General features: G+C 39.3%; 1 protein-coding gene across 7 annotated transcripts; it reads left to right on the top strand.

Moving 5' to 3' along the window:
* Positions 1 to 26,524: 26,524 nt before the first annotated feature.
* PCNX1 (pecanex 1) lies at positions 26,525 to 108,256 on the top strand. 7 transcript variants are annotated; one of them, XM_029964314.1, is made up of 36 exons: positions 26,627 to 26,728; positions 28,492 to 28,548; positions 32,802 to 32,907; positions 36,043 to 36,088; positions 36,973 to 37,062; positions 38,544 to 40,244; positions 51,004 to 51,136; positions 55,682 to 55,866; positions 63,054 to 63,144; positions 64,820 to 64,877; positions 66,977 to 67,194; positions 68,271 to 68,424; positions 69,085 to 69,117; positions 70,168 to 70,339; positions 73,760 to 73,870; positions 74,361 to 74,452; positions 75,722 to 75,831; positions 77,553 to 77,658; positions 79,426 to 79,518; positions 81,001 to 81,151; positions 82,551 to 82,692; positions 84,075 to 84,252; positions 84,659 to 84,767; positions 85,382 to 85,511; positions 86,543 to 86,601; positions 87,380 to 87,595; positions 87,991 to 88,244; positions 89,190 to 89,420; positions 90,795 to 90,895; positions 92,132 to 92,282; positions 93,966 to 94,196; positions 94,553 to 94,827; positions 96,497 to 96,738; positions 97,794 to 98,230; positions 99,605 to 99,745; positions 103,291 to 108,256. In XM_029964314.1, exons 3-36 carry the CDS (start codon positions 32,824 to 32,826, stop codon positions 103,429 to 103,431), a joined length of 6,666 nt encoding a protein of 2,221 aa, XP_029820174.1. In that variant the 5' UTR covers positions 26,627 to 26,728; positions 28,492 to 28,548; positions 32,802 to 32,823; the 3' UTR covers positions 103,432 to 108,256. The 7 variants fall into 7 exon arrangements, with proteins under 7 accessions (XP_029820172.1, XP_029820173.1, XP_029820170.1 ...); XM_029964312.1 differs by lacking the exon at positions 28,492 to 28,548 and having other exon boundaries at positions 26,525 to 26,728; positions 51,007 to 51,136; XM_029964313.1 differs by lacking the exon at positions 28,492 to 28,548 and having other exon boundaries at positions 26,525 to 26,728; positions 66,992 to 67,194.
* The last annotated feature ends 29,032 nt before the right edge of the window (positions 108,257 to 137,288 follow it).

Below are 137,288 nucleotides of genomic sequence, written 5' to 3'. Positions count from 1 at the left end.
GCCGGCGACCGGAGGGCGGAGGGGGGTGGGCGCCCCCTGCTGAGCTGAGGCGGCGCACACCTGAGGGCAGCAGCGCCACCCTCCCCAAAATGGGTGTCCCCCTGCACCCAGGGTAGCGTCACTGCTCCGGTGTAGCCGCCTGGGGCGCGGGCTTGGGCCAGAAACCAAATCAGAGTATTTGTGTTCAGTTATTCCATGGTCCTCCGTGCTCGGTCTGTGCTTAAGCACAGGTGTCAAGGGGTTTCAGCACGAAGTTAACCTGAGTGCATCCTTGCCTTTGTTAAAAATAAACAATCTATTTCTCACTCTTGAAATCAGCATGTAGCTTCTTGGTCCTGAAAATCTAAATTCCTCCTCCCTGTTACTAAGGTTTGAGAAGCCAAACCTTGCAAATGGAATCTGTTTGCACTTGATGGTATTATAGGGAGATTTTCTTTCTATTTCACTCCAGTTTTCTTTAAAAATCCTCATTTGATTTTCAGTGGTAAAACTGGAAATGAAAAGTCCCCGTTCATGCTTCATCATAACAAAGCCCGCTGATGCCTAATGAGAACCCCAGGTATCTTGACCACACCTGATATCTTGCCATTTATCTTGGGCTTAGTTACTCTTTAGTATTTAGTAAATGCAATTACATAATTCTTCTCTGCAAGATGATTTTTTTAAAAAAAAAATTTATTCCTTAGTGATGCCTCTGTTTTGGTTTATGTACAGAGTAACTGCTAATAATTATTTAATTTTGTGCATTGTGGTTTTGAGTATTTATCTATCCTGGTGTTAGCACTATGCTGCTGCTGGTTTAGGAAGCACCAGGGTTTAGGCTTAAGTGTAACATGCTCTGAGGTCATTCAAAATCTTTATCAGTGTTTGTAAAATATTTTAATTTACTTGCCTGTTTTCTGGGAATACTTCCCCACTCAACTGAAACCTAGTAACAAGTATTACAAAGAACCCTATAGGCAACTAAAATTATTCTAGTTTCTCTTTTTTTTTTTTACAAACTTCTTTCTCACAGAAACCAAAAATACCTTGCCTAGAAAGAGCTGGCATATTAATATATAAATATCTATATAAATATATCTAGTTGCGATTGGAACTAAAATTTCACTGTGACACATGCAAGATGCTGCTGCAGCACTAGTTTTCAATTGAATAACTAAGAACTGAGCATTAGATTTTCACCTCTACCTCCATTGCCTCTTGTCAGTGGGGGCAGAACAGAGGATGCATCCTCTCCACTATTCCTTTGTTATTTAAGTGTGTGTTTTCACAATTAGCATAGGCCTATCCAATACTGCTCTGTTGCTGAAAGGGACTTTCTTGCCCCTCATCACATGCTTGACCTGCTTTACTGATTGCAGCAGTAGTGACTGTGTGGCTGTGGAGTCATTTCAGACCATTTATCTAGCTGAAAGCTAACCCTCCGAGTAAAACCAGCTAGTTTACAATCAGCTTTTTAGGTTGATATGACTCGCGTTAGGACTGTATGCACAGCCATTAAAGCCAGCACAAGGAAGCGGGACAGGTGAAAGGGACAGCACACCTGGGTCTTTCAGCAACATCCCGTAGTTAGGTTACCTTGTCTTGATCATGAAGACAAGATATGATAACAATATGACAACAAATAGCTGTATTCATAATTTTGAGAGTTCAAATAATAGATGACTGAGATGGCATGTGAAGGACTGATGTTAATGTCCCTAGTTCAACAGCTGCAGTTGCATGTAATACTTTTCTGTCCAATTTTATTTAGGAAAAAAAAATTCTTTAATTCACACAGTGGGAAGTTATTATGCTTTATGTGAATATTGTGCATTAATTGTTGTAATACAAAATAAGAAAATAGAGGCCTCCTGTCTTTCACCTGTTTCCCACCAATTTTGATCACCGCTTTGATAGAGCACTGCTAGGTTTTTAAAGTAGAGAGTTGTATTACCAGTGGTGAGAACTATGATAGGAGAAAAATTACTTCTGAGAGGCTTGGGTTGCTTGCTGTAGTGACCTGCCAAGACAGAACCCTGCCATCTTGTGGAATGCCTTGATATCGAAGCACACAGCTTTGCTTTTCAAAAGACATCTTGCTTCTCCCACCCCCTTTTTTTTTTTTTTTCTGATGATGTGTTTGTTTCTACAGAAACGGTGTGACTGGCTCATGAAGCCCAGAGCAGCTAGTGCCTAGAGCTGGGAGAGTGTCCAGGGAAATGCTCTGAAGAGCCATGATAGGATTTTCCCACTCTCACAGACGTCTCTTGGCGTCTTTTACCAGCCATGTCAGGGACTGGTTTCTGAATGAAAAGATTTGGCCAGATTGGATAGGCTGTTCTTAGCATCAAGGTAAATAGAATAGTCAGTGAATATGAAGCTCATATTTCAGCAGCTGGCAAAAGGTAAAAGAAAAGAACATTAAAGACTGTCTGCATGCAGTCTTTGAAAGATGACATTTTAGCATTTGCAAGATACAGAAAGATTTTTGAAATTGTGCATGCCTTTCTGATGAACATATAGCCCAAATGTTACATTGAAAAGTTTTTTCTTGTACATTTTCTAATAAGAATGTATTTTTTCTCAGCTCTTAAAATCTGTATTTGAATACACACTCTGTGCTTCTCAAAGTTTGGACATGAATTTTGTTATAATATGTTTCAAAAGAAGAGTCTAATCTGCAAAATGCAGATGATACTCTAAATGTAGTTCAAACTTCCTCCAAACTGGGAATTTTGGACCAAAGCTTTTAATTCAGACTCATTTTTGCATCTACATTTTAAAAATACCAACCAATTATTAGAGGATAGACAAAAATGCCAATCTATCCCCAGTTCTTATTTTAAGAATGGAAACAATGGAAAGTACTCAGCTTATTCAATACCATTATTAATACAAATTTAGGATTATCATCTCAGCTCTTGTCCTGACTTTTCTAGAGGCTTGTGCAGACTATCAAACTAGTACTCTTTCTTTCAGTGGATATCTTTCCTCTTTCTTCACTGGACTTAGCAGTTCTATAACGTGTTAACACTTGGACATCCATAGTTATAAATCTACACTGGATATCAAAATGTTGGCAGTCTAGGTTCCTAGCATTTGCGCTCTGTGAGGGGGAAAAAACAGAATGGTACAAAAAAACCCAAACAAACAAAAAAACCCACAAAAACAAAAAAGCCCCAAACAAACAAACAAAAACCACAACCATACACAAAAGGAAGATGAATGTCCAGAAAAAAAAAGAAAGAGTACCAGCACAGAACAGCTACACTGCAGTACTAGAAACACACCATACTTCCAACTATATGAAAGCACGTCTCTACCAGCACAGCAAGCATAAAAGATTAAGGAGATGCCCCTTGGTACATCTGCTTATTGCAGCTCATTCCTTTTACATCCTCTAGTATTTTATAGTGCATCTTAAATTAACCCAGCACTAATGCTCTCATTTGGCTTTTATACATTTCAGCAGGTATACCTCAGCTGTCTTACATGCTTATATCCACAGATACAGCCATATACACAGCTCTGGAGATGAATCTTATGCCAGTAGCCAGATTTGTTTGATCAATTGCTGATAACTCCTACTCAAACAATGTAAACTTTACTAACAAATGGATCCTTCTGTCAATAAAAATTGCCTCTACATGGCTGTAAAACTGGACTGTGTTTTTCCCCCCCACTTTAGGACAGTACTGCTTCGACAATATCACTTTAGTGTAGGTTTGTTCTTCATGCAGGGAGAGAGACAAGCCACTGGCAACAGAAGCTTTATGAACTGTGCTGTGCTAGCTAGGAAGCAGGCTGCAAATCTGGGTCTTTAGCATCTGAGTCAGTAAAGAGAAAGCTCTACTGTGCTTCATGAAATATATATGCTAATCTCCCAGATGGCTGTATCTTCTTTCTCCATAGAACAGATGACCTGGAAAAATAAAAATCTTAAAACACTGGAGAGTGGGAATTCTGGGCCAAAATCTGGGAGCTTGCAGTAGATTTTACAGACAGACTTGGCTCTCAAATTTAGTTGGAAACTGATTTGATAACAAAATATAGCAATGGCTATTATTATAGGTCACAGTATAATTTCATTTGTAACATGAACCATTCATACATCTGCATCCCTATAAGAAAAATAAAACAAAGGCAGACTTTCAAAAGAGATTTCTGCCTGTACTAAAAGATATACAGCTAACAGAAATAATGTTTAACTTTGGCCTAGTAATGATTAACATTTGCATACTGTGTATTACCTCAGTCCAAGCCACATGTATAGCTCTTGTTTAATTTGTCATTGACTGAGTTGTTGCTCCTGTAAAGGAATATCGGAATCATGCTGCAACACTGGCAACATTGTGCCACAGTTTTGCAAGTGTATGGAAAAAAAATTGAGTAGAGGAACTGAGATTAGTGCAGTGCATATACTCTCACTGGAGTTCAGCAAAGATGCTACAGCAAACCTTTCAGGTTTCTGAAATCTTTATAGGTGCAGATGGCCTTGATCTTCCTTTTTATATTTCATGTGAAAAACGAAGCAGCAGCACAGTAACTTTCAGTGCCACAGCCAGCATATGGCGCAGCAGTCGTTAAGAGTGTTCTGCACTGCCTCCGGCACCTTGTCTCCCAGTCAAGGCCTTCTGCCCATGGAATGACAAAGTCTCCCATGTTTGTGAGGGCAGTGAGATTTTGTTTGGAAATAATAAAGACAAGAAGGAAAACAATGTATTTTGTTTAGGTTTTAAGTTTGTCAAACAAAGCCTTTGGGCCAGTTTTCAGATCACTAAAGTCACCTTTGAATAGCTTCAGAAACACAACACAAAACCAAAGAATCCTGCCTCTGAGTTCAAACCACAGGGTACAGATGCAAACTCTATTTCTACAATACAGAGAGACATACAACATCAATTAGATACCAGCATTCATATGCAAATCACAGCTTTATATTAAAATCATAACTCTGCTAAATCTATCATTATAAAGTTATGGACAGAATAGATAGCCTTTTCCTTTGGAGTAACATAATCCTTTTGTTCATTGAGGCTAGTGTTGAGTCTTCTTTTCTCCAATTTGTATTTAGTAAGTTAATTTACTATTCAGAATTATAAACCTCGATCTAATATAAGACCAATTAGATCAGCGCAATAGTAATTATCATAGAATTATATAATGTTTTGGGTTAGAAGTGATCCTAGATAGCATTTAGTTCCAACCCCCCTCCATGGTCAGGGACACCTGCTAGACCAAGTTGCTCAGGACTTCATCCAACCTGGCCTTGAACACTTCCAGCATGGGACATCCACAACTTCTCTGAGCAACCTATTCCAGCTCTTCACCACTCTCACAGGAAAGAATTTCTTCCTAATATCTAATCTAAACTTATCCTTTGTCACTTTAAAGCCATTAACTCTTGTCCTGTTGCTACTTGCCCTTGTAAATTGTCCCTCTGCAGCTCTCTTGTAGCCCCCTTTATGTTCTGGAAGGCTGCAATAAGGTCTACCTGGAGCCTTCTCTTCTCTCTCAGCCTGTCTTCATAGTAGTTGGGTTTTTCCAATGTTGTCTTCAGAGAACAGAAGAGATTTGCCTGCCATCTCCTTTTATTTGCAATTCCAGTTTAAATCCTTAGCAGAATTAGTTAGAGGAGCCCCTTTCAAAAAATGTATGACTACTGGAAAATTGTCTGTCTTGATTTTCCCTTATAGTGTCTACTCTGTGGCTGGTGACTAAGCTTAGATGTCATACTATATCCATTCGATATTTCATAAGGCAATTAGAAGGAGATTACCTCATACTTACATGGAAATAGACCTAACTCTGTTTTGATCTTTCAGTTTAGTGTGGGCAGAAAGACACATCATGTTTTTATCATGCCATCTCTCCGTACTGGCAGCACCAGATCCAAAGACAGCCAGAGACATGCACTGAGCAGAGATTTCATGTTTTAAGCTTGCAACCATCTCAAGGAGTCTGCCTTTACAATTCAGAATTAATTTGTATGATCTATTTACTTTTGTTTTTTGTTCACAAATTGGTAGGCTGAATTAGTGGTCTCTGGTCACACCGTCAAGGCACTGTACAGTTCATTCTACAGCTGAAGCTTTTGCAGGATGAGGGAAACATGATTCATAGAGTGAGCCTACACAGATCAGTCCCAGACTACAGACTGTTCAGTGTCTTTGAGTCTAATTGCTACCTGAGTAGTTCTGAAAAGATAATATTAAACATAATTAACCTTCTTGAAGGATACATGCCTCCTTCTTTCTCATGGTGTGGTATTTCCCCTCCAAATTACGCCACTAGAAGGGCCTGTAAGAATAAGATTTGTTAGTGTATGACTGACAGAATTTTTGCACATATGTATTGCTTAAGCATAATTCTTCGTGCTCCATTGCTGGTAGGATCTAAAATTTTCTATCACTGGGAAGAGGAAAGTCTCAGCTTTGATTCCAAAAGGTCTGAAAGACTCAGACCCTTCTTGCAGTCAGCTTTGCCCCTTGCCAGGTGCGTGGCCGTGAAGCCCCTGAAGCCCTCCGGGGGGCGCCGGGAGCCCGCGGTCCCGCTCGCCCGCTGCCGGTCCGCGCTTAACAATGGAGGGATTCTCGCCCGGGCCATTTTTGGCCCTGCTGGAGCCGCGCACTGTTTCCTCAGGGCTCAGAGCTCATTGTTTTTTTCGCTTAGATGAACCAATTGTAGTTTACGCAGGACGTATTTGTTTTCCAGTTCCTCGAACCATTTTTACCTTTTTCCTGTTCCCCTTGAGAAAATGGACCTTTGACACCCTGCCAAGCTGCATTATTGAATTCCCTTGCCCATTTCAGGGTGAACTCATGATAAAGGCAGGCGCTTTTATTGCAAGGGGAAAAAAAAAATCACAGAAAAAATAATGGAAGAAAACCTTACTGTGGAAAAAAAGCAAGTTGCGTAACAGTGAAGGAATGAGGTAGTGTGAGTCATCCTGCTCATGAGCACTTCATCTGGTGAAGTTATCACCATCCAGAAGGGAGTTTGCCAGGCCCTGCTTACATCCTACAGCCAGTAAACCTAGCCAGGGGTATAGCACTGAAAATAGAACTATGTCTAGTAATCCCCTAGCATATATGAGAAACCATCTCACAGTTGTCCTCCATAGAAGCATCAACTCTCTTTACCTGCATTTTATTGTGAATAACACCACCAAACGTGGCCTCATCTAGGTCCACAAGGTAGTCTGGAAGACCTAGGTCCACAGGCTCCCCTACACACCCAGTTCCTCCTTGGAAGACCCCTTTTTATGGTCTGTGCTTCTTACTACCCTTACCATATTTTTCTCTAGCGTTACCTTCAGAACAAGTTCTTTTATACTCTGAAACTGGGGCTGATTTCAGTTTTTTCCTGTTTGTTCTCCAATTTACCCCTTTTAATCTTCTATGGGACTTAGGAGTGCCATTATGAATCCTAGGGGTGATAATAAGAGTGAGAGAAAAGAAACACATGCATTTTGGATGTAATCTTGTTTCTTTTTGTTAAAAGTAGGTGAGGCAGGTTAACTAATTTTCACTTGAAGTTTGAATTAGTCTTAATTCAAATGTAACTGTATATGCACATGTAGGACTTCTGGTTTTTCCTCAGCTCTAATATCAATGAATTCAGAGAATGTGACAGTTTTCAGGTTTGTACCCTCAGAGACTGACTAAGCCTCAGCTCACTTCTATCCTTTATTTTGTATAGGGAGTCTTAGAAAGAAAAATGGGTCACAAACACAATGGCCATTGCTATCTCATTGGTGGGAAGAAAATGAGGTGCTACTTTAAAGGACAAATTTTCTGTAACGAAATCTCTCCTTTTCCTGACAACTACACAAGGCCACACACCCTGTCTGTGCAGCCACCTCCTAAGGAATTTCCTTGAAGGTCACTCTAGCTAACTGAATTTGGTGGATTTTCTGGAGGCATCAGTCCCACTGTTTCTAAGCACCTCTAGCCTGGAGCTGATGTTCATCCATCACCCCATTAAACTCAGTCCCTTATAATTTCTCTGTTGTATTTATGAGCTAATCTGACAATTTAAGCACTTGTCTCGAAGTTTATGAGATGATAAAGTTCATAGAAACAAGAGATGAAATCAGCTCGTGAGAACAGCATCTAACAGAAGCTCCTACCAGACCTGCCAGTCACATAGAAGTCTTTTCAAGATAGTATGTGTTGTTTAGATCTGCTCTAAAGAGTGAGGCAGAAGGGAGTCCAGTGCAAAGCTGGATAATTATAAACTCTGAACTGTTTACTTTTAAGACCCAGATCCCAGAAACTTTCTACATTAAAAAACAACTACAGAGATATGTGCAGTTTTCCTACTTCAGTAGAAGTAATACTTGTGAATAAAGATGCTTTTCAATCTATAGCTTTCAAAATTATGCAGGAAGCTTTGACGTATACCTCTATTTTTAAAAAAAAAACTAAAATGTTTTGCTTGTTTTCCATCATATGTCATTTAAAGATTTACGAGAAAGCATTTAGTTGCATTGCTACAACATAATGGTGAAGCAGCAGGGTGTATCAGAAAATTTAAAATTTGGTCCAAGAGTCAAATGACTTTGGCCACCTATGCTTAATTCTGCTGTTACCACAGTGAAATTGTTTTTCATATGATTTGTGTAATGGTCAATATTGAATTAAATCTTGGAAGTGCATTTTCTCCTGCAAAATAGCTTTTTGTGGTTAAAATACTGTTTGCAAAAAACCCTCCTCTTTTCATGTCACGTCACATGCTGAAACAATGGTAAAAAGATAAATCACTCCAAAACTAATTTTAACTGCTGCAAATTTTATAACAGGCTGTCTGATTCCTATAATGTTTATAACATTGTATATAGCAGCTATAGGTATATAGCTTACAGATTTCTGATGCAACCTTCACTGGCATTTCTGGGTTCTGTAAGCAGCACAAAACAGAGTATAAGTCTCTCCAAAAGGGTTTTTTACTCCACCCTTCCTTTGTTTCAAAGTGGTTTCAGATTTTTTTGCCTTTTGGGTTATTTTTAATGTTAGATCATTTCCATTGTTTATCTCCAGAAAAGTGTTTCCAGACCATTTTGCAGTCATCACTGTTCTGGGAAGGCCTGTGAAAAGCTGAAGGTTATATGTTTCTCCAGCAGATGTGGTCAGAAATATATGACCATCAGCAGCATCGTACACCTATGTCTAACTCCTTTGATTTCTAATAATTTTCTCCCTGATCATTCTCATTACTTAATCCAGCAAACATTTCCCAAGGGGCTGAATATATCTTTCCATGTTGCAGACAACAAAGAATGCACTGAGACAGATGCTATTGATATGGACAGTGCCCTGGAGCAAAGACCATAGCAGCTACACAAGGCACCCATGCAGATAGCCTTGGGAAACACAGGTGCCTCTGAATTCCTGAAGATCCCTAAGAATCTACCATGAGGAATTTACAAGCTGCTCCATGATGGGCAAAATTCTTCATTCCCAAGCAAAAGATCAGGAAGAAACTCTTCAAAGGGTGCACACTCTCAGAGCACTCCTGTGGCTTTTACCACAGGAGGGATGGACCAACAAGCAGTGTCTGTAGAAAAACCTTTAGACTCGCTGAGAGCTGGAATTCATCCACCTGCAGTTCTCTGATCTGTGAACTCCACTGCTACTGTGCTGATCAGTATTGCCTCTTAATACAAAGTAGGGAACGCTCTCATATGATAAATAAGTATAGAAGAATGAACAGTTTTAGTTTCATCGCACTGCCTTGTCTCTGAACCAAGAAAAAACTTGCTGACTCTGCAGAAGCTGTGACAGTTTGTACAGATGCTCTTCATGTAAAACATCACTCTGTTTAATGGATCAAGACTTGGGAGATCTGAGTGCTGGCTTTGCCAATGGTTTACATCATGAACCAGAGCAAACCACTCTATTTGCAACAGTTTTAACACGTGTACAAAGGAATTAAGGATACATCCTTTGCAAGTTGACTTCATTCAGATAAAAAAATATATATCCAACACATGCCACTTAACAGATAACACTGAGTTGCAAAGAGGTAATCTATTCCTAAGTCTACTTTTCTTGGCCACACACAGTTCCCCATTCAATCTGGTACTATTGTGGCACTGCTCATGATGGGTATCATCAGGCCTTCCCTGCATGGGTGAGGACAAAGAATTCTGAAGACAGACCTCATGGATACAAAGATAATGCGAAAAGTGAAACAGTCTGATGTGAAAACAGGCTGAAGACTATCAGCTCATTCAAATGAAAAAATATTTGCATGAAAAATTATGGTCTCTCAGAACCTGTTGCGTATCTATATGTGTGCATGAACACATGGGTCAATACACATGCATACATGTGTTCTTTGTTCACAGGGACTGTCTTAGTGGGTTACAGCAAAGAGGTAGCTGAAAGCAAAGGCTGCAAGGAGAGCCAGGTTGAATGTGTGCATGTGTTTCTCTATAGCTATGAGTTTCTTTTCAGTAAGTTTCCTCCCACATCATCTTAACATGGAGTGTTATTTTTGGTGAGTAGGTCAAAACCAGTTGCTCACTGAATGGCTGCAACAAATCTATTCGGCCAGCAGGGGAAGAAGACCTTTGTAGCTGCTGTTGTTTTCCTGATGAATACTTTGGCCACATCCAGCTGGCTGCCAAAGACCCTTTCTTTAAAAGCAATATGTCCTCTTTAATAAAGCTCTCATCACACCTCCTTCAGGCTTCCCTCATTCTGCTGATTTCATTTAGTTCATAGAGTGGTACAACTGTAGGATGATGGCTTCCTTCAGCTCGTGCTTAGAGAAAACATGGCCTAGAGAACAAGGAAAGATTGTCTGGCACAGTAAATGTTACTCACTGGGCAATTCATATGGGTTTTCTTTCTAAATAGCTCTTTAAAGGGTTGCTGGAACCCAATTTACCTTAAATCTGCCATAAAGTGGCAGTGTTTCAGGGCACTCCCCCCAGATTAATAATTTTCACATTCTGAAATCTGTCAACTGTACCTTCAGGCACTGCCAATTCAAGTAAATACAAAAAATAGTAGTCACAACACCTCAGAGCATTATTTCATTTGATTTTCTACACTAAGCAGGTCCAACCTGCTCAATATTTATCAGGTAACCCCCCCGAGAACAGAAAGAAGAGTACAGGAATGGGCAGATCTTGTGAGGCAGCAGATATTTCTTGCCAGTATAAATCATACAACGTGTCTGGGAATTTAAACCTTGGTTGTTTAAAAAATAGCACTGCTTCTTCTGCAACCGACCTATATTGGCACTGAATCAGCGTGTGGCTAGAGATGCCACCTTCAAAAAAGGATTTAAAACTGACATTCTGCCGTCCTTTTCTCAAATTCAGGTTGTTAACCATGGCCACATTCCATCTCAAGGCAATGAATTTCATACTGTTTCCAGTAGTCTTGAATGTCAAAATTATTCTTCACACCTCCTACTAAAGCACACAGTCACTGCCATATTCTGCTTCAGACAAGGCTGTAGTCAGTGAGGAGTCTTACATACACAGTTTGCAAAGGAGTTGAAATCAGACAGAAATATGAAGTTACTTTTCCAATTATTCATAATGAAGCTAAAATCCAAGAAAGATCTAGGGAAGCTGCTAAGACTTGCAGGACCTCTCAACTAATTTGCCCAAGCAAATCCTTGTACTTGTAAGAAATCCAGCTGCATGAAGTTGTGACTTATATCCACTACAACATTATCACCTTGCAATACCACTAGTTATTCTACAGATTTCCACAGTTCCGTGTTGATAAACCAGCTGTCTTAAGACTATTGTCCAAATTCTGCAAATTCTGCCTACATTTCCTCCCCAGAGTTTCTGATTTTGGCCTCTTTTCATTACCCTGAAATTGATACGCATTTAATATTTGTTGTAATTCTACCTCTGACAATGTACTTTAAACTGGAACCGTTTCCTAGGCAGGGATTGACCAATTCAAAAGGCTTAACTTTCTCAGAAAAATGGCTAAAAAGTGCCGTAAGAGAGAGGAAATCCTTTGAAATTGAGAAGATGATCCTGGGGACTCATTAGCATGCTATGGGTGCTTTGTACTTCAGACAGAGAGTTTGAACTGTGAACAAAGATCTTAAATTGCAATTTATCCCAGTGGCATCATGAATCATTGTTTGGTAGAAATGAGGCACCACTGTGCTGTACTTTAAAGACTGTGGTATAAATGCTGCTAAAATACTGTCAGCTGAGTGTTTGGATATTCTAATTTTAGCCTTGTTTATTATGTTTCATCTCCATGGTGTTTTTAGGCAATTCATGTACCAGCAATGCTAGCAAATTCCTCTTTTTCAGAGAGACCTTGTGGTCACTGGGACACTGATGACGCTTCTCATTGTGATTTCTGTATGGACATGTTCACACAATTAGGTCCTGTAGTGTGAAAGTGCATGATGCCCTTGCAATTTTCTTGTAAGAATCACTGACAGAGCTATCTTTAGAAGGAAAACCCATGCTGAACCTCCACTTTTTCTCTAGCAGTGGGACCATTAAGCCATTCCAATTGATTTTTCAGCCATGCTAAAGCAGCTGCAAGAGGTTAGGATAGGGAGACTGTGGCCCACACAGCTGCTAAAAGTGTACATCAGAAAGATGTATAGATACAGATTCTAGACAACAAAGAATAGGATGGAATTGAAGATGCTGTTGTTCAAATGGCAACTTACAGAAAGCTGCTATCAACAAGTTGGTAAGAATTTGTTTTTATTAGCTGTCATGGGACTCCTTTGTCTCTGTGGATCTATTTTAAAGTAGTTTTCCCCTTTCAGCACTCCATGATAATAAGAAACTTGTGTAAGTGCTCTTATTCAGACAGAATCTGGCTTTGGTCTTCTTATTTTGTCTTGAGAAAACCACAGGGCTCAGACAGTGTATGAATAGAACTTACATGCTCAAAAGGTGCAGCAGGCAACTCCAAGGGCAGGATTAATGGGACTGTGGGCTTCACAGTTCAGCTGTTTGTAGATGAGTAATTAGCATCCTCCACCCAGTGAATTAACTCTTCCTCAGCAGAACTGTGAGATACTATGGAAAGCTTAATCATAGCAATAGCTGAAAAAAAGAAAAAAAAAAAAACCAAACCAAATCCAAACCTTTCTTCCCCTTTCCTGGTTTGTGGAGGCAAGAACTATGTTGTCACATGGAGAGAGAGAGAAAGTGCTTTGGCTTTTCCCACAAGCTGCTGGGCAGAGTGTATCCTGAAAGCACAGGTGGATCTGGGAGTGTATTTGGTGGTGCAGCTCTCTGTGATAAAGGTGAGTGCAGGCAGTAGCCTGGCACAGTTGGGGCTGTATCATGTACTGTGAGTACTGAACTTGCCAGTATAGCATGGAGAGGAGGTCTCTTGGCATGGAACCGCTAGAAAATCAGCACATCTTTTTTGTTGGTTCTAAAGGCTGTATTCCAGTTGGGAATAGGGGTAATATACCAGATTGGACTTCATGGGGTAATGTCATAGCAATCCCTTAGTGTGTAAAGCTGACTCTAGTGTGACTTCTCTGCTAGAGAGGAATTGTGATCTGTAAAAGGATCTGGTTCTTGCTTAGTAGTTTGTTTAAACCCCATGCATATAGCAGGTAAGCTGCCATGAGATGCTAACGTGATGGCAACATGTTAAGCAGAGTCCTGCAGTTGCCAAAACCCACTCTACTGTAATGAAAAGTAAATCTAGAACAACATCCTGACAGGCTTTATAAGAAAATTAGCTATTTACAGTGAAACTAGGCTAGCAAATGTTATTGTAGAATGACTTTCTACTTCCTATCATCCTTGTAAATAAGTCTACTTCTAAATTCTCATATAAGATACTGAGAGAATAAAACACATTATTTTTGACAAAGTTCCAAATTTTAATAAAACCTTTTTTAACCAGGTTGCAGTTACAGGGAATGGTGGGGGAAAAAAGTCAAGACTTAAAATTATGCAAAGGCTTAAAGCCCAAGTAGCAAGTATATATTTTACCATTGTTTCTTCAGGAAAGAAAAAGGTAGGTGCATTTCTCTCCTAGGCTGATGGATTATATTGAAAATTGACTTTTGTCTTTTTCTTCCTTGTTTTTTTTTTTTTTTTTGGAGCCAAAGTTGCTGCTTTGGATGCTGTATCTGATCCACAGAGAGAGGAATGTGTCAGCAGGATGCAAAAATTGGGGTTGAAATGCTTTTGTCTAACTATAGATCCTGAAGAATTGATTTCTATCAAGAAATTGATAGGAAGAAGTATGTAAAAGTTAGTAGTGAGCCACCAAGGTCTAGTTTGTCAATGTTCATCTGAGAATAAGTGCTGTATCTAACTCTTATAATTGTACAGTGAGTAAATTGGTGATTTTCTTATTCTCTGTTGTCTGTTTTATTATCTACTTACACTTTAGTGTCATACTGTGATGATTTACTGTAATGAAAAATTACAAGGAAATGCCAGTCATAAGCTTGTTTCTGGACATAAACTTTGCCCAATTTAGGCAAAATACTCTTTTTAACTTTCTGTTTCACCTCTTGTCCTAATTATCTGAGTTATGTTCTCATAAAACTTAGGAATTCTCTTGATAATTAATTTAAAAATTATAATTTTGGGTATCCCACAAAATATGTCTGGAGGGAAAGTGTAGAACCTCATTCCCTTGAATGGGAAAATAAGAGAGACTGAAGTACTTCTAATGGTGCAAAACATGCTGCAATATTATTCTTAGACATGACAACATGTTGAAGCATTTTTGTGACAGATTTCAGTGTTTTATTACAGTTTTGATTAACTTTCTATTCTTGTAATAGCACACATTTGTTGGTCCCCAATAATTTGATTTAATGCCCTCTTTCTTAAATTTTATCTGATAAATTGATCGCTCTTCATTGATGTCATACTCTATTTTTTTTCTGGAGCAAACTATTTTCCTGTACCCATACTGAAGAAATACTGAAAGGTTAAAGTACAGTGCAGATGATAAACTAATTATTTGTTGGATTGTATATGTTTGATGCTCAGATTAAATGTACTGCTGTTACTTTCTATCCAGATGGGGATTATTTGCTTGTTTCCTCTTAAAAGTTAACAAAGATTTCTTTTTTCTTGCTTTGTTAATGATGCCTGCAACTGGGCTTATTATCAATTTTACCTTTGAGCATGGATGGATTCCAATAATATTATTTCCCCAACTTGTGTCCTAATGTTTTCAGTCTGTCTGCATTTAAATAGCTAAACAATGAAATTTAATTGTCCTCTCAAGCATGTGATATTCTCTCGCTTATTCTACTGGATGCAGACTAGATCATCCCATGATGAAGTGCTCTTGAACAGAGCTATCTGTGTGGTACTAGGTTATACTCTTTTGGATCAGGGTTCAGTCTGTAATATTTGTTTTGTTTCCTCTGTTTATTTTTTACTTTTGCCTCCTCCATCCCCCCAAGCTTCTATCACTTCATGGCTGGTCAAATGGTCCAATGACTTCTAGGGGTGGGGATGAGGAAACAGCTGTAAGCATCCAGCCTCTCACACAGGGGCACTGTTTAACACGAATCATTACTAGGACACTGAGGCTAATCTGTCCAGATTTAATCAACGGCTCATAAGCAGGAGTATAAAGGTTTTTAAAGCATTTACTGCAGCCTTCAGACATGTTATTAATAAATGTTATCCCTCTTGCCTCTTTTTTGTGGAGAAGGTGAACAGCTTTTATGTAATTCATAAAACAGCTGCTGCAAGAACTAATGCTTTATAATCCTGATCATTACAGTATCACAGTATATTTATGGATAACACATTCTAAAAAAGTTTTTTTTTAACAGCCATATTTGTAATTTTAATTTTTAATGGTATTTTGGCAAATGATGTAGTTGAAACAGGCTTCATAGTTCTATATTTTTTCTGAGCATACTGTAGCTGGTGAGCCTTGTCATGCTTGGCTTTAACGCAAAAGGATGAAGGGAATTCCCCCTCCCATCCATTATAATCCTCTGTAGGTTTTCACTGTTGTTTCTTTTCCCTTCCCCCATCCTTATTTCCTTTCATACCTCAATCCTATTTGGCAGAGTTAAAAAATGCTCTTTTGCAAAATACTGCTAGAAGTTTTGTATTTGAAAAAGGTTTATTTGTTTATACTGGAGGAGAGAGCCATTGTGGTTAGGGCTTTGTGTCTATCCCTTCTCCCTATTTTCCAACTGGGAAAATAAAAATAGATGAAATACATCTGCTTTGAGTCAGTAACTTCTGCCTTCTGGTTTTCCAAGAATAGCCAAATGCTGCCATTGGCTCACTAACTGTCAGGGAGACAGTGGAGACTGAGGAATTAATGCAGCCTCTTGAAAACACCAGCCCAAATGCATGCTCATCATGAGTCATGGCTGAGTGCTTGGAAGAAACCCTGTGGCGGAGACAGGCGCTCCAGGGTTATTTCATTTCTGTGATTCTTTTGCTGCAGAGACCCACAGTTACAGAGTGGGTAAGGTTGGAAGAGACCTCAAGGGGTCATCTGGTCCAACCTCCCTGCTCAAGCAGGGTCATCCTACAGCAAATTGCACAGGATTGCATCCAGATGGTTCATGAACATCTCCAATGATGGAGACTCCATGACCTCTCTGGGCAATCCAGTTCACAGTCACCCGCACAGCAAAGAATTTCTTCCTCACATTCTGCTGGAACTTCCTCTCTGCCTGTTGCCTCCTGTCCTATTGCTTGGCTCCACTTAGCCTGGCTCTTTCCTCTTGACACCCTCCCTTCAGGTACTTATATAAGATACTGATGAGGTCCCCTCTCTGTTGTCTCTTCTCAAGGCCGAACAGGGCTCAGCTCCCTCAGCCTTTCCTTGTAGGAGATGCTTCAGTTTCCTATCATCTTCATAGCCCTTTGCTCCAGGAGTTCCATGTCTCTCTCATCCTGGGCAGCCCAGAAATGGACACAGCCCTCCAGATGTGGCCTCACCAGGGCTAAGTAGAGGGGCAGGATCATTTCCCTCAACCCACTGGCAATGCTCTTCCTAATGCAGCCCAGGATTCCGTTGGCCTTCTTGGCCACAAAGGCACACTGCTGGCTCAGGGAGAACTCGTTGTCCATCGGGACCCCCAGGTCCTTCTCTGAAGAGCTGCTTTCCAGCATCTGCTGGAGTGGGACAGTAACTTGGTTTCAGGACAGAAACTGCATGGGATCCTTCTGCCACTGCAGTGACAGTCTCATCACATGTCCTCAAAGTCCCAAAATGTTACTAGAGAGTCAGGTAATGTTATGAGGGATCCTCAGTGTTATTCATAGCATTTGAAGGAAGAGGGCTCCCCTTTCTCCTGGTTGACAGCAGCCTCTAAACTCCTTCCTTAATCTGTCTCTTTCTAAATAACATGTGGCTTTTGGGATTTGCTTGTCTAAGGGAAAAGCTTGAAAAGCTGGGACTTGATGAGAACTAGTGACCTGTAAACACAGGTGAATCTGTGAGGGACTTGTGGTGCACCCACGGCCTGCTGTGTTGTGTTCTCCCAGTAAAGCCCAGTGATCCTGGCTTTGTAGGTGTTGCAACCAACAAGAAAACCAGTGGCGGAGACAGGCACTCCAGGGTTTTGGTAACACCATGTATTGATAGTAAATGGTGGGACTCCAAAAACGATGAGATTGTTGTCTTGCTTTAATTTTAGAGAATTAAAGTGTATGCTGGACAAATGTCCTCCTGCCCTGCTGTAAGAAGAGGATGTGTCACCTCACTAGGAGTCAGGCCCTGGGAGAGGGACAGAAAGGAGGTTTGAAGGGGGAAGGGGATGAGCACAGGGTCTGTAGAGCCTGTGAGCCTGGGGCTGGTGTCCCTGCGTTAGGGGCAAAGTCCCTAGCCCAGCTTAAGCGCATCTATGCAATGCCCACAGGATGGGTAACAAACAGGGGGAGATGGAGGACACTGCGCAGCAGGACAGCTACAGTTACCAAGATCTACAGGACAGGAATTCCCACAAAGCAAATATGCTAAAGTCTGCACACATGCAAAAAAATCCAAAGTAACTTCTTAAGCTGCACCAGTGGTGGTTTAAGTTGGACACTAGGAAGAAGATATTAGATATTGGAATGGGCTGCCCAAGGAGGTGGTGGAGTCACCATCCCTGGAGGTGTTTAAGGAAAGATTAGACATGGTGTTATCTGGTCACAGGTTGGACTCGATGATCTCAGAGGTCTTTCCAGCCTAATTGATTCTGTCATTCTTTGATTGAAAAAGCCTTTGCGAGGGTTGTGCCTCTCTCCATTTTCTCGAGTACCGAGACGACGAGGGCCGGGCGGAGGCCCCGCTCAGTCCCGATGCCCGCGCGGTCCCGCAGCTGAAGGCGGGTCGGGCCGCGCGCCAGGAGCGCTCGGGCGGCCGGCAGGCGAGGGCGGGCCGCGGGGAAGCCGCGCGCAGGCGCAGCGCTGCCCCCCGACGGCGGCGGCGCGCGCCCCTGCCGCAAGGCCGCCGGTCCGTCGGCGGCGCGGGGCGGGCGGCCGCCGGGCCCGGACATAAGATGGCGGCGGCGTTGCTGGGCGGCGGCGCGGCGGTGCGGCGTTGGCGGAGCACGGGCGGTGCGCGCTCTGCCCGGCTCGCAGGGCGAATAGCGGGGCCGGCGCGGCGGAGCGTGGGCCGCATGGGGCTCCCAGGTGCTGCAGATCCTGCGCCAGGGCTGGTGGGCGCGCTGAGCGGCTGGTACAGACCCGCATCAGCGCGGGAGTAAAACGCGCTGCACCTATCTACCTGTGGCTCTTCCTTGCTCGGCTTCCCCTTCACTCCTGTACATGTACGACGAGCGGCCTGGTCGGGGCGCGCGGGCCTTGCGGGGCCCGTGGGAGGGGGGGGGTGGCGGAAGGCCGCGGGGCTGCCGCGCGCGCGCCCTGCCCGCGGCGCGGCGCCCGAACGGCCCGAACGGCCCCGGCCGGGCTCCCCCGCCCCTGGAGCGGGCCGGCGCCCGCCGTCGGGGCTGCGGCATTTCGGGCGCACGGAGCTGGAACCGGGAGTCTGTGGGTGGGCGCTATCGGGGCGCGGCGGGGCTACAGGCGCTGGCGCTTTGCCTTCGTTTTTCTGTTTACTTTCCTTCAAAATTGGGCATAACTCTGTAAGCTTCCGCTGCGGATCTACTGGCAGTCCAGTAAAAAGCACAGTTTCTACAGAAGCTGTCAAATCTAGCCAGTATTTCTGGCTGGCAGCGCTATCACCTGGTTTTTGAGTCTGGTGGTGGATGTGGGTCCATAGCCCAGAAGTTTATTTGGCTGCAGTGTGATGTACTGTGTGATGGCTGACAGTGTATCTGGGGTGTGTGTTATTGACAAGAAGTTACTTTGGCTTTTTCGCTTCTATCCAGATTTTAGTGTAGTTGGTTTGTGGGAAGTCTTGTCCTATATATCTTTGTAAGCTATAGTTCAATCAGAGCTGTTAAAATACTAACCTTTAAACCTACAAACTTTCTTGACATTTGGACTTGGGAACAAATACAGGAGAGGTGTGATCAGTTAGGAGAGAAGGGGGAGGTTTCCTATTGGCCAGTCGTTTTCTTCCTGTGTAAGTTGTGTGTAACTCTAGGAAATGCAAATAGTTTACTTCGGAATTTTTAGTAGAATAGTGTGATTATACTAGGTGTGTTGTGACCAGTTTTGTGAATATGAGGTAGAATGTAATTTGCAAGCCTGCCGGGTCCAGATGCTGTGACAACCTGAAATAGAAACTGCCTTGTGAAAATTTTGGGATTTGTGAATGAAACGTTGGAGGAAAAATTCTATGCAAGTGCAGTTGCGAGATTGAGAGCTCTGGGGTCAGACATTTGCTTTGATAAAAAGCAGTTTGTAAGACTGCAGTATGAGACACTTAATACTGAGAAATAGGTAATGTGGAAGAGGAGGTTACAGCTCTGTATGGTTAGTTTTTAATTTGTTTTACAGTGTCATGGAAAAGGCAGCTCCAAGGCTTTTTGTTTGAAAACTTTTAGACTGCTGGCATGAAAACCATAGGCTGATACCAGCTACTTTTAAAACCAAAGTTAATGTGGCAACAGCTAGATAAAACTTTCAACTAAGCAGATTCTTTCTATAAAAACTTTGAATCTGTATCTATTCAAAGTTCCTCAGAATATGAGAAGAGGAGAGAACTTTTGGTTTCAAATGTAGCCTTTTAATTGTTTTTTATAAGAGTACTGTTCTTCTGTTTTGAGAGAATAGTCTATTTAGTTAGTACTGCCTTGCTGAGAGAGCTGTATCCTGCATGCACAGGAGACTTTTGAAAAGCAACTGATTTATACTGTACATAGGTCTTTCGACAAATGATAAATCTGGGCCAGTATTTGAGTCTCCTGCTGCTCTTAAAGCCATAGTTAAGCTTCAGTTACCTGTACTATGGGGTAAACTTCAGTGTTACCTAAACTTTTTTCCTGTGCAAAGGAAAAAGACAGACAAGAGCAAGCTGCTTGGCATTTTGTTGAGGTGAGAGAAATTCTCTTGCTTCATAGCTCTGGACAAGTTAAAGGTGCAACAACTGCCAGCTTCCCTGAGAATAAGTAAGGAGATTAGTCACAAGTTAAAGCAGATTGAATCATATTTGGCTGTTTTCCCTCTTTCCACCCTCTGCAGTTTAAGTGTTGTCTAGACATAAACTAAACAGGCAGTACTGTGTTGGTCATCTTAGCTCTTTAGTATCTCTTAAGCTCTTTTTCAGAATAAAAAGCAGTAAATGTTGCATTGCTGTGGGACATACATAAATAAGCAGAACTTGCTTAAAAAGTCTTAGGTAATCATAATCTGAATTCTGAGCATGGCTCACTGGTGTGTAGGAGGGAGTTTCTAAGCTAGCTTCAAGTGACTTGTTGCTGGCAGACAACCCTGTGTATTTAAAAAATCAAGGTATATACAAAGACTTAAAATGCTGTCAGGTTTCATATTACTTATAAAACTTCCTCACATAAGGAGTTGCAAAATCACAGTGTTGCTTTTATGCATTGAGGCAGCAGTAACTGTAGTTATTCCTAACTCGTTTTGTAGCAACAAAGACAAAAGTGTCGCCTAAGAACTTCGCTTGTAGCTGGCTCTCAAGGCTGAATGCATTTTACAGTAAGCTAATCACTTTTTTCAGATGTTATTTAGCCCTCAACAGGAATAGAACACTTTGGGATATGGTAATTTAGATGCGCTTATTGGTTAAAGACTTGGTTTATTGCAACCAACGTTGCTAATCTTTTTCTGTGCATTCCTTCTGTTGATCTGGTATTTTCAGAATGGAATCTGGTAATAGTTGTGGTCATCAAGTAATGCCATAAATTTGTGTTTTTCTTTGTGTATGTATGCTAGTACTGTTTGGGTTGATGGATTTAATGTGTGGTGGAAACCCACTTAAAAAATCAGCAGTAGAATTCAGCTATCCTTTTCTTCCTTGATCCCTTATCTGCCTTCTGAGCTTAAGCACATGAAAGTGGACCTTGTACCCTGTGTGAAGACAGCTGTATACATAAATGTATCTGTATTACCGATCCAGATACTTTTCTTTTTCTCCTGTATTTATACACTTAAACCGTCCTGTTGGAAGTGTGGCAAAAAGAAAAGTGTAGATAATGGAGGAACTGAGGTGTAGAGTAAGAGAAATGTCTGCTTGAGTCTGTATTCTTGGAGCTGTGGTTTGGCAGCATGCATACAAAAATATTGCTTTCTAGACTAGTTAAATCTATCCTGTTTGCAAATTTGTATTCAGTAACAGACTCAACTGTACTTGTTGATCTGCCTATCTGTAAGAGCTGATCCCTGTTTTTACTGTAATCCAGAACTGGAACTGGGAGAAGACAATATGCTTTCTATATGGGGAAGCTGTACAACTGCCTTGTAAAATATAGTGGTAGAGTTGAAAAAATACCCTAAGTGCAGAGGCCAGTGTTACGCATCAGTGTTGCAAGGGGGAGGGGAAAGAGAGGAGGCTGCCAAAGTACTTCCCCTAGTCGGAATGCTGTTTCAGTCCCACCACGTGCGCAGGAGGGGGTGAAGTCTTGGCTCTGGCACTTGTGGAATTTTGCCAGTGACTGAAGAGGAGCCAGGACTGTACCTTGCTTGGGGTGATGGGCTCAAATGTACCTACAGAACTTGTCTGTCAAAGTCAAGCTCGTTTAGACAACAAGTTCACCTAATTTCCTGGTTTGTGTACATAGTTACAGAAGTAGGTCATTTAAATGTAGCTCTAAATGTGAAAGTTTTTTCCACTGAGTTTCTGAAATATGTGCTGTTTCTTAAACTGAGATTTTAAATAATTGAGGTTGGATCTGTGATAACGATCCCTGGTATCCCATACTGCTCTAAGACACTTCTTGTTTCTTGGCTACTCAAGTTTCAGTTGTACACTTCTGAGTTTTCAGTCAAAAACTAGATAACATGTAACTGAACTTGCTTCTTGATAGCAGCAGTTCTTAAGGGCTCTGACTGTTCATAAACAAAAATTGGGGACAAAACTATATCTGTTGTTTCTTGATCTTTCCTCCTCTCCAGTATTAATGTTTCCATAAAATATTGGGCTCAAAATGCTTGAACTGGTAAGGCTTTTTACAAGACGCCTGTTACTTCTTAATGATTGATTGATATCACTTCTACGTAGGGGTTGGCAATCTGATTTGGGTTAGGAGACTTTCCTCTGAGTGTTCTCAACAGGTAACACCTACACGTTTCTTTTTTGAAAAGAATCTGGAAGCTTCATTGCATCTGTGGGGTCTAGCTAAAGCTAGATATGATTAGGTAAGATCCATATAGTCTTTATTTCTTCATAAATGTGTCGCACAACCTGCGATCAATGAAATTCCCTCTGGTTCCTGGCACTTACGTGCTTTAAACATTGCATCAAGACACAGCGACTTTTTCTAGTTCAGATGGGAGTATTTTACTGCAGTGCCTAGTGGTCTGAGCTTTCTTTTCTGTTTTAGGTTGGAGTTTAGGAGTGCTTAAAGCTTTTTCTACCTACTGTTTCACAAAAGAAGAGTTGTGATAAAACTGAGCTCACTTAACAGCCAGCAGCTTCCAGAAGGGACAGTCCTAGTCCTCCACTGTGCCTTCCTGCATCTTACTTTTGTGCATATGTATAGTATGGATTTCATAAGTTGTCTTGAAAGGTTTAAATTTGGAAAGTAACCCTTGAGGGAAAGGTGGTAGAAAATCAGTGTCCCTCCACCTCCATATTTGAGACTACTACTTAACTTCCCTTTTAAGATTCCAGGAAATAATTTCAGCTAAGAGTTTATCTAAAGGTTGGGTTTGTTCAACCATTAGACGACTGAAGTTTTCAACAGAACGTAATTAAAGCAGTCAGTTTTTGTATGGTCATGTTTAGCTTTTTATATTCTACCAGAGCTTTAGTTGTGACTACTGATGTGAAGTGTATGTTTTCTTTTGTTGCTAATGCGAGTGACTAGAGATGTGCAGTAAAATGGGGTGTTCTCTGAAATGCTGTTGCAGCTGCAGACTTGTAGCCAATTGGTGTCTACTAACAAGCTCTAACCTGAGGTGTTTTTAGACTGCTGTGCCCAATAAAAATGCTTTAGTACTTGTGGAAAGAACTGAAATAAAATCAAGCTGCAAATTTGTAGGACCTAGATTTGTATTCCAGTTTTGAAGGTGGTATCATACAGGATGCTGATGAGAGACCTGTCTCTCCTCAAATGTGCTAAAATGCTAACCCTGGTTTAAAGTGCTAATCTCACTTTAGCTCACCTTGGCTTGAAGACCCCAGATGGAAGTTGAATGCTTCCAAGTTTGGCAAAGAAGAATAGAGAAGGCGCCAGTGGTTTAGGTTAGGTTGCAGTAAGTCTTCTCCTTGAGGCTGGACTGCAGACAAATTACTGGTACCCTGGGTGGCAGTGCTGTACCATGGCATGAGACTTAGTGTGAAGTATGATCATACAGCAGAGTCAACTAGGCATGCTAAAATTTGTATTCCCACAGTATGTGCCCTATCCAGACACGAATAGCTACTAATGAATATGAAGAAGGAAAAGTAGTGAGTTAACTTACCTTATTTTTAGCTTTCTGCAATCCTGTGAAAACAGGATGTGAGGAAAAAACACCCTTTTATTCTTTATTGGGTTTACTGCAAGTTACATGAGGTGTTTGGCCTCTTTTCCCCCCTTGTTCTTAAAGCGTTTCTTTGCAGAACAGGATGTGTAGATTTTACTTTCCACAAGATAAATTGGATACACTTTGTGACCTCACTGCTGACAAAATTTAAGAGTTCTCTAGACAGATAAGTATGGGCATGTCTTTTATAGACTAATTCTAACTTTTGTTATCTTGTGTTAGACTGACTCTTCTGGTAATGGCTTCTGTACACTAGGTAGTTGTAAGGAGGAGGATAGTTGAAGTTGTGTGTGTGATCGGGCAGGTACAGGAAGCTCATGAGTTTTGCCAGAGTTAACGGATTTGCCCTTGCCTGCAGGGAACTAATTGCCTCTGAAGTTTTTGAAAGTGGAAACATGGCATTTCTTAAGGAAACCCTTGTAGCATTGCTTCAGGGGTTGTAAGGATGCCATAAGCATCGTTTTGGCTCCTGTTTGCTTACTGATGCTGTTTTTAAGTAGCTTTGTTTCCTCTTTCTCCTCCTGAAGTAGTGCTTGGGAAGTAAATCTCCTGGTGTAATGTGTTGTCCAGCTCAGCATGCAAAATCTAAGTTAGCATACTTCAGCTGAGTTTGCCTGGCCTACTTCAAATTTTGTATTAGGTGTTGACTTAACTTGTTTTGGAGGAGAAGGTAAGTTTAACTTGATCTGTTTAACAAAACAATCCTAATAAATAACTTGCCTCCTGATTGATTCCAGATTCAATTATTTATATTTGTTTGGCTTTAGGAATGTTATATTGATTATTTGGCTTTGCTTACAGCCAGAAAGTGAGAGCAGCCAGATTAAGAATTGGTTTTGTTCTGAAGTCAGCAGTCAATACAATACTTAAAAATATTTATTCTTTTGTTCCCTTTATTAGTACAGTATTTTGTATGTGGAGATCTCTTTAAGCAGTTTGCTTTGATAAACTCATCGCTTGTGTGGCAAGCACTCCCAGTACTACTAGGACTATTAAACTCTTGAATATGTAGAAATATTAATATTGTAATCAGATCTTTTGAATTACTAAAACTAGTTTTATGTGCAGAATAGAGAGGGCTCTTTGTCTCATTCTCTAGTAATTTTCCCCTTCTGATTCTACAAGATGTGCAGGGGGCTTTGATCACCATAAAGACTCTTCTCTTGTAATGGTCTGTATATGGAGGGAGACTGGAAGTCTCCTTAGGCTTGGAAGTCTAAAAAAAACCAGTTCATTTGTTCTAGTCATCTACTAAATAATTGTTCATGCTGAATATCAAATGTTGGTTAATTCTGATTGTCATATGTCTATGTGTATATATGTTTTTGAGGGTATGTCTCAAACTACACCATCAGTGGGGTAAGGGATGGTGATGCAGTGAACACTTTCGCTTGTGTAAGGGAAGTAGTCTGCTTTTGGATGAATACTAAGAGTTAGTATCTCATTTTGTTTAGTGACTGCCTAGTGAAATGGCAAAGTTAAAAATATGAATAAAAGATAAATTAGAAGGATGAAAGCCTTGAAGTGAAATCTGCAGTTCAACTAGTACTCTGAACGTTGCTTTTAAATAGCTGTTAGACTGTACTTAATCATTACCTGTTGCTGAAGTGATTGATCTGTAAAATCCCTATGTACCTCTGCAAAAGCTGCATGAGAAGTCTTAACTCAGAGTGGAATTTCAAAAGCTGAATTCAGGACTGAGGTTTTTTATGTGGCTTCTGGCCACCTTTGACACAACTGAAAAATTTTCTTCGGAACATGAATTGGCTTCCTTTTCCATGAACATATAATGATCTAACACAAATAATCTTTGCAGCCTGTGGTCTGCAGGTTATTGAGGACTGCTGCTCAGCGTGTGAGTCACAAATATAAACACTTTTTTTTTGTTTTGTATGCAACTAGGAAAAAGTTTGGCTTTTGTGACTGATCAGTATCTTGTCATGCAGGAGTAGCTGTTGGAGGCTGACAAGCGAAGACAAAACATCTCTGTTTGGTATCTAAGCAGGTTTTCTCACATCCAGCCATGCTGTCAAACTTGAAACAGTTTTTCAAAAATGGACTTGGTGCTGTGTACTGTCCCTGAAATAAGATCACATCCTGTGCTAGGTTTAGTTTCCAAGTTGCTTAAAACCTTCCCATCTCTTTTTATTCATAACAGCTAATCAGAAATACTGTGTGCCACACAAAAAGATCATGCTTAGCAGTAAGTTTCCTAGTCTAGGTCTTGTATTTCTATAATCTGTGAAAGGAGAATGAGAGTTGAACTTGGTTCTCAGGCTTCAGTGACACAGATTTATTTATGATGCTGCTGTTGCGCTTTGGTATCTTGAAGTTCAGCTGTTCCTTTTTTCTGTGTTGCCAGACTTCTAACATTCTTCACACAAAAACGGACTAGATGGTCTAATTTTCAGTATGATCAGTGTTTTCTCCACGGAAGAAACTGCCAAACTGTATGAAGGGTATTCTTATGGGTATTTGACCTTGTGTTCATTAACTCTTTCTTACTTTTTTTTGAAAGGCTCTTCCTTCTTCCATGATGATAGTAGCTGTCTACTGCCCGGTGATAGCAGCTCTCTTTATCGTTTTGAAGATGGTGAATTACCGTTTGCACAGGGCACTGGATGAGGGAGAAATTGTGGAGAGGAATGCCAGTGAGCATATGGATAGAGGTGCAAAAACAGAACAAAGCAATGTTTCAGCCAAGAGGAAAGACAGCAATGGGCCCAGGTAAGGTGTCTGCTGATGTTTGTATACTGCTTCAAATGATAAACAGTCCTGCCTTCATCAGATGTGTAACTGGGATGGCGGTTGAGATAAACACTGAGAAATATAGATATAGACCTGTGTAGTTCTGAAAGACTGTTTTAAGTCTGGTCTTTAAAAGCAGACTTATTTATTTATTAGGTTTGAAATGATGTATTCATGTTAATTTCCTGGTTCCTCCCCCGGAGGCGTTCCAGAACAATATTGAATGTGCTGGAAGCACTGAAACAATAGCATGGAAAATGTGGCCGATTAGGTCACTAGACACTTAACACAGCTAGTACAAGTAATTTTATTTCAGCAATAGATGTAATACTAAAAATCTAGCTGTCAAAGACCATGTACTGCTTGCTAATTCTTTTATCACTAGGAGGAATGTCTGATTGGGTTTCAATTTTAGTTTTTAAAAAACAGGAGTCAAATACAATGCTTGACTCCAGCTACAGTCTTTCTTCAGAAGAGCACTGTCCTATGAACTAGTAAATTCTGGAATTACTCATCTCAGTAATGAAGATAATGATTCTGAAGTACTGTCAATAGGAGGTGATTGCTTTCCACAGATCTCTACTGTTGCCAGCATAAAAAACCCCAGAGGTTTTCCTCTCTGACCAGACTATTTGGAGAAAGAAGAGCAAAAGATGACTCATCAACAAGGCCAGCCTAACCAGTCTGATCAGACTGTGGATGTGTTATGAGCTCTATTATCAAAACCTCTGCCTGCCTTCAGATAATTGAGGCTATCTACAAAGTTAAACTGTATGAAATAAATCAACCTTGAATTGTTAACTTTTAAAGAAGACCTTTCTCTTGTCTGTGAGCTTCTGGTACTAGTAGCCATGAACAGTTTTCAAAGTGAGGCAATTAATATGCTGTCCTGACTGTAATAAGGTTGTGTGTGTCTTACTAATAAAAGCCAAACCTGTAACTTCTAAATGGATACATGTGCTATAAGGAAATGTAGTTGAAAGAAGCCTCTTGAGTCTGTTTATTAGGACGCTTAAAGAAAGGAAGTGTTAAACTGCTGCTCTTGAAAATGCTCAGCCTAGAAGCAAAAGGACTTTGTGTGTACATATAGGGTAGCTTCTCCTGAGATGGGTCCTGCGTTCTTCTGTGTCTACTCTCAGCTCAGGTATTGTTAGCAAAAATGGTGTCTTAGATTCCTCTAAAGTTGATATACAGTAACTTCTTGTATCAATCTTTTATAACCTGCCCCTTTTTCCATGTTGTGTTTGGCAACAGAACCTGCTGATTTAAATTGAGACTCTGTTTAGAGCACCATATACCTTATTAAAACTGTACTGAGCTATTTTGGCAGACTGTTTCCCTAATTGTATATTAATGCTTACTCTGCTTAATAAAATTCATGGAAGTAAACAGTGGTCTGTTCTGTTTCAATGCAGCCTTGTTAATGCATGTTTTAGATGTGATCTTTAGATGTTTTGTCTCTTGAGCGGTTTTTGGTGGGCTTGGGTTTTGTTTTTGTTTTTTTGCCATGTAGCTTTTGCTTCCAAAACAGTAGCCCAAACTTGGCAAGGGAATTTCTACTAGAGTTGTGAATTACTTCTGGATGTTTCAGTTCTGTTTTGTCTAGGGAGCAGTTGACATGGGACAAGTTACTACATTATAAGCATTGTGAGCTCAGAAGTAGAGGTTAGTTTGATGCTGTGTGTCCTGCTTGCCAACTAAAGTTTCATTAACTTTTATATGATCCTTGTTCCCACTTTCAGGTCTCTTAACTAGAACTGGGAACAAGGTCAATGCAGAAATTACGGAGTTACTTTTTGGTAAGTGGGATGTACAGTATATACTAATCTTTGCCTGGAAGCTTACAAGAACTCTGGGGTAATAATCAAACTAGTAGATGGGATGTAGAGTGAGTGTTTAATATTGAGCTGTAACCTTCTTAAGTTAAATTGGAACACTAATAAAAAACCAAACCTGTCTGGGAAGAGAGTGTGTATGTAGGATTTTCTTTTTAAACTCTACTCTCCTTGCAGAAGGTGGATATAGGGGAGATCTAAGCAGACATACTGTCTTTAATATTTGCATAATCAGAATATTAGTTTTGATAGCTTAGACTACAGCATGTGATACCAAATAAATGTGTATAGTATAGTTTGCAAAGCCATCCTAGAGTTTTCACCCTGCTATGCCCACATTCCCTGAGACCACATAGTAGTATTTTTGAAGAATTAAGCAATAGTCTGGTTTCTGTTCCAAAGTCATGTTTGGGATTCTGTTAGCTTCTAAGAACTGCTGTTCTTTCTTTCTGAAGATGTTTATCTGTGAAGTGGTGCTTTCAGGTATCTTGACAACTTGTGTGCTGTCATCTGTAGGCTTACTCGAACTGCTCATTTATCTTCAGTTCACACTGTTTTTTGAACAGGATCGAACTAAAAGTTTTTAATCTTTCCGTGAAACTTTGGCATGTTTAAGCAAAGAACAACTTACTGTTCCTTTAGAAATGCCTTGTTTATTTTTTTGCTGTGCTCTTTAAAAAGCTGAAATTCTCTAGTTAATGGTTTTGAAAGAAATTAGTCTTAATTTAGAGATAGGAATGTGAGTTCCCTTTTTCTGTAGCTTCTAGTGCATTTGCTGTTTATATACTTCAGGTGTTAGTAATTCTTCTGTGAGGTTTCATGAAAGCAAGTAATGAGGATACAGGCTCCTGGTTTCACAGAAAAGGTAGAAGAAGCACTACAAGCATAATATTTGTTGAGTATCAGTGGACCCACATAGATACTTCAAAACATTTCAGTCAGTCTTTACTTCTGGGTGTATGAATATGGCTTCTTTCTTGTGTCAGTGACTACTGTGGTTCAAAGTATCATAAAGTGTTAATGTGGTGACACTGCTGTTCCCGATCTCCATTAGCATGGGGGAGCTGTAATCGAGATGCTGCATGAATTTCACTTGTACTTCTGGACAGCTGAAGAATGTTTTGTCTTTGAGATACGTACAGTCTGCTTAAACAAGTATGAGCAAGAGAAATAAAATTTAAAACATGTTATCTCAAGAACTCTTGCCCTACCTTTGCTGTTTACTGTTGCAGTTTTCTGTGGCTGGCAGAGTGTTTTTGAGTCTGGAGTTGGTTTGCATTTTTGACTGGTGATTCAAACTTGAAAGAAAACTTCTTTTAATACTTCAAGCTATTGTGACCTAGCATTTGCAGTACATGCTCTGGTCCTGTGTTTTGAGAGCAGCCTCCTAACTAGCTATCCTGCTATTTGAGTTGGAAATTAAGGACAGAAGAAGGTGTTCAAAAGAAATTCTTTCTCTGCTTTGTCCAGAAATCAAAATTGCTTATTCCAAATTCTCTTTCAAAGTTCTGGTCTGAATATCAGATTCCTTTAGTCAATCAGCCTAAGTCAGATTTTAAGCTCTTGAATTCATGTAGACTTACACCTTCTTCAGACATCTGGTTAGTCTCTGACATGCTAACGTAATATACCTGCAGATAGTAATTTTATTTAGGAAAGTTACTAATAACTAGAAATATTAGTTTTAAGTTGTTTTATGTGATCTTTGAATGCCTCTTGCATGGCAATCTCCATTGCAGGTAGCTGTACGTAATTTTTTCAGTCTTCTCAGTTTGAATGATAACTTCACTGCAGTTATTTTGCTTGCAAGCTGAGAAGTGTAGCACTTGCTCTAAGGTATGAGGTCGGGAAACTGTAAGAAACTGATTGTGGAACTTCAAAGCAGAAAGGAATGGCCACAGTGGTAGCATCAAATAGCTCCTAAAGGACTTTGTGCTATTATAGTCCAGATACTTGGGCATACAATGGTTAGTCCTAGGAATCTGTATTACCTGCTTTTTCCCGTGGACATTATTTGTCGTTTGTTACTAGCTTTTGTTAATCCATTATCTTGTGTGTGTCACAGAATATAGAAGCTGTGAGTAGAGTGGCAGTGTGGGATTGTGGTGTCATTTATGTTGGTATCTGTTGGTTCAGTTTTAGACAAAACTGCCTCCTTCTTCCACCCTGGCTAAATACCCAGTTCTATGCATGAGAGCTTATTTGCAATGGCTTATTTTTCTACTTCATAGGGTGTACTTTAATCACATACAGTATTTCTCAATGAATTATTCAAGCAGGAAAGGGATTTCATCTTTTTGTGAGAGGCATTCTTTGTTATACCTGCTGTTGTCATTGTAATGTATGTTGAACTTAAACATTGAGAATTTTTCAGTTTAGTCTTTAATTTCGTGTTATGTCCTTATGTATTCTTAAAATATTTACATAAGGAGTACTTTGGCTAAAGCTGGTGGTAATTATTGAAGCTGAATTCTGTATCTTCTTTTATTCGTTTTCCTTACCTGTCTCTAGCATAATTGATAATATTAGATCAGAGAGGACTCTATAAACAGCCATCACTAAGAGCATGCCTATGTCTCATTGCTGAGCTGTACCAAAATGGTGGCTTTTCACTTCTTTATTTTACTAGAGTTGGACCATAGTTGTTCTGCTAACTAATGGCTAGTTGTCTTTTAAGTTAACTTATTTTTATTGAAGTAATATATTCCTAACTTCAGACTGTCTTTTTTGTAATCTCTTTGATGTAGGAAGATTCACGGGCTTCTTATATGATCTAGAATGATTCCCAAGGTTGTACCTTTATGCTTCTCTAAGATTACAATAGCTTGAAATGTCATGCTGCAGAATGAATCATGTCTCAGGTCCTTTAGTCTACAGACTAATATCCTAGATATAATATCCTAGATTGATGGCTGTATATTACAAAAGTGATTAGAATTGTAGAATATGCGAAGTTTGAAGGGATCCATGAGGAGGATCATAGAGTCAATTCCTGGCCCTGTGCAGACCACCCCATTAGGTGTTGGTCTTATTGCACGAGACTTTCCTATAAGACTAGCTGTCTATTAAGTAAGCCCTGCAGTGCTTCTATTTTTCTGTCCCCTTCTCCAGAGGGGCTTCATCTTTAGTTTTTTGGTCCAGCCAGAGAAGTATTGTGCATACGTACTTTCTCCAGCAAAATGTTGGAGTGGACTTGCCACAGATCAGAATCACTGATTATTGGGAGGCAGTTGTTTATCTTTGGGATGAAGCAGAGAGGGTCAGTGTCAAATTACTCTGCAGTTACTTATGTTCAGAAGTTTGTATCAAGATGTTTGAAGAGAACTGCAGTGGGAGAGGAAAAAGGATGCCTCAACTTCTCCGTCTTTGCAGTCAACAAATGGTGCTAGGTTGTATCCCTGTGTTCTAGTCCTCAATTTACTTCACACCTCATTGTCCTAATGGATAGATCCAACTTGCTTATGTTTCATATAATATCTGCCTTTCACAAGCTGAATTATGTTGAATTACAATTTGGTGATGTCGATCTAGAAAATACTTTCAAACCAGTAGTTATTTATCCTGAAAGTGTGAAATCACTAGGATGTAATGATACATATGCTGTACCTGAAAATATATCTTAATAGGGCCTGTAAAGTATCTGAAGGAAAGTTATTTTTGGGTAGAAAGATGTGGTTTGCATTCCTGGGAGAGAGATACCATGTCCCTATATGTCTCTGCCTGTCCAATAACTTTTACTGACAGTGTGTGGCTTTCTTGATTAACCATCCTTGTGTTTGCTCCTAGATTCAGTCTAAGGAAAAGACCAGGAGTCCTTTCCATGGTCTTTGAAAAAGCTCTGTGTAGTACATTTTCTGTTGATGGATTTCTGGGTATTATAGTTGGACAGATGATCCAGAAGTTACATGTGTGTACATAGAGACAGAATTTAGTATGTCAGCATTGCAGAATGCCTTGTAGCTCCTGAGTCTTCACAGTTTGTGTTGGCTGGTGACAGTGGACTTAGGACTGCAGCTTCTATGACACTACGTAGGGTGCTCCAGCTCTGGCTGAGCTTCCTGTGTCAAATAGGTGGTATTCATCTGAGATACTGGGATATATTTGAGCTCTGGATATTTGAAAAGGGAAAAATTGTTTTGAATTTGCATTCAGGATAGACAAACTTAGGTTTAACTGGTAGGCTAATGTTATTTTTTTTTCTTTTGTGTTTCTCTTAGTGATCCTGGTGGAGGGATTGAGATGTCAGAGTTTATACGAGAAGCAACTCCCCCTGTTGGCTGTAGTTCACGCAATTCTTATGCTGGGATAGATCCAAACAACCAGGTAAGAATTAAAGCTACTGAGGTTGTTGCTTTAGTACTGCTGGCTCTGCAATCTGTACAGTAACTTTTCTTACTATTTTATATTTTTAAAATTTGTATGAGATTAAACCACTTATGTTTCTGTATTGAACTGCTTTATTAGGATGGCATTGCACTCTCCCAGCAGTATAGGTCTTTCTCATCCTGTTTTGTATTTACTTTATAAATGGCTGGATTTTGTAAGGGAACTTACTGTCTCATGAGAGACAGTAGCTGTTAGCTCTCTTCTGATTTAGTAAATCAGAATGGCTCAGAGCATGGTCAGATAAGGGCCAAGAACCCATTGTGGTGGGATTCCCTGGTCATTTTGGTATCTGTGAGCTCAAACTGTATCTTTGTCCTTATATTCTAACTTAAATTTCCTCATTACTTTTGTTTGGTCTTCATTTAATTAGTAAATTTAAATGCTGTATTTGAGGAGGCTTCTGTTAAGTCGTCCTAGAATGTATCCACTCCTGATTATCTCTTGCAATTGTAAATGACTTTCAGAAAGTTATTATTCCTGACAATTCAGACTCTGCAGTCAAAAATGTTAGTTTGCTAACATACAAAGCAAGATAAACTGGAAATGGAAAGACTAAAACTGTTTATTTTTGGATGACCTCTTCAAAATCTTCACTTTTTTGACACTTCAACAGGAGTGGGAAGAAAGCAATAAACAGGGACTCCTGCAAGATGGAAGTACTGAAGAATGTGGCTTTATTACATTTTAATGCAACTTTGTTATGCTCTAGTTGCCTTGTAATTTCACTGGGGAAGTTGTTCTGTTTCCTTATTATGTCTACGAGGTTTATGCATTCAGCTTCCATAGCGTTGGATGTATTCTTTCTTCTATTTGTCTTATGATGTTTTACTGGTCGTGGCATCTTTCTTTTACCAGCCCTTCACGAGGACAAGTAGATTGGCTGGCCATACTGTACGGTTTTGTTGACAATGAGCAATGCAGCATCATATTAAAGATACAGAACCTGTTTTTGAATGACATGGAAATCTTTGGTGTGGTATTACAATATCATGTTCTTCTAATTAGCTCTCTGGGCAGTCAGTAGATAGCAAGGTGAGGTGGTATGCTAATGGTGGTGTTTCATCTGAATAATGCTCCGTTATGCAGCATAGATACTCTAATAGATTTTTCTCCTTTGAAGCAAGTAGGCATTTGGTAGGAATTTGGTAGTTCAAAGGAATAGGAAACAATGGTCCATGTAGGAAGATAAAAACATGATCCCCAGACTAGTTCTTTGACTGGTCTTTGGCAAACAAACTATTTCAAACATATTATAACTGTTGTAATGTTAAAGCATGTGAAGAAGTTCAAGCTACTGTGAAAGAAAGTGTAGTGTTTAAAATGTGTTTGTCCTAATAAAAGTAGTATTCACTAGTCCCTTGCAATTGAATTTGTAGCATCAGAAGGGAATGTGAACAGTTAGCATCTGAGTTCTGTTCAGTTTTTTGTATGAAGTAGCTTTCCTGTGCTGATGCATTTGCATTCAGCTGCAGCATTCAGCAAGGCATATTACTGAATGGGAAAAAAACATTGAAACATGACAGAATGACTAACTAAAAGTGTATGTGACAATGTAATGAAGAAAATGCATTAAACAAGCTCTTAGCTGCTTTTTTGCATTACACATAACGAAGCCATTGTTCCTCTGTGGTATGGCTGCACACATCTTCAGGTTACCTGAAATTGCTGTGTGTACAGAAAAGAATTGGTAGAATTATGCCTTTGCCCCAGAGTCATTTGAACTAGGGACTTTTGATAAACAGCATCCCAATAAGTATGTATGTATATCTGTATTTATCTGTCTATATATATATATCTCTGAAAGTCAAATGGCCATCATTTTTATGTATCTTGGGTTGAGATTTTGCCTTTAAGTGCTCTTCTATATTTCTGAGTAGTTTAATTATTTGGCACATGCATTTTTTGTGCTATTTGTAGCTCTTTGAGAGATGGTCTTGAAAATATTATTGAAGGAAAAGACTAAATTCTCTGTAGCATCTCTGCAAAATAATCTGTTGTGGATTATAGGTTGTATGTAGAAAGGTAGATTGCAAACCTAAATGGCTAGCTCTTTTTTCATATGAGGAGGTACATGCCTGCTGGTTTGCCATCGAATGTGAAAACTAATCCTGAAAAAATATATATTTCTTCATATGGAAGCACTTTCTGGATTTAGCTTGGTGTTTATTGTGTTGAACAGGTAAGTTTTATACTAAGATACTGTTTTCTGTAAGCATTAGAGTGTGTCCAAAGGAGGGCAACCAGGATGGTAAAGGGCCTTGAGGGGAAGCAGTGTGAGGAGCAGCTGAGGTCACTTGGTCTGTTCAGCCTAGAGAAGAGGAGACTGAGGGGAGACCTCATTGGAGTCTACAACTTCCTCATGAGGGGAATCAGAGGGGATGGTGATTTCTCTGTTGTGACCAGTGACAGGACCCAAGCGAGTGGCCTGAAGTTGTGTTGGGGAGGTTTAGGTTGGATATTAGAAAAAGGTTCTTCCCCCAGAGGGTGGTTGGGCTCTGGAACAGGCTCCTTGGGGCAGTGGTCACAGCACCAAGGCTGACAGAGTTTGAGACATTTGAACAATGCTCTCAGGTACATGGTTTGACTTTTGGGGATGGCCCTACGCAGAGCTAAGGTTTGGACTCAGTGATCCTTGTGAGTCCCTTCCAACTCAGCATATTGTGTGATTTTAGACAACCGTGATCACTGCATTAAACATTCAGCTTTGCAGCAGTAGTTATCCATGTGCCACTGCTCCAGTACTTTGTTGCCGCATTAAGTATTTTCTAGAAAAATTCCTAGATTAAAAACTGTTTCTCAAATCAAATAGTAAAATCTGTAAGAACACTGGCTAAGAAACAGAATAATGCTGTCATGTAGTTAGATGCATAATTACATGCCTTGTTGTCATCTGTTTGCAGTGGAAACACATCAAGTCACAAAGAATTTTATAGTGCCATGCTGTTGGATGTTTTTGTGCCTTTAAAAATCTCTCCTAGATGTATAGACAAATGCATACATTGAAGTAATAGGAAACAACAGTTGGTTATTTTCTGAAAATTTACAACTTTTTACATAATCCCCTGTTTCTAGGTTGGATCTGGGTTATCTCGTCTGGGAACAGCAGCAACCATCAAAGGTGAGATTTTTAGCTGCTCCTTAAATTACCATGCAGAAGCACTTCAAATCACTATGTTATTTACTACGTTGTTTCCTATGTTGTTTCCAAATATCATCTACCTTATCGTCAAAACTTTTCTTTTTGTGAGCTAAGTACAGCATTTACTAATTGGGAGAAATCTTCCTTGGACTTGCCAATTATGTGACTAAAACATGAGGAGAGGATATTATGGAGTCCATGTTCTGTTTACTATGTAATGACACATTTTTCCTTTGCTTATCAATGCAGAGCTAAGGGATTGGTTTGGGTGCACTTTTCCCTAGCATTTTCAAGTCACTGCAACCAACCACCCTTCTGGTATTGTATTTCAATGACTTAATTATTTCTGGTTGCTTTGCATCTAGCAAAACTGTTGTCCAGAACATCCCTTGTGAACTCCTCTAGATGAAAAGATAAATTATTTGTAATATGCAAAATTATGATCTTGTAAATTTACCCAGCCAATAATAAGACAAAATCAAATGTGAATTTTTGTCACCTTCCTGATTATTTTTTTTCCTTACCCTTTTGATCATTACAAATATTTTCTTACAGTTTACCCCTCTTTTTATAGGCAACCATGCAAAAAGAAATATTCAAATAGATAGATTTTTAAGAAAAAAAAATCTCTTATTTCCGTTGGGTTCTGTGGAAGATACTTTTCTAGTTTTTCTAAGGTAAATGAAATAGAGTAGGCAATATTTGTCTCTAAAAGATAAATCTTGTGTTGCTTGTGATTATTATTTACCTTCAAATGAAGAAAGAAAAGCATGTCTTTGATGACAACTAAGAAATCTGCAGTGTATGTAAATGTATGTGTTAATACTTTGAGCACTAGTACTCTTATTTCTTAAAATTCACAGGTGATACTGACACTGCCAAGACCTCTGATGATATCAGTTTGAGTCTTGGCCAGAGTTCTAGTCTGTGTAAAGAAGGGAGTGAAGAACAAGGTAAAATTTCTTCTTCTCAATGTTAAACATGGTATTTTGTTACCAGAGACCCTTTGCTTAATATGCTAAATAAATTCATGCAGTTTGTTGATAAGACTCTAAGAAAAGGTATCTTGAAGTTCTCTGTTTCCTTTCTGAATTACTCAGGTTTCTGGGAAGCACAGTTGGAATGCTTTTAACGTTATTCTTTTGCTATGTGTTTCTTGTTCTGACATCTTCCAGCAGATAATAAATCTTTATTGTCACCTTACTGCTGAAAGATAACTAGCTTACATGTCTTTAGACAGTATCTCTTATACCACAAGTGGCCTGGGATTCCGGGGCTTCATTGTAGACTTATTTGTTTTGCTTTCCAGTACAGACAAATGTATTTTTTTTAAAATCTGGAAGGCTTTTCTATAAAGTAAATAATCCTATGCAGAGTTCTGTGTTTCTGGAACTATAGACTGCTTCTAAGATATAAGTTATCAGAGCTTTGTGTTTCCTTTTTTTATTTTTTTGCTCTTTATATGTAAGGAAACTGCTAGCTTGTGTTCTGAAATAAAACTGGACAACTGAAGATCTCATTTGTCATTTATCTTCATTGCCAGGAAAAAACCTGCTCAGTTTAAAATAGAGCATAAAACTGTAGGGAAATCTTTTTGTTTGCTGATTTTAAAATACCTGGTGATTAGCAGGAAATTAACTCTGGGAATACTATGGTTCATTTTTGCCAGTCTAATCACTAATAGGTGATTAGACTGACATGGATGATTCAGTTATTACTATGTGCTTGAGTGCAGAAAGGATGTTTGAAATAAAGCATCACAGGTGGCCATGCTGTTGTAATAGGGAGCAAGGTTCTACTACTTTCAGCTGAGTAATGTAACTGTTTTGAAGTTTAAGTTGCACCTGTTCAAATATGCTCTACAAAAATTTAGCAATCATAGAAACTTAACTTGGCCTCCAGATCTTCTATTTTTAGTGACAATACCAAAAGGGAAAGTAGCCTGACTTTCAGTGCTACTTGCAGGTGGACACTTTTACACGAGGCTGCTTGTGATGAGTAACAGGAACTACTGTTGTAATCAAGAGCTAACAGCAAATCCTCATGATTTGCTTTCACGTTACCAGTTTTAGAGGTAGTCCAACTCAGTAACTTCATAGGGAGTTTTTTTATAATACCAATAGGCCTGTGCAACATTAAGTCTGAGACACATAAGCAATAGAGGAGGCTGGGGACTTGTCAGAGTTGCATTGTTTTTTATTAGCTGCAAAGGTTAAGCTGCTATTGATGGTTTCTTTTTTTAATTAAAAAAACCCTGTCAGGTTTCCCAGGTGTTAGGAAATAATTTTAAATGATAATGTGATTCATCCATAGTACTTGCAAATGGATTTGTCAGTTTATTTACTTTGTCTGATATAAGCAAGCAGTTTTAAGGCAGACTGTATAACTTACATGAACGTTCTACATGAATATTTTTAAATATGTGTTTAAACAGATCTGGCAGCTGATCGGAAGCTTTTTCGTCTGGTGTCGAACGACTCGTTTGTCTCCATCCAACCTTCATTGTCCTCTGGACAGGATTTACCAAGGGACAGCAGTGACAAAGTGTGCCTCTCGAACAACCAGCTTGTGGACCAGTCTAAAACCAGTGCATGTGACACAGAAGTAGCTTCACTTGTAACTCTGCATTCTCACTCGTATAGGAAGGATCACAGACCACGAGGTGTACCAAGGACTTCTAGCTCTGCTGTTGCTTTTCCAGATGCTTCACTAAATGACTTCCCTCTCTATCAGCAAAAACGAGGACTAGATCCTGTCAGTGAATTAGAAGCTTCCAAACCCCCTTCTGGATCCAGAGAGTCTTTGGGTGAGAACTCTTGCATTTCAGGAGTTTTTCAATTAGATGACATTCTGAAAAGTAGCAGCCCTCAACCATTGACTAAGAGTGGGAAGAGCAAATCCTTGAAAGCAGACAAAAGTATGGACAGTCTGAGAAGCCTGAGTACTAGAAGCAGTGGTTCAACAGAAAGCTACTGCAGTGGGACTGATCGTGACACTAACAGTACCATCAGTAGCTATAAAAGTGAACATACTAGCTCAACGCATATAGAAAGCGTGTTGTCAGAGCACGAGGAGGAATCTCCTAGAGAAGAGAAAAAGGGTGGTAAGAAAAAAGACTGTGGTGTTGACTCAGAGGATGACAGTAGCTCTACTACGGATAAAAGGACTAGTAGCGAAAGGACTGCTGTGGAAGTGAGCACTGTGGGTGGTGTTCAAGAGCTAAAGGGTTCTAATGCATCCGATGAGATGCACAGCCAGAAAGGTCTTGGTGCCTCTGCTTCAGAAGAGGCCAATAAGAACCCACATGCCAATGAATTAACTACACAAACTGACAGGCCGCTTGGGAAGGCTGCTGAACAAAGAGATGAGCAGAGTGAGAAACTAGTTGTGTTAGTAGATTCAAGAGCTTCTAAAGAAACAAGTGGAAAACAAAAAGAAGGAGATGTTCGACCAAAATCTTCTAGTTTAATACATCGAACAGCCTCTACCCACAAGTCCAGCCGGAGAAGGACAGGAAAAAAGCGGGCTAGTAGTTTTGATTCAAGTCGGCACAGGGAATATGTTTCCTTCCGAGGTGTATCTGGTACTAAACCTCACAGTGCTGTGTTTTGTCACGATGAGGACTCCAGTGATCAAAGTGACTTGAGCAGGACATCGAGTATGCAGTCAGCTCACCAGTTCAGCAGTGATAGCTCTTCCAGCACCACCTCCCATTCGTGCCAGTCTCCTGAGGGAAAGTACAGTGCTCTAAAGACCAAATACGTTTCTAAAGAACGTGGGGGCACAGACCTTGAAAATGCTCACAAAACCCACGTAAGCTCTGAAGGAATTAGCAAAAAAAGATCTACACGACGGACTTCTAGCACAAACAGTGCCAAGAACCGTGCCAGAGTACTAAGTCTGGACAGTGGTACTGTAGCTTGTTTAAATGACCCAAATAGTTTAATGGCACCAGGTAACATAAAACAGTTAACCACTTCAAAATCTGATTTGGAAGCCAAAGAAGGAGAGGTGCTAGATGAGCTATCTCTGTTGGGAAGGGCTTCACACTTAGAGTCAGTCACTCGTTCTAGGAATAGCTTACCAAACCAGGCTACATTTCATGATGGGGAAGAGCAAGAATCAGCAAGCGGAGGTAAGTAAATGACCTACCAGAAGTACCTTGTCATATTTTGTTAATGAGTCTGGTATCTGTGATTTAAGTTAAAACTATACTTAAATGTCCTCCTGATTCTTTGTTCCTGCCCAGTAAAACTGAAAAAGCATTTCCTTCATAGTGTGTTGGAAGATACATGGAAATGGGAGTTGAATCCAAACAACTGTTAGGAAATACATAGGCAGAGGTGTTATGGTTTTGTTACCAGCAGTCTTTGTTAAGTAGAGCTGTATCTTAAAACCACTGTTTGTGATCAAATCCAAACCTGCTCCGTTGTGCTGAGTAGTACAAACCACTGCTGCCTTTCTGATGTGGCCTGAGGTGGTATCAAAAAATAAAACCAGTCCCAAACCCTTACCATGCTGCCTTGAATTGTGCATTCTTACAATGGTCTGATTACAAAGCTGAATTCTTTTAGGGGTTTGATTTTGCTTAGCCTTGCCATTGCTGGCTAGACAGTGTTGTTTGCTTTTGGTTTATTTTGTTTTTTTTTTTTTTCTTTTTTGTCTTCATTATGTGAACACAATAATGTTCCAGTATTGGAGAGGAATGTAGTTTCCTTTTTCCCTAACTATTGCTTTGCTTGGTGTAATGTGAATACTAAGCTTACCTGTAGTAGCTGTTATTAATATAGATTAATAGTGGCATTTAAAAAAAAAATTTGGAGCTCTTGATAGTTTTTTTTATCACTTTTTATGACATTTCAGTTTATTTTCTTGGTTAGCTGTATTGACTGCCTTAACTGAGAAGATTTCTTGTGTCATGGAAGATAAGTGGCTTTAAAATACATTTTCAGAACAGTATGGGATTGCTCAGATTACCTGTCTGAGTTTTGGGATTGTTGGAGGGCAATAGCTACCACATAATCTAGATCTCTATAGCTAGGCACACAAATGCTTCATAACATTTTATTGTAGATCAAGACATAAATGTTTATGAGAAATTGTAGCAAATTTACTGTTCTTGTTGTATGGACTGCCTGAACAAAATCTAGTGACTCTCTCATTTTAAAAGGAGAGGCTTCCAGCTGACAGTGAGATAAGATATGACCAATAGTGGGGTTTTCTTTTGGTTTTGTTTTGGGTTTTTATGTGTGGTTTGTTTTTTGTTTTTATTTTTTGTTTGTTTGTGGTTTTGTTTGGTTTTGGTTGTTTGTGTTTGTTTGTTTTTTTATGTGTGTGTGTTCCCCATAATTGACACAAGAACTATAAAAATCAGTACAGTTAATTTCTGGGGAGGAAAAAAAATGTACCACGCTAAATTTCAGCTGTGTATTGATTACTGATCAAATCTGACTGGTTTACAGTTAGTAGAGACCTATTTAGATGCCTTCACTTTACCAATATATGCAGATTTTTTTCTTTTTTTAACTTTCTCTCTGCTGTTTCTAGTAACAGAGTTCTGCAGTAGGTTTAATGAAAGAGTCCAGGTTGCACTTCTAGTACTAACTCTGCAAGCCAAACACTTAACACTTATTTTTCTTATACCTTGTTAAAGTGACAACTCTTCTTTATGTCTACTGAGAGTAATTTGGCTAATAAATAATCTGCTTTATGTATTTACCATTTTGACTCTGTGCTTCCCTTAGCATAGAGTTATTTGTGTTATTACTGTTTAAAACTATTAATGTTCTTTCCTTATGTGCGAAGGAGGATTAATATACCTTACCTTATGGAACATGTCAGACTTTATATGTGCTTACTACTTGTCAGTAGTCTGAAAGAATTAATTAATTGATGCTGTGTATTGTGAAATATTTTGCTTGCTCCTTTAAAGAATGAAATGGTGGGGAAGACAAGCCTTATCACATTTCAAAGCGATGGTAAAGATACACATCTGCAGCAGTTTAAGCAGGAAAGGCTTGCTGTCACTCTTCCTGGTCTAATTGGTTTCCCCTTTCCAATTTTACATGGTGGTCATTTCAAAGTTGTTAGTATTTTAAGTGGCAAGCGCCCAGGTCTTACTTACCCAGGGGTTGCAGGCTGTCTTTAAGAAGCAATCTGGAATCAGGTTCTCCAGGTTTGGTCATGTCAATGGTTACTAACACTTGCTGTATATTATGTGTCTTACTACCAAGAGAAGAGGAAGTATTTCTTTTATGATTGTGAGAAATTACTGTCATTCTGCTTTTCTTTTCTTTTTTGTGAAGAAGAACAAAATTGACATACTTTTCTTCAGCATTACTTAAATATTTATGCAGTCTTGTCTAACATTAAGCCACTAATTACATTGAATTTATGTGTTCATGATCAATCTGAATAATTCCTTCATGTTGTCCTTGTTCTCTACTGGTTTTTCTTTTGTGTGTGTTTTGTTGGGATTTCCCCCCCCAAATTTATAGCTTATATTACAGGTTTTGTAACACCTGTCTGCATCTTTGATTGTGGCTTTCTTCTTTAGGCTTGCCCGTGACTAATAGTAATGAGAGAAAATGCTGTGACTTTTTGGAATTGAAGTTGCTTTATAAGCCAGTATTTCTCACTACTTAGTTGTCTTCACCTTCAAGAGGTTTCTTAACATACATGTGTAATATAAATACGTACCATATTTGTATATATGTATAGCAATTATTTGAGAAAATCAAGAAGTTATTTTGTTTACTTGCAGCAGGGTGAATTACAGAATAAACTTGGTTCAGATTTTCATAAGCTTAGGGGATATTGGTTGGATGTGACTTTTAGAATTAATCTGGTCTAACCTTCTGCTGAAAGGATTATTTTATGATTTTATATAAATATTTTTAATTGTGATTGCTTGTGATAACTTTCTGAAACAAATAATTAACAAATGTGCCCTGGATAACCAAAAGACTGATATTAATACCATCTTCTGCTTTTCAGTCAGCAGCTTTCATTCCTATTTTTAAAATTTGACTTAAATCAGTAGTTAGAACTTAATTATATCTTTCAGTCTTTAGTGAGTAAACTAAAAAGTACATTCTTACATGTTTGTGTGAGTGCTAAAATGTGTTTTATAATGGATATGGCCTTTACTAATCTTCTGCTAAGAAGGATGTTATACAGACTTGTACATATTTCACTTCTGCAGATACAACTTAGCAGTTTCATTTCTATATTATGATGTCAGGAAGTGCTGAATGACTTGCTATGAGATAGTGTGTGCATTTGAATAGAAATTGCAATTCATTAAAATGCAGAGAAACGATATCTGAAAATTCTGAAATTAAATCTACGTGGTGGATGTATAACAAAAACGGAAGATGCCTTACAATAGTTGTTATCCTTGTTAACTACTCAGGCTCTAAAGGTAGCCAGTGAATTGATGAGTCATGAAGTTGCTTAGAGGTCTGAAAGTTTTCCTAGATATCCAGTGATATTTTGGCAATACCACCTTTGCGCTGTCCTGTGCCTGGTTTCTGTCAGATGTGTGCTATTTCTGGATTGCTGTTTGTAGTGGTTTAAAGAACCAACATAATGCTGTGACACAGTGACGTTTTGTAAAACTTGAACTGACCTCAAAAGTTGTGTTCTCCCCAGTTCTATATTAACTGAAAAAGATGCCCCCTTTAAGTTGCTACTCTGTTTTACAGCTTACTGTAATTTAAGGTTTATTTACTTTTAAGTTCTTGAGATGCATACATACCCTTTTGTAAATAAAACTGCGTGTAATGTAATGCATTTTTCCTTCTGTACATTGCATAGCAATATTGAAGTAATAGCTCATACTGTTCTTCTGTGTGTTTGTGGTCTGCAGTACGTCTCTACAGGCGGGCAAAATAGGGTTTTGTGAGTTTGGGTTAGTTCAGCATTTTTTATGACATATGGAAGCCTGTTCATCTTTTCAGTCTGTGTGTATTTGTACGTATATGCTTAGCGTATCTGCCTGTAATTGCACAGTATCCTTTCCAAAATTAAAAGTGCAATTTAGTTCTCTGCTATTCAGCCAATGGTCATGTCAGCTGTTACTAATATATTACTTTTTTCCTACTGTGCTTATGTTGCACATGGTCTGCAGTTATGACTTATTTTGCCTGTGTTGTAGAACTGTTCCATGCTTCTGATGGCTTTAGTTAGATAGGTTTTCTGCAGGTAGAATTAATATAGTTACAGAAGATGGAGCTTCTGCTCTGTTTTCTGTGAGTCTTCCAGTTCACAGTCGAACTACAGTTTTGCATGAGAAATCAGAGTTTAGAAATAAAACTGAAAAATGTGTAAAGTTACTGTATTGCTTGTGTGTATGTTAGCTATCTCTGTTCATGTGTTCAGCAGGACAACTTCTGTAACTGGATCCAGTTAAGCAGATCAGGCAAGTAGAAAACGCTCTCTTCTATATGAGGTTCTTTATTGGAACCAAAAGATTGTATCCCATTACTTGATTTGTTTAGATATTAACTAGCAGTGTCATAATGTACCTGCGTTTTTGTTCAAGCATGACTTTGAAAACATTATTTGTACTGTCACAGCTTTTGTGTGTAAAGGTTGAGTTTTACAGAATTACCTACGATCTTGGATATCTCATTACCTCAGAGGTGAGATTGTTGCCATTCAACACTTAAAGATGTAGACAGTGTTAGGAATGATGTATCAGGCTACAGTGGAGTTTTGCAGTTTTGGAATTTAACAATAAAATGACACTTGGAATTAATCTTGCATCTACTAGTTGTTAATCACTCCCTAGTAAAGCAAAATTTTTGTATATTTTGTGGGGACTCCCATCTTGTCTGTTTTGTCCCCTTTCTGGTATTTATGGATAATATATAGGCTTACATTAGATCACTTTTACTTGGTTTGGAATGAGTGATTCAATTTTGTTGACATGTGCTGTTCATAAATTTGCTAAGTATTCATCTCAAACAGGAATTGAATAGGAATTCTTGATACTAGATAAAAATGAACCTCCATCTACTAGCTTAGGTTTATAAGCCACTTTTTTCATGCTGCTTTTTAGATGTACCTGGGTTTACTGTTATGCATACAGCCGAGAAGGTTTTAAGAGCTCTGTGAACTGTGATGGAAGAACCAAGTTGTTGCTAAATGTAGCTATGATAGGTAATTCCAGGATGTATCAAAGTTGGCTACTAATTAACCTTTGGTGTTATACTTAAGACCATGCAGTGCAAACATGACTTTCTGTGTATACATTAAAATAGTATGCGACATATGCTGGAAGGGCTGTGTTCTAAAGCTGTATAGCGTCTTTTCCTTAAGGTGAATAAATCTAAATCCTAAGTCAGAATGAACTTTCCTAAAGATTAATGTAGACTATGAACATTTGTCTGCTACATAAGCATAATACTAGCTACTGATACCCAAATCCCAGGATATAGGGACTACTGTATTGGGCAGGGGATCAGATGAGGTATAGCTTTAGTTCTTTGACCTGAAGTCGATTAACATATTAGATTCAAGAGGTCTGTGTACCTAATTTTTAAAAGCAGAATAACTCAAGTGGGAAGTACAGTGAAGTAGAATAACTGAGACTCCTAGTTTTGTCGTTGGCATTAGTATAAAAATTTGATAATCAAGCTGGTCTGTAAAAATGTTTGGTTCAGAATTCAAACCAGGTACTTTTATTGTCCTGCTTGTTCCCTCCTTGACAGTGTTTTGCTTTTCAGATTGTTGTAGTGACTTTTCTGACATAATTGTAAATATTTTGCCAGGCTAGTCTCAAACTTGGTTTTCTTCTTTGTTTTTTTTTGTCCACATAAATTCAGTTACAACACTGAAGTCTTGGGCTTTGCTTTCCTTCCTAAATTGTGTGTTATTCTCTTCTGCCCTAATTTTTAGCAGAAGTTTGTATCTTGGAGATGTCCTTCTGTTCTTCATTGTTTCTTCCTTGCTACCCACATCTCTGTTCTTTAGAAATATTCATTAGTGATATTTTTCATTAGACATTCATAGTAAGTTATAATACTCTAATCCAATACTTTGATGTTTCACCTGAAAAGTATAAGAAATCCCTCCAATTGAAGGTTTTATTATGGTGCATAATAATAATGTGATTAACAACTGCATGGTGAAGATACAGACTGCACAGATTCCTTTCTGCTTGAGTATCTTACAAGTGTGGTTTTTAAAATAGTGTTAGGGCACGTGAAAATAAACTATGAATGCCTCAGCCATGAGGAGAGTGGTTGTGTTAACCCATAAATGCATGTGAAGAATGTCTTTTCTCAGGTTTCGAACACAAATGAGATGTAGATGCTCAGTATGGAACAACAAAATTTCAGCTGTTTGGTTTGGCAAAGTATGTTCTGTTTTAGAAGACAGATTTCATTGCTTATGTGAGTGCATGAGCCATAAACTATTCATTTCAGCTCTTGCTGAGAATATGTAGGCTTAGTAATTAAAGTGATTGAAAATAGTTAGATCACAATTTCCCATTTGATAGGGAGAAAAATGGCATGTCCAAGCATTGCTTCATTCCCTGCACACCTCTAACCATGCTTAACCTGACTAGTGTGATGGGGGAAGGGATGTTTTTTGGGGTTGTTTTTGCTTGTTTTTCTTTTTCTTCTTCCCTGAGAAGTGTGAGGGACATGGTTTCCATTGTGGTGTTTTGGTTTTGGTTTTTTTGTTTGTTTGTTTTGGGGGATTTTTTTGTGTTGTTGTTTTTTGTTTGTTTTTTTTTTTGTGGGTTTTTTTTTTTGGTTTGGTTTGTGTTGTTGATGTTGTTGCTTGCTTTCCAGTTAGACTGATGTTTGCAATTTTTCCTTGGAGAACTTTGTGGTTTTCCACATCAATACTTCACTGCTGTATTACCTCCATACCATATATTTCCAGGAATCTTCTTGTGAAGAATATATCTGTATTTCAGAATTTATGTAAGGCACGGGGTTTAGCATTTTTATGTAACAAAATTAAATGGACTCGTTGATGCAATAAAATTTGGAAATTCTCCTTTTTCATATTATGCTTCTTCAGCTTCCATCTTCTAAGTTTTGGTTAGAAGCATTGGTAAATAGGTACAGGGAGATGTTGCAAATGTTTTGGCTTGTTTGTATAAATGTTCCCCTTTGAAAGAAAATATTTGTACTTTGTTTCTTAAAGCTAGTGGCATTATACAACAGTTATATAGCTGTAGTGTAAAACTATGAGTTTTCAGTTCTGTTTAAAATTTTGAGGAACTACAGACATTTAAGTCAAAAACTTTAGTATCATTCCAAGTGGCTGATGACAAAATAATACCCTCATAAATTTTTAAGTAACTGCTAATTTGGCTTTTTTCCAATCAGAAGTATTAATTTTAGTGCAATTTGCATGCAAATGCATATTCATTAACAAATACAAAAGTCAAATTATATCCTCCTTGAAATTAGATATATTATAGTTGGGAATAAGTGTGTGAGGGGTTAAGTTTGTTATTAGGTCTCCACCTCTTATTTTATTGATCTGTAGTATGTAGGTTTGTATTTCAAACTCATGCACTTTGAACTTCAAATCTGATCTGCAAACTTGATTTTTCTGTTCCTGAGAGCAGATAGTGTTGGGGACTCACATTCATATGACAACATGCGGAGGAAACGTATACTTAAGTTTTGACATGAATTAAGTGCAGTGTTTCAGCACAGAAGTGTAGAATAACACAAACATAGAACTCATTTTACAAACACACTGTAAGCTGGAAAGCTTGTCTTCCTCTACTGATATAATTTAAGTAAGCAGGAACTGTATAGCCTATGTTATCTTTTCCTGTTACATGTAGATTTTGTCCATGAGTGTAGATGTTGGATGTTACGTTTCTGGAGACTAGAGTAAGTTGTTGAAAGTAGCAGTATTGGACAAGTGTGTATATCGGATTGTAAATATTAAAGGAAGCTTATTTATTTTAAAACAGAGTAATTTCCTTCATGATTAAACTGCTCTCAGATAATGATAGAGGGTAATTTAGGAACTTTATTGTACTTTCTACTAGTGAACTCACAAGCAGTTGCACTGTTCCTTCTTATTAAAGGCAAGTAGAAACACAAATAATACAAATTAACACAGGTAACTTTCTGTACTGGTATATGTTACTTTAATTGTGTGTGTTCTTTAAAATGATATTAAAAGAACCCACAACACCAAAAAGCTCTCCACAAAACCAGTCAAACAAAGCCCACCCAACAAACAAAACAAAACCACAACCAAACCCCATTTTTGCTTGGTTTGGCTTTCTGCACTTCAAACTAATTGTCTCTGCTCAGCTAGCTTTTTTTTTTCCCTTCACTTTCTTAGTCATAGTTTCCACATGTAGCTTCTTGATATTGCATAATGTTAGCAGACTTGGAGGTGGTTGGTCTGAAAAGCCCTGCAATCTTTTCAAAAGAACCTTCAGACTTGCTTAGTGATCCTGGATGTCACCACCTACATTCAGGAAGAACGCATAAAGAAGATGTGCATTGAACAAAAGTTTAAGGATAAATCAAAAATCTCTTGGTACATTAGGTAGAAAGCTACATCAAAATCTACTTTGACTTTTAAAGGTTAAAGTAAAATAATTAAACGTTAGAAAATGACAAAGCTATTTGCCTGTGCAGCATTGAATTTAATCCCCAAGTACATGTGGGGGTTTTTTTCGAACATGTTTATATTGGTATTTTTCCCGCAGGACACTGCCTCTGTCAGTCCTTGAGGTGGACTTGGTTTAGTGATAAACTGGAGCTGTGTAGGAGGGACTTCTTGTGTTTCTGTAGTCTGGGCTTCAGTTATCGAGGAAGGTTATGTTTGCTGGATAAAGGACATGGAAAGAAAACCAGATGTTGTCAGTGTTAAGTATGCCGCCTTGAAGAATTACACTTGAATGCTGCTTTTGCTAAGTAGTTGCAAATGGCAATTCCGATGTAATGCTGATGTTTACCATCTTAATGGTAATTCTGATATTTACATTTCAGTTAAGACTAGTCACTGTTCTTTATTTCATGGTGATCAACTATGGCCTGATTACCTGAATTGCTTTTGCATCTGAAGTCAGTGAAAGCTGTGTTGTGAATGAATTTTTGTATGCTGATGTGTATACCAGAAAAAATGAGTTTCACAAATAGGCACCCACAATTAGTGGGCAATTTTGACCTAGTGTGTCAGGATTCATAATGTCTTGTTTAGTGTGTTTTACTTGCTTAGTACTTCAAGTGCGAGAGCTGTAAAGAAATCCTTGAAGAAATTAGGCAGTGTATTAAAATGAAGCTGTATATTAAACCACAAGAGAAATTTATTGAATTCTTGCCAAAATACACTTAAAAAGAAGTATAATCTATTTGTGCCTAGAATTGTAAAACAGTTGTGGAGGACTGATAAGAAAATGAACAAATCCCACAGTTTTCCTAAAAATACAAGAAAGGGCCTCATTAAGGACGCCCTTAACTTTTGGTGTTTTGGTAATGAAATGCTTGTATACTTGGATATTGATGTTAAAGTGTATCTCTTCATGTAGCTTCTCTGCTTTTAAAGCAAGCTGCAGATTGAAGCTTCACTTATAGTATTCTCTTAGTAACCTGTGGTTCATGGATGGACTTACTCTTGTTCCCTGCAGTCTTTATTGCCTCAGCTGTGGCAGTAATACACAGCAGAAGCAGGTTGCTATAGGTTGCTACTCCCTGTAGACCAGCATTAGAATATTTGCTGGTAAGTTTTGAAAGCTTAATGACAGCCATGTTGTAATCTGAACTGTGCTGAAAGAAAATGGGCTTTTGTGCCTGTGATCTTTCTGCCATCAAAAAAAACCTTGCTCTCTGAGTTGGTTTTTTGTGTTTTTGTTTTTTGTGATTTTTTTTTTTTGGTTTGACACAATTCTTGGTTTTCTCACTCTAGTAGCTAGTAACTTGGCTACCAAACCGTGACTTCCCTGTCAGTATTGTGATTCTTCTCTTGCATTGACTTCATGGCAGTTTTTTTTTTTCTCCTCCTTCACTTGCCTGGCAAACCCTATTCTCTCTGTGGCCTGTTCATTTATACTCTCTAGTACTCTGCATTCAAATTGGCCAGGAGCTTCCTTGGCTCAGGAGGAAGACTCTTGGATTGTAGACCCACCATGAAGCAGTCCAAGTTTGAAATTGTTCAGACTGTGAAGCTTAAGGAGCACAGGTGGATTTTAGGGGATAATATGTGGATAAATATTTGAATCCCATGACTGTTTTTTACAATGTTGCTTTATAAGTGAACCAAACCTTTTGTTTGGGTAGTTGAAATAGCAAAACCATCAATCCTTACAAAGAAGTTATTCTTTCACTTATTCTCAACCCCCTGCTTCTGTAAATTATATTGTAACTAGTGTAGAATGAGCAAAATGTATCCCTTGCTGCTTACCAGGAAAAAAAAGTGAATCTCTTTTTGTCTCCTGAAAGAGTCCCGATGAGGTTAACCTCTGCCCTACCTGTTTGGCAGAAGTTCTAAAATTGAGATGATGATGACGACTTTGCTAGGTTGTCTTCTAGACTTCTTAATTATTTGTTAAATGAGATAAAGGGGAAGATCAGTCTTGTCCCTTCCTGCCCTGTGTAAATGGAAGAGACTTGGGATATCCAACTTGTTTTACAACCTGGCTATTTGGATCTGGGGTAAATAAAAAGTAATCTGTATATGCAAGAACAACCCCCAAGCACCCAGATTTTTGCTAATAACTGTGTGTCGTGATCCTGTCTTAAGGCAGGTTATTTGAACAGTCAGGGCATAAGCTAGATTCGTTGTTGCAAGTCACGTTCATTAACTTGGGGAGGGTCAGCGGGAAGAAAGCAGTCTTAAGTTGCTGTGTACGTAACTAGGATGGGTTCTGATTTGACCTAAAGTCTGTCTTGATGCAGCAGCACAAGCCAGCGAGGAGGCTGTCACATTTCGTCGTGAGCGCAGCACATTTAGGCGTCAGGCAGTACGACGCCGGCACAATGCAGGGAGTAACCCTACCCCTCCTACATTGCTCATCGGATCACCCCTCAGGTAGGGTATCTAAATGTTCCACCATATTTAGCATGCATGCAGCAGACCACTTCCCCACACCCACCAGTGTTGCCAGAAAAGCACTTTTTACTTCCTTCCCCACCATAACTTCCTTGAGCTGTCACTGCATGTCACTGTGGGCTTGTTGAATTGTGCATGTATATGTGGCACTATTTAAAAAACAGTCAGGATAGCCAGTCTCTAACATGTTACAGGTGTCTTCAGATTGATAGAAAAGTTAACTAATTCTAACAAACTTAGACTCAGTGATTTTTTTTTTTTTTAATCAAAAATTTTATAAACTTTTACTTTCAATCAAGGAGAAAACCCAAAGAAAATAGTATTTGCCACTCCCCATTTTGTTTTCCCTTCCTTTAAGAAAGTAACTATTAGGGCCTGATACTACAGTTTTCACATCTGTAGATAGTGAGAGAGAAGCATAATAGCAAAACGACAGAACCTTATAAAGAGCTGAGTCATACAAACAGAGGCTCCAAATCTTAAATACAGGTAAACCCTTTTGAATAATACCCTGCAACTTTTTACAGCAAAAGAGAAATAATGAAGTAAATAGAATGCACAGTATTGCTTAGTATTAGGTCTAATTATGTGGCAGTTTACATGTCTTGGCAATGTTTAAAGCTGTACTGTATACATGTATCCCAGGAGTCCCTAACCTTCACTGGCCCATTTGCTTTCAGTGCTGAGCCTAGTGATTTGTTACATACAGCAGCTCTGTATGTAACAACAGCAACAACAATAAGTTTTTAAAATTGCTTTTTAAATCTTTCAATCTCTTGGTTGCCTATAGTATTGGAGAATCTGGTGAGCAGAAGAAGGAACCCCCCCATACATATCAAAATAATTCTTTCTTCAGTTATATGATAAATAGGTGGGAATACTTGTATATGTTGTACATTCTTAATGATCTTTCTTTGTATGCTAAACTGTCTTTTAATAATAGAAGCAGAGTGCTTTTGTGTTTTGGGAATATTTGTGTAATTTTTTGAGCTAGAAAAAACTATAGAAACTGAGCAAATAAAAAGAAAATGCTTTACAATAGAGGGTGGCAGAGAAATTGTGCCATCTTTGTTGCATCACTGAAATAATCAAGGACTAACCTTAAATTTTCCTCAGGCAGGGAGATTTTAAGAATGGTATCTAAAAATCTTACAGGAGGATTAACTTCTGCCATATCAAGGACTGAAACCAGTTAGACGTGTTTTCAGTAGCTAGTGCAGAATGTAGCAGTAATCACATAATTGCAGGTTTTTTTGTTAAGCTTTTGGTCTTGCTGAATGTAGCTTGTTCAGCTTTAAGTTGGTGATTTACTTCATAGTGAAGGATGATAAAACTTTGCATTTTCTCAGATCACTTTTGCTTTACCTAGTTGCCTTCACTTGCATCTGATTTTTTTTCTCCTTTTTTTTATAAGAGAGGGCAATATAGTTTTTGTGTATTGCCTCATAAGAGGCTGTGCAGACTAATCAAAACTCCTTAACTGTGTATTAGTTGTTAATCAGTGTTTTCTTTCTCTTAAATAAGTATAAAGCAGGGAAAATAAGGGACTCTGTTTTAGACTGTGGTTGACATCTGCCTCGTTTTCCCATGCTAGTTCAGTCATTGAGGTTCCTATGGCTTAAGCTCAACTTCAGTGAGAGATCATGAGAAAACTGAAGTTGGTGGAAGTAACTTTTCAATCAGACAAGATGTTCAAGGGCAGAAAAAACATATTGAATATTCTAGCCTTATATTTTGTCTAAGCATCTTCCAGTTACCTAAACTTGTTCCATTCTAAAGAAAGAAAAAGAAAACAACTCTCTGTACTCTCTCTAACATAATGACACACATTATCAAAAATACTTGTATCATAAATATATTCAGAATTAATACTTAGTGAGGTTACTTTGCTCAAAGCATTGTTTGTAATGGTTAATGATTGTTCCTTGGAGTGGGGTTACATTGCCTTAGTCCAACCAAACAGCAAAGTGCTTTCAGATTTGTTGACAAAATTCCATTTGAGCTATCAACTGTGGAATGTATCTGATAAAATGTATTACTCTTCTGATTTCTAGATGAATAGTCTGTAATAAAACTTTTTATGAGTAGCTTAATTTTAGTGTAAATTCTCTGTGTTGCTGGAAGAAGGAAACCCTTAAGAAAGATTTAAAAAAAATAAATCCTGCATAAGTGAAGAAACAGAGATATTTTTAGCCATTTACCGCCAAGATGTTTTCAAAATATGACTGCAACTGTACTGACGTATATGCTGGTGGTGAGCTGCCTCACTCTAGTTCCTGATATTGCTAATCCATATGACTTCAGATATTCAACTTCTAAGAGTATTAGATTTACTAATCTTTAGTTGCCCTGATGTTACTACTTTCTTATTCTTGCCAACAAAACTTTAATCTCCAGTCTTCTAACTCTGTCTTAAAATTGGATGATGTGGAGATGTTCCCTTGAACCTGTTGAGCTAAATGTGTTGTTTTGTTTTTTTTTTTAATTTCCAATCCATTATTGCAATTTCTTTTCGCTTCCTCTATGGAATGTTTAGTAAAAGAGACAATGGCATTATATATGTGTGTCTTTGGCAAGGACAGACAAATTAAACCTGGTCTAGTAAGTTCTGCTGGTTTCATGCTAAATTAGACAAAAGAGTACTTTGCCTGGTAAATTAAAAATGAAAATAAGCCTAAAGCCCATCATAAAACCACCATCCACCCCTGCTTTTGTCCTGCCTAAATGCCAACAGTGTTTTGGGCACTTTAAAAATAAGTATGCATTGACATCCCATGCAATCAATGGTGTATGCATGTGTGTAAATGACTGTCTGAAGCAGAACTTTATTCTTATTAATTAGGTGGAGAATAAACACATTTATTGCATATCTGTACAATGAGTTGACATTGATATTTTTATGGGATTTTTTAATTGTAACAGATATGAATAACTACTCCAAGAGCAGCTGTGTATATACCTTTTGATATGTACCTGCTATTCAAGGGAAAGCAGTATTGTTTAGCATTGTTTTGGTGTTACTGATAATAAGGGAGACAATGAAGGCTGACACATCTAAGAGCTTCCTTAGGGCTTTTGTTGCTGCATAGCTCACTGAAAGCCTTGTGTACAGCAGCAAAACACTGAATCTAAATTTCAGATTAAAATGTTAGAATATGATAAATTAATGAGTTGCAGTTCTTTTCCTCATGAGCTGTGTGCATGTCTGCAAAATTTGCATGAGCTTTTCTTAACACCTCTTCTTATATCTATATTTTGTTTTCCAGTGATGCTCTAACAAAAAAGAACTGAAAAGTAGATGTTCTAGAAAATATTGTTAAAAGCAAGTACATCAGATATAGCCCCTCAACTCTTAGTAAGATCTTGTTTTTTTTTTTAATTGCCTCATTTGCCAACTGTAGTATTACACTGTAAACAGTGAAGTGTTAAAAGCAACAGGTGGTACGGATTGTTTTTCAAAAGAGAGTGTTTAAGATATTTTCCACAATCTTTAAAATACAAAATCTTTTTTCATGTCTGAAATAATTTCACAGCTAATGACTGTGATGTGTAATTTCTTTAAGTTCACAAAATGAACGATAAAGAAAACACTGCTCTTGCAAAGATGGGATATCAACTGTAAACATCATGTACTCTGACACTTTGCCATGTCTAGTATTAAATGTTTAATATTAAACAAGCTGTTAAAAGACCTGACTTTGTTAAATAGCTTTATAAAATAGTTTTGCAATGAAAAGGCTGTGAAGAGGAGAATTAACATTTTCAAGCATTGTCTGCTTATGGCTATAAAGGTACAAATTTCTCTGAAACCCAAGTTAGCTTTTAAAACCTGTGTTTTGGTGAGTAATAAAGCTTTTCCTGTACTCTCAAAACAACTTCAAAATAGACTTAAAACTTTTGCTAATTAATAACTTGTTATAGGTAGTCTTAATGTGTTCAAAAAAATTCTGGATCCAAACATATAACTTGAATTATCTACAAGGTCCATGGTAGTGCGTGGCTGCTAACAGTGCTTAAAGGCATTTTCTAGTTAGAGTGCAGATTAATAACAAGAAAGGTGATGTCACTGTGACTTATAAAGACCCCAAACAGCTAGTTAAACAGCTGACCAAGTGATACCTCAGTAAGCAAAAAGGACCTCAGCTATTGTGAGTAGACTGGAATAGTCACTACTATGTGTAGGTGATACCTCAGGTGAGACCTAATTGTAGACTAATTGAGACCTAATTGTAGACTAACCACCAGTAATAAATTAAGACTTATAAGAATATACTTGTAAGTGACTTGGGGAGATGTTAGAAAGCAATGCTTCTTCTAAGAAGTTGATAGGAACAGTATCTCTAGATTATAACTAGTGTCCAAATGTTCAGAACATATGGGTTACTTTAACCCTAATAATTGGCTGCTTAATGCTATACTCTTTCAAGGTTTTCCTCTTTAAACTGAAAAATCTTGTTTTGCTTCACTTCTAGCTATTTTTCACTTCTTCCTGGTAATGTGTCCCCAATGCGTGTTTTCTCGTAGCCTTCAAGATGGTCAGCAAGGCCAGCAGTCCTCCTCCCAGGTCAGAGTGCAGTCCCGCCCCCCTTCCCAGGCAGCTGTGCCCGGCGCTAGCGCCTCCTTGCTGGTGAGAAATGGGAGTGTCCACTTAGAAGCATCACATGCCACTGCATCTGCTGTAGGCGGTAGCAGTTTGCACGATGAACTTGGTATGCAGGCCTTATGTAACCTTGGTGACATGGAAGTGTTAATACGGCAGATTTGTTGGTAATAATGTGGTGGAAATCAGTTAACCTGAGCTTTGTTTCTCAATCTTGTAGGTGTGTTTCTAGGAAGGTCATATTTGGTCATCGATTACTTGCCTTTGTCAGTCGCCTTTCCAGGCACTTTCTCTAAGAAATGCATGGTGGGAAATCTCTAAGGATGCATAGATACATGTTGGGAGAGCTTTCTTGACTTGAACAATGTAAAGCAAATAATAAATAACTTTTTTCTTGCAGTGTTGCAGGCAGCTGAGCAGAGATTGAGACTTTGGGGATCTTCTGGTTCCTGAAAAAACTGCTTGTTATGGTCCCTAGGAATTCTTCATCTTGTTTTTTTTAGATGAGTGTTGTGTAGCTGCTGTTCAGAAAAGAAATGCTCATGTAAATGAGTGCTTTACTTTTCATACACACCTTAATTTAGGAGCTTCATATTGGAAGGAAATCTGGAGTCTTTCTTATATCAAATGTCATCATGTTACAGAGCTTTTTAGTGCCTCTTAGTTCTTCATGGTCCATTTTATGTGGTATTAACCATTAACTTCTTAATTAACTTCTATACAGCTAATAAAATTGCTAGGGAGAAGGAAGTTGGGATGGTCCTAATAAGTGACTTATCTCTTGCCACACAATAATGCAGGGGCAGATGTGGAAAAATTCTTGGCAGGGATCTCTGCATCTGTCTGTACATGGCCTGAATTACTTATGACTTCAGCATTAATATGGAACTCTTCCTGGAATTATTATAATGGGCATCTATAACTGACAATTATTAGTGACAGAATTTTGAGCAACTGTCAGCTGTAATAACCTAAAAGTACAAGTTTGTTCAGACAAAACACCTGTTTCAGACCTTACTGCAACCCAGTACTAAAAGATAAGTGAATTGCCATCTTACCCCAATAGTGGGGAAACTTGAAGAGTTTCCAGTGTGTGGCAACTCTTTAAATGTGAGTTTGACTAAGTCTTCATTCTTCTGCATCATTTAGCTTCAATATAAGGAAAAACTGAATACAAACAAAACTGAAAACAGCCCTGTCCTTCTGAGATGTTTTATAAAAAGTAACTACGGATGTACTAAATACACACAATCTAGTTACCTCGTTTTAGATTCTCTTGCTTTACTAGTGACTAGATTAAAAAAATTGAGACTTCTCAGTGCTTGTATGTGCCTCTGAAGTAGGAAAGCTTATCACATGAAACTGCAGATTTCTTTGTTTCATTAGGACTCTTAATTCTTGTTTGAAAAAATATTGGAATATAACTCTGGAATTCAGGGATACTGGTTATATCTGTCCAAGGTTAACATTGAAATATATTCTTCAAGCCATCATTATTTGAAGGATTTAGTTCATCTTACCCAAAATAATAGTCAAGTTTTACAGAATTTGAGAAATAATACACAATCTAGGTAAGTCTAAGTTATTTAAGAACTTATATTCCTATGCTATAGGAGAAATCAAAGTGGTCCATTTAAGAAATTCAGCATGGTATTCACGCTCTCTAAAAAGGCGTATTCATCACATCTGGTGTGTATTGAAGGCTTCAGAAATTTGTATGGCTCAATTCTTCTGAAACTTTGCCTGTACTGTGCTTACACTTACATGGGACATCACAATTGTCTTGGGGATGCACAAAACTTCCATGATGTGCTAGGTGAAAATCTGATGTATAGTAGGGATTTTTTTCCCTGTTCTGAAACACTGAGCGTCTGTTTAGAAACCTTTGAGAGAAAGCAGGTATTCTAGGCAGAATCTGTTTTATATTATTTAAGGAAAATCAAATTTTCTAGTTTGTGTAGCAGACTTTGTGGGACAGGTACTTTCTTTTGTTAAGAGTAAAATAATTGGCAGAATGGTGCAAGCTTTTGTGTGTATGATTCCTTTATCAGACCTGACAAGAAAGGAAAGTATTTTAACTGGTACATGGTTTGTTTTTATTTTGGGTTTGTTTTTAATCATCATTCAGGGATGAGGTAACACTACTTCTGTTTCCCTTATGAGTAAGGTTTTGCTCTGTTATCCCAAGCTACCTTACAGTGAAAGATAACCCCGTTACTTTACTTTAGGTTGTTTATGGTTTGGGGCTGGGGAAAGGTTGTAGTTTGTTTTTTCCTTGAACAGCATCAGAATAAAAATTAAAACTGCAGGAGATATGACTACTTCCTTGTCACTGTGTAAATCACTGTGACTGCCCAGGGCAGAAAAAATACTGAAAATAGAGACTGGGGAAATACATGGAAACAAAACCTGGTTTATAGCAACTGGAAATATGGGTGACAAATGTAGCAGATGGGGTTATATATCTCTGTACACTGCATATATGAGTTCTTTTTCTTAGTTCACATTCTCTTGGAAAGGCAAGCAGGGCATGTGTTACTTTACTTTAAAAGCCCTCACATTTAGGGCTCCTGTTTTTCTTTACTAATGGAGTATCTGCTTCTTCATTTTTTCCACTTATGTGTTTGATGTCAAGCTGCAGCTCTTAACAAGACACAATTTTTGGTTTTGTTTACTTTAAAGTTTCTTGTCTGTTAACTTGAATTCTGGTGGCTTATTTTACAAAGGATGAACCTTGCAGTATTATACCCATCCTACACCCGATCTGGTGACTGTACAGTTACCTTTAACTAGGCATTGTCCTGAGATTAAGGAAAGATGCTTTGAGTCATTATCTTCAGTCTTCCAGATTCAAAGTAGGAAGATCTTTATCAATTATGTTGTTGTTTCTTGAGGGTTGAGAGGTAAGGAACTTGAAAGGATGGAAAAGGAGTTTGATGTGGAGCAGTAAACATGAAGTAAATCATAGAAGAAACGCAGGAAAGAAAGGAAAGTTGGCAAACCAAATGCCATGATTATAGGCAGGATTAATATAATACGAATCCAGAAAGCAACAAAACGCATGCCGTGACTTAGGTGAATGACAGTTTTCAGAGCACAACGTGACAGTACTAATGCTTTTTTTCTTCTCTGTAACATCTGATTCTTGAGACATGTGGGTGATGAGTGGGATTTTTCAGTCCTTGCAGTGAAGGCTGATTAAATTCAAATTAGAATTTGTGAAGTAGGTAGGAATCAAAGTACTGAGTTTAGAACAGATGCCCAGTTTCTGAAACTGGGGTAAAATAAAATAACAAAAATAACAGCCCCTTGTCCTTGACTAGATGACTTTTTTTTTTCTTCAGGAATATTGCTTTTGTACTTAAAGAGGACTGGAGCTTTATAAGACAGTTATGTTTCTATGCTGCACTTCTGGTTGTATCATTTATATGCAAGCGATAATCTTTCATATTTATTGAAGTATTCTAATTTATGAAGGCGGTTGGATGGTCTTGAATATCAAAACTTTTCTCTAAAGAAAAATGTATACACAGATTACTTACTTGATTAAAAAATCATTTAGAAGCAGTTCCTCAGTACCTTTTTATTATTAAATAGATGTAATTTATTTAGGATGGACGTGGAAGCATTTTCAAAGGTACAGATAGAAAAGAAATATTAATTTCTCATTTTTCTTATGGAAAATATCCCTGTTGTAGTGTGTGGAATTCAGCATGATAGGTAAGTTACTCTTTTGAGAAACTTCATATAGGGGCTAAAAATGAACTGCTTTGAAGTGTTCTAATTGAAAACATGTAAGTCTTCATATCATAGATAAAGGTAAAATTTTGATTTTTGGAAATAAAACTCCTAGCACTCTACAAAGTATTCTAATGCTGATGGCTTTGGTTTTGCTGACTAGGATTTAAAAAATACTGACTGAAGCAGTAGATGAATATATCTTGATCTAACATGTCAATAAGTGTTTGCAACATTCTGAACTAGTCTGAGAGATTTGAAACAAAGTAATATTTATTATTTGTAAAACTGGGAAATAAACTGAAAATAACTTAGCTGAGGAAACCATCAGAGCACCATTTTAGTTGGATCCTGAGCTACTTAAGTCTTCCAGGTTTCATCTGTGTAAGCTCATCAACCTGTTGCTTTCACTGATTCCCTTAACTGTGGGAACACCAGTTCGTACCATGTGAACTATTACGTGGTTGTCTCCGTATGTGGTATGAGAGATTTTTGTCTTTTGGAACAAGGAAGCCTTTTTCAAAGGAAGTGCATTCATCTTTTCGTGTCAGAACGAAGATGCGTTTTGGATCTGTGTGCTTGAGTATCAGTGACTTGGTTTTGTTTTTTTGTAACCTGGTCCAAATAGAATAGTTTTGGGTGACTTGGATTTGCAAAGAACTTACAGCTCTCCCTTCTGTGTGTGTGTGTGTGTGTGTGCGCAGAAGTTACAAACATTTCTGTTGAGTGGGCAAATGTCCTGTTGAATGTATTTCTTGATTGGTAAAACAAACATGGAATCTCCTCTTTGTTCACAACTTGATAAAACTACAGGTTTTAGATAAAGAAAATATTTTCTTAAGCTTATTCACTGTGATGCTATTAAAAATATTTCAGAGAATGCTGCAGGGAAATGTAGAAATGGGAGGGAGAGAAAGCCACGAGGGTAATAAAAATGATAGGTATATCCATATGTATTGAATCTTGTGGGTGCTGAAATTCTTCATTAGAGTTTGAGTGTACTGTGAGGAAGCTGTTCCTGTCTCATAAAGCTTAAAAAGTATTCATTGTAGGACTTTGGAGCTTAGACGTATTATCTCCGGTCGCAGTTGATAGTTTGTGTCCTCAACAGTGATGAACAGTCCTGTCAAGTTTTCTGTCTCACATGAGTTGAGGCTTTTCTGAAAAGCCCTTTTATTTAAAAGAAAAACAAACAAAAAACCCCAACAAAACAAAAACCAAAAGAAAAAAATGGGCAGACAACTTTGTTTTAATGAGATGCTGTCCTTTGCTTGCCAGGGAGCTAACTTTCAGTGGGAAGCCTAGGTGGATAAATTGCAAGTATGGCATAACTTGAGTCCGTTTTGTAGTTTTTGTATAAACAATTGGAATTAAGTGTTCTGTTTGTTTAATACCTCCCTGTTAACCAGGTTTGTTACATCGCACCACAGCAGTGCAGTACTTACAGCAACAATATAAATGCAGTAAATTTCGACAGATTCAAAGATGAGTTGCATGAGAGGGAACTGTAGATATTCATGAGTGTAACAGTTCTGTAAACTTCTTCTTAAATAAATATATCTGATTTGTTATCTCAGCCCAAGAGAATGGGAAGTTACATGACCAAGTAGTATATTCTGAGTTCTGTTACCAGGATTTCATTAATTTAAGAGTTAGAAAGTTTAATTTCCAGGATCTCTATTCAGTAATGTAAAAACATGAAGAAATTACGCAAGCTTCCCTGTTTCTTTTAAGGGCTGATTCCTCAGGAGTTTTTTCCATAGTAATTTATGCATATTAGTGTCCTGAGTAGAATCTGAAATGTATTATCCAATATTTCCATGTTTGCTGCTGAAATTTTTTTTTACTGATGCAGTTAAGAAATGAACCCACATAGCCAAGGTTTTTTATTAGTTGTGGGAAGATTACTCATATCTTGCACTAGTTTAAATTTTAAGCGTCAGTATCAACTGTTCACTACCCGTTAAAAACCAAAAGATAATTACCTAAAGTACTTAATTAAAATCTTAGCTATTGAGAAAAAAACCTTAATAAGTGAACTTTTTACTTATGCCTGTAGCAGAAGTAATTGGATATGGAGAGAGAGCTGCTGTGTCACTGAACTCTGACACACGCTGTACGTGGCTCGTGAACTACGTAGCAAACTGTCTTATCAGAATGATTGGTCTGAGCATGGCTGCTGTTTTTTGTGAAGTGCTCCCTCTGAGGGTAGAAAGCTTAGAAAGCTTTATGAAGGTAACTTTCAATATACCAGTATTTTTTCTTAGTTTCACTGGTTTTAATAATCTAGTTTGAGGTTTTTAACTTGCTAAGATTCAAACACTTCTAAATCAAACGTAATTGTCTGTGGTCTGAAGAAAGAAGCAGGAATAGGATCAGTGTGTTAAAAAAATAGTAATCAAAACCCACTGTATCAGAAGCAGATTATGTTCTCACAGAGAGGGTAAAAACTGGAAGCTCTGATCTTGTTAGGTGTTCCTCCAGGGGCTGCTTGTTATCCTCTATCAGCAGAAGGAAGAACTGCAAGACACACAGCTGAGAGGTGTATACAGTTTTTCTTCAGATGCTCTAGAGTGGATTTTTTTATTTTGTATAAGCTGATCTTAGAATTTTTCATGCTTTGCATAATGGCTTAAGAAGGGTTTCAAGCTAAAAGAGATGGAAGAGTTGGCAGAACATTTCATATGAACTCACAATATCAAAATCAGCTCTGTGTATTCAGAGCTGAAATACATTGAACCTGGCCTTCAGGGGAAATTATTTTATCTCTCTGATCAGACTATTTTGGGAGAAGGGCAGTGTAAAAACATCATATTGTGAATAAGGTAATTTATCATTTGAGTTATAGTCTTTGACTACTTTTAAAAATTATGTATTTTGGAAGTAAGTCCAAATGGTTTATCTCAGAAGTTAGTTTGCAGTCTTCTGTTCTTACACTGAAGCACTTGCTTCTGGCTTGTAGAATAATCTCTGCCTCACATTCCTTTTTTATTTTCTACTTATGAAGCATCTCTGGGCACTTCTTTCAGTCTTTGTGTTTCTTTTCAAATAGACATGGGCTTCTCGAAAGAATTTTATTCAGATTATCTCTGTTGTAGCTAAATGTCATGGTTCTTAAATGCTGGTAGCTAATGATTTACTGTGTTTACTGCGGGTGGGGAAGAACTGAAGAAGCTGGTCATCGCAAGTTGTTCATGTGGTTATTCTCTAAGGGGAAAGAAAGGCTTACACTGGGCTTCTGTTTTGTTAATGGTGTAAATACATTAAATAATGGTGTAAATATATTAAATTATACATGATTAAATGATCATGTAAATACAAACTCTAATTCAGTAATGCAGTTAACAGTATATATGTTATGTAAAATGGTATGAAAGAGTAGCTCATGTCTTGTCTGCACTAGTGATGCATTTATGTGTAATCACATTTTATATTTTGACACTGATGTAAATTTAGATGTCTAAATTCATCTCAGTAGTAAGTTAATGAATAGGAACTGCTGCCAATGGGATGAAACATTGGGAAATTTTGACCTGCTTTTGGCCTTTTCTTTATTAGGTAAGTTCAGTTCTACGCTCTACGAGACAGGGGGCTGCGACATGTCACTTGTGAACTTTGAGCCAGCTGCAAGAAGAGCATCCAACATCTGGTGTGTGCGAAGGCCAGTCAAGAATGATGATTCTTGTCTTACTGCAACCAAATATTTGATTTTAATTTTAGAAGGTTATTTAGTACGGACTGCTAAAAAATCAATATTATCCATATACTTTTGCAACCTAAGTGATTTTTACTAGAAGGTGACATTAACTGTATAAATAATCTTCTCCACTTAAATAAATTGCAGAAAATGAAGACTACTATTAGCTTAAGCAATACATTTCCAAACTGAGAACTTGAAAAATGCATTTTTGATTGGCTTGTAGAAAGTTTTATTAAAGGATTTAACCCGTGTTTTGGGCAAGTAGGTGGCTGTTGACCATAATGGCTATTGAACTTCCAAATGTGAAGCAATTGTAAACTGATAAATTTGTTCTCAAGTTCATAGATGACGTGAAACAATACATGGAAGTGTTAACATGCCTGAGGTTAAAATTTGACTTGCAGTTGAAATAGCCAGCTACATACTGGAAAGTTCATCTGCTGTTGGAAAGATGCCCTTTCTTTGTCTGAAGGGATAGGAGGCAGAAGAAAGAAAAACAACCCAAAACATCCTGTACCTCCCTGCCTACCCCCAGTCCACTTCACTGTAGCACTGCTCTGATGCTATTGCATCATGCTGAATATGATAATTCCCACAATGAGTAGGTGGAATAGCTCTTGGAATTATGGAGTAATGAGTATAAAACCTCCCATGTTCAAATCTTTCTAGTGAGAGTATGCAAGTGGTTTTTGTAGAATTGAACTTCTACAAAAAGTAATGTATTCCTTGCACAAAGCTGCCAATGCCTGCCTCTACTGCTTGCATGTTCCAAATGCAATGGCTTTGCTGATGGCTGCTGTTATGTCCTAATGGAAGAAACATCAGATAATCAGATCTCAGCTTTAGAAATACTTGAGTTTCAGTAAAGTAAAATTGATAACAAAGAATGTTTTTATCTTAAGGCAAGGAGCTGAAGGAAAGTTGCATAAATTTGATACAACTCTTACAACCATGTGATTTACATGGAAAACAAACATCCAAAAGCTATCCAAAATTGGGGGAAAAAAGCAATGGTTGGATATGGACTCTCATACAGTAAGAGAAATTTCTCCTCATCTCTAATGAATGGAAATTGCAAAGTAATTTTGCTCTTCTTACCAGAGGTTTGAGTTTGTGTAAATTGAAGTTTTTGAAAAGCAATTTAAGTACTCAGTACACTTGTGTTAAGTATGTACCCTTTGTGGCAGTTTTGGGACCTTGATAAAAACACTATACAATTAACAGAAACTCTGCATGTGAACACATAGATGCCTCTGCACTTCTTTAGAGCTGTGATGTGTGTTTACATATCAGTAGCTATCAGATTATAAAACATCTTCGTTTGTTCAAGTGGAATCGTTACTATTATTGTAGTCCTTGTTATGCAACGTAGGGACTGGGTGTTGAGAAAATTATATTAAGGGTAAGATTAGAGTCTCCTGGTTTAATAGAGCTACAGAAGGTACCACAGTACATGAGACTAAGCAGCTACCTGTACTTATAATAAGTAACGGAAGGAAAAACTTAAGGATATTTAGATAAAATTCACAAGGATTTAAAATTAATTTGGGACACTAGAAAATTAGAGTGACCTGTTGAAATAAAATGTAGTATATAATCTGAAGTATTTTCCTTGTTCTTATAGTGACACGGACTCTCACGTATCGAGTTCTACCTCAGTTCGCTTTTATCCACATGATCTAGTAAGTTTTTCTTATATATTTTTAAAGTATGTGAAAAATCAGAAGACTTTCCAATTTTATAGCACTGATTAATCATTCTATATGGTAGTTCTTGGTTCCTGAGAAGAAATTTTGTCTGGATTTAAGTGAAGATAAAGTATTTATTGTTGCAATGTCTTCATATATATATACAAATTAACCTTTCTGCATAGTGATTAAAAAAAATTGCATGGAAAGTGGATATTCTAAGATACCTTTTAAAGGTTTCCAGAGATATGTGTACAACTTGGACCGGTTTTCCTTCTGTCTATTACTAAGATTATCAAGCAACAGAAAGAATAAATATTGTGTTCTGACCAAGAGAAACTTCAATAATTTCCCTGAAAGGAATTTATAAATCTGTCATTGGAATCTGCTGTACAAAATTTAAATTGATATGCAAGAAGTGACTGGGAAAACAGGGCAGAAGCTTACTATGTTTCATATTGCAAGTAGTTTGTGATCTTAAACCTTTTATATTGTTGTCAAGTTCAGACATATCTGTACTCTGAAGTCTAATATTGCTGTGTCATGAAAAAAATGTGAATGGTGCATGATTCTTAAGTTAGCAAACCAAAGGAAAGTATATCAAAGTACTTAATGACCTAATCAAGAAGGAAAATGAAATACAACTTTAGGATTTGTCAGAGGAGCAAGAGACCTGCATTTGCCTGACTGTACTTTTGATCAAGAATGTGCTCTTCTAACTTTGTGTCTGCTAGAGGAACTTCCTTTGCTTTCCACCACCCCCCTTGAAAATATAACCTTCAGAAAAGAGGCTGCATTACCTCTCCTGTGCTTTTGGTTTGCCTGTGTAGTCCCAGTGGAGGGAATGATTCTGTTTAAGGCAAACTCATGACTGTAAAAGCTTAGTCCATGTGCCTAAATGGAAATTTCCACTGAAATTTATTTTTAGTGCCATGAATGTTATGGTGATTCTACCTTTTAAGAAACTAAGTTTTTAAGAAGTTGTCAAGAAAAGGACCTATTTTCTGACATAGCTTATCTTAAATAGTATGTTTTGTATTTTTGAAATGCCATCAGAAAGAGAGTGTTCCTACTTGTTGTTTTCATTAGTATTTTTCTAGGAAGGAAAAGCTGGCTGAGCATAGTTAGAATACACTGATGATTTAAGGAGTGATGAAAAAAAATTATAAAAAGAGAAATCGAATGTTAAACTTAAAGATAATTGTAGGAAAAGACCCCTCTAAGCCCTAAAACCTATAGTTTTGACACTTAAAGGTGAGGTGAGTATTGAAATTTTACTCTTTGCCTTAAACAATTGTGACTTTTTCCATTAAATGACATTTTAACTGTGATATTATTTAAGAATAAAGGGCAGTGTATTAAGATGTTTCTTGGCCTGTTAATGAAACTTAAAGTGAATTGGATGACACATACATGCTGTAGTAACTTTTTAACATTGAGTACTCTCCTTAAATGTCCTCTATGGTTGTTAGTATTGCTGCGATTTTCAGGAGTACTGTAGAGTGACAAACTACAAAATAAGTGAGAGATGCAGTCAGTCATAAATAGTACTTGGCTGCTTGGGGCAGAGCTTTTTTAAGCTCATTTCTGAGTGTATTCTGGATTCAGTGAGTTTGAATTTGACTGCTGGTGCACGCATATGTTGCTTTGTCATGCAAAAAGAACCATTAAGCATGGGTTTGCATGCAGGTTAGCTGACTATAAGAAATGTGTTGTAATTTATTTAAATTAATAATTGGAATATTCTTGTAGTGTATGTTATTCCTGTTCATGTATCAGTTTACTTGTCTTCAAATTTGAGGTTTTCAGAGTAAATGGGATAATGTGCTTGGAAGACCTGTTTGTTTGAAATAAGGCATGTAGTAAAATGGCAAATGATTATGTTGTATGCAACCTGTCATTGCTGCTAGTGCTATTCATGTGCTGTGATAAGGAGAGGAAAAGTAAGTAGAAGCCTGTGAACTGACAGTGCTTAACATATAACTTCTCAAAAGTGAAACTAAAGTATTCCAGCAGTTTTCTTTAAAGCTGTTTTCAGTAGAATACAGTGACACAATAAAAATGAGCTTTTGTTAATACTGACTTTCTTTTAGCTTTCTCTTCCTCAGATCAGGTTGAACAGGCTGCTAACAATGGATACAGATCTACTGGAGCAGCAAGATATTGACCTGAGCCCTGACCTTCAGGACCACATGCAACCTCAAGAGGAAGCAGCTCAAAAAGTCAAGCAGTACTATCGCTTTTGGATCCTGCCTAAGCTTTGGATTAGCATAAATTTTGATAGATTAACTCTTCTGGCTTTATTTGATAGGTGAGATCCTTGTATGTTACTAGACCTTGGAGAGCAAAGATTGAAAAATGATGACTAAACTGTAATATAGATAAACCTATCCTTAGGGAATTGTACATATTTTCTGCACTCTGAAAGGTGAAAGAATAATGCAAAGTGTATTTTTTCTGAAATAGTGAAGGCTACTCTCCTTTTTTCTCAAGCAACCTAAAAAAGGAAAAAGGAAACCAACTCTCACTTTGCCTGAGTGGGGCAATAAAATAATTGAATGGTCAAAACAAGACATTCATTGCTAATCTTTAAAGCTAGGAAATAGTTTTGTCCAAAAAGTAATTGAAAGGGTCTAGAACCTGGCATACACTTAGTGTTTCAGCAAATAGAGAGAATTTACGTGCTGTTTCAAAGCATTTTTCTAAAGTCATCTAATACTGTAACTTGTTGTCTCTGCTGCATTTACCTAGTGAAATAAAATTAAGATGAACCTTCGGTTACCAGCTTTTGGAATATGTGGAGTATTTATATTTTGGTAATGAACTTCCTTGAAATAAACAATAGAGTAGTGATTCTGTCTACAGAGCAACACTATTAATTCTGTTCCTAAGCACTACCAATATCATAGGGAATTATCTTTATTCCACTTGGCATATCTTACCCAAGTGAGAGTATTTTTAGTTTCTTCATTACAAAATCATGAATGACAGCGTATATACAGATAAGCTGTCATGCTTGTGTTTTTTACAGGCTTGTAATCATCCTGGATGTGCCTTGAGTATAGATTTGTGTTACAGATCACACTTCTGGTTAAACATTTGAATTAATTCTGAAATTATCTGCTGAAGTTATCTTCTGCTGTTTAAAGTTCAGTTCTATAAGATGCTAATTGCTTTCAGCTGTCATGGAAAGCCTGGTAGCTCTTAGCTTTGCTGAGAGACAGTGTATAGTCCGTGGAAGTTCAAATCTATTCTTAACTACTTTGCTACCGGCAACATAACTGTTGTTAATTTCTGACCCTAACTGTTCCCTTGCAGCTTTTTCTAGACATAGTTAGCTTTTAATTCTATCTTTTTTTTCTTTTTTTTTTTCTCCCTCTAATACAGGAATCGTGAGATCCTTGAAAATGTATTAGCTGTCATCCTAGCTATTCTAGTTGCATTTCTGGGCTCTGTACTTCTTATAGAGGGCTTTTTCAAGGATATTTGGGTCTTCCAGTTCTGCCTGGTGATAGCCAGTTGTCAGTACTCGCTGTTGAAGGTATTTTAATTTCTGTCTTTGCTTTCTACGAACTATAGATATAACTTTGGTTGGGTGTTGCAGGTTAGTCAGAGCTTTAAGGGAAAAATGCATGTTTATCATTTATAAAGAAATGAGTAAACTTTAGCTTCATGGAAAGTTTGATAGATGGTAATACAAGATCACTTCACTAGAATGGTTCTGCATATGTTTGTTAAACAACCTGTAATTTATTGTTCTCATGCACTCTTTGTTTTCCCAAAAAGGAACACATTCTCACTGGTTAAGAGCAACCTACAAACAGAACTTGAAATTTTATTGCTTTGGGGTTTTATTTTTTTTTAGTGGATATACCTCAATGCATTCATATGAAGCATTTATATCTAAGCAAATTTTTAATCAGATTATTGAATTTTTTAGACTATTGTTAATGGTATATTTGTAATCTAAGAATGATTGTTTATATTTTATGATTAGACTATTGGGGTGGAAATTAGATTTAGAATTTAAGTTCATAACTGTTGAAAAAACAGTAAAAGAGGCTGTAGTGTGGCTTGACAATTGTAAAATTAATTGTAGATATTGTTAAAAGAACTTCAGTCAAGAAACTGTGTGTGTGTGTGGAGGTAAACACACTTATCTGTAGATTGGGTAACTTTCCTCTTTCCATTTTGGTTTCAGAGTGTTCAGCCAGATTCTTCTTCCCCTCGACATGTAAGTCATGGGCACGTGCTGCTGTACTAACCTTGCAGATGCAGGGCTTCTACAGAGAACTGATCACTTTGGTTTGATCTTTTTGGCATTTCTTCCATGTGCCTTCTCCTAAGGCATGAAAGGCTTATAATTGCCTTAGTGTAAGAGAAGGCAACTGATACTGTTTCCCCCCTGCCATACTCTTTGTATTTGGAAAATCATGTCCTCCCTGTTTTGAGCCTAGGTTTTGCTCTGGAGCCATGCCATGTTAGGTTTTTGATGAATCTTTATTATTCAAGCAATTATACTGAGAAGTGTTCTTAATGTTGTAATTTGCTCTGCTGGCAAGAACTGACACAGCTTTGATGTTCTGTTCTAGTCTTGTAGATCATTCAGCTGTCCTAGTGTGCACACTGCCTTACGTTTTTGTGATAATAAGCTGAGTATGCCATGCTCTAGTAAGCATTAATGTTTGGGCATGGAAATGTTCATGTGCTAGTGTTGCACAATATGTTTATATTCTGTGTGCATGTGCTAGATTGCCAAGACAAAATATTCCTTGTATGTCTTAAAATATGTAAAAGCGTTATTCCTTTGCAGCAAGGAATTCTTACTATTTTACATAAGAGGTTGTGTGTTTTTATAAACACACAAATAGATTCCCTCCCCACCCCCCAACAGGAGCAGTATCTGAGTAATAAACTTTAATTGCTTTTTCTTTAAAATGGATTTATTCTCTCTTGCTTGCAAAACCTAGTCAGAGCTTCTCTAGCATTTAGTCCTGCAAGCAACATAGTCTTCACTGTATTTTATGCTAAGAGTAAATATATCTTAGTCTAACTTAATCTGAATGTTGTGTCTTTCTTATATCAAAGCCATAAAAAAAGACAGACTGGTATCACTGCAAGGATTTTATGCAGAAAACTTTAGGTTATGCTGAGATGACAGTACATTAGTTGATGAGCAGTGATTTTGGTTCTGAAGCTGTCTGTAGGAGAAGAGTAAAAATTACTTTTTCTTCTAATAATAAACAAATGTTGGTGGTTTTGTGTTTTGTTTTTTTTTAAACAGGGTCACAATCGTATCATAGCCTATAGTAGGCCTGTATATTTCTGTTTATGTTGTGGTCTTATTTGGCTGTTGGATTATGGCAGCAGAAACATATCTACAACAAGATTCAGGTTGTATGGAATGGCTTTCACCAACCCATTACTGCTGCTGTCAGCCAGGGACTTAGTTATAGGTGAGTGGCTTTTTCATGGATCTGAATTGTTTGCTTCACAACAGTAGAACTTCATGGGAACACTTCTGCCTTCTATAGATTTGCTCTAGCAAATGGCAGAGATGTCCTCTAATGTGGTGTCACAGATATTTTTCGTTATGTAGTGTCTTAGCCCTCATCCCTAATCTTTCTTCTTAACTTGAATCTGGATATGTTACCCTGTGCTTGGACCTAGGTGCTCAGTAGTTAAAGAAACATTTTGATTTGAACTCTTTCATTCACTCTGGAGGGGCTTGTGGCAAATAAGTAGGAGTTCTTGTAAATGAGGTTATTTGTATTTAGCAATTTGGTAGAACAGTACAGACACAATTTAAAAAAAAAACCCACATTTTAGACAGACTAAATCTTATTTAATGTGCCTCTTCTCAGAACAGGCCTATCAGCAGTACAATTTTGGGCAGTATGTGGTACTTTCATTATGTTCTGAGCAGCACAGTGCATTCACAATACTGCTGGCATTTAACACCCCTCCTTCAGCCCAATGCAAAAACCAAACAGCATAAAAAAACCCAAAACAACAATCCTTTCCCCGGTGTACTTACAAAATTATGAAAATAGTAGCAGCTGTGTAATCTCAGGCAGAACCCATCAAAAGGAGAGAGAGGACATAAACATGTGGAAGTCATCTTATCACGGGACCTTCGTGCATTACTTTAGTGGAGAAAAATTATTTGGGTGATCTTTTGTCGATCACTACTTTGGGAGGGGTAACAAAATCTGTAAGAATTCATCCATATTGAATTCTGTTGCTCTTCAGTTGTGTCCAAGTATCTGTGCATGAAAGACTCCAGCAGTTATGACTGCATGCTGACAGTTTTCTGTCCAAGAAAAATGAAAACTTGGTGTGGGTTTTTTAAAATTTTAATTAATTAATAAGAATTATTGACTTAAGCATTTGGGTATTAGTTTTTATTACTCAATTTTAAGAACATCCTGAATTTCATGTCTTATACTGTTTCCCCCTTCAACTTTCTGCTAATAAGTCTGTATGTGAATTTAAATGTTCAGAGGGAAAATGTCGAAGCCACGTATGTATGAACAGAGTATTGTCCCAACACTTTCAAAGGTGCTTTTGAACAGATTCTTTGGCTCTATTTATGTACTGGCATACTTCATTCTGTGTCTGTGATGGAAAAAGAAGTTAAGACAGAAGATACTTTTGACTCATTCAAGATATAAAACTACCCTAATTTCTCTTGATTATACTCTGTCAATTTTTAAAGTATTTTCTTCCCTTTCCTACTACCTGGAGTCATTGCCATAATGTATACCCCTATCCCCATAAGATAATGGATGTGTAAATAGTGTGTCATATTATGAAAGTGAGCTACCTTTTACAAGTACTTAAGTGTCTTTACCAGTTTTAAAAGATGTAGAGGCATCTTCACCAGGCCATGTCCATCTTGGGATTAGCTTTTAAAACTCCTAGTTCAAGAGTTCTGAGTGGGTTTTGATCCTTATGTTTTACTCTTCTACTGGGTTATCTTGCAGCAGCTTATGTGGTTTATGTTTCTTAGCAGTTCTCCCCATAAAAAAATCAGATTGCCAGAATGGCTCACTCTTCTTAAAAAACACCAAACAAACAAAATCCCCACACCTCACCACCCAAAAAACAAACCAAAATAAAAACCTACACTGTACATCCCCCCACACCTGCATACCCTTGCCTTTGGAGAAACTCTTAATGTTGCTGAAGTACTGGTTCAGAAAGCTTTGTGATCGCAAAGCAAGCTGGCTGCTTGCAAACATACTTTGTTAGCACAAAGTAAAAATCTCAGCTGCCTTTTTCCCCATTCCCAGGCATAGCTACTAGAACAACACAGGTGCAGGGCATGGCAAACTTAATGTAAATAACATAATTGCTGTATCCTTGCCAACAGACAAGTGAGGACTAGCATAAATTTATATTTTGTGTCCCAAATATTGGACTTGATCAATTGCTTTAAATATACTCCACATTTATAATAATTATTTTCAGTTTTCACCTAGGTGGTCCCCATTACAGAACAAATATGTTATGGACTGTAAAAGCCTCATAAATAGTGGCTTTTTGCTGGGGTACTCTTTAAAAATTGTGTTTTCCCAATCTGTCTGGTAACTTTGTTTTCAATGGGCACAAGATAGTGCAATTTACAGGCCTTCAGGAAACAGCTTTTTAACCTGTCAGTGACAAAACATTGTATTTACCTCCTGTGTAGGCTTCCTTTAGTAATGATTTGAGATAAAAGTTTGACTTGAGTTCTGAAAAAATATTTTCATCAGGTCCTGAGGAGCTGGTCTGTAGTCTTTTATGTCCTAGTTTGTATAAGTAAAAAAATGCAGAATTCAGTGTTTTTTCCCAAGCCTGGAACCTACATGTTTTTAAATTACATTGTTTAACTTTACCACTGAATAGGGAAAAAAAATCAGATTGTCAGTATTTATCTCACTCATAGAAATATCTATGACTGTAGATATTTCTAATTCCTTCAGTGTCCAACCATTCTGCAGATATAAAATTAGAAACTTAAAAATTTAAGACTCTGATGCTTTACAGGATACTTCAAAATCTGTTTCTTCTTTTGATCACTGAAGCTACAAGTCAATAGGATTGTAGAAAGTCCTCCCTAAACTTCCAGACTTGGTCTGCCAGGGCTATTTTCATTATTTGATCCTTCTGTCCCTCAGAATCTAGAACTTCTGAAATCTGAACTTGTGTAGAAGATTGTTATTCCTGCATCTTTTATTCCTTAAAATAGAAAGTAAATGGTATGTACAGGTTGGGACATACCATTTTCTGTATCAGTATTAACTGACATTCATTTATCTTTGTGTTCTGAAATCCTATAATTTGCAGAGGTTTTCATGATTCACACAGTGGCCTGTTTTCATTAAAATAAGAGTCATTTAGGATCAGAAATTTCAGAAGTGCTGTGAGAAAATGAGTAAAATGTCAAACATTATTAGTAGCAGAAAACCCAGAGGTGGAATGCTTGGCCTCTTATGTCAGTGTGGCTGGTGTTAGCTTGCTTCTGTAAGGCAATTAAGGCAGATAAGCCTCACTTAAAATGAGTGAAAATTTACAAATCTAGTCTGTAAACACTCCTGGGTGATCTTTGTTAAATAAAAATGAAAAGCCTGAATGGGCCTGTGTCCATTTCTACGGCAATTAAAACAAAAGTACAAGAAATCTTCTGACTGTTGTTCTGTATAATCTGTGTATTCAGTCAGTTTTGAGTCACTGAAGTAGAACTTTACATAATATATATTTTCCTTAGAAATTATAGTATAGAAATACTTCGGTGATGTTGAGTTAAATGGTGTGTGTTACTCTAGAACTTAAACTTATCATGATGTATTTTTAATATTCACCACTTTTTCAACTATTTTTTTCTTTTGTAGTGTTTACACTATGTTTCCCTATAGTATTCTTCATTGGTCTCCTGCCTCAGGTGAATACATTTGTGATGTATCTCTGTGAACAGCTGGACATCCATGTCTTCGGTGGCAATGGTGAGTGTTGTGTTCTCTGTCAGCGGTAAAAGCACGAGGCTTGGAGCAGCCAAGATTAGTATGCTACTTAAAAAACTTAGTGATTACATTATTTGTACTCCTGTCCTCTAAACACAGGATACTTAACTGTGTTTTTAAAAAGTTTTAAGGTCTTCTGATTGATTATTGAGAAATAGAATTACTGTCCTAGTAATTATGTCAAAAAGTATACCTTCTTCCTCAACTGGTTTCTGGTGCACTTTTTAACTGTTTTATTACTATGGTAATGTTGTTAAAAATTGAGGAGGTAAAAAAAGCCACATAAAATGCTCTTTATAAAAATCATTTGTAGGGGAAAATACAAGTAGTTGCTCAAGGTTGGATTATTAATTTTTTTTTCATCAGAGGGATGTTGCAACTAAGGGGGCTGATATCTTCTTAAGCAAACTGAAGTATTTTGTATTCTGACTTTAGTACATAACAATGTTTTTTTCTTTTCTGTGATATGCAGCTACCACAAGCCTGCTTGCAGCACTTTACAGTTTTATCTGTAGTATTGTGGCAGTAGCATTGTTGTATGGACTGTGCTATGGTGCCCTGAAGGTGAGCAAAATTTTATGCACAGTATATATTAATGTTTTGGGTTTTGTTCTCTGCTTCCTTCTGTATTAGATAACACAAGTATGCAGAAACTGAATTAGAAATATTAGTCTGATTTGCTAGGGTTCCACACTTGCTCAGCTGTGATGTCAGTTGAGGAGATGCAATGCAAGAACAAATCAGATTTTTTTTTTTGCTTTTAAAAGGTGCATGATTTGTGCCTGCAGTAACAGGCTATTTTTTGGTTAAAAATACATGACATTTACCATAAGTTCCATTCTACATTGATTCTTGGAAAAAAAGGAAGTGGCTTGTTTCTAGCAGAGTCTTCATGTATTGTTTATTAACTCTCAAAATGGCTTATGTTAGTATTTTTTTCTGGTGCTGCAAAAGTGAAATAGTCTCTTCAAATTAATATTTACCTGAAAAGAAACCAGGAAATAGTTTGTAGTGTCAAAGTGAAGATGTGTGCCTATGTGAAAGGTAGCAAAGGGGACACCCACTATCTCCACCCCAGTTTTCCTTGCTAGAAATACCTTTCTATTAGAAAACAGTGTGTAGTGTGGTGTTGGTTCTGTTTGTGCATTTCAGGTGTGTCAGTAATCAAAAATACTTATTTTACAATTAATTGTAAAATAAATGTGTGCCATCCAACTCAAAGCTGACTGGCTTTTTTCCCCTCTGTCACAGAGTGGAAAGTTACTAGAGGAAATACTCCCATGATGCTGTCACCTGCAGAACATCATTAGCTTTCTGTGAATTTGTACACTTGTCTCATTAGCCTTTTGTAAACACATCTGTTTAAGATAAACAAGCTTTAGCAAAGAATCACTATCTCGTTTTGCAGATCCAATACAGATCATGAAAACAAAAATAAACCCAATGTTTAATCTGCATTCAGCAAATTAGGAAAAATTACATTCTGAGTCAAAACATTTGTAACTTTCAAAATTGAGAATTGACTAAATGTAAGTCTTAAGAACCTGTGGTCTCGAGGAATGCAGGAAATTCTTAAGAGTTATGTAAAATGATGACTGTTTAATGATTAAGGTGCTGTAGGCTTGAGGGATGTACACTGTGTTAGAGTTCCTGATCTGTAGTTAGACATAGGTAAATATTGAGCAATATTTTTGTACAAAAAGTCCTCATTTATTTTTGTGGCTTCGTAGTTAAATTTTTCATTCTCTTTACTATGATATACATAATTCTTGTATGTCAGGTAAGTGGTGTATACTTGTCTCCTTTTTATTAATCTTTTATTTCTGTCTGCAGGATTCCTGGGATGGGCAGCATATTCCAGTTCTCTTCTCCATATTTTGTGGTTTGTTAGTGGCAATATCGTATCATCTCAGCAGACAAAGTAGTGACCCTTCTGTACTTTTGTAAGTGATAATTTGTATCCCTTTCCCAAGGAACAAGCAAACTGCAAGGAAAAACTACTAATAATGTTAGTTGTTGGTACTGTTGGAACTTGTAGTCACCCACATTAATCAAAATAGTCTGTTCTTGGTTCAGTAGTTAGAGAGAAATCCTCAGATTTTGCACCTCGTTCCTCCTGTAACGACAACCTTTCTTTGTGACTTCTAGTAAGTCACTTACATGCCAAAATCTGATTTAGCTGCCTGCTGATGTTCTCCAAAATGTCAGTCAGGTGCCATCTTTCTGCTGGTGGGTTTGTGCTGAACATGTATCTTTCCTATATTTAAAGACGTGCTCAGGGCACTAGTTGAAACTGAAGTCCACAGGGGGTTTTTCTGAACAGTTTCTCTCACTTCATTTGTTAATCTGGTCTTATATTGGATGTGTGCTCAAAGACTTGTACAAATAATTTCATCTCAGATGCAAAACAATAAGGATCTGTTTTGGTGATGAGCATTCCCATCTAGCATCGGGAAGCAGGTATTCATGTTGCTGTTCCTGAGTTAGAGTATTGATCTGATGCTGAGAGTATTTCTGATTCAGTTAATAATTATGCACGTAAATCAAAATAGTTCCAGTAGGAGAAACACCTCCCCCAGCATAGCCAATAGAAGCTCAGCGACATATCTGGCTGCGTTAGGCAGAGCTTCAACTTGGACTTAATTGTAGCCATAATGTTGGATGAATTTGATAAATAGTAGCCTGGGTCAGATAGCGAGAGAACTCTCCTGTGAACAAGGAGATTAATGATTCGTTCAGACAAGAGGAAAATTCTTATCTTTGGGTTGACCAGTAAACCTTGTCCTCTTGTTACCTTTAGTTCAGTTGGCTTTACTCAGCTGGTATGTGGTCCCTGTCCCTAGATACTTGTTCTTTTGTTCTTTCTGAGTACTAAATCCTGGATGCTTATGTTTGACCTGTGGTTTCACCTGTTTAGCCAGATGTGGCATAGTTAAGCACTGCAATAGATTGTAATATGTAATTTCCTTTGAAGATCTAGGGCTCGTTCAGTAGTGATCTTCCTGTCTGTAAAATGAAATAATACTTCTGCACTGCATAGGGTATTGTAAGAAAAATCACATTGAGGGGTCGACAGACAATTAGTAGTGGCTAGTAATGCTGCACATGGTCTCCTAAAAGCTTAAGTGTAAAGTTTTTGCACATTAGTGTCATCAAGGCCTGCTGAGAATTTAGTAGTTTGGTCAGAATGCCTAATTGAGTGATTAATCAGGGTAGTATAGATTTTTTAGGGTTTTTTTTGTTGTTGAAGTTTGAATTAAAGCAAAGAATTAATGGTTTTCTGACTGGTATTGACAAATAGACCAGTTCTAAATTTTGCACATTTCTGTTTGGTTATTTACGAATTCAAATTTTGTTTCATGACTACTGAGAACTTCACTTAAAATTCAGTTTTTGTTCAGTTAGTGCTGTTGCTTCTACTGAAACTGCTATTTGAACATTTGGCTGCTGTTCTTCAATGGTGGTCATTCTGTGCAAGAGAGAACTAATTCTTTTATAAAGCTGAGATGTCTGTAAGTTTGCTCAGCTATGTGAAAGCATTAATATGCCAGAATTAATTTTTGTTGCGATCAGCTTGTAATAGAACTTCTGACTCCATTATTCTTCTAAAACCACATTAAACAATGCATGCTTTTCAGTGGGTTTTTTTTTTGTTTCCCTTAAGCTCTTTAGTGCAATCAAAATTTTTTCCTAATTCTGAAGACAAAAACCCTGAGGATCCTCTGTCTGAAGTAAAAGATCCTTTACCTGAGAAGCTTAGAAATTCTGTGGTAAGTAGGCTTTTTAGTTTTGGTATTGGTTTTGTTTTTTTTTTAAAATTTATTTAAAGCATTTGCTTTACATTGGTTTGTATAGCATCAATCTGGGTCTTGCTTACGCTTGTCACCATGGTGCTGATTAGATGGATATCAGAGCATTTCCTTGAACTCTGCTGGTGAACCGAAGTGCTCTAAGAAGAGTATAATGCTCATATTGCCATTTTAAGTTATTTAGAAGTAGACATGAGAGCATTGGAATTCCCTAGTATGAATTCAGTGAAGTATCACTGAGGATTTTCTTCTAGCTCATCAATATTAATAAATGATACTTGAGTTTTGTGCAGGAGTTAATGGAGAAGAGTTAATTGTGGCAAGAACTATATGAACCTAGTATTTCTAATAATGTGAGGAAGAGCTTTGTGCTTGCTATTCCAGAAGTGGAAAATAAAAATGGTGAAAGTGTTGTGGGGCTTTCTGTGGTTTGCTTTGGATGTTTTCAGTTGTTTTGTTGTTTGATTTCTTTGGAGGCAGATGTAACCTGTTCCATTTACTTAGGCTCATACTTTGAAATTTTAGTACCAATTCACTCCAAGTATTTATAGAAGTAATATTTAAACATTATCCTTTTTCACACAGTGTAGCAATAAATAAAAGGCTTAAGAAGCTTAGTATGTTTAATTTGTACAAAAGAAGGTTGAACATTCACTTAGCTTTGTGTAGGGCTTGGCTGTAGGGGAGGAACAGTATAACTGGGTTTCTCATAATACAGCAAGCACAGACATGATGAGGTGCAACCTGTGGAAACTGGAAATAAATATTTAGAGCAGAGAAACTGCAGTTCTTCTAACACTGAACAATAGAGACTGACAGGAGCTGCAAGCTCCTCTTTAACTCTTAAACTGGTTTTAGTCTCCAAGGGGGCAGGGGAGCTGAGGATTTTTGATTCTAGTCTTTTTTTCAGTGGTTTTTGAAATCAGGACTAATTGATTTAAAAAAAAAGTAAGCTGTAGCGCAAGAAGTTAAAACTTTGCAGCAGTAGTTGCTCTGTGTATTTGTCGATTTTGGAGTAGTTAATCCTTCGATGATTTTCTTGGCTGTAAATAGCAGAGTTGCCATGGCCCTAAGCACACATTGCCCCCTTGTGGCCGACTCTGGCATTACTAGTTTTGTCATTTTTTTTCTCATTATCAACGATTTGTTTTCAGTTTTTAAGAAGTAATGGAAAATTCAAACTCATTCCAAAGGATTCCAAAGCTATCCTTTACCCTTCTGAAAGGGAGGGGATAAAGGGTTAAAGCCTCATTGTTTTCCCTGGTTGATAGCTCTGCCAAGGCAGCACTCTTCCAGAGCTCTTAATTGCCCCATGATTTAAGCAATTCTTAGATCATAAAGGGGAATTTTGATTGTCCCTTCCATCTCTTTCATCATTGCTTTATGGGGGGGCAATCATTGCACCCCCTCACGGTCCAGAAGGAGAGAGAGAATCTATGGGGTGTATTGATTTGTCCTTCCCTGCTATTGATATGCACCTAACTTAGTTAAACTCACGCTCTTAGCTGTAGGATTTGTCCTGTGAAATTTCTGATAACTTCAATGGAAGTAATTAACACTGGCATAATTTGAAAATCTCTAATCGATTTCAGTGTTACTGTGTATGTATGTTAACAAGGTATTTAAAGGTTGGACTTGATGATCTTGGAGGTCTTTTCCAACTTTAATGATTCTAAGAGGACAACTAAAGCTGATATTTTCTAAAATTGTTTTATTTTTACTCTGCAGAGTGAACGATTGCAGTCTGACCTGATTGTGTGTATAGTCATTGGTGTACTCTATTTTGCAATTCACGTCAGTACAGTATTTACAGTTTTACAGGTAAGGTATTGCTTCATGTCTTCCATTTGCCTTCTGTATGCAAATACTTTGTGATATAAAGCTTATTTTGATAGTTCACTGAGTCTCCTGACTAGTTTTAGATGGTCTTTAAATATATAGTGTGATAAGTACATGACTGAAGTTCTTCACTTTTATGTGCTCAAAAAGTCATCTTCCCCTGTTCTTTCCTAGTTTCTGCTTATATTCTGGACTTTGTTTTAGTCTCTGACACAAAACACCCTCTTTTGTTTCATCTATCTCAGTTAAATAGTCAGGATCATTTTGGAATAAGGAAAAAAGAAACTTAAAAAAGAGTTTAAAAGGTTTGATTCCTAAAGTTTGAGGGGCTGAACCTTGACACATTAGTTGCATGCTAGCATGGCTGTTTGTAGACTATAGTATAGGGGAGTACCTCTTTACTGGAATGGTTATTTACAGGACTAACTAATGTCATATGTGACTCCTACTTGATGATGACATGGGACTAGATCCTGTGCTTGAATTTAAATTAAGCATTTACCTAAAGAGTTGCAGTTACTGAGTTTTTTATTTTGGTATTCCTGTAATGGAAGTATTGATTAGGTTATGAACAGCTTTATGTCAAGCAAATGAAAATTTCTTTTATGTATTTTAGAATGATTTTATACTCCTCCTGCTGCCTAAAGTTAAACTAAAAAACTAATTTTAAAAAGCATATGTATTTAGGTAGCTGCATGTTTTCAGGTCAAGTGCCCTATTTAAGCAGGTGTACTAGTGTTTTCTAAGGAACATCTCTTCTATTGTATGGTTGAATTTCAGCACTCCTCTGCAATGTTGCATTCCCCCATGTTTGAGAAAATTGGCTGCATGTTTTTCACCAGTTGTATAGTTCAATAGACTTAGGCTTCACCGAATTCAGAAAGAGCTTATGACAAGACAATGCAATCCCAATTTTTCTATTACTTATCTAGAAATTTTGAGAAAATTTTAATGTTTGGAAAGCATTACTGTGAAATCCAACCTTCATACCACGTTAATATTGCAGTATTTTGTGACTTCTGTGGAAAGGTTTGGTCTTATGGGACGCTTCTTACTTTCTCAAGAGAATATGAAATTAATGATTTGGTTTTGCTTATGCTTATACCTCCTTTTATCCAGCAGACGGAAATGTAAATTGGGTTCAGCCTTTAGAGAATAGTACCTTTTTAAAATGAAATGCATATGGGTCAGAAGCAATGGACTATGAAAGAAGATTGGTGTACTATTTTTACTTTAAAATACATTTCAACTCAGTGAAAATTTGCTAGATACAGAGAGGCTTTTTTCTTGCAGGTTTTCTTGTTTTATCTTAAAGTTAGTAGTACAGTCTTCCATGAGGAAATAATTTCCCAACTTAGTATTCCAGGAGCACTTGCCTAGATGCTGGAAAAAGTATTACGTTGTTAGTGTATTATTTTGTTTATAAAAAACAAACCTTAATTTCTTCAATTCTTTTTTTTTTAGCCTATTTTAAGTTATGTTCTTTATGCATTGGTGGGTACGGTAGGCTTTGTGACCCATTATGTTCTGCCTCAACTCCGAAAGCAACTTCCTTGGCATTGCTTTTCTCACCCGCTGCTGAAAACCAAGGAATACCATCAGTTTGAAGTCCGAAGTAAGTATCATTCATAACACTTTACTGAACTTGCTGTAGTTGCTGACCTTTTAATAAACTTAATTTCTTCTCTTTATTACTCTTACCACCAGAGTTTTTAATTATATCTCATCTATAAATGTCTTACTTTCTCAGTTCCTCCTGGTTTCATTCCATGACGTTTTACGTATCTCTTAGTTGATGATGGTAATACATGTGCTAACATTATCCCAGAGCAGTTCCACTAAAACAGTGTCTTCAGAATCTTAAGTGGCCAAGTTTGTGTTAATTATTGCTTCAAGAATTTTTCATAAACATTGACTGTGTTTCATTAGGTGTTTCCTCAGAAGAAGAGAATTATCAGAATTGATTCACAAACTTTCAACCTTTGTAGCAGCAATGCAGTGTGGTCTTTTCATTGATGTCTAAATTGTGGGATTTTTTTCCAGTGACTGGATGTAAAGATAAATATGAATAGCAATTGTAGTATGATGTCAAACTTTATTTGGAAGAAGTGAAAAGGGCTATTGTATGCCTTAAATTTTTAATCTATAAAACTAGAGAAGCTATAGTTGGTGCCCTTTTGCTGATACATGGCTTAAGTATTTCCAGATGTTGTAGTGTTTTCAGGAAAAATGGAAGTCATAGCCAGTAATGTTAAATATGAGTTTGTAACATCTTCCAGTTTAGTCCCTGTAACTTAAAGAATTCATGCCATGTCACTGACTAATAGTCCTTATGGCTTCTGTTGTAGAAAAGGAGCTTCAGTTCTTGCTGGGGTTCTTGTAGACATGTGCAGTCGTTCACAGCACTGAAAAAGCAGAGGACCTTTTTCTAGCCTCTTTTCAAGTATGCCTTAACCCTTTATGTATGCATCAATATGTGCATCAATGTTTAACATAACTTTTGACATAGGTTCTTCTAGACTGTATTGTAGAATACTTTTTCTTATTTTAATTTGCATTAACTTGAAACGTTCGTTGCAATTCTTGAAGTTTAAAAGAAGTTCTCAAGTCACAGACATTTGTGTTGTCAGATTATGTAGGCTCTTCTGTATTGTAGAGTTGTAAACCAAAAGTCTTTCAGATTGAATATGGTTGGAAAACCATCCTTTTATGTGAGATAAAGTACATAATGTCAAACAGCTTCATCAATAGCAATGTTGAAATCAGTGAAGAGGTGGCAACCCAGTTTGTTTCCTTCCATATGCAGTAAGCAAGTAGCTTGTGAACTGTTCTATTGTTGTATGAACAGTGCGAAAACTCTTCTCTTTTTTTTTGTTAAATAAAACTGCGAAAATCTGGTGTGAGAATACAGTTAATGTTTGGCTCCACACATTATTTGGATCAAGAATCTTCATTCTGTTAGAATTTGATATGACAGTGCTATCTGATTTTTTCTTTTTAATGTATCTTGATAGATGCCGCGCATGTTATGTGGTTTGAGAAACTTCACATTTGGCTCCTTTTTGTAGAGAAGAATGTTATCTATCCACTGATAGTCCTCAATGAGCTTAGTAGCAGCGCTAAGAATATTGCTAGTCCAAAGAAACTGGATACTGAGTAAGTAGAAAAGGAGATCAAGTAATCTTGAGTATGTCTGCTGTGGTGGAAAATTAAATAGTGAGTTCTGGTCTCAATGGGAAGACAGTTAATGCTATTGTCTTAAGACTAATGCAAGGAATAAATAAAGCTTTTCTTTATGTAAAAGCCCTTATAAAGCCAAGTCACCTTGCTGACTTAAACTGAACGGAGTATTACAGTATTAAACTAAAAATGCCCACAAAGATAAATCATTCAATTCATAATACATACTGTAAAGATTGCAGGTTGTAGAGTTACCTAATAGTGTGATAACAGAGTTTCTGTGTTTATCTTCAGAGTCTATAATATGATTATCCAGACTCAAGCTCAAGATAGTGGTGATTTGTTCTGGTATTTTATCAGGTGTAAATTTCAGACCTGTTCCCCAAGTTGGTGTGCCAGCTTGCAACCCCTCTAAAGCTTTCATCTCTCATCAAGGAATTCCCCAGGCCTTCTAGCCCCTAAGTATAATCCATATCCAGATGGAATTGCACACTGCTTCTTAAATTGAGCCTTTGTTATAATCCCCTGAGCACTGTATCTGACTGTTTCAGCATATGAGAGTTAAATAATAGGCCCTGCAATTTTTAGCCTTTGAGAAACAGTAACCAGGTGGCTTTTTTGTATTTGAAGTTCTATTGAGTTAGAACAAAAGAGAACATGAATCTCAAAACAAAATGGAATATGGATTGGGGGAAAGTGGAGGGCTGAGTATTATATTTTTTGGGGAGGGGATGGGGGTTTGGCTTTTTCAATTTTAATCTCTATATCTAATAAATTCTTACCTTGGATTCATTATCACTGTCACTACAAGACCTTTGGGAGGAATATTGCCATTATATTACTCTAAATTTTTATAACCCTTTGATCTGTCAGTTACTATCTCAAAAAAGAATGAAATTGCAGTTCCCCCAGTAAAAACTAGAGCAGTGGTTTTTACTACTAGTAGTAGAGTCATGCAGGAAATTATAACCCAGTGTTCATTAATGATCTCTTGATGATTAATCTAGCATTTTTGCATTTCAGTATTCATAATCTAAATTAAAGACCAAGTTTCTCTTCAGAATACAAGGATATTTCATCTCTTAATTTTTTTTTACTAGTGGTACTCTTACAAATAATGCTCATCCTTGGAACATTGATGGACTTGAAAATACTGATAAAAAGACTTAGTAACCTCTTTAAAAAAACCCCAAATCCAAAGTTGTCTTTTAAAAAGCCAACAAACCAACAACCCCCCAGTTCCAAAAGCAAACTTGAGTTTGAAAAGATTGGTGTTTCATGACAGCAACAACTTAAGTGGTCTTTAAACCCCTTTTGGACAGCAGATAGTAACTGTTTTGTGTGAATTTCTTACACAGGTTGGGTGCTTTAATGATCACAATAGCTGGCTTGAAGTTACTGCGTTCATCATTCAGTAGCCCAACGTGCCAGTATGTCACTGTTATTTTCACAGTGCTCTTCTTTACTTTTGATTACAAAAGTTTTACTGAGACCATGCTGCTAGATCTCTTCTTCATGTCCATACTCTTCAGCAAGGTAACTTCAGCTCTATTCCTAGGTGTTTCAGGTTATCCAAAAAGGAAAACTGATAGTCCTAGCTGATAGGTAATCTTGCAGATCCTCAGTCGTACTTGTACTGTAATTAATATGCTGTAAGGCAGCTAAGACTTCTCCTTGCCAAAGCATTTTTGTTTGCTTGAGAAACCATATGTAACTTTCTAAACATCTCCTGAGTTTCTGTTAGTAGAACAATGAAGCATATTATGTTATTTACTTTTGTAATTACATCCCTTTCCTAAGTCTGAGGCTTCTGGTAGAACCAGTAAGAACTCTAGGATGACCAGTAAATTCCTCAGGATGTTTGTGTACTGCAAAGCATATTGATTCTTGGCTAAATTGCTGAATTGTTTTTCTCTTTTTTCTTTTTTTTTTTTTCCTGTAGCTTTGGGAACTCTTTTATAAATTGAGATTTGTATATACCTACATTGCTCCATGGCAGATCACCTGGGGATCTGCCTTCCATGCTTTTGCCCAGCCCTTTGCTGTACCACGTATCCTTTGAAAATGCAGGCTTTCTCCTGAAGTTGTGTATTTATAACTTCTGAATAATGTGTTATAATGGATTATGTATTATTGGGTAAACCTACTGAAGGAACCGGCTTGTCTAGTGAGTATTTATGAAAAAACTGTGCACACTTGTTACAGTGCTATGAATGATACAGTAGCAGATAAAGTAGGAATAGAATGCTGGCATGAAAGAATGCTGGCATGAAAGAAACATGGAGCAGAATCCATTCTGAAAATGACACAGCTTTTCTTCTCACAGTCATTCCCTTTTATGAGAGTCACTAACTATGGTTTTAGTTCTTGACTTTTGCATTTTAAACTTCTGTAGACCTGTCGGAGTGGACTGTTCAGTTAGTATTCTTGATAGAATTTTTGAATGACTACCGTGTCTAGTGCCAAATTCTCATCTATTTCAGTTTTCAAAAACAAAAATAATCTAATTGGTGGAGATACTGTAAAGGCACTTTGCTGCATAGAAATTTGTAGAGATCTTGTTTTGTTCTTAATTGGTGTTGCTGTCTATATCTGATAATATTCCAGGAGCTTAAAAAAACCCCGTAGTTGTTGCTTTGCTTTCCTTAATTCTCTTATCCTACAGATTCTGCCATGTTGTTTGTCCAAGCAGCTGTGTCAGCTTTCTTCTCTACTCCACTGAATCCTTTTCTGGGAAGTGCAATATTCATCACTTCATATGCTAGGCCTGTCAAATTCTGGGAAAGAGATTACAAGTAGGTGAAATCAGATCTTTAAAGTTTGTGACATTTGTTTTTAATCATGTAAATATGTCTAAATGTGTTGGTTTTGTGGCTTTGTTGGCTATTCTGCTATGTTTTTCCTCAGACAACACTAGTGTATAGTACTGAAAGTTTTCAATTAACTTATTTCTGAAATACTGTAGTAGCTGTTTTTTTACACTAGGAATGTTTCAAGCTTCACTGCTTGAAATAATTTCTACTTAGAGGTATGCTATCCTGATGATTTTTAAGCATAAAAACTGTGTTATTGTGAAATGCAGTTTTAATCAGATAGTGGATTTATGTATAAAAAGGTTTGGAGGAGCAGTTCATAAGTGTATTTTACCTGCGTTCATTATTGCTTAGCTTACAGCAAAACTGGCTAAACTCAATATAAGAATATTTTAAAGTAAATATTTTTTGATCAAGGTGGGATCAGTAGTAGAAGAATCTTCATTTCAGGTTGTACCTCCTTTTGTTTTATTTCTCTGAAGTTCACTATTGTTGATAGAGTAGCAGCATAGGGCAAGATGAGTGGATATTTCTGGTAGTTATTATTTCCCTTCTAACATTAGAACAGTTTAAATACAATGTTCCAAATCTTAGATTAAAGAGTTATGGTTGTAACTTCAGACAATGAAATAACTGTCTGAAAATTGCTCTTTCAGTAAAGTCTACTGGAATGTTATCTGCGCTAATTTAATTGTTTTAAAGTTTATTTCTCACATCTAAAGCTTTATATCTATCTAAGAAAATATATGCACTTAAATCTAAAGTTAAAGATTATTCTATGGCTATCTGCTGTGGACAAAATTTATTAAGTAATATAATGCTATCACAAGCAGAAAATAATTTTATATATGAGAAGAGCAAAAAATTTGCATATAAAATTATTGTAAAATAACTTTTTGAAACTATTTTAGTGGGAATATTCTTTAACAGTTTTTATATTAGTAGTTTCTTCCCTTAGATTTTCTTACAGTAATATATTTTGTATTAATTATGCTTTATTTTATTCTTTTCAGCACGAAGCGTGTGGATCATTCAAATACTAGACTGGCTTCGCAGCTTGATCGGAATCCAGGTAGCTTTCCTAGTCTGATTTTAGTGGTTGATTTGGAGTTTTTTTGGGGTCGGTTTTTCAGGGGGGGTTTTTTGGGAAGTGGGGGTGGGTTGGTGGGTTTCTTTTTTTTTTTTCTTGAGGGGTGGGTAGGTTTTCTTATAGTGGCATTTTCTTCAAATGTAAATGGTTTCTATGGGATCTTTATAGGATTCATGTTCAGTTTACCCTCTGATCTTCTCCAAAACTTTCAGTTGGTCTATCTTCTGTTACTTTCTCTTCCATCACCTCTCTTGCTTTATTCTTTATACTCCCCCCTGAGTTTTTTAAGTTTACCCTTACCTTTGTGTTCCTGCTTTACTTTTTTATTTCTAATTGTAGTATGTGTTAAACTGTTTTACTTTCTATTCTTGAGTAATTAAAATAGCGCCAAGTATTATTTGAGGGTGTCTCAATGTCATGATGATGAGACCAGTACAGTTATTACTGAGATACTTCTGTGCTCATTTGCTTTTGCTCTTTATTATCTTGAATGGGTTGATGGGAAATGCATGAGTGGAACTGAACTATTAACTTGGAAAATGGAGGAGTGACTAAGAAAAAATTTGGTTCAAAGTACAAATGTCACTTGGCATTCATTTGGAGTACTTTTCCCTTAAAAGAGGGGGAAGTGGGACTGGAGTATGACCTTGAAACAACATTGCTGTTCAAAAAATGCAGGGTTCAGTGTGAAGTGATAATTGGCATTCAAGCTTGATGTTTTTCTACAGATTCAGATAACCCAAATTGAATCTTCCTGCAGGTTCAGATGATAACAACCTGAATTCTATCTTCTATGAACATTTAACCCGTTCCCTTCAGCACAGCTTATGTGGAGACTTATTGTTGGGTCGCTGGGGAAACTATAGTACTGGGGACTGCTTCATCCTAGCCTCTGACTACCTCAATGCACTAGTACACCTTATAGAGATAGGAAATGGCTTGGTCACCTTCCAGCTGAGGGGGCTTGAATTCAGAGGTGAGTGTCTTACACTTCCTTAACTGTCTGTACTAAAAAGTTGTCTTCTGTTTTAGAAACAAAAGTAATTTTCAGTTCCATCCTGTAAATTAATTTCTTTGAAAATGGGCTGCAGGGCCTCTTTATGCTCCTATCACTTGATGCAAAGTCTGTCTTTCCATTTTAGTACAACATGCCTGCCATAGTTACTTCTCAGAGAAACTCAAGTCAAATGTGATCCTAGAGTGCAAATTAAGCTATCCAAATCTTTTGTGTTCATTGGCAGATAGTTCACTTAGTGTTAAAAAATGTAATTGGAAGTGGGTTGAATTTTAAACTCTTAAACACAAGTTCACATTAAAGCAATCATAGAAAGCTTTCAATGCTTTGTTCTTTTCTCTGTTTTCTCTCATAAGGAACTTACTGTCAGCAACGAGAAGTAGAGGCCATCACTGAAGGTGTAGAGGAAGATGAAGGTTTTTGTTGCTGTGAACCAGGCCACCTTCCTCACATGCTTTCCTTTAATGCTGCCTTTGGGCAGCGTTGGCTGGCTTGGGAAGTGCTTGTGACAAAGTATGTTCTGGAGGGTTACAGCATCACTGACAACAGTGCAGCTTCCATGCTTCAAGTCTTTGATCTCCGGAAAATTCTCACTACTTACTACGTGAAGGTATGATTCAGATCAGTATGACCCTCGGGGGAAGACAGGCTGGATTACACCTGGAAACTGCTTAATGTCTTCAACTTCTAATGTCTGTCATATGAGGATCATAGAATGTGATGATAATTAGAGATGTATGAACATCTTCTTTAAAGGAGGACAGGGTTTGTTGTACTGATGGTGACTCAGATGGTGCATGAGTAGGACAACGACCCTGTAGTCTAGATCAGAGAGAGGATAATTTCTAGCTGAAGCTGGAATAGAAACTTGAAAACTATAACCCAAATATAATAGCTGTGTTGTAAATGAAAAGTTAAATAGTCTGTTTCTCTTAGAGAAAACCAGGCTCTTAGGTCCTTGTAAGCTGTCCAAACCCATCTTTGAGTCTTAAAAAAGGAAGAAAGTCCTGGCCTGCAGTTTTAAGAGGACTCTAGACCTCAGATCCCTTCAGATAATCAGTGTACTAATTGAGATCTTTCATAAGCTACTCTCTTTCAGAGAGCTGAAAATTTTCAGGTTAAAATATTTCCAAGATACTTATTCTCATACACACACAAGTTATGTTCCCCAGCACAAGGGTCTTAAAATGTTTTGTGTTTTAGCACTATTTTATTTAGAGTTCTTTAGAAATTTAATATCTAATCCTTCATGTTAACTAGATAAAAATTTCTGTGTCTTCTGCAAAAATTATAGTGACAGTCCGGTCCCATCCTCTTTTCCTTTCCTTATTTCATCAGTGTAGGCTTCAGAAATCTTGACAATCTTTGAAAAATACTCCTATATACCACCTGTGTTTTTTGTGCAAATATGTTGCACCTGTGAGCTAAATAAATACTACTGTGTGTCAGTTTTGTTCGTTGCCAGGAAAATAATGCAAATAATTTGAAATGATCAAGATTATTGACTGGGTTTTTTAATTGCAATGACTCATATTCTTAACTACTACTGTTTCAGGGAATCATCTATTATGTCACGACATCCCCCAAGCTAGAGGAATGGTTAGCTAACGAGACAATGCAGGAAGGTCTGCGGTTGTGCACAGACCGCAATTATGTTGATGTAGACCCAACATTTAACCCCAATATTGATGAGGATTATGACCATCGTCTGGCAGGGATCTCAAGAGAGAGCTTCTGTATGATATATTTGAACTGGATAGAATACTGCTGCTCTCGAAGAGAAAAGGTAAGTATGGACATGTGAGGAAAGCCATTCACTATTCTAGGATGGTCTCGTTTTTTCCCATTGGCTTGACTTATTGGCTGGTTCAATGCTGATTTTTAAAATAAATATGTATAATCCAAATATTTTCATTGAAATGGTTTTGGTCTTCTACTTTTGAGAATTTAATAAATTCTATAAGTAACTTATGGTGTAACCAGTTAATGAATTTTGTTTGCCAACTCAGGCGAATTGGTTGAATCTTAGGCATTTATCTACATACAAAACAGTATGCTTACAGAATTGATGTTTTGTGCTTAGAAGTGAGTGCTCACAAATCAAGCCTAACTTAAACAAAAAAGTACCAAAGCAAAACAAAACCCCATAAAACCCCAAATACCTGTTGCCAGTTTATAAGACTGACTGCTTTTTTCTCATTGATCATACTGTACTGTTTTCCTTTGGACCGCTGGAGTTGTTGGCTTGTGAAAATTATCATCCTGTATTCAACCTTTTCTTCTCTCCAAAATCTTTCCACCTTTTAAACAGAAGTATGGTTGTAGAGGAATGCCTTGACTTCTTACTGTTTACAAAATGACTGTGTGTGGTTTAGTCTAATTAGTGTTGCCTTTGAGAATAAGCAGAAATTAATTGAGATTAAAGGGACAGAAATACAATTGGAATTTAGGTGTTTAACGAACGATCCAAGACTTAAGAATTCAGTTTTGCTTTGGAGGTAAGAGATCAGTAAGAAGCCCGTTTTCACATGTGTAAGTCTTAGTGTCCTGTGGTCAAATGACAAACAACAGCCAAAGGAAATTGTTTCCCTTCAAGTCATGAAAGATTTTGTGTATGTATTGAAAATGAGATTTAATCATTTAATTGAATGATGTCATTTTCTAGGGCATTATGTACACTGTACAGCTGCTACAGACTTAGAACTGAGGGCAAGTTTTTCCAGACTAAAACTGTAGTCCAGGGAATTTTTTGGTTAAATCAGGATTAAATACTCCCAGTCAGTTAGAATCCACTGTATTCACTAAAAATATTTTTGTCTAAACCCCATAATTTTGCTAATCAGCAGTTTGCTTACAAGATAACACAGTATCCATGAGGAATGTACCATACATCTGTTCAGCTTACAGTTTGTCTTCTTTCAAATAATAGTGTATGTGTGTTTGCCTTTACAAGTCTTATGTATTTGAAAAACTCTTGCTCAGAGTTGCAAACAGAATTGGTTTTTAAGAGTAACTGGTGCAGTGGGTACCTGTGCACACTTGAGTTTGTGAACCATTACACGTTTGGGTCTTTTACTCCTTCTGGCGGAATTGTCTTTTTCAGTGGTGATTTCCTTACTCCATTCACCTGACTTACTATTTTCTCTTTTGTTATTATAAGCCACTGGATTCAAGTAAAGACTCACCCCTAGTGACATTGTGTTATGGACTGTGTGTTCTGGGGCGGAGAGCATTGGGAACAGCTTCACATCATATGTCTAGGTAATAAAATACTGTTGTTGTAAGCTTCCCATCCTCAAAATCCCTCTGAGTTCCTAGATTAGGTGTTAGGATGAGTACCTTTTCATAAAAGAAATGGATAATTAATGTTGTCTTCCCTTAAACTGGACAGATTTGCTGTGTAACTTGTCTTCATTACAACAGCCAATGAAACATAACCAAAGAAAAGCAAACAAGGGGAGAACTTGAATCTGAGCATCTTGTCTTATTGAACTAATGCAAGATGAGAATTCTGGTATGGGTAAGGACCAGTTATAACTGATGGGGGGGAAAAAAAGCCAAGAACGGATTAAGTTCTAAAAGTAAGCTCCATTTCCTGCACCAAGTAGGTACCCTATATGGAAATGAGGGGAAGAAGAGGGAAGTTTCTTAAAATGGAGAACTCATATCGTGGTGGATGTTAGATCAGACTGTTACGATAAGCTTCACAGTTTAGCTGGCTCTGTGGCAAGCAGTTGTGTTTTGTACAAATCTCCTTCACCTCAACTCTGTTGTGATATGGCAACCTCTTTCTTGCAGACTGACAGCTTCAGCTCTAGAAATCCAATGTAAAATATAGTTAAATGTTTCAGGAAATCACAAGGTGGTGGTTTAAAAAGAAAATAAAAAGCATAATCGGATGCAGACGCTGTTGGTCAGCTGGGTGCTGACTGTTCTGCTTCACTTTTAGGGCAACTGTTGACTAATTCTTTGAAGTACCCACCAATTGCCTCCTGAAAGTCTTGCAAATATGCAGTTGCAAGAGTGATCAGTGCATATTTGATTTTTTACTCTTTAGTTAGTAATTGAAAACAATGCCTTTAAACATGAAAAGTTGACAAGATTTTTACTTTGTACTGAAGCATGCACAACTGAAGTTACATATTCTCCAATACCTTGAAAAGTTTTCTCTTTTAAAATCTTCAACGTGAAGTCAGGCAATCCTTATGGTGTTCCTGTTTATTTTAGTCCATGTAAACAGTCTGTTGCGTATGGCTTGTTCATTACCTGTTCAGAGCATGTAGACATCTGATATCCAGGTTTTGCTTACATGCACATCTTTACTCATGTGTTCTCTTCTCCCTGTCTTATTCTGTAGCTTATCTTTATGGAGAGGAATTGTGTGCCCTTCTGTACAGCTCAATATTTTCTGTTCTTTTCAGTGATGATAACTGTGGATATGTTTGTATTTCTGTTAATATCTGGGCTGTTTTCTTCATTATTTTTTCCCCTCAACAGTAATCTGGAATCCTTCTTGTATGGCCTGCATGCCCTGTTTAAGGGTGACTTCCGTATATCTTCGATTAGAGATGAATGGATCTTTGCTGACATGGAATTGCTGAGGAAAGTAGTGGTTCCTGGAATTCGGATGTCACTTAAGTTACATCAGGTAAGAGATTACACAGAAGGATGTGTCCAGTTCTTTTTATTTCTGTGCATTTGTTCTTTTAAAAATAAGTGGCTGGGAGAAAGAAAAAGAGGATGATAATAAAAGGCATGTGACAGAGATTGACAACTGAAAACAAGGGAATATCATGTGTTGTCCTTTGATTTATTATAGCTCTTGTGGAAGTTGATACAGAGGAAAAGGGAATGCTGTTTATGCTCAGAGCTTGAAAATTACATTAAATGTAGATCAGAGAACATGTCAAGCCTTGTTTCATACCTATCTAGAGGTATTTCCCTTATGAACAACTTCTCTGATATTTTCTCTCTCTCCTCCCTCTCTACACATGTGTAATTGGCTTAAAAGGTTATCGTGTATTCAAAGCTGCACAGCCCTCTCCTCCAATGGGAGTTGTTTTTCTTGTTCTTTTTGCTTTGAAGTGTTGTAATCACAGATTTCAGGTGAGAATAAGAAGGCTGCTTTGCAGTAAGCTGAAATTAGAGTTGGTCTTTATAGTGAAGTGAGGGTGAAGATGAACAGTCTCAAATTCTGTCCAGCAAATGTGCACAGCAAGTACAGGAAAGCATGTACTTAGTGATAAGCACTCTGTAAGGAAGGAAAAGTACTGGTACTCTAGAAAAATAGATTGCTTGAAAATCATAGGCAAATCAAAGGCAAATCTTAATTGCACTTTTAAAATTATTATTAAAGGTTCTTTTTTTTGCCTTCATCGCAGACTTTAGAAGTCCCCCAAAGCTAGCAGTGATTGAATCAACTCTTTCATGTAACATAAACTCTGAATTTAGCAGAATGTGTTTGTTAGGAGTACAGGTAGCAAAGCATAATAATTACAAAATCATTACTGAAACCAACAGAAGTACCACTTCAACGGCTCTGGAGTGTTCTCAGAGGGTTACTGTGCAGATTGGGCTTGAATTAAGTCAGGGAATGAAAAGTGAGAAAAATAAAGATCACTAACAATTAAAAAAATTGGTTTTTTTCTGAACATTATTGTATTAATCTGTGAAAGGTTTTTATTCACTTGCAGTGCAGTAGCATATCCAGGCTTCAGCTGGTGTTGGAAATTTGGCTATTAACCACAATCCTTTTTTAACCAGAAAGTAATGTGACCTAATACTGAATTGAACTTGTAGATTTTGTGTTTCTGTTTGACTGGTAGTAATGTAAGTTGTCTTGATAGTACCTGATGCTGAAATAGTTTGTCATCAAGTATCCATGTAAACTTTTTAACAGTAAATATTGTTTTCTTCCTGTTGCTCTCTTCATATAATGCAGTCTCGGTGAATAATCAGTGCTTTACTTCAGTGTGTTTTACAGTTGGAGGCTTATGAATAAGAAAACAAACTAAAACTAAAATGCTTCTGTAAGCAATATAAATAAATACAAATCTAGTGTAAAATTCACCTAGAAATTTACTTGAATCAGTGATAGGCAGGCGCTTCTGATCATTTTGGTTTTAAGTTAAAAAAAGAAGTAAACAAGCGAACAGAACCAATCTGTTGGAAAAGAGGTTATCTTTAATGTTCTAAAGTAGGTATTCAGTATTTTTGATGACTAACTGTGTAATGCACTGATTATTTCAAGAGTTGGAAACGTTTGAGATTTATATGTAGCTACATCTGAAACGCTAATCATATCTTATTGAACATGTATTCTTGGAAACAGGATCACTTCACTTCTCCAGATGAATATGATGATCCTTCTGTCCTTTATGAAGCTATAACAACCCATGAAGAAAATCTAGTTATAGCACATGAAGGAGACCCTGCTTGGCGGAGTGCAGTTCTTTCCAATTCTCCGTCCCTTCTTGCTCTGCGTCACGTGATGGATGATGGCACCAATGAATATAAAATCATTATGCTAAATAAGCGGTATCTCAGTTTCAGGGTCATTAAGGTAAGCTTTGTGCACGTTTCACAGTGGGACAGTATGTTGTAGTGTGTTTTAATAACTGTACCAAACTGCTACTTGAACTGAAATCTTTATTGTTTTGTTATTGCTAAGGCTGCTTCTTCTCATGCAGTGCAAGTACCGTATCAGGAAATCAGTTCCTTCTGACTTAAAATATCTTATTTCTCATCCCATTCTTAGATTTGCTTTATTGTCATTGTTGCAGCCTGTGTCCCAAAGTTCAGCCTGTTAAAGAAGTGCGTATGCATGCTTGCCATTCTGCAGGGCAATATTGCATATGCTCATGAAGGCTCTCATTGCTTTACTTTGTGACACAGCCTCTCTCTACTTGGTTTTTGCAGGTGAATAAGGAGTGTGTGCGTGGCCTGTGGGCAGGACAACAGCAGGAGCTTGTCTTCCTGCGTAATCGTAATCCAGAGAGAGGAAGTATCCAAAACGCTAAACAAGCTCTGAGGAACATGATTAACTCCTCTTGTGACCAGCCAATTGGATACCCAATCTATGTCTCACCTCTGACTACTTCTTATTCAGATAGTCATGAACAGCTAAAGGACATTCTTGGGGGAGCCATCAGCTTAGGAAACATCAGAAACTTCGTAGTGTCTACATGGCACAGGTGAGCTGAGGAAATGAGTTCTCATTAGTATGTGTTCATGCTCTCATATTCTACTAACTAGTTCTGTACAACAGGCCCAACACAGCATAATTTATAAGAGTCAGTCCCATAAAAATAAACACACCTTGAGTTTTATTTTGGGCACATCAGTAGCGTGTGACAACTGCTTTGGTACAGGATTAATCTTCAATGCTGAGACCACAAACTATGTAAATAGAGCTCAGAGGAAAGAAGACAAAGTCTAGATGCAAGAATCATAACTTCAGTTCTAACATTAGGTCTGATAATGAGAGACAATGCAACTTCTATACTGTTTTTTTCAGTACCATTGCTTTTGCAGTCTAAAATACTATCTTTATAGAATCAGGACTATTTGGTAGGGTTCCTATCTGGCACATATTTAACATGAAAGTGCCAATATTAATGTTGTTAGGGTATGCTCATGCATAGTAACACAAGCTTTAGCTGTTCAAAATCTCATGAGTACCTACAAATAACCCTGAATGTCAGAGTCAGAACAAATAACTGGAATGGTAATAATATAATCATTTCCCCACATGACCTCTGAGTAATTCAGTACCAACTGTTGCCATTCTGTGTTTTATGGGTCATAGAACTTTCACTGCATTTCTGGCCACTGTGACTGTGGCTCCAAAAGCAACAGTGGCAGCTAGGTGTGGCATTCAGAAATGTGCATCCCAGTTCTTACCACTCCCAGGAGCTAGTGCCATAGTCTGAACAGTCCTGTAGCTGTTCTGATAGTCATATTTAACTTAGACATCTATGGCACATCAAAACAGAACATGCTGCTTCACCTCAAAGCATGCCACATTCACTGTAGAGGTTTTTGTCTCCTGTCACCACCAGCTTGTCAGACTCAATAGAATAACAGGTGAAACTATGACACAGCCAGTATTTGGATCCAAGGTGTGTATATAGCTTCAGGATTCTGGATCCTGGGGCAAACAAAATTGGAAAGGACTCATCAATGTGTTCGAGTGCAACAGAAAGAAAAGAAAACTGAAAAGTAGGAATTGAAGGGAGGAGGAAATGTGCTGTGTTTTTTGTGTCCATCTGAAGTTTTTTAGAGTAAACAATGTTAAAAAACTGTGCAGTTATGTATACTGGGAAATGTTGGCTAACCTACTGTCTGAATGTTCAAAATGTACTTCAAACAGTTGTGAGTGCATTTATGAAGGTAACGGAAAGCGAATACATTTTTAAAAAAATCCAGCAAACATTCTTTTCCTGCTATTCTGAGTAGACTGAAGATTTTGCAATATAACAGTATGTATGACCAGTGTGTTAAGTAGCATAAATTTTACTAAACTGTTACAAAATAATGGGGATGTTCTACCAACACTTTAGATTTAGAATTTTATCACTTTATTGTACTTCAGAGGTGGGATAATTTTTAAAAAGCTATCTTCTATGAGCATTTGACTTGTCATCCCTGTTATGGGATAACTGTCATGAAGAAAATTGCAATCTCTTAGAAAGCAGCATTTATATTTGCAAAGCGTATTCTGAAAAAATAAAGTTAGGTTTTATCTGATTTTGGGGAGTGCTGTGGATTGTGCTTAGTCAAGCTTTTTGCTTGTCATGAGGCATTTCATAGACCTGATATTAGAAGGCCTGACTTAATGTATCAATTGTATTATGTTTCCAGACTAAGGAAAGGCTGTGGAGCTGGCTGCAATAGTGGTGGAAACATTGAAGATTCAGATGCTGGAGGTGGAGCTTCTTGCACAAGTAATAATGCAACTATCAATGAGTCACAGAGCAGCATGTCACAAGGAGGAGGGAATGCACCTACAGGGCAGGGACCTGGAGCAGTACAGCATCCTCCTGTTGCAGCTCATCCCACAACTTTTCCTGCAGCTCATCCACCAACTCATCCCTCCACTCTGGGTAAACTTAAAACAAAGAAGCAGTTTTATACAAGTTCAATCCTATAGCCAGAACTGACCTTTCAGCTCCTTGGCCTAAATTAAAAGAAAAAGCAAACAAAAGTGATGTGATTTTATATAGTGTTAAGAGCTGTTGGATTTATCTCAAACTACAATACTATTTTATGCAGTGCAAGGTTACCAAACAGATTTGAGCAAAAGGGGTATAGTTGTGCTGACAGAATAGATTAAATAACTTTTTATAACATGTCTCTACACGTTGGATCTTTTCACTTCTCTTGTATTATCTGCGAATGCTAAACTTGTTTCATTTTCTGTGAATGTCTTGTATTACTTATTTATACAGTGAAATGAATTCTCTATTTCTGTAGTATTCTAGCTGAATCCTATCCAAGGGTCCATAGTGATCTGTAGTTAGGGAGGTGAAAACCAGTAAAGCTGAGAAAGTTTTTCAAGGACTGCCTTTACTCACAAAGAAAATATGCATCTATGTAGTTGATTGAACATAATTAGATCTATCTCTCTGTGAAGAGGTATTTGCAAATACTTATTACAGGAAAAGTAGTGACACCAGTGCTCTGCAATTTGTTTTTAACTTTAAATGTATTAAATTCTTCTGAACTTGTTTTAAAACAGCTTTTGTTCTAACAAATTTTCTGACCCAAAATTTGAATGTGTAGTCAAGCATATTAAGAAAGAATATTCAGTATTTTGAAACACGAACATCTGTACCTGCCTTGTTGCCTTAAGTTTGGGAAACTTAAGTGTTAATATTAAGGAAGAAATTGCAGAAAGAGCAAGACTGAAGCATTTTTCAAGCTACTTGTCTGGCAGGGATTGTGAATTGAACAGAATATGAAATTGAGATGAGCAGAATGTATTCAGATGTTCTGCTGTGTGAAATGCAGCGGAGATCTGCGATACAGCTGTTGCAGATGATGTTGATTAGACCAATCAGTTTTATGTATCTGTGTTCTAAAATGTTTGTGTGTCAGCAATCTAATGTGTGTGGGAGGCTTTATCAAACTTTTCTGATTCTGTATCTTTTACTTTTAGGCACCAGTCACAGCTCTCACTCTGTGCAGTCCAGCCTTGTCAGACATTCCCCTGCCCGTGCCTCAGTAGCTAGCCATTCATCTTATTGCTATGGCAGTCGTCATTCATCTCTTCGCACATCCACAACAGGCTTTGTGCCTTGCCGGCGCTCTTCCACCAGTCAGATATCCCTTCGGAACCTCCCGTCATCCATCCAGTCCCGCCTATCTATGGTGAACCAAATGGAACCTACTGGCCAGACTGGGGTCAGCGTGCAGCATGGACTGCCCTCTTCTAGCAGCTCCAGCCAAAGCATCCCAGCCTGTAAACAGCATGCCCTTGTGGGCTTTCTAGGGACAGAAGGAGGGAGTAATGCAGCTGAAACTCAGTCAGGTGGCAATGCAAGCCCTGCAAATCAAATGCAAGCCAAAAAGGATGACGTTATTTACAGAATCCAGGTGAATAGTCTAGAAGAACAAGTTAACCTATGTTTCCACATGCTTTTGTTAGTTGTTACTTTGTATGTTGTTGAAATCATTACTTTTAAATATATACACATTCAGGAATGTTTGGGTATACAGTTTCTGCGTGGTTATGTTTGGAGAACAAATGTAAGAAAAAAGTTTTCTGGACAAGAAGCCTTCCTGCACGCTCCTGGTTTACATTATTTATGTTTTGCTGTAGTACAGCATTGAGAACATCAGTGGAACTCAGTTCCACTGCATAGTTAGCCTTTATACATTGCAGTGTGTAAAGCTAAACAGCTTCATTTGCAGGTTACAAAGCAACTAGTTTTTTTCTTTGAAGCCAAGTAGATTTTCCACAAAAGTCACTGTAAATATACTTGTTTTCACTTTCACGTGTATTTATTCCTTGGTTATTGCTATGTCAGGGTTTAATGAGCAGCAAACAGTACACTATTGACTAAGTTAATCCTGGCAGCCTTACTTGTTTTGAAAATCCAGAAATCTGTATTCTTGCTTTCCTAGCTTTTATCAGCCCCACATACATGTCTTTGGCATTATATTAGCGGAAAACATCAAGAAGTGTATTTAATAGACTAGATCATAATAAACATGATTGCTGATGTCACCTCAGTTTAGAGTAATCCTTAGTAAACTGCATCATAGTGGGCAAAGTTAACTAAGTAAATTTTCAGGTCTGTCCTTAGTAGCTTTTGTTTGCAGGCAAGGGCCCTTTTATGAAGCTGCTTACTTTCCCTGTGTGAGGAGGATAAAGGCAAAGTGGACATGTGCCCTTGGATAGTGGACATTATGAAGTTTTCTCTGTCCTTAAATAAGAAGTAGTTTTCAGGAGTTTTCTCCTGCTTCCCCTGTGGAAAGACCAGTTTACTTCAAAACACAGAGCGGGTCTCATTTAGCCTTGCTAGTAGATAAATACTTTTCTGCCTAGCAATAAATTCTTTAAGACCATGTTACTTATTATGTTCTGTAAGAAGTAATGAGCTGATTTTAACAGCTCATCATCACTTAACTCTTCCCTGCTACTACGCTGTGTGCTGCCAATGCTTATGTTGTGCTAGCTCCCCAGACCCTGCTGTGAGCCAGTATAACTGAAAGAAGTGGGAAAGGGAACCAGAGCTGTTGCTTTAGTGAACTGACATATTGTCAACTGTGTCTGAAACCACAGCCTAATTTCCAAATTCAGTGCTGCACAGGCTGTTTCCTAGCCTGGAGCTTCTTTCCAACACTGAAATGGGTCAGGAATCAATTTCAGTGGGTTAAAGCCAGTTATATGGGAGCATGCAAAATTTATCTGTTTGTTTTAAATTTTGGCTGAACTAACAGTCAAAACTCAATTCCTACTTATAGTTAATGGATCCCAGTCAAGTACTGGAAGGGATCAACGTGTCAAAAAGGAAAGAGCTGCAGTGGCCAGATGAGGTGATACGGCTAAAAGCTGGAAGAAACAGCTGGAAAGACTGGAGTCCTCAGGAAGGCATGGAAGGCCATGTAAGTTTTGCTTAGAAGTTGCCAAGCTAAACTTAAGGCAGTGTCTTGGTTCTGTGGCAGTCTGCCTAGATGTCAAGGCCAAAGATAGATGTACTAGTAAGTTAGATCAGTAGCTGTCCTCAACGTCACTGTTGCTGTCCTAATTTGAAGCAGAGAGATATTTCTGCAACTTTATGCAAAAGATGCAGGACGGTGTTTCAAATGTTGTCAACCATCTCTCCTTCCTGCCTTCTTCCGCCTCTTGTCATGAACTCTCAGGCATTTCACTCATTCATCCAATTTTCATTTTCTTTAAATCCCTGAGCAAATACAGGTCAGTTTACCAACAGCTCCTAAATTGAATGATTAACAGTATTTGGTTTTAAATTATTCTGATCAAAAAAAGAACCAAATAACATTGTCTTTAGATGTCTCTTTATTAGATGTCTCTTTATTAAATATCGTGTTTTCTTCCCTTTAAGAAGGAAATCTGTTCTAAAACTTGTGCAAGCCTATGACTTGAAATTTCGTCTCTTTTCCGTAGGGGTGTTCCATCTACATTTTATAAAAATGTACTGCATTAGTTAGAAAACTTATCTCCCAATTTAGACTCTTTTTATGAGGAAAAAACGCAGATCTATCTTTGAAGCATTTTGATTTTTACTGAGGTGTACACTTTTTTTTTTTAACCTTTGTATCTATAAAGATGCTCCAGTGACTATTCTTTCTGTGATAAATAGTAAAAGGGAAGAGTCACTGACATTGTGTTTGCATTGGTTCATCAATACAACTGTATTTTCATTTGGAATATGGCAGTTTTGGCAGTTTAGAAGGAATGTCTTTAACTGTTTACCTCAATTGGAGGCATTACTTATAAATTGGATTCAGGGGATGGATTTTGCCATCTGAGAGTCCACATCACTGTGGATGTATGTGCAAACTTCAGGTAAGAAATGGCAATATGCCAGTAACACAGTGTATGCTGGATTTACCTTGCTGGTACATGTTTGTGAAGGAAGGGCCCTGAAAATACAATTATTCACGGAAGGAATTTATCAGAGTTAAAAGTCCACTCTTAGGATAGTAGAGTTACCTTGTAGTTAACTCCTGGGAGTAGAATGCTATTGTAAACATTCACTGTTAATGTTTGGTTTAGACATACTATTGCAAATCACCAATGTCATAAAGATACTGAATGTAGAGGGTTATATTGAAACATGTCCTGTTGTCTAGTATCATGGGACAATTTTTTTCAGGAGTTCGAGTGTATTTTGTGAACTGCAGCACACTGACATGTGCAGTGATTGATGTTACAGAAAGATTAAAACAAGAGGATTTAAAGGTCAGAGTAAGCTGCTGTTCTGAATGCTTCTCATCTATTTTTGGTGCAGCATACTGGCAGGGTTTTTTAGAAGAGCATCTTTTAACCTAAGAGGAAACGGGAAAGCACCAGATTATCCAGTGTGTGATTAGGAGAAGAGGATTTAACTTGATGACATGGTTTCCACTGCCTGTGGTTAAAATACTAGTATCAGTACACTCCTTAGCTCATAGGATAGCATTCCCTTTCTGATCTTTTAGCTGTGGTCCTTACTGCAAATAGACAGAAATGATTCTTACCTGCTGAGATGCTGCTCTTCAAGCAGTTTACCTGACGAAGCCTTATGTCAGTGCTCTCAGTACAAACTTCTGCACTCAGTAGTTAAAAACTTTGCTGCAGAGTAGAAAAAAGTATTTTTCCTAACTTTGCTTTTCATTTTGCTAAGTATGCAGTACAATGTATATATATATATAAGGCAGAAAGACATGATAAAGTTTCTTCAAGGAAATTAAATTTAGCAGTCCTCTTTGTAATGTAGCTGCTTTTTCCACATTTTGAGATAAAGGTATACTCAGCATTATCTTTCTATGATACATGACACTGGCATGTAGAAGAACCTTTTTCCTCTCAAGGGATTCTTATCGCCTCTTGTCTATCTAGTGACATTATTTTGCATGTTATCAATCATTTATGGGGACCAAATAAATGTCAGTCATGATAGAAGAGATGGTAAAACTGAGTGTGGAGGTATGGCTGTGATGAGTTTTAATCTATGTACAACTTTTGCATGTAAACAGTTTTCAAGGAGCCATGATATTGATGCCTTTGGAATCAGCCCTTAGCTATCTCAAAGGCACCAGTTGGACAACAAGGATGTAGTACCTGGGACTTCATTGGGCAATGTTTTATGTGTCTGGGGATAGAATATTCCTGGCCTCATTCCATACAGCTGTGTAAGAAGTTTATAGGGACACACTTTGAAGTCAGACTTTAACAGACCACTTAAATATGCTGTTGCATCAAAGGGAACTAAACATGCCATGCTTCCCTGGCTGAAATGCTCTCCCTGTGAATGCAACATAGATCTCATGCAGGGGACAAAGCCGAATCTCCTTCATCCAGTGTTCAAGAAATAGTCAGCTGTCTGCTGGGTTTAATGAAGATGAAGTGGATCTCTTGGATTTGATCTTGGAAGATACAGATCACTTGTGGTTTTCTGTCCTTTTTTCCCCACCTGTGTCTTTCAAACTCTTGAAAACTGTACTGTCTTGGATTTTGTAAAAATTAATTTTATTTGCTTTTTAACTTACCTTGTCTTGAATGAAGGGTTCTTTTCTCACAGCTGGCAAATTTGAGGTAATTCTGTTTCTGTGGAGCTGGCAATATTTAAAACCATGTTACCGGAGCATTCTTATGGTTTCTTTGAGGCACCTAGAAGTTAAGGGTATATTTTTATGGAGGCAGCTGAGCAGAGACATGCAAGGTCATACAAGGACCTGTATGGAAAAGGGACCTTTTGATGGTCAATATCAGGCAGTATCCTTGGGAGCAGCAGATTGAGGTACCTGAATTCTGTAGTTCCAAGGGAGTCTGGGAGAGTAGTTTGTAGCTCTATTTCTGAAATCCTTCCTCTTTGTAATATTTCTAATTTTAAATTATCTTTGAATGACTTAATTCAGAAGATCAACCTTGCATTCACAGTGAGTAGGGAAAAAATTAGGGCAAAGGCTTTGACTCAGAGGAGACTGTAGTTTACACCTAACTCCTGATAAATTGAAGTTCTGTGCCATTATGTGCTGCACAACACCGAAGTATTTTAAGACTTACAACTAGAGCATCAAAATATCCCACATCTGTACACATGTAACAATTTTTCAGTTGTTACTCACTTTGCATGAACTCTTTGGTTCTGCTTTGGGTCAAGTTTTTTGTCCCTGCTGAAATCTAAATCAAAGACTGGCTGTTCTCAGGTAAGCAAGCTGTTCTCACAGTTGGCCTCATTGTTCTTAGAGGTCTTTTCCAACCTAAACGATTCTGTGATTTTAAGATGCAGATCTTCAGCAAGACTTAAACAAGTAGCTTGTCTGTGGATATGCTGTCACTGAAAAATGAACAATTAAGTCAGTATAGCAGTTATATTTTTGCTCCTTTTGCCCTGTAAGAGTCTGGAATTATCAACCACAACTTTGATAAGGCAGCTCTCCATATGGAGCTTACATTTTATTATACTTTTTTTTTCCCCCAGGTGATTCACCGCTGGGTGCCTTGCAGCAGAGATCCAAGTAGTCGGTCACATATAGATAAAACCATCCTGCTGGTTCAAATTGAAGATAAATATGTTGCTGTTGTTGAAACTGGAGTCCTTGAACTTGGGGCTGAAGTGTAAAGCTCTTTGAGACTGAAACTTCCCCTTCTCCAACGGTTCAGAAGAGAGAAGGGTCCAGAAGAAGCAGCTCCTGGGACATGAAACTTTGGTCTGGTTGTAGGAAAGGACTTGAAACACAGATTTGTCTAAGTCCCTTTCCCCAAATAAACAAGTGTAAGAAATTTTTTTAAGTTGTTAGCTGCTGAAGAAACACTTGCATGAAGGATAGATTTGTTGAGACATATCTTCTTGTTTATAAATTTTGTTATGCATTGCGTAATGCTTTAAATCAACAAACTTTTCAGTTCTAAGATCAGAGCACCTCATATTTTTCTAATTGTTTTGCCAAAAATTGCCATGTCTTGTCACAGAGTGCGTGGAATTCATCCACCTTATTTTAAAGAAATTGACTACAAACCTTCAGTTTGGTGAAACAGTGTAAGGGTTTCAGGTGTGGCAAGAAGAGACTGAACAGATGTATAGATTCTTATTCCTTATGAGCTAAACATTAATGAGAACTGCACTAATTTTTTTACAGCAATGCACTAAAAACAACCCTGAGATTGCTGAGAACATTTATTTATATATATAAATATAAGTATATAAAATACCATTATTTAAATTGCCTTTGGGATTAATCCCCTCCCTCTCCATATACATGTTGATGGTAAGGGCTGTGCCATGGGTTTGGTTCTATGTTCTGTATTTCGTACAAGTGCATTTGCTGCATCCTCTTCACAATAAATGGTAAAATAACAAATACATAGAAAAGCACCTGAGTATCCCTGTACTACATCAGACTTTATTGTGGTGGCAGTGGTACCTCAAACCTGTACAACACGTCTAGCTTTAAAGTGGGCCCCAGTATATGACCTTTCATCTGTCCTCCCTTCACTAGCCATAGCTGCTTGGCTTCTTTACACCCCAAGCTGGCTGTGTTGTTTCATTGGCTTTTCTCTGGCAGACACGGTTGTTATAGTTTTTTAGGGGGTGGTGCAGGTCCATGATTTCTTCATGGATGCTTGAAGGTTTTTTTTGATTCTATCCAGTTTAAAAAGAAAAAATGGCAACAACAACCTCCCCCCCCAACAATAACAAAGAGAAGAATGCAAGAAAACTTGACTTCTGTTTTTAAAGATCTTTTGTAGAAGGCACAGCCCTAAACTTGTATCACTTTTACCACCTTGCCTTTTCTTTCCCTTTAGTCTTCATTCTTTTCTATGACTTGAATTTTATTTTCTGTGATTATATATTCTATGTAAGTGTAATTTGAGTATTTATAACTGTGAAGTTGAATTATTCATGTGTTACATATCCTAGGTTTTATTGTATTTTTTTAAAAGTGTGTATTCAGGGAAACAAGTAACTCAGAACTATCATGGGAGTGTGAGAGGGAAACTGGTTTGTTCTTGACTTGCAATTCCTATGATTCGCTTTTCTTAATCCGTAAGAAAAAAATGTACCTGTTATGATTGTTTCCTGTTTCTGACCTGTAATTATATAGGACTCTGTGGAGAAACTGCATACAGTCCTAGCTTTTGGGAGCAGCCATCTCCTTCCCAGTCACCTCCACTTCTTTATATGTATTGTAAGCAGAAGAGACTTCTGATATACCACAGAGGGTATAGTAATTATTTCTCTGACATCAGAGAAACATTGTCCATTATGTACCTAATGTAAGAGTGAAATTATATGGGAAAAGAAAAAGAAAAAAAAAAGGAAGGAACAGCTACCTAGGAAACATTAGTATTCCAACTCAAGTCACTGTATGCCATCCAGCCGTGAAAGGGTAAGTGTGTGCCTGGTAGCTCGTCAATTCTAGATACTGTTCCCAGTGAATGATACTGGGACCTTGCTTGCATCATATACTATGCAAACTTGTCCTCGAAATACTGTGCATCTTACAGTTGCATATTACTATTCAGTTTATTCCTGTGCAGTCCCATTCAGTCATGGTATAAATGCACAGTTCTGGATCTGCCACAGTTAAAACTATATTGGACAACAAAATCATTTATCACATGTACACATTATAGTGTAGTTGAATTCATCTCCTGCATATCTGAAATGTACAGTAGATGAACCTTCTTTAGCGGTCTGGTACTGCTGTCATCAGGAATGAAGAAAATGTGTAAGTTTTGAATTGAAAGTGTTTTAGATAAGGTTTTATTCTATGTCCTTCCCTTCAGGTAAATACCCCTTTAATTAACCCTTCAGGTTTCCTCTATCACTAAGAGTATTCCTTCATTTTAGAAAGAGAAGTTTGTTTGAAAATAAGCCCCCATTTGATATTAGTTGCATGGTTGTTGCTTTTTTTTTTCTTGTACTGAAGCCTTGAGGTAAACAAATGACTGAAAAACAAAAGACATAGTTGGGTTGGTTTTTTTTTAAACTTGACTAAAGTAACTTTCAGTATGTTAACCCTGGCTCTGAACAATCACTCTCTTCAGGGCAAGATAAGGACAATGTGCATTGCTGATAATAGACATGATAGGAATTAATGGCTTGTTGACACAGAAATTTTAGAGCATATGTAACTGCCTGGAATTAGATCAGCAAACAGCAGATGGAGAAAGAGAGATGCTTTTTTTTTTAAGGGGCAAAGAGAACTGATGGATATGTCTGTGTTTTTTTTTTTAATCATAAGGCCTTTGGTGTGTTGCCTTCAGGAGATGGATTTTAATGTGGTCAGCAAACAGGTTAATACCTTCATTCAGATACTCAGCAAACATCTGTTGTGAAGCCATTCTCATAATCTTCATATTTATTCCAGATGTGCTAAACAGAAGCCACCTAGTTGAAATTTCACTCTTCCATAAGGCTTTGGAAAATCAACTTTTTAAAATTTTTCCTGAACTCTTTAAGATTCATCTGTGATTGTATGTTGGTTTGTGTCTTTGGTTTCCAGTGTGCAAGTGACAAAAACATGTTTGTTTTCTTCTGATTCCCCACAAGATAGATCTGTCTGTGCAAACCTCTTTTTTAGATGGAGATACTTTTATCTTTTGCTTTCTTTTCTTGGCTTTTGTCTGGATGTGTAATATTTTTCTTCTCTTTTGAGGATAGAAAAGATGGGTATTCTCAAGTTAGTCCTGTCAGTCCACATTGAGTTTACCATAGAGTAGTATTTTATAGATCTTTCTTCCATGAAAACCCATTATAGATGAATATTTTACTTTGTCCACTTGCACTGTGATATTTTCTTGCCGTAAGAACATTCCAGTGAAGTCCCACTGTTGTAGCTTTCAGGTAGATCCCAATCTATTTTCTTTTTCTCAGATTGCTTTAAAGGTGGTATCTATTTGTACATATGTTAGGACTTACTTCTCCCTAAAACACTCAGTTACAGAAAAATTATTGAAAACCCCACTACTTAGATTATGTTCATTAGTAAAAACGGCTACTACTTGATTTTTTTTAAAACCTCCTCCCATTTAACTCCCCTGTGAAATCTTTTAAAATGTTCTGATTAAAACAAAATCCTCAAACTGTATATGTGACACCACTGATGACACCTAAGTTTCTGCGCCACTTGCACTGTATGATACTAGTGATGGATTCTGGGAATCTCTCTCATGGTTGAGCATACGTGAAATGGTTTCAGAGTTGTGGAAAGATGATGGTTGTTTTCTGAGATAATTCCATGTAGGCTGAATGGTGCTACAGCTGCTTTGCCTGGGACATCTGGCATGTCTGCGTGGTGATCTCAGTTTTCCAGTCAGGTGTGCAGTTATCATGAGGCATTCCTCATCTCATATTCACAATGCCTTGGGGACTGAAGAACTCTTTGAGAAGCCTGGATAACTGGTGAGGTGACAGATGAGGACTTGTGGCACAGGTCAATGCCTTTGGTGCTTTGGCAAGCAGCCATAAAGCTTGGTCTGGTCTTAGGCAAGGGGGAGAAAAGCTGCCTTGCAGTTGGATTCAGCTTTCTCTGTAATGCACATACCACCATACAACCTAGGACTATAGATACAAAAACACTGCTTTAAAGATCTTTTTCAATTTTAGAACTCTCTGTTCACAAAATGGAGCTGGGTAGATTGCATTTCCTGCCATTAACAATATTATTCAACTTATATTGGATTGGGGTTGTACCACCACAGGTTTTATGTACTTGATTTTATTAAGGAATTTTATACCTATTATATAGGCATCTATTCTGTTCTTGTCTGGCTTGCTATTTGATAATCTCATGCAGTACATTCAGTGACGCTGGACTCTTTCAAAAATTATACTGGTAATTCCTGGTGCCTTAGTAAAAAAGTGGGTACATAACACCTTGGTGGAAAATAACGCATGTGACTTTTTACCCCAGCATGATATGCGTATTTCTAAAAAGGTGATTAAGATGGCTGCCCCAAAAGATTTTGGGAATATACCTACATCACTTGGTCACGAACATCTGAATATGAGCAATTTTTATGATTTCTGGTATGTACAGTTTGAATAGATAATCCTGGTACACTTAGGCCACAACTTTGAAAGATGGCAATCAAATAGCTGGACATGTAACTTCTTACAGACGCCCCCAAAAGCTTGACAGTAGCTGCTGGTTAGGAAATTGAAAGGGGAGTTGAACATAAATGAGAGGATGGCTTTGGTTTTTAATGGACAATGAAAATATATATTGCCTCTACCAGCAAATGGTTACATTGCCAGGGATAGGGATATGTGTTCCTGCGTGTCTGTGAGTGTGTATGTGTCTGCGTGTGTTATTGGAAACAGCCTGTAAATATTGTAGCTGTTTAAAATGGAAAAGGCAGAGAGTTTTTTGCAACATGTTGCAGCAAAAGGACAGTATTGACAGTGGAGAAACACTGAGAAATAAAAAAACCTTTTTTCACTTGTTGTCATTTATTGCACTATTACATTCTCTTAAGATATCATTCTCACAAATTTCCTGTAAGGACTATTTTAAGTTTATTCAAATCACCCTTTAATGAAGGATTCTCTTGTTTAAAAGTTATCTCTTACATAGATGTAGTAGAAAGGATAATCTCAGCTATTCCTATTTTATTGCTAGCATCATCACTGTTTTCATGCTTTTACATAAAGGAGTGCCACATGCCTTCTCTTCTACAGTTAGAATGGTTTGTCTTTGTTGAAGCATTTTCTCTCTATCATTCATTTCCCTTTTCTTGAATGTTTTTCAAAGCCCAGAACACTACTGTATTGTCTATGCTCAGTAATTTTTCATTTATCATACTTCCCAGGGAAATATTTTACCTAGTGTGGTTTAATCAGTGATTTCTAGCTTTCTGCTGCCCTTGATCTGATAGCTGAGTGCAGCATTGGGTAAAGTGCTGATGAACACCGTGCTTACGTGAAGCACCTGTTGATACGGTGAAACTAATTTAAAAACATTCAGCTGCTCTCTGTCCATTCTTTCAAATTTCTTCACATTAGTACAGAGAATTACATTATCATCTTGTCCCTCTGAGTTTGAAAAACTAACTTCTAACAAAAATGGTTGTCAGACAGCTCTATGTCTTTCAAACTAAAAATTGGATGTTTCTCTTTTTTTTAAAACTCTGAACAAGCATCTGCAAGTTGCACTAGACAAGGTGACTTGAACCTTAGCTGCTTCAGGCTTCAAGTTATGAATGAGAGAGGAACGTACAAATATAGCAAGTGTTTCTTGAAGGAAAACAAGTACTCTTTAATGTAAACAAGTGAGTCTCAGTGAACAGATCAAAAGTTCTGTAACTGATGTGCTTTCAGCTGCCACTATCAAAAAAAGGATGAGCAGCACTTCCAGTAGTGATTTAGGGGTGGCAAAGGAGAAGATGGATTTATGCTGTAGTCCATTGTTTCTTGCTGTCAGTGTCAGCTGAAGAACTGCAACTGGTAAAAATTGCAGCTGAAGCCCCAGTTGGTGTTAGGAATGTTTTCCAGTTGAGCTTTGCCTGAGAGAAATCCAGTCCACAAACTCCAAGACTCTCTATCCCTGTGAGCTGATGTCTGGGAACTGGGCGCAGGGCCTTTGCTTCAACAGTGTACACCTGGTTGGTGTCAGTGTGATGCCTATCACCTGGCTTCCTTGTACTGCCAAAGATGATCCTGTATCATATTCTTTACTGGTCTTCCTCTGAAAAATAGTTCTTGTGTAGAAAGATAATACTTGAGTTCCAGCAGCACCTGAGCATGCTCACTTTCTAGATGTCGTTGGTTAGATAAGCTTATGTGAATTTTCCTTTGGTCATCAGAAGGTGGTTTAGGTTTCTTTCCGAGCTCCCGAGGCAGAACACCGCCCGACGTGCCAATTGGAGTTAGTCGGGAAACGATCTCAGGCCGCTGAGCTGCTCCTGCGAGAGGCGGCTCTGACGCGTCCCTGAGGCTTCGCCCCCGAAGGCTGCGGCTGTGGGGCGGCGGGGCCGCGCTCCGGGCTCGGGGGGCCCGCGGCCGGCAGGCCGCCAGAGCCCGCCCAGGCCGGCCCGTGTGGGGGGCGCGGGCCCGGGGCCGCTTCTGAGGGCCCGGCGGGAGCGGGGAAGGCGGGATCGATCTGCAGGGGAGCGGGGGCTCGGGGCGCTTCCAGCCCCGCCGGAGGGCCCCGTGAGCACAGTGTCTGTGCGTGCGGCCAGCGGGTGCTTGAGCCCCGCCTGCCTTCCCCCTCGCTGCTCTGCTCCGCTCCGGCGTTGCGTTGGGGTTGTTCTTCCAATGATGCTATTTGCATCCCCACTCCCACCGAAGCACCCCGCTGTTCCCTCTGAGCCGGCCGGCAAAGCGCGGTGGTCCCGGGACCCCGCGCGACGCTGTCCTTCCCTGAGCAGGGCAGGGATGAAGGGGTTTAATTGATTTTTTTTTTTTTTTGCATTATTTATAATGTCCTTTCAGACATCAAGAAGAAAAGAAAACACCCACCCACCCAATTATTTTCTTTCACCATCAGTGATCCCATGGCCAGGGGAGTAAGAAGAGGGGAACAAACAGAACGAAAATGGAAGACAAAGATATTGGGGAAAAGACACACAAGGAAAGAGAAGACCACCTTTGTGTTTTCAGAAGCTGGAAGAGATGGAGCCGGCAGCTCCAATATAATTTTGCAGCCTCTTTCCAATAATCCCCCTGTGTCAAAGTGAACCAGAGGTGAATTACTCAAAAGTGCAAATTAGCTTTTAATACAATTCTGATTTAGCAGGCACCAGTCTTGAAACTAAGGTCATAATGAGTCACTTTCTTCACATATATATATATATACAATACAGTGTATTGTATACTATAGTACATTGTCATCCTCAAGCAAAATTGCAGATTAAACCTTGGTTCAAGGGCACAGCATCCTTGATCCTCTGCAATGTCAAGAATGAAATGGCTGCTGTTTCCATGTGTGGTTCTTGGAAATGCACATCTAACTCCTGCAACCCAAACATGTATCCATACTGCCCTTGTAGTACAAATATAGGCTGATGAGGATTCAAATAGTCTTTGCTGCTTGTTTGGACCCCACCTCCCTTCTGCTGGTGTGGCAGGTCTCACAGCATGGCTTGTAGCAGAGTACCATGATCTTGCACAGAGTTCAGCAACTTTTTCTCTCCTACTGTGGAAAGAAATGCTTGGACCTATGCCCTTGTGAAGCTCACCTGCAAGCCTACCTGCTCCATCTGATGTGGGTGCCAGAAAATGCAGGCAGGAGATCGTTGCCAGGAAATCAATGCTGTCTTTGTAGAAAACAATTTCCACTTAATTGGTGGAGCACATTTTACACGTCCTGGCAGTGGCTGACAGGGATGCAGAGACCTTAGTGATGTTCCCCAGCAACAGGAACTGTTCCAGCCTTCCTCGTTTTTCACTGTGGGAACATCAGAGGTTTGGAACACACCAGCTCCCCCTCCCCTGCGCTGTCACTGCTGCAATACATTAACTTTTTCTTCTCTTGTGCTCTTCATATTTACCAGCACTTAGAGGAATTGGCCGTCTGTGTTCCCTGACCCCCGCTGGGGAAGAAAGCCAATGCCATTTGCATCTTCTGTCCTTGCCAGCACATTTGCAAGTCTCGTCCTTCACTCAGAGGTGTGGAAAGCAAAACTGGTAGCAGCTCATCTCTCTGCAGGTTACAAGACAGCAGTGCTCTTTGGAAGAAGCAGCACTTGCATATAAGAGCAATTACATACTACAGCTTCCTGCTTCTTGTCATTCTCACTGTTTGCTGTTAATGGAGAGTTTTGCTGCATCAATGTATATTGTGTACATCTGCAGTGAGGCTGGGGCTGTTTCTCCCCTGGAGCTGGAAAGGCATCAGCACAGTGGGGCTGGCAATAGCCCATTGCTCAGTCCTTCCTCGGCTCTCTCTTCCAGCCACAGCAGAGCCCAGCAGCTTGTATTTCTTGCCTTCCCAGGATCTTTCCTATGAATAACACAGTAACTTTCTTGCTGCTCCCTGGTTTAATGCTCGTCACTCACCTTTGCTTAAGGCTTGGAAATCTCTGGGCTGTAGCTTTCAGCAGCACTCTGTTTTTTGTCACTGAATCTGTAAAAATGATCCTGAAATGATTCTTGGGTGTTGCCTGGGTGCTCTGCTTTCCTGGTGCCTTACTTCATTAAAAAAAATAAATTGTATTTGGAAAATGCCTCAAACTTCAAGGTAGGTTAGCTTGTTGCTGTCGGGGAAGTACCTAGGCAAGGGTCCTCTGGCTGGCCAGGATGCTCACTGCCATCTAGGGAGCCTGCTTCTGTCCCACTCCCCAGCTGCACATGCTGTACTGACCTCCCCCACTGACCCCTCTACTTGTCCTGCCCACCAGCAGACCCCACCACTGTGCCTCCTGGCCTGTTTGCTTGCTGCCAATTCACAGGGAGCCACATCCGAGGTCTGAGAGCAGATCTGCCTTTTCCACATCTTTTTTTTTTTTTTTTTTTTTCAGTTTGGCATGATTCAGAGTGCATTAGGAACAAGAAAGCCAGCACCTGGGAGAAGGCCTAACATCATATGGAAGTGCCTCTGGTGGGGATCTCTGAGTCAAGTGGGTACCATGTGCATGGGCAGGTCTATCTGCTGTGCAGACCCTCCAGCCCAGGTAAGGATTAGATGCTGCCTGGGAGCTTGTGCCTGGATAACATGTGCTGAATGGGTACCTGCATGGGGGTAACATCATAGGATGGAAGGGGCCTTCAAAGATTATCTAGTCCAAGCCCCCTGCCATAGACAGGAAACCTTCCACAAGGCCAGATTGTTTAGAGCTCCATCTAACCTGGCATTGAACACTGCTAGGGGTGGGGCATCCACAGCTTCTCTGGGAAACCTGTTCCAGTGCCTCAGCACCCTCAAAGAATTTCCTCCTAATAACCCTAACCCTAAACATACTCTCCTTCAGCTTAAAATTGCTGCTCTTCCTTCTTTCACTACAGGCCCTGGTAAAATGTCTCTGTCTTTCTTATAAGCCCCCTTTATGCACTGAAAGGTGAGGTACGTGCTGGGTGTGAGAAATTGGGAGCTCTAGACATAAGAAACAGTGTTACCTGCTGCAAAGCTGATAACCAGCTAAAACTGATGTCAAACAACCAAGTGGGACCAGCCCGAGGAGTGATTAGGTGAAAGCCCCGTGTGTTTCTGCCTGAGCCTCACCACCACACCAGCCTTGCTGTTGCAGCAGAGGTTGGAGCCCCGCACACGTGCCAGGCAATCTCCGTGAGCATCCAGCCGCTCCACGCCCTTGCCTTGCACTGTACAATCCCCCTCGTGGATAATGGTGGATGGAGGTGACCCGTGTAACGAGTAATTGGCTCAGAGCACGGCACTGGCCGCAATTACAAGTTATCTGTATGTGATGTTACACTACGTGGCTCCTAACTATTTTCAACGCAATTGATTTTCATTATGGAAAATGCATTCCCTGAAGGAGACAGAAGTGGTGCTGCACAGTGGCACGGCAGAGCTGGGCTTCATCTTGGGCACAAAACACACCACATGCTTTTTCCACTGCTGTTCCAAGCCCAAAAATGCATGCTCGCCCTTCCCTGTGGCCAAGGAGCTGCCAGCACTGGGGGAAAAAGGAGGGAGGTGAGCAACCCTTCACTTCTCTCACCCAGCAGCTCCTCAGGGAAGGGAGCAGATGGCCTGCCCCAAGCTCAGTCACCCCTTGCTGCCCCTGGTCCCCCCACTGCAGGAAGGCAGTTAGGGGCTGCAGTGCTGCCTCTGGGAGGCCTTGGCATGGGCATGGCTGGAAAACTGTAGGGTGGCTGTCCTCCAGCTGCCAGCTTGGGTTTTATAGGCACGCCATGACTTACTGCTAAGTTATTCTCTATTTTATTAAATATCCAGCAGTGACTGTTCTGGAGATTAGTGGTGAATGACAGGGAAAAAGCCCAAACCTCACAGATGACTTTCACAGTTGGGTTTGGTGTACCAGTACTCCTACGCCCGCATTTCTCTCCCAACAGGAGCCAAATTGCACAGCTTTATGTAACCAGCTATATAAAGAGTGCCTTGAAGGAAGGCAAAAACACCGCCCACACCACGCCCCTCCCATCCCCAGCACACCCTGCCCTCCTCCAGGTGTGTGGGCTGCTCATGGCCCAGCTGCCCTCCCAAAAGCACCTGCAGCCTTTGTGCTGCTGCTTAAAGATGACCAAGTGCCACTTAAAGATGCCTCAGTGCCAGCTCCATGCCTGATGTGCACCCAGATACCCAAGGTGCATCAGTCCCTGTCTGTGCCTCAGGAAGCTGCCTATAGCTCTGACGTTGTTGGCTGAGGTGTTTTTGTGGTCAGGGGTGGAGGGATGGAGGAAGAGGAGAGGGAGTTTACACACACCATTCAAAGCATCAACTGGGCAGCATGTTTAGGCCAAGAGCCTTCACTTGTCCAGCTGCAGAGGGCATTTAGGGCAGGGTGAGCAATCATTCCGCTTTGTGGCTTGTCTCTGGGTCTTTCAGAGTAGTTCAAGGGCAGTCCCGGGTTTGTTGAGGAGGTCCCAGGTCGCACTAGTCTGTATACGTATGTGGGTATATATATCTATACATACACTGGCTTCTGAAACGAGGGCTGCCTTACAGAGCTGTGACCTGGTATGTCTGCAGAACAGCAGGCATTGCACCAAGATTTTAGGCACAAAGCATGTGGGGCGCATGAGCTGAAAGCTGGAAGAAAATTGCAGCTGTAGCTCAGTGCTCCCGCTTGAGCCCAGCTCAGGGATTTGCTACAGGGTGCTTGTGCCTGTGCCACAACTGCCTTTTCATTTTCATCCTGCAAACGTTTTACAAACAATGCCTGAGGACAAGCATGTCTTTACTCTCTCTCTCTCTCTCTCATTCATAAACATGCAGATGCTCACCTTTCCTAAACTCTTCTCTGAATGTTTTCCTCCCCAGTTCTAAATGACACGTGGGAGGATGCAAAGGGTTGCAGTGAAGGTAACTGTGCCTTCGTTGTGCACATAGTTACAAAACAGGCATGTAAAATACATAACTGCTTGAGCAAAAACAGCTTAAAATATGAATCCTAACTCAGCTGGCAGCTGCTGTAGCAGGGGCCAGGGATGCCGTGGAAGAAGTTGTCTGTGTAGAGGGTTAAAGCTGAGCAGCAAGGCACGGGGGGCAGGATTGCTGTCAAAACTCTGCTGCTATGGTGACTTTTGGATAATTTTAATTATTTCCAACTCCCTTTTCATGCCTTCTCATAGGAGAAAAGAATTTTATCCACTTCATGAGAGAGGAGTGTTTTGGGAGGCAATTCATATATAAATATATATGTATATATATATATGTCGTGCTATAAAGGTTTTTCTCATAGTGATGTAGATGTGAGCTTCAGATTTTTCTCATTTTTGGGGGGAGGCAGGATTTATGAATCAACTCAGTCAACACTGAGCTAGAAACCAGTCAAGAAAGCAGCACATCTCCATGAGTGCTGCCATGCTGAGGGGTGTAGGAACTCCAAACTCACAGCCTTGAATCGTGCAGTCATAGACGCTTTCCCTGCAACAGCAGAGCCTCAGCTCTGATAGGAAGGTTCTCTGCAGCCCATGCTCTTCACTGGGGTCAGGAGAAAAGCCTTTGGAGTGATATAAACATGCTATGCACCAGCCTAAGTCTGGTTGCCTGTGACAGGGCTGGAGACAAGAAAAGGGTTTCCTGTGAGAAATGCCTGCCCAGGGGAAGGGGACCTACATAGGCTGATTTCACCATGTGAGCAGTGCATCTCAAGAACTCTGCTCTGGACCTCCTTCCCTGTATCACTGCTTCTCATTTTTCCCTTCACCTCCCTCATTGTACCTTGCCATAGGCTACATTCAGTGCACAGATCTGGTGTTTTATGTTTGTACAGCTCCTTAGGCAGTATGGCCTTTGAACCCTTATTGTAACATGATTATCTTAGGGCATTGCCAGCTGTTCAGATTTCCTTTATGGTATTGTTTAGAGCCTTTTTCTTCAAATGTGAAATTATTGGTAACACAACCTGTGCTGGTAATGCAGACTAAAGCAAGTTTATTTCAATATGTATGAGATTTCTTCTTATGCAATATGGGAACCTTCCTGAAGTCGAAATGAATCATGACTCCCTTGTAAACCTGCCGTAGACAGTCCCCTCTGCTGGCATCAGCTCAGAGCCATCTCTGTGTTACACCACTTGCAAAGAAATGGCTCTATGTGTATATCTTTGTCTTTCTTCCTCTCCCCCTGCTGCCCCTGGCTTTCCACAGTAATTGCCATTCTCATCTGTTCCCACATGTACAAGGAGATCTACAGGAAATTATATTGCTAATTAAGCTATGGAAGACAGTACAAAAGCCCTAAACTATAAATACTCCATCTGTGTTAAAAATCAGTAACATGTATTGTCATTGCTTGTTGGAAGCCAGCACAGCCAAGGAGGTAGAAAGAGACTTCTGGGAGCAGGCAGCGCAGGCAGCACAGGCACCAATGCTCTAGGAGAGTCTCTGACTGCTGCTCCCAGACTCAAGTCACAGCATCACTGCAGGAAGAAACCAGGATCACAAGCAAAAACATGATTCTGTATTATCTGGCTTTTCTAAATACAAACTGCATCAAAGCATAGGTGATGCCTGTAAGGATTTTTATATAGTGTTACGCTATAAGTAGATTTCTAGCAGCAGCGTAGGCTGTGGTTTTGGGATGAAGCTGGAAGGCTGCTCACAGCCGCTTCAGCAGCATCCCTGGTGAAGGTATTCGCGGGTGAATTAGTGCCCCCCAGACTCCCCTGCTGTGCCCCAGTTATGGACCAGCCGTAGCTGCACGGCATGTCACCCCAGGGCAAAGCCTGCAGCCTGCAAGTGCCTGAAGCAGCTGTTTGGTGCCCGGCTCATCCACACCCGGCACCTGCAGGTCCTGCCCAGCTGGTGGAGCTGTGGGGGGCTTCTAGAAGGACAAGTCCTCAGGGCATGGGCGTGGGACAGGTGCCTTGCTGGGTTCCCTTCCTATCACCAGACCATTTGCTGGCTGACCATTCCCTCTGAACACCCACTTCCTGCCTGACGCTGTCATGCCACGATTTGCCTGTGCCAATCTGTACTTCGTCATCGGCTGAGTTCCTGCCGATGAATCCAATCCTGGAGTGTGTGCTGATATGTTAAAACCACTCTGTGTTACTTTGTACTGAGGCAAGTGGCTGAAGAGAGAGAGCAGGCGCTGGGAATGATGCCTGGAGCCGAGCAGCCCGAGCAAGTTTTGCCTTCTGCTATTGCACCTACAGCCTGTACCCTGGCTATGAGTTTTTCTATGACACAACCAAATTTGGTTTGAAGTAATCCAAACTTTTTTGGTTTTGATGGAATTTAAGATGTTCACATTCTTCACAGGCAAGAGATTTAAGAAAAATACCCAGTATTCAGAGAGAAACAATAAACTTTGAGACTCAGCAATGCTGTGTATGCACAAAATGTATGTTTTCTAGGTCATGGAAACAGGTTAATTAAGCACTTACAGGAACTGAGATCTGGTCCACAAAAGTACTTACAAAATGCTACTGGTCACTACAAGTGCTTCAGTTCAAAGTCTCAGTCCTCAAGACCTATGCCAAGATGCTGAGTTGATGAACATTCATACCCATTAACCAGAGCTACAGGACATGCTGGCAGCACAGCTTCTCCCTAAAATGGTCCTAGCAGCACCAAATCAATGAGCTAAAATACCCGACTGTTTATTACAACAGAGGGGGCAATGGCAATGCACTCACAAATAACCTCGTGCACAGCTGGGTATTGATTTGGTGAATTGTTCTGTTTACATGCAGTTTCTCATAATAAAACCATAACTACACTAAGAGTTACATGTTAAAGGACACATTTTCCAATGGAAGCACTCTGAATTAAGGCACTTAGGGAAATAAAGTTGCGCTTTCCTTTTTAACTTTGACATTCAGTCCCTAGTTGTTCCAATGATTCTTCATTACTATGTCTCTTAGGCACATGTTTCTTGCCAAACATGTTGGATGTTGTGCAGTGAATGAAACAGAATTTTAGACAGCCCATCTTACCCAGTGAATGAGGCAGGTGTCCTAAGGGAGAATACTGCCATAATCAACTTTACTGTTATTTTTGTATGCCGAGAAGCCAGACTGAAATGTTTCAGGCAGGTTTCATCTCACCTCTGTTTAGCACCAAGGGGGAATTTGCACCTTTCAGATGATGTGATCCAACAGCAATCTGCTCCCTTCCCTCTGCCACAGCTCCCAGTCAAGGGGTCCTCCTGCTCCCAGTTTCTGCTCCCCTGGGACTTAGGAGGGTTGCCTCTGCCAACTCGGGGAGCAGAGCCAGCTCAGAGGGCTGCCAGGGCTGGTGTCATTGCATGGAGGGAGAAGAGGAACTTCTCTCCTTGGCAGCAAGCAATTAGATCAGTGCAAGCCATAAATAATGCGAGCCATCCTCTCTAAGGAAGTTTTTTACCTGACAAGCACATTGCCTCAGTTCTTAATTAACTGCCCAACCTACAACACACAAACTCACTCCTGTACAAAATAAAGTCCCTGCAAAATGAACTGCTCAGCTTATCACTGCCCTGTTTATCCCCAGGGCTTCCACGTGCAACCCTGGTGCAGCAGGATAGACACTCGCCAGACGCTGATGAAGAGCAGACCAGACAGTTGTTTCTGCTTGGACACACCCTTCCCCCAAGGGACACCTACAGAAGGCTTTCAAAACCCCAGCCTTTTGGAGAAAATCCTCCGACTGCATTGCACAGTGCAGGCTGTGCCTCTCCCCAAGTCGCATGAGAGGGATACAAAATCCCATCTCCCCCAACACACCGCAGGCACCAACACCTTTTTTTTGGTAGCAGTAGCTGTTTATCTGGTTACTCAGCAAAGCTCAAAGCTCAGCATGAGCCACTAGATTGCTGCAGCAAGCAGTGATCCAGAGTTCTGTAGGGTCCCTCTGCAGTCAGTGGAGGGAGATAAGTAGAGCAGAGTCATAGAATCATAGAATAGTTTGGGTTGGAAGAGGCCTTTAAAGGTCATCTAGTTCCAGCCCACTTCAATGAGACATCTACAGCTAGATCAAATTGCTCAGAGCCCCATCCAACCTGACTTTGAATGTTTATGGGGATGCGGCATCCACCACCTCTCTGGGCAAACTGTTCAAGTGCTTCACCACCCTCATTGTAAAAAACTTCTTCCTTATATCTAGTTTAAATTGACCCTCCTTTAGTTTAAAACCATTACCCCTTAGCCTATTGGTACAGGCTTTGCTAAAAAGTGTGTCCCCATCTTTTTTATAAGCCCCCTTTAAGTACTGAATGGCACAATGAGGTCTCTTTGGAGCCTTCTCTTCTCCAGGCTGTCCTCATAGGAGAAGTGCTCCAGCTATTTGATCATTTTTGTGGCCCTCTTCTGAACATGCTCCAACAGGTCCGTGCCTTTCCTGTACTGTAGACTCCAGAACTGCATGCAGTAATCCATTTGGGGTCTTACCTGAGCAGAACAGAGGAGCAGAATCCCTTCCCTCGACCTGGTGTCATACTGCTTTTGATGCAGCCCAGGACATGCAGTTGGTTTTCTGGGCTGCAAGTGCCCATTGACATCTCATATAAACATTTAGGTTGAAAAAGAACTTTAAAATCATCAAGTCCAACCATTAACCTACCACTGCCAAGTCCAACTAAACCATATCCCTAAGTGCCACATCTACACGACTTTTTAGCATCTCCACAGATGGTGATTCCACCACTTTCCTGGGCAGCCTGTTACAGTGCTTGACAACCCTTTTGGTGAAGAAATTTTTCCTAAAATCTAATCTAAATCACCCCTGGTGCAGCTTGAGGCCATTTCCTCGTCCTGTCACTTGTTACCTGGGAGAAGAGGCTGACCTTGCTACAATCTCCTTTCAGGTAGTTGTAGAGAGCGTTAAGGTCTCCCTTGAGCCTCCTTTTCTCCAGGCTAAACAACCCCAGCTCCCTCAGCTCCTCATATGACTTACTCTAGGTTCTTCACCAGCTCCATTGCCCTTCTCTGGACACACTCCAGCACCTCAATATCTTTCTTGATGTGAGGGGCCCAAAACTGGACAGAGGATTCGAGGTGCAGCCTCACCAGTGCTGAGTACAGGAAGCTGATCGTTGCCCTGGTCCTGCTGGCCACACTATTGTCTATTATGTCCAGCTTTTCATCCACTGGCACCCCCAAGTCCTCCTCTACAGGCCTACTCTCAAACCCTTCATCCCCCAGCCTGGATTGATACTGGGGGTTGCCCCAATGCAAGTGCAGGACCTTACACTTAACCTTGTTGAATCTTGTTGACATGGGCCCACTTCTTGAGCTTGTCCAGGTCCCTCTGGGTGGTATCCTGCCCCCAGGCATCATCCTCTTTACCTTCCCACAAAGTGCAATTTAGTTAGATATGTGTCTGCTGAACCCTGTGTACTTTGCTGCCACAACCCTTTGGCATTTCTGGAGTATGCCCAGTATTTCCATAGTGTAGTGCTGTAAGATACTTTCACTTTTTTATTTGATGGCTTGTAAATGAGCTTTAAAAAGGCTGAATATAAGAGGATGAGTGTTCAGTCTCATGGCAGCCTCTATGCTCAGGGTGCCTCCCTGTTTTCAGAACAAAGCTCTCTTGTGATTTTTCCCTTTGAGAAGCTCCCAGCTGTGCTGTGGAAGGATGAACAAGCCCTCACTTGCCCCACACAATTCCACTTTGGTAGACTGAGCTTGTTAACTATTTCCCTGCTTTTCTTTGCATAATTTAGGAAAATTATGGTCTCCTACAAAATCAATAATGAAATGTACTTCCTGAGGATAGAGAAACATCCTCCCTAAAGCAAAGGCTGTACACACTGAAGGAAAAATTAGGGGCTTCCTAATGCAATTGTTAAAGCTTTCTCCTCTCTCTGGACCAGCAGAGCACCAGTAGCTCAAACCACAAACCACCATGAGCTCAATGCTGAACAGAAAAGATGTCAAGATGAGCAACTTTTATCAGTCAGAGCATTGCTCAGCAGTTCCCCGTGAGCCAACTTGAGGGACCCACCTGCATCCTGACAGCCATCAGCAGGCAGGGAGATGAAAATGGTTCCCACGACCATCCTCCAACATCTCTCAGAGAAGTATCTTTTAGCTATTGGGTAACACAGCTGGTCATGCAAGGCACATGGTGTTAGTCTGGGCTAAATAGCTGTCATGACTGGATTTGACATGTTGTCTTGTGCACTGAGACATCACATTTTTAGTGCCACAGTTAGAGATGTTTTGGGATTTTTTTCCCCATTAGATCTCTGCTTCATTAAGCGTCTATGAAACACACACTAGGAGAAAGAATGACAACATAGAAAACTGTCAGTCCTTGTGCAATTTTCAGATGCAGGCATCCTCTGTTAGCTGACCTGTGTCAGTGATGCTGTAACATGCTGCAGCTGCGTATACATATGCATACATGTATATATATGCATACATATTGCATAAAATCCTTATATTGCAAGGCAAAGCATTCTTCTTGTTCATGAGAATCCTTATACCATTCTGCTAATGGAGAAAGAAGATTTGCATGAGTTTGGACTTGCAGTATTAAGACTTGTAAATAATTTATGCACATGTTGTCAATTTAAACTAAATACTGTATCTAATACCTTATAAGTGAAGTTATTAGGCTCTGTAAGACTAAACTCAAACATATGTATGTTACATTATGATGTAAACATAATGCAAGCTGTACATCAAAAGAATAAGGACACCTGTTCCCTCAAACTGGTCTGTTAATGAGACTTATGGGAGCGTGCATTTGTTTTACCTGATAGGAAGATTTAAGCCTATCCAAATGTCTTTGGTCCAGGTATGAGGGAGAAACAAGGTCTTTTATCCTTGTTGTCGTGTTTTGTAATAAAACAAAATACCAGTGAGTCAGAAAAACAGGCCATTTTGACATGTTAGGTATCAATAGTTTTAATGAGTAAATCTCTATATCTGCATCTGGGTGTGAGAGCTTTTTCTTTCCCTTGCTTCAAGGTGACAGCTAGTTCAGAAAACTGGGCTAATGTCTTCCAGGTGAATAAATGCTGAAGGTGGCATTTCACAGCTGTGCTCTCCTGAGAGCTGAGTTGGAAAGGGGTGATTTATTTCAACCTGTGAAATTCCTGGGTTTGCTAACTGGGACTGTGCTTCTTCTCACTGGTAGCTGAAGTAGTTATGCCTCTTGTGGGTGAGATAATGGTGAAACCACATGTACCTGTGAGGTTCATATCTCGGATCATTTGAAAATCCTTTAAAATACTCCAAAGAGTAACTTGTCAGGCTGAATATTCAGTGCGGGTGTCTTAGAGAGACACTGCTGCTGAGGGCAGGATGGTAACCTTCTGCTTGAGGCTGGATCAAATGCTGAGGACAGTTTCTGAGAAATGGATGTTTACAGCATGTTCATACCAAGAAAAAAGGAAAGCATTTGGCAACAAATCTTTTTGAAAAGGCCATGGTACAACTAGATAGGAGGGGTGATAACACACTGGCATAATTTATGCCACAAAATGCAGTGACAAGTGCAAGACTGGAACCCGTTTATGTGGGGAACCCAATGCCCCACACAGCCAACCCACTGGACCTGCAGAGATGAGCTGGAACTGCTCTGGCACAGCCCGGGATGAGGCACCCCAAGGCCTGTGGGGCACCAGGCGAGAGCAGCAGCACAGGGCTGCCCTGCTGCAGGACCAGCTTCACCCCATGCGTTATTTTGTACAGGAATGGCAGGAAATGCTCTGTTCTCCTTGCAAGGAGCAATGAGGGCAAGGTCTAGTGAGTTTTTATCATAAGCTTATCATCAAGCTTCCCACTCCTACTTAAGGTTCTCTCACAGAATGACAAATTTGTGAATGGACAGGTATGCTACCCTGGGATTTTACAAAGCAGTTACTGAAATTTGGAAACTGTTTGTTCTCTGGCCAGGATGACATAATTAAAATGTCTTGACCTTCATGAAAATCTTGCTGATGAACTGAAATGGGCAGGAAGCAGGCAGAAATGCAGCATTCCCAGTGTTGCTGGCCAGTTTCTGTGTCAGATATACTTCCTTTATTGCTCTGAAATGGTGCAAGGAAATAGATTCCTTTTTAACGCTTTAGATATCCATCCATCACCTGAATTTTTCTTGATATCATTCCGCTGCTCTGGGGGGGCATCTGGCATCTGTTTATTTGTGTGCTGAGAGCTTGCCTAAGTGAACTGCTGATGGAAGCATTTGGCATTTCTCTGCTCATCAGAACTAGTTTATTTGTTTCATCAGCAACTCTGTGCTCTTGGTTGTCTGTACCCTGTGAAGCTGTGACTGCGCCTCCACATCAGTATTAGAGGAGGATTACGTTGCAATTCAGCTTGATCTTTTCATTCAACGTGCAGCTATGCTTTCTTTTTTGTGTGTGTTAGGCCAGACCGTCACATTGCAACTGAGCTACATAAGTTTATGCCCAGTGAGGGGCCCTGCAAACACAGTGTGCTTTGAGGCACTGCCAAAAGCAGCCCCACAGATGGATTGCCCACAGCACTCACAATGATCAAAGCAATCACTCTCAGGTGAGGCTATGAAGAGAAATAGGGGGAAACCATCATGACCACACTATTGCTTGAAGGAATAACATGTGTGCCTCTTGCTTTGTTTCACTGACCTCTTTGAGGTAAGCACTCATCCCTGGAAACTTGTTTTTTGTAATGGCAGAAATTTGGATAAGGAGTGTGAAAAGATTTGCTGCCTGCTCCCCATTGCTTGCTTGGTCTGTTTTTCAGAAGTCACAGGAGAAGGTGAATGGTAAAGAAGTGTGTTAAGACAGGATGAAGAAAGAGTTCTCTTACTATTGGTGAGGGTGCATTTTTAAATGGGTCTTTCAGCAGACATATTAAAATACTTACCTGGAAAAAAAAAAAAGCAGTAACTGCAGTTTTCTCACTGTAGGAGAACCAGGAAGAAAACTACCTTCAAGAAGGACCTGAATGCACATTTTGTAAAGGTCCAAAGAGATCAATTCCTTCAGGACTGGTAATGTCCTGTAACCATAATGGATACACTCTTGTAGATAAAAGTAAATTGATCAGGCCACTTGAAATGAGTATAGAAAGGTTGTCAGAATAAACAGAAATCAAACAAGGAAGGCCAAGGCCCATCTGGATTTAAATCTGACCAAGGATGTCAAGGACAACAAGATGGGCTTTTTCAGATGTATCAGAAACAAAATGAAAACTCAGGATAACATGGGCCTGTTGGTAAATGGAGGGGCAGCCCTGATAACAGAAGACACAGAGATGGCAGAGTTACTGAACACCTTCTTTGCATCTGTCTTCACTGACAAGACCAGTTCTCAGGAGTCTGTGACCCAGAAGACCAGGTTAAAGGAATGTTGGAAGGAGGACTTTCCCTTGGTTGAGGGGGTTTGAGTTAGAGAACACCTAGGCAAACCTGACATCCCCAAGTCCATAGACCCTGTCAGAATGCATCCACTAATGCTGAGAGAGCTGGTGGACACCATAGCTGAGGCCACTCATGATCATCTTTGAAAGGTCATGGTGATCAGGAGAGGTGCTCGAGGACTGGGAGAAAGAAAATGTCAACTCAGTCTTCAAAAAGAGCAAGAAAGAGGATCCAGGGAACTACTAGCCCATCAGCCCCACCTCAATCCCTGGAGAGGCAATGAAGTGCTTTGTTCTGGTGGCCATCTCTACCCACAGGGAAGACAAGAAGTTGATCAGGACTGGTCTGTATGGATTCATCGAAGGTAAATCATGCTTAACCAACCAGATTGCCTTCTACAATGAACTGACTACCGGGATGGATGAGGGGAGAGTAATGAATGTTGTCTACTTCAACTTCAGTAAGGCTTTTGACACTGTCTCTCACAACATCCTCATAGGCAAACTCAGGAAGTACAGACCGGACACATGGACAGTGAGGTGGTTTAAGAACTGGCTAAATGGTAGGTCTCAGGGAATTGTGATCAGTGGTACAGAGTCTGGTTGGAAGCCTGTCACTAGTGGCGTCCTCCAAGGTTCAATACTGTGCCCAGTGTTGTTTAACTTATTCATCAGTGACTCAGATGAAGGGGCAGATGCCTCCTCAACAAGTTCACTGATGACACAAAGCTGGGAGAAGTGGCTGATACCCCAGAGTGCTGTGCAGTCCTTCAGGAGGACCTCTACAGGTTGGAGACATGGGCAGAGAAGAACTGGCTGAAATTCAACAAGGGCAAATGCGAGGTCTTGCACCTGGGGAAGAATAACCCCCTGCACCAGTGCAGGCTGGGATCTGACCTGCTGGAGAGCAGTGCTGTGGAGAAGGACCTTGACTACCTTGGTAGTCAAGCTGTACCTGAGCCACCAGTGTGCCCTTGTGGCCAAGAAGGCCAATGGAATCCTGGGCTGCATTAGAAAGAGCATCGCCAGCTGGTTGAGGGAGGTGATCCTGCCACTCTACTCAGCTGTGGTGAGGTCACATCTGGAGTGCTGTGTCCAGTTCTGGGCTCCTCAATACAAGAAAAACATGGAGTTCCTGAAATGCATCCAGCAGAGAGCAACAAAGATAATTAAGGGAGCATCTCTCTTATGAGGAAAGGCTGAGGGAGCTGGGCCTGTTCAGCTTTGAGAAGAGATGACTGAGAGGGGACCATGTCAATGTCTACCAGTGTCTGAAGGGACGGTTTTAAGTGGATGTAGCCAGGCTCTTCTCAGTGGTGCTGATCAGTAGGATGAGAGGCAACAGGCAGAAACTGATGCACAGGATGTTCCACCTGAATATGAGGAAAAACTTCTTTGCTGTGCAGGTGACTGTGCACTGGAACAGATTGCCCAGAGAGGTTGTAGGGTCTCACTCATTGGAGATATTCAAGGTGTCTGGACACAATCCTATGCAATGTGCTCTAGGATGACCCTGCTTGAGCAGGGAGATTGGACCTTGAGCAGGGAGATTGGACCGGATGACCCACTGGTCCCTTCCAACCTTACCCATTCTGTGATTCTGAAATTCTTTGTGCTTCATTAACAAGTCTTGCATAGATATCTGATGTCTGATCATTTGTACCGATGTTTTACTAATTCATTTTGCTCCTAATTGAGGCTTGCTGTTATCCTAGAGGAAGGCTAGGGGACATGGCATGACTAACAGACTGATCCACTGGGTTTTCTGTATTCATGAGGCTCCACTTCCATAAAGAGGAACTGGAAATCCTTTTCACCAGGGAGTAATGTATGAGGCTCAGAATGGATGAAGTTTGTGTGCTCTTTTTAATAAGCACTGCTTTTCTTTCCATAGACACTCAAGCTCCCTGAATTAGAGCGCTGCCTGAAGGGATAGGTATTATGAAAAGAGCTGCCAAAGCCTTTGTGTGTCAATGGAAAGCCCCTGATTATCACAAGAGGATCTAAATGGAAAGGTGACATTCAAAAAACCATTAAGATAAAAGCCAGAATGAATTTCCTTCCAACCTCACTTAATACAAACTTTTGTTTAGAATCACCTTTCCTGAGAGAAGGAAGAAAAGTCCAACTTGTGTGATTTCATATCCACAGCTTAATTCTTAATTGGGTACAGTCAGCTGCTTAAGAAAGCAATCTCTTAGCCAGGAGAAGTAATGAGATTAATTGCAGAGGTAATAAGAATGCCAATATATGTGACTTATAGGTATTTCTAATCTTTCAACCATGAAAGCCAAGTGGAGAACATAGTACCAAGCTACTTCCAGGTGGTCTTCTAGGAGAACAGGCACAGATATGGTATGGACAAAACTGCCTCTACTAAGAAAGCCACTTTTCCTCATGCATGGTTTTATGCAGCTTTAGGAAATTGAAATGGAGCAGGGGTGGGTAGTAGTGCTTATGGCTATTTTTTGTGTTTCCTTTTGCTTATCCTCTGAAATCCCTTCAAGACTGTTGCCTAAAGTGTCCTCTCCAAGGCTCTCAGAAGCCTAGTTTTGAATGAAGTACAAGACAGGGCTGTGTCCGTTCTGTGTGAAAACTGTCCCACAGTTTCACAGTTCTCCCTGCTTGTCAGGGCCTGTAGCTGAGTTCAGTTTTGTCCCATTTTTCCTGTTATAACTGTGTGACTTTTTCCCAGAAAAACTGATAGGAGTGTGTGTGCATGTGACTGGTTCTTCCTGCTGAGCATTAACCAGATTGCAATGTGAGCCTGAGATTTAGAAGTGTGGATTGAGGAAAAAGTGATGACAATCACTGTTAATAGTAACATTTGTCAAGCATAAAATATATACTTCCATTTTGCCAGTCCTTTCCCTGTAAAGTCAGTGATGCTGTCAGCCTAGCTGGTCCCTGGGAGCTGCTGCTGATCAAAGTTATTCTGCAGCTTTGGGATGGCTCTGGCCAAGATCTCAAGACCCAGACTAGTATCTAAACAATACTCCTCTGCTGTGATAATAGACATTGGCAGCAGCACAAATCTAGCTCACTGTGTCTTTTCCTTCCCATCATGTACTACCCATGTGCAAGTCTCAGCAGTAGCAGAAATAGGCAGTAAATGGATTGCTTTATTTGCTGAAGTCAGATTTATAAGTATCACTTGGCTGTACGATGGTGTGTTGTACTGCACAACTAGGCCTTGTAGGTCCCAGCTATTGTTGAAGGAAATGCATTAAACGACTAGGTCACTTTTGTTATTTGGGAGCTGTTCAAAGCTGCCTGCTGTCTTCATGAGTTATGGCAGGCTTTTTCAACAACAATTTCCTTTTTTCCTGAGGGCTGTCTCTATTCCAGTGCTGGATCAGGGATCCTAGAGCCCCTCCACCAAACCTGCAACAGGTACAGAACCAGATCCAGGATGTATCACATCATGCCTTCAATTGTGTGCTGCAGTGGGTGGTTGTGGAAAGCTGCCCTCAACCCCTGCCACTTCTTGGCTCACCACCATGTTAAGGCTGCCTAAAACTCAGCACCTGTCTGAGAAGCTTGCAAGGGAGCAGTTTTAACCTTTAGGAGTTTAAATAGTCATATTAAATTCTCACCATGATAGGCTGTGACTTCACTTAAGTCCCTGCTTCTGTGCATGACTAATATTTAGCCCTAGCTGAAAGATTCTCGTCGTCAGAAGAATTTGAGAGGAGATGTAAGATAAAGTACACTTGGCAAACAGTCCCATCCAACTGTCATGTTATGAGGGTTACCCTGGGGAAGGTGGAGGAAGCAATTCTGGGTTTTTCAGGAAATCAGTGGTAGAACCCATCACAGCGCAGTCCTGACCCTTCTGTTGCCACAAGAGAGCAGCTTTTTTTGCAGCATCTCCTGCAAGAAGTACCTAATTTAAACTGGGCCCAGAAAATATTGGTGATGCATCTCTTTTACAAGGCAAACTAGGGGAATGTCATGGATAGTCCAGAGGTGTAAATTCTAGTTAGGATGCTATAATGACTGTCTGTTACATAGTAAACTAATTACACAACTATATGTGTGTGTATATATCCTACTTTTTCTTTCCATCTACTTTTGAATTTCTGTCTCTCACACTCTTTATTTCAGAATTTTGTTTTGTGTTGGATTTTTCTTGATTTACCATAGAGTTCAAAAGCAATCTCAGTCCTCATGGTTTTTCCTGTTCTTCATAGATCTGTCTGGCAAACTGTCTTAAAATTGTCAGAGCTAGTAGTAGGTACAGGCATGGTTCTCTGCTACCTGCTATTGTGTGAAGACTTTTAGTTTCCTGCTTGGAAATAATCATGCTAACAGCCAGCTCCAAATAGCCTGAGCCTGTCTTCCTGCTGGAACAGAACTGTTATTTTGCATTCACTCACTATCACTTTGTCCAATTTAATTTTAAACATACCAAGTAGCAGAGCTTCTACCACATTACTTTTGGGAGATAATTTTGCATATCTCAATGCCAGGAAGTCCTTCCTGATACTCCACATTTTCTTTTCCTATCTCTACCCTTGAATGCTAATTCTATCCTGGTCCATTCTGCTAATTCGAGCCTTGCTCTTCATAGTATTTAAACCCTCTCAGGTCCTTCCTGTCATCACTTGACTGTGCTACAAGCATTAACCCCATGAACCTTGGTCGTCTTCTGGTTGCAAGCGATTTAAGTTTTGCCAATGACTAATGAGGCAACACTGCAAATCTCCAAACCTGCCTCGTAGACAGAGTGGTGGAAATTATTTTTTGAACTGCTGTTAAAAAAAAAAAAAAAAGAGAAAAGTCATGTCAGCACAGACAGAGCAATTTACTTACTTTTGAGAAATAATATATTTAGTCAATGTTGGGTTTGATTAGAAATTGCAGAATAAAGCTACTTTGTTTTTAGCAGTCCACCTAGACCTTCTTTGCAGTCATTCATTGCATTATGTTTAGTTTGTTCATCTATCTCCACTAACTTCCAGATACATGAGCTAATGAAAGGGTGCTTAGCCAGGCAGATCTTTAAATGTTTGCAGCATCCAAAAGTAAGAAGGTTAGTAGCGCAAATCCTGTGGCATTCACAGGTGCCTACAGCATGAAAGCTTTCTTTTTCATTTTTCTTGTTTGAGAAGCCACAACAGATAATTGTAAATAATTTGAGGGGATGCATTTGGCATGTGTTGAAGGACACATCCCTGCAGTGCTGAACGTGCCTTGTTTCTTGGGGCAGGTATGAAGCGCACCAGGGGTCTTGGGCCCAGAGCTGTCCTATTAACCACTCACTGGCTGAGAGATTTGGTCTTTTACCCACAAAGCTGCTTATTCAAACAGAAGCTCCTGAACTGCTGTAAGGAAAGAACAGAGCACTTGGAGTATTTTAAAGGTCATCTTCCACAACTGGTTGTGGTCCATTACAGTCGCTGTCTGCGTGGTGGCAGATTCATTTTGTCACCGATTGCTCACACTGTGTTCAGAATCTGAGTATTTTGTGATCTGCTCTTCTTTATCAGCAAAGCTTCTTCCCTTCTGCAATCGTCTTGGTCTTTCCATCGCTTCCCAACTATGATATCCCCCTTCTTGACAAACTATGACCTTGCAGGGTACAAAGATACTTGCTTCAGGAAAGTCTGTAAGTGTGGCTACTGGCACATGGAATAGGTTACAAGGGTCAGGGATCAAATACAGTGGTGTTGGTTGTGAATCTGCAAGGTGAGGGAAGCGCAAGGCAGATGAATCCCTCTCACCCTGCAGGTGTGCAGCTGCTACTTCAACATGCATGTACTAGGTCCCAGCAAGCCCTAGGCTAGGACCTTCCTCGTGCTTTGGTAATGTGGCTGTTTAAAGCTGAAGCCACCCATTATTCCTCTCTATTCTGGTATTCCTTTCCTTTTTACATCTAGAGAGCTTTTAGAATTGGGCTGCTCCCTGAATAACAGAGGGAAAAGAAACAGAGGAAAAAAACAAAACAAAACAAAATCTTCAGCAATGCTGAATAATTCATATTTTGTACATATTTACAAACAGTTCAAATCTTTCTCCTAATATCTCAAGTGCTTAACAAAAATTATGCGTGACCTCTCTGGCATCAGATGAATATGTTAGTAAACCATTCATGTAAAGCTGTAGCCTAGTCCTTGTTCCCTGAGGCAGGTCCTCTGGATGCTGCCCATCTGCCTGACTTGAGCTTCACAGCAATTGCCAGGGCCAGGGAGAAATCAGATATTCCTACAGGACTCTGGCAAGGTTAGTATCAGGGTTGTGAGCTTACAGTCACGATTGATCACATAAAATGAGCAGAAGACAGAGTCTCTAACATGCCTGTGACCCATTAAAAGGCAGCATGAAGTTTGCAGACAGAGATGAAATCGCTTCTAATGAGTGAACCACTACAGGGGCTGGATGTGAACTAAACACTTTTGGACTTTGGTCTTTAGACTTCCCAGCAATAGAAACCTGCCTGAAAGGCAGTTTCCTCAGAATATGGGATAAGCAGTCTGACAAATGTACATATGCTTCAACAAAATGAATTTTAAATGAATCTACCATGTAGAATTGCAAGCTTAGTAGATTCAAGGGGCATGTGGTTGGGTGGAATATATTTGGGTCTCAGTAAAATATTTTAAAAGGGTTCATCAAAGATCATTCAAATTGCTTTGGCTTGACAAAGACTTGGCCATTTTTAAAAGTGCCCAACATTCTGCTAATAAAGGATAGCCAGCAGCGAGGTATCAGTGGAGAGCACAAGGGAATTGTGGAGCGATGATGAGATATGCAATGTTAAATAGTCTGCAGTCTGTATTCAGAAATAGCCCTGTGCAGGAGCCAGATGAGGGAATAGGTATTACCTGGCTGCTGTTCCTGGAGAGTACTGGGCAGGGAGGAATTGTGGGCTAAGGGAAAGGAAAGATGATTAGAAACAATATGGTGAAATTTGTGGAAAATGCAATGTGGTCCCAAAATATGGCTACTTACTGGGGCAAGCCTGGAGGCAGAACACTGAATGAGATTTAAGCTTGGCAACAGCTTGGCAATACATAAAACTGCAGTGAAACAGACTCACCAAGATATTATTCTTTACTAATTTCCATGGTATCTGAGTGCTGCAGAGATTTATATAAATAGACACTTTCTGAATAAACTCTTCTCCTTACTGGGGTACATTAGAAATTTTATTTACCAGCGTTTGTAATTTGCAGTGAAGGGGTGGGCTATATTGAGAAGATGGGTTTTAATTCAGGCTTGGTTGCAGCAAGATCATCCCATTCCTGTGAGAGAAAAAAGAAGCTGCATTTATAATACTGCTTGTGACACTCCTCTGTCTTGAACCCATGCAGGGTTCTCCCGGTGCAGAAAGGACTGCTGCCCCTGATAAATGTTGCTGATGTGAGCCCCTGTCTCTGAAGCACACTTCTGCTCAGGAGTTGAAGCTTGAATCTAATCTGCTACTGAAGGAGCAGCCCAAGGACTGCCCAAAGCACTGGCATGGTACCTTTGCAGCAGCATGCGTGGGAGAACATGTGGGCTGCTGAATCTTCAGGCAGATGACATGATATTTTATTTCACTCTATTTCTAGAAACCCTGAACCTTCGTTCCTAAGTGGTGTATGGTGCATTAGTGACAGTGGGAGGTGTCAAATGCATGATTCAGCAGTGCCTGGGTCTTTATCCTTCAGTACAGGCCCATCATAAACAGTGGAAAGAGCTTTTAACTGGGGGTTGGAATAGGCTATTTGGCTGTGAGGGTGGTCTAGAAGGATACCCCGGGGAGAGGGGCATGTGCCTCTGCACATGCTCTGTCTCTGTCTTGTAAACCTGCCCCACTTCCTAACACATCCCACTCCTTCACCTAATTTTAGGTATGTTTTAGACCTGTTTCTTATGGAACTTTCATGGGATCTTGTGAACTACCCGTTTGGTCACTCTTATGATCAAACTTGTTAGCCAATTTCAACCACAAAGGGGCCTCAAAAATAGCAAGGGTCCTCTAAGTATCACCAAAGTTGCATGCAGGAGAAAAGAGAAATCGTTCCCAGGATTGCCTCTGAGAGTCACCAGTGCTGCAGCACATGCCAGCTTGCATGTTGTCACCGATGTAATCTTCTGGGAAGAGCTAGAAGGCAAAAGAAGCTGAAGGGATAGAAGGAGATAAGAGCAAATTATACTGTGATTCACTTAAAAAGACATTTAACCCCAGGGCACAGACCCAGAGAGTGCATGGCCATCACTTCTGTTATTCACTGGGCTGCTCCATCCTTGCTCTGGACTTGGCCCAGCCCCAGGCAGCTGGACAGTGCTGGCCATGTAGGGTCAGGGACTGAGGTTAGGGACAGCTGAACAAACTCCGTGTGTCTGCACAAAGAGATCTTAATGGGAGGAGGAGGAGGAGGAGGAGGCGGCAGCCGTGTCCAGGATGTCCCCAGACAGTACACTAATATCCATGAATCATAAGTTGCTCTGCAATCACAAGGCTGAGTTCTGTCCTTTTTCCCCAGAATAATCCTATTAGAGATCACAGAGTTATAGCTCATCGTGCAAAAAGAATTTGACCTACGCTTCCCCCCAAGCTGCCGTAATGAGGGCGCGTCTGTGGTGGGGACTATTGCTACACTGAGGGGAAGGTAAATGAGGCAAGTGTTTGCGGAAGACATTGTGTTTCCTTAGGTTTTAACTTCTAATAAGACAGCAGAGGAGAACAGCACATTGATTGATTCAGTGTGTCTTGGGACTGGAAACATCCTCATTTGCAGCTGCAGTAGCTGCTCAGCTCTGTTAGCCGGAAAAAAACCAGGACATCAGCTGCAGAAGTGCAGCTGCTGCATGTTTCCTTTTGCATAAAATTACATTGGTGGGTTTATTCCGTGCTGCCTTAGTCTAGCTACAGTTTAAGTGTGTTAGAGCCCCACCCTGGAAGAGGTTGAACTGGAGCTGAAGCATGAACATTAAGTAGCACAGCAATAAAATTACACTGTAGGTGTGATGACCCTTCACGGTCACAGGCTTCTCTTAGAAGCAGTACAGTTTGCAAGCCAAGACCCAGGCACAGGGAGTTTGTATCGGGGAGGACCGTCCAAATCACAGCACATCAGTTCATGATGATAGAGGTCAATTAATACTGAGGGTCATTTTATCCCCAGAGGTCCTTGAGCTTTCAGCCTCACAGTAAGTCAGATGCCTGCAAGGGTGTCATGCTTCATGGACACTGCCATCTGTGGAACAGGAAAAAACAGAAATCAGCCAAACGATTTGCAACCACAATAATCTGGAGATGATAAACGGTGAGCAACAGCAGAGTCATCGGCTCTATCCAAATCGAGCATTAACTGTTCCTGCAAGTGTCAATAAAGGAAAAAAGATAATATTTTATGCTGCCCGGGGTCATTCTGCCTGTACTTAATAAACATTGAATTTCACCCAACTTCCCTGCCTGAGGCTTGTGCTATTGCTAATTCACTGCCCAAGAGCCTGGCAGGCAGCACTGTAGTGCTTTGGCTAAGGCTGTGCAATAATCCTCCAAAAGGGGGGTCCTCTGCACAGGGGCTGTGCTCTGGACCTGCAGCAGCCACTGGTCACCTCCCTTGGGAGGAGGAGGACGCTTGGGAAGCTCACCAGCGCATGGTATTCTCAAGGGATTTCAAAAAGGTATAGAGCCCTTTAAAACATACTTCAACCCACTAGAGCAGCACGACTTGCTGCTGCTGAGAAAACAAAGCTCATAGAAAGATGTGGCTGAGTTAGTCCTAGTAGTTTGTTTTAGATGCCTAATAAAAAGTCATTGAAAATATTTTGCCTTTACCCCTTTCCATAAAGCTCCCACACCCCTGGAGAAGTGCTAGTGTTTCAGCTGGATTGAATAGATCCTGCCCTCTGCCTGGCATCAAGCGTGGCAGGGAACATGCCCGTGCAAAGGGCTGCTTGCAACTGGGGTTTACTGTTTGCAGAAGCCCTTGTTCTTGGTTTTATTCCAATGCATAAATGAAAATACTCTTTCCAGAATTGCCCAGGAAACAGAAATCACCAGAAATGTGATGGCAGATATAGCTACATTTTTTGTTTTCCCTTTGGTGAGACACATTTCACAGACCTGGGGTAGCTGCTGCTTCGAAGTGACGCGATCTCTGCTGTTACCGTGGAGAGGTCTGAGTACAGATATTCAGCTGTAGAGAGTGGTGGAGATGACAAGGACCATGCTAGTTTGAGTCAACAGTTGTCAAGGGCTTCCTGAGTTCATATCTCCCAGGAAACACTTCATCAGGGAGTGTTAAAGCCTCGAATTCCCAGCTATCCCATCTCTTTCAGTGAAGGGCTGGGGAAGTGTGCAAGTATTGGTGGGTTCCTGAGGAGCCAGGAAACTTGTGGGAAATCCATGTGTAATACTGGTGCTATGCTGCTTGCCAAGCAACTTTAAAAGCCTGCCTTCATGTTGTTTGAAAATTCATGGAAAATAAAGTGTTTCTGAGAGATATTAACAACTTACTATTTTCCCACTGGAAAACATTTCATTGCAAAATTTACTGCTGTTTCCACTCATGTCTGTAGGGCCTTTATTTGGAGGAAAATGCGTCTTGCTCAGTGTTATTTTCAAGTGGAGACAAATAAAGCACACCAGTGTGTTCTATACATGAGCTGAGGTTGACAACCTGGGTCACTGTGGGTGCAGATAGTTCCTGCTCAGGACAGACCCTTGCACATGGCACCATTTGCAGACCAAGAAATTGCAGTTTCTCAAACCAGTCATCAGCACAGAGATGAGAGTTTTCCTTCTGCTTTTCTACTCAACTTGCTGTCTTACTGAATAACTTGGCTGCAGCTAAACTTGGCTCTGCTATCCAGACTTCTTTTAATAAACTTAAGTCTCTGTCGGAATGCTCGGGGAAGTTTGATACGACATCACTGCTGAATCAACAGAAACCAGTATTGAGTGGATTTGCTTGAGAATGCATTCAAGACCTCAGCTATAATGCCAAAGTTTGAAGTTGTTCGAAACACCGCAGATCCCTTGTGATTTATTACAATCTAATCTAAGCAGTTATGGGGAGTCAGAGAAAGAAAGGGTGACTTCCCACAAGTAATACTTACCCATGAGAATAGAAAGAAAACAAAATGAGAGAGCACTATTCTGGAAGCAATTTGAAGCCCTGATGTGCCTCTAGATACTTATGTGAAAAGAGACACCCCACAGTCCCAGACTTATGAGGCCGGTGGGAATATTTGTATTCATTTCAATGGAGTGGGCTCCAAAGCAAATGCCCTCCTGTGTAGCCCTTCCTGCAGCATTAAACCTTGGCCAGAACCAGGACATCTGTAATTACCATCTTTCTCCCCCTAACCCCTTTACTACCACCAGGTGCCAGTAAGCTCTTACCAACTCTACCAACTCTACTGTTTCTCCAGCTCCAGATGATGTGGGCAATCTGCAGCTGTGTGGCTGCACTGACCACTTGCACCTGGAAAACCTGGGTCACACCAAGGGGGGAGACAAATCTGGAAGAGGCTGCCCTCAGCAGGGAAAGTTTAGAGGAGGCAAGAGTCACCAAGGACAAAATCTGAGTGACAGCATGGGCATGCTTACACAAGAAGGCCAAGACCAGTTGTTTAAATGTTTCTAGGCTGTTCACAGGCACTGGGGAAAAGTTAATTGTTGTCTGAAAGAGGAACTGCATTTTGTGGTTGAAACAGTATTTTCCAACCTTGTGGTTACCAAAGTAGTCCCAGAGGGCCCACAGACCAGAAGAAAAGTCCATGGCAAGTGCAAATGGGTGAGGGAAGCTGTGACTGATGAATATATGCTTCTGCTGCTTGGGTGATAAAAGGATCCTTCTTCTCTATCTGCCTCTAACACACATACATACAGGTTTATCACAGCAGGCTGCTGCCAAGCAGCTCCCTGGGATGGCACAGTAGATGACTGCCTTTCAAGCTGCCTTCAGATGGGGAGCGTAGGAGAACGTGTCCTGGAGGAAATGTCAGAAATGGGGTAAGAAAAAGGAACAAGCCACAGGGAGGACCAAAAAAGAAAGGAAAAAGATGCTGGAAGAAAAAATATAAATTAAGGGGAAGTTAACAAGAAACTGAACAGCTGAGGAAGGAGATGCCAGTGAACACAAAGCACAGACCAAGCAGCCAGAGATGAGGTGCTCCAACAAGGGGGTAAAAATGCAACAGTACTGTAGGACTGAGGTGGATGCCTGGGAGATACTCACAGGCTACATTTGGTCTCTAGTTCACAGAGAGGAGCTCTAACATGATCAGCATCAACTGACATATGGTTGCTGGCTGGGAAGCCCTCTGAGCAAGCTGTAAAAGCAGTAGAGAGATCAATATTCGGATGCCCAGTCCTGCTGTGTCCTGCACCAATACATCTGCCACATGTGCTGGGACTGCTGGCAGCTCCAACAATGGCAGGGACCTCCTTTAGCTCTGGCTCCAGCCAGGTGCCCTTGTCGTGTTGCCTCTGCTGGCACCAGTAGCTGCTTCTAGCCCCAGAGCACCTGAACGCTGTACAACTTCTTGCTCCAGTGAAGCAGAAAAGAGTTAACTCCCCCTCAGTTCTCCTCCAGAAGAGAGAAGATGGAAATGTTTCATACTGTGCTATTTTTAAATCGTTCAAGAAACACATTACTAAGAGAAGAACAGCATAACTGATATTTCCCAGAATCAGCTGATGAAAGTGCACAACACAGCTCCTCTTGGGCAGTCCAGGAAAGGTAGAACAACTTAAAATAGCGTCCAAATAAAAAGAAAAAGCAGCAAACCATTACAGACCTCTGTAGGCAACTCCCCAAAGTCCATTTTTGCTATTAGCCATTGTACTTAAGGCAATAGAGAGAAATTAAACAATGAAACCACTGAAAGGTTTGTTTCCCCATTGGATCCTAAAATAGCTTCAGCTCATTGCTAGTGAAAGGTATCACACTGACAGAGCTGGAAACCAGAGGCATCTATCCAGGTGTTACATAAACCTCTGTAAAAAGGATCTTCTTTAAAGTGGGGAGTCCCCAGCAATTCAGGCTGTGTGACGGATACTTGGGAGCACCCTGTGATGTTGACATCTCTCCACTGGGGACTGGGCTAAGACCCATAACAGGCTTCACATGGTCTGCCAAGTTACTCACATTTTCCTTA

The sequence above is a fragment of the Manacus vitellinus genome, unplaced genomic scaffold (assembly GCF_001715985.3).
Source record: "Manacus vitellinus isolate BGI_N305 unplaced genomic scaffold, ASM171598v3 scaffold_6_pilon, whole genome shotgun sequence".
Lineage (NCBI taxonomy): Eukaryota > Metazoa > Chordata > Aves > Passeriformes > Pipridae > Manacus > Manacus vitellinus.
Note: the sequence above shows the minus strand (reverse complement) of the source record. Positions and strands in the feature narration are given on the sequence as shown.

Bases quoted from the DNA above. Each gene is read 5' to 3' on its own strand.
- PCNX1 (XM_029964310.1), top strand. From the start codon at position 26,535: ATGATGATAGTAGCTGTCTACTGCCCGGTGATAGCAGCTCTCTTTATC. The intron at 26,729-32,801 runs GTAAGGTGTCTG...TGTTTCTCTTAG, and splicing joins AAAGACAGCAATGGGCCCAG to TGATCCTGGTGGAGGGATTG. The intron at 96,739-97,793 runs GTAAACTTAAAA...TTTTACTTTTAG, and splicing joins AACTCATCCCTCCACTCTGG to GCACCAGTCACAGCTCTCAC.